We start from the raw sequence: 144,179 nt of genomic DNA on the forward strand, positions 1-144,179 counted from the left end.
CTCTATAGATACATTTATGGAACATTCATATCCCATTACCAACAAGGAAACCACATTTTTATTTCATATTTTTAAATCTTTATAGTTGACTGCTGTGTATTGGCTGAAGGCTCGTCAACAAACATGGTACATAATGTGTATTTATAAATGGATTTTTGCTAATAATGGGACTTTGTGTCGATGCAAAAATTGGGGGGGGGGGGGGGGAATCGTTGATGCAGTATGCTGTTTCTGCATTTTAAGGGAGCAATAGCAACATGTGATTCTTAGAATATTCCTTAAATAAAGCCCCACAAGTGCCCCCTGTCCATGGGCCAGGTGATAACAGGCTGGTGGACTGACCACTAGAACTAAAGACCAAAGATTCGCAGCGTTCAGCAATGAATGCTGACGGACCCTGAAAGAACCCCCACGGACGTCTTCCCAACATCAGAGCTGTACAGCCTTAAATCATAATGTCTTCAGACGTCAGACAGTGGATTGGAAAGGGTTAAAATCCTATACCAGAAGGATGAAAAAGATGACCCCAACAAACCTCCAAGGCTCTCTGCTCCTCACATAACTTCAAATAGTATCTAACAAATATATGGGGGAGCAGTAACAAAGAGAAAAGGGGGAAAAATTAGTGTTAACATGTCGAAAAAAGGGTTATTGCTCAGTAAGCCATAAACGTCTTGTAGGTATGCAACCTTATAAAGGCTAACCAATTAAAATAGTTAAACCGCAAGCTTTAGAGGCATGGTATAAAGTATCTGAAGAAATGTGTGTAATATATAAATGAATGTTATATTCTACAAAGCGGCAGAGACCTGATGGAATGTACATTTTAAGAAAAATGACTCTAGAAGAACTTTGAGAAATAAACCAGGATGAACATTTAAACCACCTAAGAACCCGTAACAGTGTGCCAGCGCAGCTCTCCTTCCCCACCGGTTACTGTCCACGTGCGGTATGCCGTGCTCTGTCCTCATGCATGCTCCCGCCCCGTCTCTTAATGGGGTAGTGTCACCATATTTACCTGTGGCTAAGCATTTTTGTAGCTTGGGCTACAACCAAGAACATAAAAGCTGTTCTCTTAAAAGGCGATTTCAAATCTCAGACAGACGTTTGGAGATACACATGTCTACACATGTCTAAACGTGTTAAGACCTTGCTATTGGTTCTGTCAGGCTTTCTGCTCAAAATCCTAAGAAAGGTTCCACCCAGCAGTGCCAATCTTGTCTGTTACTGACATTTGTTGAAACTGAGACCAATAGGTTTCTGATCATTTCCAACATTTTGTGTCGGAAAATATAACTCGGGTCCACCACTCTATTCTTTCTGGCACAAAAGGCCGGAAATGAACAGAAACTTGCTGAAACTGCGAACTATTGGTCTCCATTTCAGCACTATTCAATTATAGTCAAGATAGGTTCCATCAATTTCCCATCCAGCGGTGCAGTTTTTGAGATTTTAAATAGACGCCCCGGCAGAACTATTAGACTGAGCCAATAACCAGGTCTGAACAGAGCCTGACAGGGAATTTGTCATAAGGATTTAAGGATCTGCTTTAGAGATAGATTGGGGCATCAGATGCTGAACAAACGTTACTTTAGATGCATTGTGGCATATTTTATAAAAACTTTTTATGCCACTTTCTTGTGTTGCAAATTTTGCACAAGTGAATATTTGTGCAAAAACTTGACTTCAGTCTGTGCTGGCCCTGCCACTTTTTCAAAAAGTGGGTGAGCCACGTTAGGAGGGTATAGCCACTTGTCAGATTTCTGTGTAACTTATGACAGGTTGTGTACATTTCTGAGAAGGTGTTACAGAGGTGCTAGTATGCGACTACTGCATCAACCAAGTAAAATTATACTAAGACCAACGTTGGTCTTAGTAAATTTCCCCCAATGTTTTTGCATTTCTTCAGACGCTTTGTTATATCAAGCCTAATGAAGAGACATAAGTGGCCTTAAAGGGGTTGTCTCGCGAAAGCAAGTGGGGTTCAGCACTTCGGTATGGCCATATTAATGTACTTTGTAATATATATCGTGCATTAAATATGAGCCATACAGAAGTTATTCACTTACCTTCCCTGCGCTGGCGTCCCCGTCTCCATGGTTCCGTCTAACTTCAGCGTCTAATCGCCCGATTAGACGTGCTTGCGCAGAAGGGTCTTCTGCCTTCGGCTCGGTTCGGCAGCAGCGGCGTTCTGGCTCCGCCTCTTCTACGCGTCATCGCGTAGCTCCGCCCCATCATGTGTGCCGATTCCAGCCTCCTGATTGGCTGGAATCAGCACACGTGACCGGGCGGAGCTATGCGATGACGCGTAAAAGGGGGCGGAGCCAGACCGCCGCTGCTGCCGAGCCGAAGGCAGAAGACTCTTCTGCGCAAGCGCGTCTAATCGGGCGATTAGACGCTGAAGTTAGATGGAGATGGGGACGCCAGCGCAGGGAAGTTAAGTGAATAACTTCTGTATGGCTCATATTTAATGCACGATGTATATTACAAAGTGCATTAATATGGCCATACAGAAGTGTTTAACCCCCCCTTGCTTTCGCGAGACAACCCCTTTAAACTTTAACATCTCTTTTGTTTGTGTTAACAATAGAAGATCAATCTTCATTTTCTTTTCCCTTGCTGAAAGCTACACGCACGTAGAGAAACGTGGCATAATGTGGACACTGAAGCACAACTAGCAGAGGCATACTTAGATGCCAGTATTTAAGTCTGAATGATTATGGCATCAATTACATCTCAGTGCTTGATAGGATGTGTTCTAGCTATGTTAACCATACCAAATGTGGGTTTGTCTCTCCCATTGTGCTGTGCCAGATGTGGAATGTGGCACAACAGTACGTGGAGAACAAAAGGTATAAGTGACACGCACCCGAGGATGAGGTAGGCAGTTCTCAGAACATTCAGTTTGGGCGGCATGTTGAAAAACTTGATGTTCCTACTTTTTTATTTTTTCATTTCTGTTTATAGAATAGAAAATCATAGCCTGTAATATATATAAAATCACATACACACTGTGGATCTAAAATGTCTACACTCCCCTGTTAAAATGCCAGGTTTTTGGCATGTTAAAAAATTTAAGATGACTCCTTTCATTTCCGCTTTATTTCCACCTTCGATGTGACCCGTTATCTGTACAATTCCATTGAAAAATAAACTGAAATCGTTCAGTGTCAAAAATATCAAAACAAATGATATGGTTGCATAAGTGCAAACATCCTCTTGTGGGATTGTGGTTGTGTTCAGAATTAGCCAATCACAATTAAACTCATGTTGCATAGTAGTCCGCACTCCGCTGCCATTATTTACAGGGATTCTGATTTCCCCCATATAAAGTTCAGCTCTTCTAGGAGGATTTTCCTGACGTTTTCTTTACATTTTTCAGTAAAAGCCGTACAGCGCTTACAGCACATCACAGGGATCTGTTTCTTGAAAGGTATGTCGGGATCAAAAAATTTCCAAAGCCTTGCATATATATCATGGAACACAGTGAAGACCGCCATCAAGAAATGGATAAAATTTGACACAATGGTGATATTAAGAAATGGACCACCTGCCAAAGCTGATAAAAAGACCAGAAGAAAATTGGTCCAAGAGACCGACGGCAATATTAAAGGAGCTGCAGGAATTTCTGGCAAATCCTGGTTGTGTAGTACATGTGACAACCCACCACTGTATTCTTCATATGTCTGGGCTGTGCGGGAGGGTGGCAAGACAGAAGTCGCTTACAAAGAACAACATCCAAGCCCAGCTATGTTTACATCAGGGCTGACAAAAGTATATGGGAGAACGTGTTATGGTTTGAGGAGTTGAGCGATTTGGCCATCATTCCGAAAGATGTTTGGCGCAATGCCAACACTGTGCATCACCAAAACGACACCATACCCATTGTGGAGGCGGCATTATTTTTTGCGGCTGTTTTTTGTCAACCAAGCAGTAGTTTTATGCTGTGCAAATTTATGTAAACACATTTTAGCTTTATTTTTGAATTTTTCCACCCTAAAACACTTCAGTCTTTTTTTTCAATGTAATTGTACAGGTAACGGGTCACATTTGAAGGTGGAAATAAACCCAAAATGATTCATCCTTATGTTAAGATTTTTTTTATTTTTTTTTAGCATGACAAAAACATGGCATTTTATCACGGGTGTGCAGACTTTTTATATTTAGTGTATACTAACCTAAAATTCTGCTTATATACCATTTTTAAGTCCGTGCAGTTGACGCCAGCATACACAATAGAATGGTATAGCTTATGGACTAGTTTGTTCATTGCCTGATGGAATGGGACTAAAGTTGGTCTCAGCCATTTGACACAATATAAAACTGAATTCAGAAGGCAACTAGGCTTTAGCAGTAATTCTTTCATGGCTGAGAAAGGCATTTTTCTGTCATCGAAAAGTTTCTTAGTTACACTTGTTCTTTTCCATAAAATGAATAGTACGAAACTTTAAATATTTATGCTTCCACGCTGACAAGTGGGGGGAAGAGTGGGTGACAACTCAAGCCAGACAATAGTTACTGAAGAAAAAAAAAGTTAAATCTGAGGACTTGTAGGGTATATTCAGGTCAATTAATGTATAGCCACAGTGGACCACATCTAATTTAAGACTGGGGAACAATGGTCATGGGGTGGAGTACCTGAGTGAGATGTTGGAGTTCGTTCTATTGGACTGACAGTTACCTTGAAGCTTTATAATTCCCAGAGCTTGCGGTTTGACACTTAAGAAGATATTGAGATGATCATCTATCCAAGTGTGAATGGAAAGGTCAGCTGGATCACTCCAAATGTGGAAGCTACCCTGTTGTGAAAAGAGAATCCCCAGGAATATATTGTAGGTCTCAGATGCACAATGAACAGGTTAATTCTAGTTCTGAGTCTGAGATGATGTCCTAGGTTGAGGATATAGAGGAAAGTGAGGCATCTCTTGTGGTTTATTGTGAACACATCAGCAGAAATTACTATGTCTGCAGTAAAGTCTGCAACCTTATTGATTACCATTCATAGAGCATTATGATTCGAGTCCTTATTTGCAAATACTATATGAAAGTCTTATTTATCCTCTAACCCTTTTGATGGCAAGTATGCGTTTGGCCTACTTCAGATAAATATCTGGAAAAAAACACTGACAAAAAAGGCTCTTCCTGCAACAAGACCCTTTAGATGAAAACAGTCCTTTTGTGAACAGAGTCCCCCAAATTGGGTTAAAAAGATAAGCTAGCTAGTCCTAAGTGCAACTAGATGCCCAGAATACACCAAAATATGCTGTAACTGCATATCCTGATTTTCTGAGTGTTTACGCCAATAACACTTCCAAAATAAACACACACATCATAACTCATGCGATGGCAGTATGAAAACTGATTCTGAAGTGGTATGACCTCAGGTGAAGGCTTGGGTAGGCTCACATCTATATAGGTGGTGAGGTGTTCTTTTGTGAGAGGTTGAACATCGGCCAGCATGCTCAGAGCAAGGTGACCTGGATGATCGGAGCTCGAAGAAGCATGATGGTGTCAGACAGATGGGATATTCCACTTTTAAAGTTGAGCGGATATTTAACATTCATCGATCCAGTGCCATATGTATGCCAGGATTACATCCTAGAAGGCAACACCACCCACAGTGGACAGCCAGGGGCTTAATAATCACAAGCGGCGGTGTTGATTTGCCCATGTAAACAGACAAGCAACTCTTGCAGGAATCGCATCAATATTCAATGTAGGAGGCCCCACATGCAGGTCCGCGCAGGATTATTTAGCGTTCCTAGGAAATGGAAGCAAAAGACCCACTAGAGTCTCTCTGTTAACACCGAACATAACTTGGCTCATGAGATTGATGACTGGACCGTAGAGGACTGGCAATGTGCTGTAGTCTGATGAGTAACTGTACCAATTGTTTTCGGCTGATGGTAGGATTAGTGTGTGCTGCAAAACCCCATGAAGCCATGGACCCCAATTGTCAACAAGGCGCTGTGCAGGCTGGTGGTGATTCCGTACTTTTGTGGGGAGTGTTCTTATGCCGTGAGTTGGGTCCACTGGTCAGCCTAAATGAGTCATTGGCCCGTGCCCACTACATTTCAGCTTGGTGACAATCTGCAACCCATGTCCTACACGTATACCTACAATAATGGGATATTCCAGCAGGATAATGCATGGTGTCATCAGGTCCAAGTTGTCCTAATTGCTGTTGTGCTAGTTTGATGGACTATTGCATATGACAGTCGGTAACCCATAGTAGTCATAGGAGCAACAATGCCAGGTCAGCGATATGTTCAGGACATCCTCCAGCCACATGTGTTGCCTCTCATGCCTTGTTACCACAGTAGGTTACGTGTCAGTCTCAATCTGAGGGTCGTGAGTTCGATACTCACAAAGGGCACAGATCTATCCTCGTTTTCTTGGGTATACTAAAAGATCACCGACTGAACATGAGTCAACAATGTGATGCAGCAGCAAAAAAGGCAAACACAATTCTGGGATGTATTAAGAGAAGCATAGAGTCTAGATCACATGAGGTAATTATCCTCCTCTACTCTTCTTTAGTCAGACCTCATCTGGAATACTGTGTCCAGTTCTGGGCACCCTGATTTATAAAAGACATGGACAAACTGGAACAAGTTCAGAGAAGAGCTACTGGTATGGTGAGTGGTCTGCCAATCATGTACTATGAAGAACGGTTAAAGGATCTGGGAATGTTTAGCTTGCAAAAAATAAAGCATGGGGTTGGACCCGATGACCCTGGAGGTCCATTCCAACTCTACCATTCTATGATTCTATAAGGCATTTTCCAGCAAGATTGTAGCGATCGGGTTCCTTTTAAAGAGGTTTTCTGAGTTATTTGTTTCATATAGTTTTGGGCCTCATGCCCCAAACTACAGTATATAAAATATACTCACCTCAGCAGCAGAATGTGACAAGTGACATCAACTGGTGAGAAGACCTGGTGATATCTGGTAAACCTGTCATGTGCACTTTTAATGTAGAAGCCCTTGGCAGCTTTATGGGACATAATCAGTGTTATCCCTGTCGAGCCTTCTATTAGCTGCAGTGGACATGTAGGTAAAAAACCCACGTGACTGCTGTAGCACTTGTAAACAGAAGACTGGACAGTGGTGGCAGAGGAGCATTGCACCAGTGGAGGTGAGTACTGTGTTTATATTTCTTATGTACTCTGCTCCACTCCATCTCCTCTACCAATAAATCAGACAAGCCATTTAAAGGAGATGTCCCGCGCCGAAACGGGTTTTTTTTTTTTTTAAACCCCCCCCCCCCCCGTTCGGCGCGAGACAACCCCGATGCAGGGGTTAAAAAAACCACCCGCACAGCGCTTACCTGAATCCCGGCGGTCCGGTGACTTCAATACTTACCGCTGAAGATGGCCGCCGGGATCCTCTGTCTCCGTGGACCGCAGGGCTTCTGTGCGGTCCATTGCCGATTCCAGCCTCCTGATTGGCTGGAATCGGCACGTGACGGGGCGGAGCTACACGGAGCCCCATAGAGAAGAGGAGAAGACCCGGACTGCGCAAGCGCGGCTAATTTGGCCATCGGAGGGCGAAAATTAGTCGGCACCATGGAGACGAGGACGCCAGCAACGGAGCAGGTAAGTATAAAACTTTTTATAACTTCTGTATGGCTCATAATTAATGCACAATGTACATTACAAAGTGCATTATTATGGCCATACAGAAGTGTATAGACCCACTTGCTGCCTCGGGACATCTCCTTTAATGGCTGTGCAGTACTTCCCATATACTGCAACCCACAATTCATAAATGCTCTGATCTGGAACTCTTCCTGAGTTATGAGATGTAAATGATTTTTTTCCCTGCGATTGATATTCTGGCAACTCCAGCATTCCTCGTTACCATACCTGTACGCCCTGGGAACAGTATGTTGCTAGTAACAGTAACATCACCCTTCTTCAATTGGCTGGATACTAAAATGTTCTCAATTGTTTTTGACCTCCTGAAACATAAATGGGGGATATTTATGGAAGTGTCTGAAAAAAAAAAAAACTGTCTAAGGCCTCATGTCCATGGGGAAAATCAGGCCCGCTACGGATTCTCCATGGAGAATCCGTAGCGGGTCCCTCCTGCCCCGCAGACATGAGCGCTGAAAATAAGAATAAATAAGAATAAACTCACCTCTCGCCCGCTCCGGATCCTTCCTTCGCCGCGGCGTCATCTTCTCTGCGTCGCGGCTGGATCTTCTTACTTCGGCCCGGTGGATGCGCAGGATGATGTCGGTGACGTGCCCCGCGCATGCGCCGGCCCGAAGAAAAAAGATCCGGCCGCGACGGAGAGAAGATGGAGCCTCGGCGAAGAGAAGAACCGGAGCGGGTGAGCCGCACGAAAATGGAGCATGGTCCGGATTTTTTCATGCTCCATTTTTAAAAAAATCACTTTTATTGACCATCCGTGGCTATTTATCTACCCGCGGGTGGTCAATGCATCCCTATGGGACGCGGATCCGCGTGCAGGAGAAGAGTTAAAATCCGCTGCGGATTTTAATTCTTCTTTTGCCCGTGGACATGAGGCCTTAGGCCGGTTTCACATCTGCGTTGGAACCTCCTGTCGGAGGTTCCACTGTAGATTCGGCTCTAAATACTGGAAGAAAAAGTGCTGCATGTGGCACTTTTTTCTTTCGTCCAAAAGCCAGGCAGCTGAATGAATCCTATTATAGTCAATGGGGTCCATTCAGCGCTATTTGGTACCATCCTTAGACGGAGCTGTTCGGCCGCAGAGATTCCCCTTTCCCACTTTTTTCTTCCAAAACCCCGAACGCAGGTGTGAAACTACCCTTAGTTGCCCCCTAACAACTCGGCACGCTTTCATTTTGTATTCTTCTTTGGTAAAATGAAAGTTGAGCCGTGATTGGTTACGAGGGACAACTAAGTTTTTTTCTTTCAGACCATTTCATAAATCTGCCCCAATATCTTTTTTTTTTCTAGCGGGGCTACATTCTTCAAAATGGGATCTAGACATGAAAGCTTCCAATGTTTTTCAAGAGTTCTAATGAATCCAGTGTCCACAATAAAGGGAACCTGTCACCAGATTCATGCTGCCCCAAAGCAAGGGGTCAGGTATGTACAAGTGTACTCAAGCAGCCTTGCAGAATAAACATACCTTGAAAATGAATTCCAAATGGAGCTCTGAGTCCCAGGACCGGGGCTGTGCCAGCGTCTTCCTTACTGAGTGACAACTCTCTCCCCGATTGTATATAGGGACAAAGTTGTCACTTCCGGAGTCTATTGTTATTTCTGCAGGCGTTTTATTAAGCCAAGCCACAGTGTTGCCATTCGCGAGCTGCATCCCTCTGTTGCACCATTTAAATGTTGCTGTCAGAATTGACACTAGCATCTAAAACATTAACTCCAATCGTGGCCATTATCTCCCGAGCCTGCTGCATACTAACCCTGTGCACTTTCAACATTCATTCACGTCGGATTGCATGGAGGGGTTAAGCTTAGAATCCAATCAAACTTTTCCTTCAAATGTTTTTCTTCTTACTGACTTCCTTCCACTAGAAGTATTGGGGAGATGTAGGCTATTTCCTTACAGCAATATACTAGAACACGTGGTAATTCTCATACTGGACTCTTTCCTTTTCCCCGTAAGATAGACTCCGTTACAATTACCTCGATACATAGTGCATCCCTCGTTTTGTAGTAATACTATCACAGAGATGGATTGAGTTGTAGTCAGTGTTAGGAGATGTTTATCACAATAGTCTGATGCTACCAAGAACTGAGAATAGCCAGTTCTAGGTAGACATTCCTTTACCCTGTCGCCCTCCATCAAGCCCTATCTGGGGCACATGGGTCTTGTTAAGCTCAGTAAGTGAAGTATTTTTGAATTACATTTGAAGAACAGAATTCCCCAAGCATGCAAGTCAATATATTCAGTATAATGCATCAGAACTGAATCCACAGGCCAATACAGTATATATAGCAGTAGGAACAGTATATCTATTAAAAACCAATCTATACATTATTTAGACAATATCTTTTGACATTTCTTCTCTTTCCTGGATCAAACAAGTAGATTATATGTAAATGAGCCTCTGCAGCCCTGGGACTATGCTGTAGAAACCTTTAGAGCCATTTGGTCTAGCTGTGTGATCAATATAATCTTTTCTCTTAAACTTGATAATGAAAATGATTTCCAAAATAGGGCAGAATTGCAAACTTCTTGTGGAAACAGGTTTGTAGAGTCCTTTTCCCCCAGGATTGCCTTGACACATTGCTGCAGAAGCATTCCAGCGACAGTACTTGTGATCTATCGCCCTCTTGTGGTTGCTATTTATAATATAAGGATTAGGAAAGCAAACTTTGTTCTTATAAATGCCCGATGAACCATATGACCATCACAGCCCCCCAGTATCTACTACTGAGAGAAAGCAGGATCAACATGCACAATCCTTTGGCTCCATGAAAAATAATCAGACTCTTACCTTCTCCCTACCGCGGCTTGATATATGGAGGGGTTTGCAGATATAGTTATTGGCTGTTAACGATCTCATGTGGATGGCCAGTGAAAACCGTGCCAATAAAATGTGATCCAAACGCATTAGGCACATACGGGGGCATATATAATAACAAGCCAGTATAACGATTGAGTATAGCATGCAAGGTCTTACCTGTCACAGGTCACCTCCAATTTTCAAAACGCTGCTGTCTTTTAAACTCTTCCTTACATCCACCGTATATGTGTGGCAGAAGTCCCAAAGGAATGTTGCTGAGCCCACTCCATGTGCAGCTGGTGTCAGCTGTATACACCCTGCTATTGAATTAAGGATTCCAATCATGGCCATTCAACTTCATAGATGCCCCACAGTTAAGATTAACTGCATCCTCTGAACACACAGAGGGAAGGGAGCTTTGTCATCCCATTGCCCGGGGCCTTGCCATGTGATCATAGGGTGCCAATGGGTTGTCATGTCAGACTAGGTAGGACCCAATGATGGCCCACAGTTTTATCATCTTAGTACTCCTATGAAGCCTTATAAGAGACAGGGCTTAATAGGATAACACTGACCGGACAATACACTGCAATACTGGTGGATTACAGTGCAGTTTACAAGGAATCGCATGTTCAAGTCCCCAAGTGGAAATTGGAAAATAAAGTTTAATAATAATTTAAGAATAATTAAAAAAGTAAAAGTTTAACCCCTCTTCTTCTTACATTTAGTTAGTAAAAATGCAAGCAATAAAAAACGTAATATAATTGGTATCACTGCATTTGTAATTCTCCAAACTGTTTTTACATATTATGTTATTTGCCCCGCATGGTAAAAGCAGAAAAAAACAACTTTTTGGTGACCTTATCTCCCTAATGGCTCATTCACATGAGCGTATATACACAAAGTATTACGCAAGGTTAATATGAGGTAAATGGAGCAATGAACATACACTGATTTTCACTGATCCATTAACATTTGCGTATAATACGTGCGTGAAAAAGAATGCAGCATGTTTGTTTTCACTGCATATTATGTGTGTACAGCCCTATTGTTCTCTATAGGTTGTGTATTAAACGCTGTACAGGCGCAATGCTGCTATGACACAGAGCAGGGAATTAAAAAAGAAACAAGTCACACTGCGCATGCCAGCGTGTGTAAGATACACTGTCAGGCGCAGTGCACCATCGCTGCCATACACAGTGATAGCCGGCTCACATGGCGGTAAAACGCCTCTGCACCGACCTCTGTATAGTGGCCAGCGCTTGTAACTGCAGGCACAGCTTGTGTTGATTTCAATGAGAGCCATGCCGTCAGTTACAAGCACCGGCCAATATAAGGAGATTGTCGAGGAGGCTTCTGCTCCCACCTCTGTGTATTGGCAACGCTGACAGCATGCGCCCACTCAGCTGATCGGTCAGGGACCCCAGCCGATCAACTATTGATGACCTATTCTGATGATAGGTCATCAATAGAATTTCCCTGGAAAACCCCTTTAAAGTATGTTTAGTTTCTAAAAGTAGTGATACATAACCAAAGCTATATAAATTTGCTGTTGCCATAATCGTACTGACCTGCATAATAAATTTAACATGTCATTTCAAAATAAGACTGCTCATGCAAATACTAGCATGCAAATCCGTGTCATCAGCAAACCAATGACTGATGCTTGTGGTTCTTTTCACCTGCTCGCTAGTACTGAATACCTACAAGTATTTCCGACGCAGCTTTGGTTAGGTGCAGCCTTACTTGTGTGCGACCAAAGCCGTGGTATGCCTGAGCATAAAACAGAGTTGCCTCTGTACTATTGTAGCACCAGCTTGTAACCAATCCATCACACCGGGTCATTTTACCAAATGCAGGCAGGGAAGCTGTTTATTCCAGATGTTTTCTCTGCCTCCTCTATTTAGTGGTTTATGTGCCAGCCCTTACCATGTAGGAACTCAGTCTTCTTGTTGCTTCTAGACCCAACCATCCTAGACTAAAGCATTTACAAATGTTTCAGCAGCGATCTGTGAAGTGCTATTTGTATAAATGTAACTTTCCTTTATTAATTAGTTGTGGGTCATTTTGTCTCTCCTTTAAAGTTTGTACTTTATTCTTTGATCTACTTTCACAATCACTCCCTGTAAGAGCAACCCAATACACAGACATATGCAAACTTTAAGTAAACAGGCAATGTTTAACCAATTCACACCCCATGGCATAAATGTACCACATGGGAGGGAAGAGGTTCATGCTGAGCTGAGCCTGTGCCACTTGCAGCAGGAGCAGGCTGTAACTGACAGCTGGGGTCCTGCTGCAATAGCCAGGATAGCAGACAGCTCCAATCCTGGTAGTCAATCCCTTAATACTTAGCACAGCATGTAAGTAGTTTGTTAAAAGGGAGGGAACTCCCACTATCACGTCATTGGCCCTACACAATGCAATCACAGTGGGTCTGTGGGTTGCACCCAGAGGCCTGACAGCGGCTTCTGGGCCTGGCATGGCTGGTACTGTCAACAAAGAGACATAATGCACTGCAATACAGAGGTATTGCAGTGTATTATGTGAGCAGTCATAGGATTGCATGTGCTAGTCCCCTACAGGGACAAAGGAAAACCATAAATCTGGTGTTAAAAAAAAAAGAAATAAATCATTTGGTTTTGCTGCATGCATGGCGACCTATACAATAAATTGACTCCTTTTTTATCTCGCATGGTGAACACTGTAAAAAAATGCAGTTTTTATTTTGCCTTTGCAAAAATTGAAATAAAAGCGATAAAGTATGCACCCCAAAATGGTATCAATAAAAACTACAACTTCATGCAAAAAGCAAGCCCTCACAAAGCTCCAGCAATGGAAAAGTAAAAAAAAAAATGGGTCTTTGAATGCAGTAATGCCAAAAACAAAAAATATTCTCAAGAAAGGTTTTTTTATAGTGAAAAGTGGGAGATTCCTAAAAGAAAACACATTATATTGGTCCAGTTCTCTAGAATGCGCTGTTGTGGACATTCAGGTTGATCCCCGTTACCCACAGTTTTAAGCATGGCCTAAAAACATATCTCACTATGAAGACCTACCGTGTTTCCCCAAAAATAAGGCACCCCCTGAAAATAAGGCACCCCCTGAATTTTGCAGAAGTCCCAAATATAAGGCGCCCCCGATAGTAAGGCATAGTAAAGTGTGCAGGCAAGTCAAGAGGCCTGTCCCCTGCTGCCATCCCCATTGTCTCCTACCTCCAGATGTATAGGTAGATCTGCAGACAGTCTGCTGTTATCCTGTCCCTGCTGTGCTGTACGAGTGTGCTGTTGTGAGCTCCCCTTGCTGGCTGGAAAAGTCCATACTGTACGTTCTGTTCCTGCTGTACATGTCTGCTGGGATGAGCTCCCCCTGGTGGCCGGAAGATGCAATACCATCCCTGCTTACAGGAGGTCCAGGAACTTCTGTCTGCAGACAGGTATGTTACTTTACAGCCCTTATTTTTTATGGCTCTGTGTGTGAGTCAGGCAACCTGTGTGTGATGCTTGAGGCTGGGTTCTCACAGAGCGTATTTCCAGCGGAAATCTCGCAATTTGGCCACAGCGATAAACAGCAAGATTTCCGCCGGGAAAGCGCTGCTTCAAAACCCACGGCACTCAGCCGCTTGTTTTGAAGCGACCTGGCTGCACGCTTTTCCGCTTCTGTGGCCGGTGAATCTGCACCACAACACCGGCTTCTCCCAGCTTTGCCGTGACAGATTTGCTGTCCCATGTGGACGAGATTTCTGAGAAATTTCGTCCACAAAGCTGGCCAATTGAGGGAATAGCGGCCACAGACAGATTTGCCGCGGCGAAATAAGACACCCCCTGAAAATAAGACGTAGCGCATATTTGGGAGCAAAAAATAATATAAGACGTGTCTTATTTTGGGGGGAAAAGGGTATCATATCCTCTATTCTATGTCTTCCCCTTTCACAATGCCTCTACATCTTCCCTCAGAACCTGATCACAGTGTTCCTGACACACTCCATATGCTCTATGGTACTTCATATCTGCACATATACAGTCCATTAGTGACCACAGTAAAACGTTATTTTGGAAGTCACTAAAGTATTAAAGTAGACTATTTCCTTCAAGGGTTAAAGTGGTTATTTGGTTTAGAAAACACATCTTTGAATTTCCCATTTTGAGTGTATAGAAGGTAGTTTCCACTAAGGACCCTATTCTATTAGTAAGAGCAGAGCAGGGCAAATAGGAGATAAGTCTATTAAGAAGGAGAATACGCTTTTAGAAGAAGCACAGCATTATTGGTTTTATTTGTTCCGTGCAGATAAGGTATATTTTATTGTTTCTACTAATCTTCGCTGTATCAAATGCCAAGTATAAAATAGATGTAAAAAAATGCGTACCATTTTAGTAATTGTTGTGTTGATGGCAAGTACAAATCACACATTCTTCACCGTAACACAAAGTTGAAAGATTTGGGATTACTTTTCCTGCCTTTATCACCGACATAAAAGCCTTTTACATTCCTTTGAACTGCTGCATGATGGAAATCAACTGCTGATTGCGTTTTTCAATCACTTGCTGTTCTTCTTTCAACTTTTTCTGTTGTAGAAGAATTTCTTCCTAAAGAGCAATTAAAATACCGTTATGGAAGTGATTAGTATTATAGACTTGCACATATAGGTTGTGTAGCAGTACTGTGCATTACTTTTCATAGCAAGGGTATGGCTGCTGCACAAAGGAAGGTAAACTACTTTTACATTCATAGAATTGCACTATTGTTTGTATTTTACCCATTGAGGACCAAGCACGGTAAATTTACGGCGCTTGGTCCTGGGCTTTAAACCCAGCCGATTGTAAAAATACAGCAGGGGAATTCGAGCAACTGCTTCTATAATCAATCAGAGAAAGGATGGGTTGTCAGTTGTTAGTGACAGCTGATAGCTCGGGGGAGAAGGCAGGAGGGGCTTTTAACCCTTTCTGCGTTCTCCTTTCCTGAGTTCACAGCGCTCAATGAGCAGTATGTACTGAAATGTCAAAGTATAACTTCGACTACAGGAGACAGGCGGTCATGTGACCTCCAGATCTCCTGCTACAGCAGAGCTGCAGGGTCGTACTAAACCCTGATAAGCTCTGCCAGTGACGATTGTCACTACAGGGGATGTTTTCTCCTGTAACTAGAGCTCCTATGGATGCCTCAGCTACAGTAGGAAAGGGTCAATTAAAAAAAAACATGTGAATGTCTCCTAGAGGTTTTATATAAAGTCATGGGGGACATAGATAGTAAAAAAATAATTACATAAATAAGTTTTAAAAAATTACAGAATAAAATAACAATATATACATGAAAAGGACAATAACCCAAAGCCGTAAGCGCCCTGTAATCCAAAACTATACATATTATATATTAAAACGTCAGAAGCAAAATGAGGATCCCATTTCCATACTCTATTTTAGCGTAAATATACTAATTTAGAAAAATTTTGAAAAAAATAACTACAAAAAAATTATTGTTTTTAGCATTTTACCCCCAGTAAAACTAAAAAAACTGAAAAAAAGTCAGTGAAAGAGATATTAAAAATATAGCCCTATGTGTCACAGAAAATAAAAAACACGGCAAAAATAATTTTGGTAACTGAAGGAAAAAAATAGGGCAGTAAAATCACCACATGGGTAAAATCCCTAAAATGTGTCTAGTCCTTAACCCCTTCCCGCCCCATGACGTAAGGGTACGTCATGGGAGGCGAGTACTTCCCGCAAAATGACGTACCCTTACGTCATGGGGATAGCATCGGAGATGCGCCCCCCACTTTTAAGCCCTTCCCTGCCCCGATCTAAGTAGATCGCGGCAGGGAAAGGGTTCACAGAGGGAGCGTGCTCCCTCTGTGTCTCCAGCCGGCTCTCGGATGTTATCGTGAGAGCCCGGCTGGTTGCTATGGCAACAGGACGCCGGATACCGGCGTCCTGTATTGCCATAGCCTATGATCGCTATAGTAAGCGATAAGGCATGGCAGGGAAGAAGCCCTGCCATGCATTATCGCAGCGATCTGAAGTGCTACAGTATAAGTCCCTCAAAGGGAAACAAGTGTTGTAAAAAAAAAAAAGAGAAAAATAAAGTTCCAAAAATAAAAATGTAAAAAAAATGTTAAAAACCCTTTTTTTATGCTTTTTCTCATATTAGCATAAAAAAATTTTAAAAATTAAAAAACCCACATATTTGGTATCGACGCGCCCGTAACGATGCGTACAATACATTGAACATGCTTTTTCTCCTGCACAGCAAAAAGCGTAAAAAAAATGCTAAAAAACTGAGGCAAAATGCTAAAAGTGATTAAAAAAAAGTATGTACCCCAAAATGGTACCAATAAAAACTACAGCTTGTCTCACAAAAAATAAGCTCTTACAGAGCTCTGTCCATTAAAAAATAAAAAAGTTATAGCACTTTGAATGCAGTGAGTTTAGAAAAAAATAATTTCCAAAAAAAAGGGTTTTTATTGTGGAAAAGTGGAAAAACCTAAAAAAAATTAAGAATTTTGGTATCGTTGTAACTGTACCAGCCCGCAGAAAAAAATGTGTTGTATCATTTATGCTGCATAATTAACCCTTTTTTTAAAAAAAAAAACAAAATCTATGGCAGAATTCATGCGTTTTCTCTCCCTACGATCATAAAAAAAATAATAAAAGTTTTACAATGTAGTCTATGTACCCAAAAATGGAACCGAAAAAATTTACAGTTCGCCACGCAAAAAACAAGCCCTTATACGGCGGCGTCAACGGAAAAATAAAAAAGTTATGGCTTTTAAAAAATTGAGATGGAAAAATACCAAAAATTGCTTGGTCCTCAATGCCAAAATAGGCCATGTCCTTAAGGGGTTAAGGTACAAAACAGCCTGGTCCTTAAGGGGTTAATGTGAAAACTGTTTCTTATAGTATCTCTTCTTAAATTACAAGCTTGGCATAGAAAATACTGATTTCTTACCATTGGTGAACATACTGCACATAAATGACAGGGTATAATACGTTTTCAGAAATCAATCACTATCTTTAAAGGCCCCATTCAGATGGCAGTTCTCGGTCAGTATTTTACATCAATATTTGTAAGCCAAACCTAGGAGTGGGTCCAAAATATATGGTCAGATGCAAATCTTTCATTATGCTTGGTTTTGGCCTCAAACGCATATGCAAAATACTGACCAAATATTCTCATCTGAATGGGGCCCAAGAAAAAAATATATGAGTGAGGGGTGATGGATTCATAACCCACCTCGCAAACACCACAACAGATTATAGTTGTCCAGGCAAAAGAATATACCTCCAGCAATCTTTGGACAACCCAATATATCGGCTAATGTGCAACACAGGATTCTTCCCAGCAAAAATGAGGATAAAAAAAATCGTGATATATTACACTAGTAGGTCCGAAGCCTGTTAGAACCACCCAGGCTAAACTGGCATAATGGGATATATCTGTGTTCTTCGTTCTAAATCAAGACGTGAAGTAGCAGTGGAGCCAGGGATATATAGACACAAGGGATTTTTGTAGAATACCAAGCTAGCTTGATGGTTGGGCAACTGGCTTAATTTAGAACTAGGGACACAGATACATCCTATTATACCCGTTTAGGCCGGACTCATACGACCAGATTTGAATTGCAGATTCATATTGGTATTCTATTGAATGCTGTGAAAATCTGTGCCGTAGTTCACATGGCATTAATGTTTCTGCAGCTGGGTTCTGAAATCCGCATTGTGGAAAAAATCTGCGCTGTTCTACCATGCATGGGTTTGCTCCATTGACAAGGGCTAAATCCACGACAGAACTCCAAGGCCCAGTCTTCACGTTCTGTCACGTATAAAATTCTCAAATCAATGTCAGATTCAGAAGTTGATGCAGCAGGAAGGAAACGTATAAGTGTGTTCACACATAGTGGATTTGCTGCAGTTTTTACCCTTTCATTTCAATTGAACAGATGAAGTCTGCTGTAGACCCACATCAAAATCAACACTAAATCTGCTATGTGTGAACGCCCCCAATGTCATTCCTATATATTTCTCATATCTTCTGAATCCCCTTGTGACTTTGGCTAAAAAAGAATTGCTTGAAAAGCTGCCACAAAAACTGTGGGCATATGAACTGGAATTTTCCAACTGAGACCTCTATTTTCTATCATGACTGGGAGATGCAAAATTTGCCTAATAACATCAACAATCTTGACATGAGTGCAGATGATGCTTACTGGCCATGTTAGCACTAACCTACACAAATCAAATTATAATAAAAAGTATCATTGTTTCTGTAAGATCTCACTCACTGGCGTAACTATAGGGGATGCAGGGGATGCGGTTGCACTCGGGCCCAGGAGCCGTAGGGGGCCCATAAGGCCTATCTTCTCCATATAGGGAACCCAGTATAGTTGGGGGCCCTGTTACAGATTTTGCATTTGGGCCCAGGAGCTTCAAGTTACGCCTTTGTGTTAAGGGGTTAAGAGAAGTTGAGGGGCCCCAAGATAAACTTTTGCACTTGGGCCCATGAGCCTTTATCTACGCCCCTGATCTCACTTAACGACTGTGTGGATTACACAGATAAATGCCATTACAATCCCGACTTACTCTTAGTTTAGAAATGTCTTTCCTTTCTTTGTCATTCTCTTCTGCCCTTGCTTTCAGCCATGCTTCATTTTGTTGCCTGTGTTTTTCCACCATGTCCTGAAGTTCCTAAATATATTAATGCTGCAATAATAAAAGTTCATACAGAATATCCCGTGATACTCACATACTATAAAGTACTGCACCCCATTCTATTCAAAATCTAGTCTTGAAATGTTTTTATTGATTTTTCACTAGGGGCTCAGAATTTTGAGAGGGGTAGAATAATGTCTTTGACATAGTGAAGTTTATTACGATACTACCGTGTTTCCCCAAAAATAAGGCACCCCCTGAAATTTGCAGAAGTCCCAAATATAAGGCACCCCCGAAAGTAAGGCATAGTAAAGTGTGCAGGCAAGTCAAGAGGCCTGTCCCCTGCTGCCATCCCTGTTGTCTCCTACCTCCAGATGTATGGGTAGATCTGCAGACAGTGTGCTGTTATCCTGTCCCTGCTGTGCTGTACGAGTGTGCTGTTGTGAGCTCCCCTTGCTGGCTGAAAAAGTCCATACTGTACGTTCTGTTCCTGCTGTACATGTCTGCTGTGATGAGCTCCCCCTGGTGGCCGGAAGCTGCAATACCATCCCTGCTTACAGGTGGTCCAGGAACTTCTGTCTGCAGACAGGTACGTTACTTTACAGCTCTTATTTTTTATGGCTCTGTGTGTGAGTCAGGCACCCTGTGTGATTCTTAAGGCTGGGTTCTCACAGAGTGTATTTCCAGCGAAAATCTTGCAGTTTGGCCACAGCGATAAACAGCGAGATTTCCGCCGGGAAAGCGCTGCTTCAAAACCCACGACACTCAGCCGCTTGTTTTGAAGCGACCTGGCTGCACACTTTTCCGTTTCTGTGGCCGGTGAATCCGCACCACAACACCGGCTTCTCCCAGCTTTGCTGTGACAGATTTGCTGTCCCATGGGGTCGAGATTTCTGAGAAATTTCGTCCACAAAGCTGGCCAATTGAGGGATTAGCGGCCACAGACGGATTTGCCGTGGCGAAATAAGACACCCCCTGAAAATGAGACGTAGCGCATATTTGGGAGCAAAAATTAATATAAGACGCGTCTTATTTTTGGGGAAACAGGGTAGGTCCTATCAGGGGTGTAACTACCTCTGTAGCAGTCGTTGTGGCTGCTATGGGACCCATGTTTCAGGTTCCCTGGGAATGTAGTTACTAAGTGGGGTAAGGCCATAAAAAAATATATATATATTTACCTCTTCTGCTGTCCATTCTGCTCCAGTCCATTCTTTTTCTTTCAGGTAGCATGATCATGTGCTAGACGGCAAGTCACCTCTGCAGCCAATCTCTGGGCTCAGCAGTCATGTGTCTCAGTACATGACCACGCTACTGAAAAGTGAGGACAGACCAGAGTGGCATAAAGTTGCAGTACTTCTGTGTGGGGTCAGTAAAGGGGCATTATTATTGTTAGGGAGAATTGTTAATGAACGGTCCATAAAAGGGGGCACTTTTACTATGTGGCGGGCATTAAAATTGACAATTTCTGTCAGGGTCCTAATTATTATTTTGGGCATTATGGATGGGGATACTCCGTAGAGGTGTGAAAAATGTAAGCTGGGTGCTGGAAAAGCAAGAATGTCTTTATGGCTAAAGGCACACAGCTGTATTTTTAGGGTATGTGCCATCCGTGTGTGCCATTTTTAGGGTATGTGCCATCCTAAGAAGCTATATACATTCACAGTTTTTCATACGGACTGATGGTCTACATGAAAAAAGTTCATGGTATTCCTACTTCTTCCCATTTTAACAAGCAAGAAGAAAAGATGTAATGTGCTGTGTCTGTGTAGACCAAGTTTTTCGGGGGTATATTGCATTATAGTCATGTGTCCCTGACCTATGTCAAATTGTGCAAAAACAAATTGTGCCTGTAAGATGTCACTATAGTGGTTTGTGCTGGGTGGAGAAGAAAAAGAGAAGTGAACAACCCCAGTCAGAAAAAACGTTAGCTATGATAACTGGATACAGCAAGTACTGCAATCACTTATACAGTCTGCTGCAGAGAGCCTGTGTAGAGATAGTTACAGTATGGTAATATTGGTCTATGTACAGTATTTTTTTCAGTAACAGTATGGTGGTATTATTCCATCACCACGTGATTATGTTGATCCTTAAATTGTGTTATTATTGGTAATGTTTGGAATGATATAGTAAGTTTTGCTTAGTGATACTACAGATGCAATATGAATGGTGATATATATGGTATGCAATATAATTTAGGGGTTTGGTCTGGGGTACCATTAAACTATTCCTAATCCTGTAAGATTAAGGGCGCACCTAATGGCTTAGTTTTTTTTCTGTTAGGCATGAAGCAGCAGGAAGGTGTATCCTCACATGAACCTTTACATAACTTTCGCATGGGGCTGGTAAATGTTCATGCTGATGATGGACAATCAAAATTTTGCAATGGGACCTGGCCATTTCTAGTTATGCCTCCTGGTGCTATTATAGAATTATTATAGTGCAGCCATTATGCAACTTTTTGTTTCTATCACCAGAAAATTAAAAGGCGGAACAAGGAAGAAAAAAAAAAAGAATTGAATACAGTAATTAGAATTTGAGAACCAAATCACAAACCTGTTGACGCAACTTATACTGTCTGTTGAATTCTTCTTTTTCTTCCAAGAAAGCAGCTTGTTCTTGGGCAAATGTTTTTCTTTCACTAAAGACAAGTTATGTTTCAACATTTTTTTATTAATAGTCTAATAAATAATAGAAGAGATTTATTTTAAAAAATCAAAGCAAAAAAGTCTAGAAAATGAGTGTCTTATGGCAGCCAATGATATTCCAACACTTTGTTACAGACCCATTGCAAAATTAATGATGATTGGTTGCTAAACACAGCAACTCCAATAAGGGCTAAGGGACACGTACATGGCATCATTAACAGCCTCTGGGACCTATAATATTATCATGCCTCATCAGTCGCCATATAACAGTGGTGCCATATGGAGGCAAATTGTACAGTATGGAGCCTTAGGGAGCTTTTGCTATCCCATTAACATTTCCAACAGTTTGGGGATTTTGACCAGATGTAGTGAATGGGATAATTTTATGCTATAAAACATGTACATGTAAAAAAAACACACTGTCACAATTTTCCATTTAGATGGTGTGGTGTGGAAAAAGGAGTGGCGCTACCTCAGTGGAGGTCAGGTGCAGTGGTGGTAAATAGGCCCTCGTCCTAATTAGGTATCCTGATGGTGAAGTAGTAAGAAAGGTATATGCATGGGGTGTTGGGTGCATCCAACCCAGTAAACATACAACCCATGGGTAGACGTATGCAGAACAGAATGGTATAAACCAAAGGGCTGGGAATAAGGCACAACTCTTAAATGGACCTGCACATACTCAGATGTTTGTCATTAATATTTCTCAGTAGTTATTTCTTTCGAATAAAGACAGAAATTTTAATGACAAACACCTTTTTTATTTGGTATCAGCTTGGCACTCTGAGTTCCATGCAACTTTTTGATCCTTTTCTATTCCATCTCTTTTGGGAATATGTTGCACAATGGGTTGTTGGGATTCAACTGAAGTGCTACAAGTTCAGTTTAAAGCAGCTTAAAATCCAATTTTTATTATAATATAATATAATTTTTATTACAATATACTGTATCGAACTATGTACCTGTTCAGGAATGCCACAGGTCTTTAGAATTTTGTCTGGTCCCAAGTTGTCTCCAGCCCCAGTCACTCTGTTACCAAGGCTGACTATCACCATTCTTTATTTGCAAGTCATCATTTCTATCAGGCGTCCCAAAAAGGGGTTTAGTTCTCATTGTAGAATAGTGGGTAGAGCCAGGTAAATGGCTCATTTTGTCCTGTGGCTAACTGTGTGTTCACAACCACCCATGTTTAGTATGGATTTAGTATCAAATTGCTTGCAATTGAATGTCAATTAATAAATCATATCTCCACATTATTAGTACATTAGAGAAACATGGCTAAGGCTGCCTGTCCATGGACGTTGCAGTATGCTGCAGCAGATCTCTGCCGTGGGAGCTGCCGCCTGGGAGCAGAAGCCAGCAGACGGATCTCCGCTGTCAGCCTATCGGACAGATAGGCCCTCCACGGAGAATCATGGCAATTCGCAGCATGCCCATAGACAGGCAGCCTAAGTGTTTGGGATGCTTTTATAATGTGGATATGAACACGATCTTTAATACATAATTTATTAAATTGTCATAACATTCTCGCAATGTGTCGTCATGGAGCCCTGGCCTAAAGGCATGTTTATAGCTAATACACTAAACCTAAGTATTAGGTTCATATCTCTGGTATCACATGTCACAGAGAAGATTCCCAACACTGATATGTGTTACAGTCTGTGTGACCGCACTTTAATCATTTACTATGCACCCACATCTGCAGTGAACAAATATCCTGTGAAACGCAATTTAATTTTATGAATTACAATGACATCAATTAAAGCAAAAACTCATTTTGGAAAAGCAATTTATATCATTCAACCAATGATGCAGTTGAATGTTCTTCTTCCTTTAAAGAGCGCTGAGGCATCAGGTTGTGAGATACCCTAATATACACCCAGTGCACTGAGAGCCATGTCACTACATCAGGTCTGGTGGTGAACAGGTAGGTGCTGCTGTGTGAGGAGAAGCTGTCTGCAACACAGAATGGCTTCTCCATACACAGCATGCCTGCGGGAAAAAAGTGTAGTTAACAAACAGCTGCTAAGTATCTATTATAAGAAAAAATGTAGATCTGCTACAAATAATTATGAATATTGCAATTCACCCCAGCGTTTTCTTTATATGGTCTCTTCTAACATCCTTATTTACAGTCGGGGGTACATTATGCTACATAAAATCTTAGCATATATGTGATAACAAAATAACTCCACATTACTTACAGGTCAAATTTTTCAAATTCAGCATCTAACATGGTAAAGGCTGATTTTACTTTTTCTATTGCTTCACCACGAAGAAACATAAAGTTGATTTCTTTATCTTCCTGCAACAAAACAATTGAGAAATTTAGCATGAAAATATAGCACAAGTATTGCATGAATATCATTAGTAGTTGAAATTGAAGGATCTGAGAAATATTTAATGTACCAAATTAAAAATCAGCTAATAGAAGAGAAAGGAAGTCTGTCTGACAGGTCTAGCCTGTTACTTGTCTGCACCTTTTTTGTTACACATTTTGTGGCCCTTTTCCACTGTTGAGGATAGACGATCCTCATCATCAATATATACAAGTATTAAGTCACCTCATTGTTACAGTGTCTGTTGCTAAGCAACATCCCAAACCTATTTAAAAGTTGTATAAAAGGATTAAAATTATTTTGCGTTTATATGAACTCACAGGAACAGCGTGTGCAGACCTGGTGTTGGGAGGATCCAGTTCACAAAGATGATATTTCACTTTGGGGATTTTGGTTGGTGTGTATCTACAAAACAAGAAAGACAAAAAAAACTATGACAAGACATTGTATAATGGATACAAATGTTGCTAATTGATTCAACTGACTTTTTCAATGGTCTCCATTGTTTTTGCTGGCAGGAAAAGTGCTGTAAGGTGAGCTACCTATTTATATTGTCTGTTTTTATTAACTGTAACTAGGGCTCAATTTTGGAGTAGGACTTATACTTCAAGCATCCTCAAAAATACTGAAAAAATCATTCTGCATCCTCAAAAATACTGAAAAATCATGCAAGGGATTATTTTCAGGAAAACTGGGTATTCTTGGTGACAAAAGTGATAAAACTGCAGATGGAGGCCCTGAACAGAACTCTGAACAGCCGTGTAAACATAGCCTAACACAACTCCATATCAGAAAACAATTTTCAAAGTATCTTTCTATCCATCTCATATCTATCTATCTATCTATCTATCTATCTATCTATCTATCTATCTATCTATCTATCTATCTATCTATCTATCTATCTATCTATCCCATATCCTATCTATCTATCTATCTATCTATCTATCTATCTATCTATCTATCTATCTATATCTATCTATCTCATAGCTATATATATCTATCCATATCTATCTATCTCATATCTATCTATCTCATATCTATCTATCTATCTCATATCTATCTATCTCATATCGATCTATCTATCTGTCTCATATCGATCTCATATCTATCTATCTATATCTATCTCATATCTATCTATCTAATATCTATCTATCTATCTATCTAATATCTATCTATCTATCTTATATCTATCTATCTCTCTGTATCTCTCTATCTCTCTCTATATCCATCTCATATCTATCCACACATCATACACCATGGTGCCATAAAACATCTTGCCTATCACAATCATATATTATGCTGAACCAACATGTTTTCTATGTTTTCCTTTCTCTGCAACTGTGAACCCCAACCAGTGGCTCAGGAGCAACCTGTGAATCTTGGACCTTCTACATGTGGATCCCTAGCTATTTCTAACTTCAGATAATATTATAGCACAAGGGATGTGTTATTACTAGAAACTTGTACAAGAGCCAAAACTATATCACTGGCAGTAAACACTATTATTTTAATACACGTTTTACCTTTAATCACTTAGTGTGCCTCAGCAAAACCTGGAAATTGTCAGAAAGTGGCTTACATTCTACAAAAGGTTGGGGATCACTGCTGTAGAGGGTAATAGTAAAAGTATAGGGACTTTATTGCTAATTCATGGATGTTAGGTTGTAACCTAATCACAATACATGAATAAAAAGTTATAAAAGTATACATACCCATTGCTTATACCTTGAATCCCACATTCTAACAGAATGTCTTTCATTACTGCAAAGGATTAGAAATGTCAGCCTTTTAAAATATATAAACCCACAACTCACATGTCATTGTATAGTTTCATATGAAGATATACACCAATTGGTTATTAATATGCAGATGACTTTATGCTAATTTTCTCTTCTTCTTTTGACTTTACTGAATGTAGTCCATTACATAACATTGCATTGTACAACTTACTGGGTTGTCTGTCAGAAGGGTTTATGAGTTTCATAGCCATTACATCATTGAAGTCTTTTTCTTCATTTCTTCCACCAAACACAAAAAGCTTTAGTATTGAGGAAAAGAAATGTTATCAATCTTTTCATAGCATGATCATATTTAATACAGCCTGTAATGTAGAATTGTAACCCTTGATTTATAGGGGTTCTATGCATACATACACACACTAGTGCAAGGAACAGTGAATCATTTGGGATTACCTGGATTTCTACATTTATTACTAGTAAAATGTGTTCTGATTGTTGTCTTAACCTATAAAAAAGGCAAACCCATTCTAACTAAACTAATAACATGTAATAGTTGTACAATTCAGGTATTTGATTGAGCATGTTGAGAAAACATCCACAATGCAGGGAGAGTAAGTAAGTAAACCTCTGTGTTAATGATTTCTTCAAGAGCTAATTGGCAAAGGGTGTTTAAGTTATTGATATGAGATTGGAAGTGTGAACTTCACAGGTGCTTTGCCCATTAAATAAAGAGACAAAAAGCCTGGTTACTGGCAAATCTGCTGTGAAGAAAAATGGGTTAATGCTGTGAATCATATCTCAATACAAACAAGCTCCAGAAGATGTATTATAGATAGATATGAAGCAGGAAAAGGGTAAAAAGTAGAGATTAGTGAGCGTACTAGCTAAGGCAACTACTCGAGCGAGTAGTGCCTTATGCGAGTACCTGCCCACTCGTCTCTAAAGATTTGGGTGCCGGCGGGGGGCGGGGAGCGGCAGGGGGGAGCGGGGAGGAATGGGGGGGGAGATCTCTTTCTCACTCTCTCCCCCCCCTCCACTCCTCCCTGCTCACTTCCGCAACTGACCGCTCTTCCCCGCCGGCACCCGAATCTCGCTCAAGTAGTTTGCCTTAGCGAGTACGCTCGCTCATCTCTAGTAAAAAGGCTACTCTATCTATGAACAGGCATCCCGTTAAGATCACTTCAAGAGCACAATGGGCAATCCTGAAATAGATGAAAAGGGGCCCAAGGGTAGCAGCAAAAGACCTACAGAAGAATCTTCAAACTGAAAAACCTTTGTTCATTTGTCCACTCTTAAAAAACAATTAGTAAAAATTCCATTCCATTCTCCAATAATTAGAGTTAGAATAGCATCAACCACCTTTATCAAAGATATGTACACAATAAAAATAATACATATGTATTTATGTACATAAATCACATGGAAAACAAATTAAAACCTGTATATACATTTCAATGTAACATACTGTAAATGACTGTTAAAGTATAACAATTTAAGTACCTATATATCAATATACTCAAACTAGCTGATATACCCGGCTTCGCCCGAGTTAATTTGGTACTGGTGTTTATCTGGTGTTCAATCCATCACAGATATGACTTACACTCTCAATGCCTCATGATAAACCATATAATAATAAATATGTAACAATATTATCTTGAGTAATACATTATCCAAACTACAAGATAAAATGGCCTATTCAAATGGTACAACATTAATATTACATTATCAGTGAGACTCTCTACAGCCACACAGCGCCAATTACTTACGAAGGAGAAAATAACCTTAAAGATCTGAGCTGTAGTTCTACAAGTCAAAACAGCAGGGATCACCTATAGTTAATTAACACGTTCACTTTCTATTGTACTTCTAGAAAAACATCACAAAGGAAGCTGCTGCTGTTCAAAAAAAAATTGCAGCCTGTCCGAAGCTTACCTGAGATCACCTGGATGTTCCACAATGCTTCTAAGAAAATGTTCTATGGACAGGCGAGACAAAAGTAGGATGTTTTGCACAAATGCATAATGATATGTTTGGAGGAGAACTCTGCAAACCAACACCATAACCACATTCCAGCTGTGAAGCATGGTTGAGGGGGCATCATGATTTGGGGCTACCTTGTAGCCTCTGAGTCTGGACAGTCTACAATCACTGGGGGAACAATGAAATCTAAGGTGTACCTTTACAGGAGAAGGTAAGGGCAGCATTCCATGACCTCAAGCTGAAGAGATGTTGGGTGATGTAACAAGAGAATGACCAAAGCACACAAGTAAATTAACTAAAGAGTAGTTGAAAAAAAAGATTTAGAATGTGTTTTAGAATGGCCAAGCCAGTCCTGACCTTAACCGTAACGAGATGCAGTGTCCCAACCTGAAGAGGGCTGCGTACAGAAGAGAGCCCCGAAATACTAATGAACTAAAACACATTTGCAGGTAGTAATGGCTCAAAATTCCTCTTCAACATTGTACAAATCTTATTTGCAGCTGTAGGAAACATTTGATGGAGGTGATTGCTGCCAAAGGGGGAACTACAAGTTATTACATTCAAGGGTCCTCTAATGGTCCATTTACATGCAATGATTGTGGCTCAAAATTCGCTCATACGGGTGAAAGTGAGCGACAATCGTTCAGTGTAAACGCAAAGCCATCATGCACTTTTTGTCTACTTGTCGTTGTTCACTGAGCTTCAGCTCGAAAAAAATAGTCGCTAGTTCGTTCGCTTGTTGTTAAGTTTAAACAGCAGTCATTCAGTCGTGCAAACAACTTAAAGGGAGGAGTGATTGTTTGTCTAGCTAAACACAATAATTCATTCACAAGCCAATCCACATACTGCAGCAGTAGACAATGGCGTTTTCTTCCCACTAAGTAAAAACCGCCCACGTAGAGATTCTTTAAAAAGCCAATCTCCATACTTGCACAATATCAACATTTTGTTCTCCACATATACACATGCCCACCTGAGCAAACAATCGTCCACTTATCTTTACGTGTGAACACTACCAAACGACCCAGCGAACAAAGGAAATGGTGAGAATTGAAAAACAATTAGCTTTACACATAAACACTCATCATTAAAAAGCAAAAAAGTTGTTGAGTTGTTTATTTGCTCAAACGACAATCGTTGCATGTAAATGGGCCTTCACTTTTTCTCCCTGCACTGTGGATGTTAATTCAATGTGCTCAATACAATACCTGAAGGTTCAACGCTTTGTGTGTTTATTGGTTTGGTTAGATGGTATTTGTCTATAACTGTAGCTTAGACAATACTGTTTTCCATTGGATATTTGGGGTGTTGTTGAGTCCCATTCCCTTGGTTGGGGCTGTGAAGCAATGCCACACACATCACATAGACTGGACTTTTGGGAAAAAAAAGCAGCCATGCTTTTCTAATCTCATACATTCTAACTCTTTAAAGGCCTGTTATGGACATGTTATTGAATACAAATCAGGGTTTGCCATTTATATGGGTTTTGGCATCTGATTGTTAGTCTATATACCAGATTGCTGGTATTTTAATGTATGTATCTAAACACCATACGTTTGGACCATTGCTTTTATCAATGTATAGAAATGTATTCCTTAGGCCCAATGTCCACAGGCGGATTTGAATTGCAGAAGATCCACAGTTCAAGCTGTCCATAGGGAACCATGGGCGTCCGCACTTCAATTTACACATGCGGATATGTTTTTTAGATTCTGCATGCTGAAAACAAACCACAGCATGCTCCAGCTAAGTGCGGTTCCCACATGAACGGCTTCCATTGAAGTCAATGGAAGCCGGATGGGCCACGGGAAAGCAGGAAATTGAAAGAAAGAAAAAAGTACTGCGCATATGCACCGGTGCGCCGGCCGGCGTTTCCGAACACATCCACAGTACAGAAAAAAGAAGACCCAAACCGGTATGAAGGGGCCTCTGCCACGGGCTCCCGCATGCGGAATCCGACCCGCCCGTGGACATGAGGCCTTAAAACTATAAAACGGCTCAAAAATTGTGTTAACCAAGAATCTTAACCCCTTAAAGAGGTTGTCCGAGTTATAGTTTATAGGTTTATTGGTCTGCGTGAAGTAAAAAAACAAATAGTATTATACTCACTACAGTCCTATCTGTTTTATGGGACGTCACAGGCACTGCAGCCAGAGTTGAGCGAACATACTCTGCCAAGCTTGATGCTCGTTTGAGTATTAGCGTACTCGATGGTGCTCGTTACTCGAACGAGCATCAAGCCGAGTTCGATCCCGCCCCAGTTTTTGGCTCCTCCCCTGGGGAGAGAGAGAGAGAACACGATCCAAGAAAAAAAAAAGCTCGGGACCCGGCGTCCCACATACAAAAATGCTTGAGTCTCCCATTGTAGTCAATGGGGTTCGTTACTCGAGTAGAGCTCTTGAATTTTACGAAAAGCTCGACTCGAATAACGCGGACCCGAGCATTTGGGTGCTCGCTCATCTCTAACTGCAGCCCATAACAGCGATCGAGCGCTGAGCTTCGTAATTTGTTGCAATGCCTATGATATCCCATAAGCAGGCTGAGGTACCCTGAAAACGTGACATTAAAGAGGAGACCCAAAGCAGCAAGAGCAGGGAGAGATAAGTATGTTAATATTTGTTATTTTACTTTGTGCAGAAGGGCTTTTGCCTATAAACTATAATTTGGACAATCCTTTTAAGGAATCAAGTATGTTTTTGTTTGTTTTTTAGTTTTTTGCCTTCTCACATTCTGACCATAGGTGGCGCTGCAGAGGCATTGTTCGATCTCCCTTATTTGTATATACTTCCCAGAGGAGCATGAATAACCTTATAAGTCTCCTCACTCACCTTCTACGTGCCCTCCTTAAGGAGAGATGATACCCCTCCCGAACCACATCACAGGCCTCTCACTAGCCAAGCCAGAATCCTGCTGCACACTGAAGGGGGGCAAACACCCCGAAACAGCTGTCTGTGTATGGATTCAGGCTTGGTTTTCAATTCCCAGTCATTATTTCAGACCTGTATAAAGGGTCGGACATTGATTAGCAGGAATGCGCCATCCAATAGGTGGCGCTGCAGAGGCATTGTTCCGTCTCCCTTATTTGTTTATTTACTATGAAGCTTTATTTGCTGAACCCTGATAAATGATGCATTATCTAAATAAGGTCTATAAAGTTCAGACAGGTAAACCTAATGTTTTTTGCTCATGTGCGTTCAGACTGTCCTCCAAAGCATTGTACAGGAAAGCTGGCAGCGTTATTGTCCAAAATTATCTAAAATATAGAATCCAATTTTTAAGCAAATTAGCCATATGAACAGTACTTACATGATTTTGCAGAATAAAAGACGTATGCTTATATCTGCATGCTGGTGGAATGCCAAAATAGAGTGGCATCTTCCATTTCATCTTTGCTGCAAATGACAAGAATTTGGTTGTTAATTAGTCAGAGAAAATACCTTTCTAAGTCAATTTATAAATATTATAACGCACAAAGGGTAGATGTCATTGGTGGAGGTCTGTCACCTCTCCCCGATTACAAGGGACATTGGAATCTCCCATGCACCGGAATACAACGAAAAGAGAGATTTGTGACTCTTGTACAGTAATTTCTACTTTTCCCCACTATATGAGGTGTATGCAGCATGGATATTAGGCAGAACTCACCAATGTAGTATAGAAGGAACGAAAAAATATAATTTCTGCATACATAACACAATGACAGCTGCGGTAGAGAATTAAAGAATTCCTCTGCTGCATCTGCCACAGATGTGGAAGATGTAGCAGAAGGGAATTCTTTTAACTAGCGGGGATGAAGGAAACATCTGCCGCATGCAAAAGTGCTCTTCATCCCCGCAGGGGACACAGCAGCGGCCGACAGGTAAGTAATTTTTTTTTGTTTACACTACTTTTAATTGGCTTTTCAGGGAAGGGCTTATGAAGCCCTTCCCTGAAAAGCCATTCACGGCTGCCAGGGCTCAGCGACAACCTCTGCCGCTGTCCCCGACTCTGTAGTACTGAGCTATCAGCAGCCAGGAATTTAAAATCCCCGTCTGCTGGTAGCTCTGATTGTGATTGGCTGAGCAGTTCAGCCAATTATAATCAGAGCTACCAGCAGGCAGGGATTTTAAATCCCCGGCTGCTGATAGCTCAGAACTACAGAGCCGGGGACAGCGCCAGAAGTCACGGCTGAGCCCCGGCAGCTGAAGGGAGTTAAGTATTTTTTTTTTTAATACACTTTTTTAAATGGCTTTTCAGAGAAGGACTTCATAAGCCATTGATGGCATGCTGGCAGCAGGATTCTCTACCACAGGTGACATGTGTGACAGCTGCGGTTGAGAATTGAAGAATTCCCTTTGCTGCATCTGCCACAGATGTGGCAGATGTAGCAGCAGAGAATTCTTTTAACTAGTGGGGGTGAAGGAAACATCTGCCGCATGCGGCAGATGTGTTCTTCATGCCCGCAGAGGTCACGGCAGCGACGGAGAGGTAAGTTTTTTTAATTTTTTTGGTTTTGCACTAAAATGTTTCTTTTTCAGGGAAGGACTTATATGTAAAGCTCTTTCCTGAAAAACAATGCAGAGGACCAGCAGAGCATTGTTTTCAATGGAGCCACCGGCAGCAGCTGCGGCTCCATTGACAACAAGCACGCAGCTGTGTTCATGCCTGTTTTTGCTCGTACCTAGGTGCGAACATACGTCCGCACCTAAGTACGCACAAAAACATGCTCGTGTGAACGCACCCTTAAAGCGTGAATCTGTCACCAGGTTTATTCTGTCCTATCCAAGGCCAGCATAAACAGTACAGCTACTGTGATTATAACAAGTTGCAGTAGTTTCCATAAAATCACATTTTATTGGCCAAGCGCTGGGTCTCTATTTTGAGAAGCAGGCTCCGCCTGACCTCCCACATTTGATTGACAGATTTATCCCTATCACCATGCAAAGGGAGAAAGCTGTCAGTCAGCCGTGACTGAGCCAGGTGAGCCAATAACTCATGAATATTGAGAATTCCAGAGAGCTCACACAACCCTCATAGCTCCTGATAAAAACTACTGCAAGAAAACCAGTAACAGAGTCTCTGTCACTGCTTTATGCTTCCCTCAGACAGCGCAGCATAGACCTCATGACTCCCTTTAAATGAAATCTATATGCTTCCCTAAGGCCCCCTGTCCATGGGCGTTGCGGTATCGGGTGCGATCACATGTGGTGTATTTGCTGCAGATTTTCCGCAGTGGAAAAAAATATCCATAGAAAATCTGCACCAAAATCCATGTTAAAGTGATTTTTTCTGCTGGGGAAAATCTGCAGCAAATCTGCCACATGTGAATATACTCTTAAATAGCAAAGTATATTATAGTGACATGCACTTAAGGCCTCTTTCACATGAGTGACAGCAATATCAGCGTGAGAAAATCACAGCAATATCGCAGCTGTGTTCTGTGCAATATATCGCTGCATTTTCTTGCGGCGCTGTAAAATCGCGCAACTTTGTAGCACTCTTTTGCTGGGATTTTCCAGGGGCTTGAAATATAAGCCCTACCCTAACAAAGAAGCCCTGGCTGCATTAAAAAAAAATAAAAAAACCAGGCACTGTCAGCTCCCCTGCATTTCTCCTCTGCAGGTCCCCGACACTTGTTTGAAGTATTCAGGAAGTACTTCCTGGTTTGGAGGTTCAAAAACCCCGCCTCCAGGAAGTGCTGGCTCTGATTGGTTCTCAAATGCTGTGGCACAGCCAGTCACTGCAGCGCTTGATGAACCAATCACAGCCACTCCATGCGATTGCAGAGGAGATGTGCTGATAGTGCCTGTTAGTTGATGTATTTTTTTTTAATGCAGATAAGCCTTATTTTTGGGGTAGGGCTTATATTGCAAGCCACCCCATAAATCCCAGCAAAAAAGCGCTCTAAAGTCGTGCAATTTTCTCGTGGCAATTTCGCTGTTGCCCGTGTGAAAGAGGCCTGAATAGCAATGCTGACTATAATTTCTCATTACAAAACAACCTATTTTATACCAATTATACTCTATTAACGCTGTAAATTAAGTGACCCCACAATTAGCAGGGTCATTAAGAAAGCAGAGGGGCTGCTGCATGATTACACAAGGTAGGGGAAGTAAGACCAGGATGATCTGCTGGTGGAAGTTGCTGCTATAAGTCTAGCTTGTTTGCGGTCTACATGTACATTTTTATAATGGCAGCATTTTGGCTGCATATTTTCAACACAGATGTTCCATAAATCGGTTAATTAAAGTTATTGGCTGTACGTGGGATGAGTATGATCAGAGGACACAACTGTACCCAGCAAAGCCTATGAAATAATAATGATACTTCTTCATGTCTAATCTAGTAGCACATGCATTATTTAGAAGAATATAATTCTATCGCTTATTATATAAAGGAACATTTCTATTTGCACTGCACTGTGAATACATGGTAACTGATCAAGACTATTCAGTAGGGTTTATGTAGTACTGAAATAGATTAGAGTTGTGTGTATAGTCACATGGAAGCTGGCCACACTACATAAATAGTTAATGTGCTTCTGCCAGGATCATTATATTAACAATTCCCTGCCATAAGGTACTTACCTATTACTGTTATCATGTATTATGAGGACTGCATGATATATAATTCATATATTTCCACATTTCATACTAATCAGTTACTTATTACTAGTGACACGGGGAAGGAGGTTCATACAAATTAGTGCAAAAGAAACTTGGAACAGTTGCCAATAGCTACAAAACAAAGTGTTTTTCAAAAATATCAGTTGCAGTCTAAGGCCTCGGTCAGACGACCGTATTTTGCCTTGATTTGCGGATCGCATGACGGATGCGCATCCGCAAATTGCGTGACCAGGCCCGAAAAATCGCCGAAAAATCTGCAGCTAGCAGCGTTTTCGGCGAAACGGGCAGACACGAGGAATTGCAGATCGCGCCTATCTGCGATTCCTTGTGTTCTCTATATGTGCTCAATGGGGCCAGCGGCAGCAGCGCCGACCCCATTGAGAACATATCCTACAATGATCATTCTCCTCTGCCACAGCTGTAACAGCTGTGGCAGAGAAGAATGATGTTCGCCCATTGAATTCAATGGAGCCGGCAATACAGCCTGCTCCATTGAAAGCAATGGGCTGCCGGCGAGTGCCAGATGAATTTTCGGGAAGGGCTTAAAAATATAAGCCCTTCCCTGAAAATCATCCAAAAATGTGTAAAAATTAAAAAAATATATATACTCACCTTGTCCCGGCAGACGGAGTTCAGCCCCGGCCGGCCGGCAGTTCTCCTGAACTGCTCTGAGTAGTATTCAGCAGGCGAGATTTAAAATCCCCGCTTGCTGAATGGGCTGCCTCTGATTGGTCACAGCCCTCACCAATCAGAGGCAGCACTCACTCACCCATTCATGATGAATGGGTGAGTGAGTGCTGCCTCTGATTGGCTCAGTGCAGGGACCAATCAGGGGCAGCTCTCAGCTGTCATCCAATAACCAATGTTGCAGAGGCTAAGACCGCAGCAGAGAGCGATCATGGAGTACCAGATAGTAAGTGCCGTTGGTAGGCGCTGTATGGAGGTTGGTCACTTGACGCCTGTGGAGTAACTGCAGACCTAAGATGTTTGTGCTGTTTTAGCCTGCTTTGAGGAAGTGACTAAAATGGTCAGTTGTGATGATGCACTAATCAGTAAATGTAAACAAAAGATCCATGGCAGCATAAAAAGGTGCACAGATAGATGTCAAGAGACTTTATTCTTAAATCGTAACTGCTAAATTTCGGCCAGAAATTGACTTTTACCAAGCTCAATGGTATACAAAACACTCACATATTTATATCCAAACCCAAAAAACAACCTCACCAATCACCTTCAGACTGTGACATATGCAATTAATCTCACCCTTTTATACACAGGTGCAGTCTAATATCATCACATTAAAAACATCCCCGAATACAGGAGCACCCAAAATCAGGTGTGATTTCATCCACATGAGCCCAGTCAGCCATTTTGTGGAATCCTACGTCTTACGTCTGTGCTCGAAACCGGCAGTGTACCACACCCCCAGCGTTAATAGCGCATGCGCGAGGTTTTTGCACAACCTCACAATATCCTGGCCAAGTGTTACCTAATATCAGAGGTAAGTGTCAATGTAACACAGTGCCTGAAATAAGGGGCGCATGCGCACTGTTTCAAGTGGTATCGCGGTGCTTACTTGGAGACAGGTGTCAGCGTATATTAGTGCCCAACCTAAACAGCGCAAGCGTGCAATATTGAACGGTATCACGGTACTATAATCTCATGTTGTTTAGTGAAGTGATACATCACACTTTTAAACATCAACATCAGAGCTTAGCCAGCAAAGTGGACAAGATTTAGCAAAAATCTCGTCCATACGCTGCGGCCAATCTGTTGTGGCCAAGCCACATGAAAACTGACATGCGGTGCGGATTTAATTCCGCAGCATGTCAATTCTTTTCTCATTTCCGCAGCGGCTTCTCTCCTCTCTATGGGGAGAGAAAGCCGCATCAGAATGCCGACGGTGAAATTGCCCCAAAACCCTCGGCTAAAGGCCGTGGGTTTTTCGGTGCAGCCATTCTGCGAGAATTCTGCTGAAATTCCGTCCTGTGTGACCCCAGCCTTAAGGTAGCTCTTAGCCGATCTAGATGAAAAGCATACATCTACCCTCAATAATGGTGCAGCTGCGCCAGCTAAACAAGATTTCTTTTCAGTCTCTCAATATAAATGATGAAATATAAGCAGAGACCTTGAAAATTGTGAAGAATTGTTGAAATACAAAGTATATTAAAAGGTTGAATAAATTATATAACAATTAAGAATTATTGCAATAAACGCAGGAAAAGACCTTTGTTAAAGATTTAACTCCATAAAGCCCTTAAATCAAAGTTCAGGATGTTTCCCCGCTGTTATTACCCAAAGAATGACTTATCTGAGCATTACAGTGTGCTAAAAAGCTGATCGCATTGCCCTTTGGTCCCGTTTAGATGGAATGATTATGGTTCAGAAAACTGTTCAAACGTACAAAAGTCAACAATAATTCTCACTGGTCATTCAGTTTCAGCTGGCATAAAAACCAACCCTGGCTCGGTCACTTCTTATGCCGTGTAAACACTGATTGTTCAGCCTTTCACATAGGAATGTGAAACGCTGAACGAAAAGTTCCCAAGAGCTGCACGATTCTCAGTTTAACTGGGTTGATTGAGCGTGGACGAGCTGGTGACGTCACCAGCTCGTTCTGTCGGGCAAACATGAATTGTGTGAGTCTCGGCTTTTGTAAAAGCGCCCTTAGCCTGTAAGCATCTTAGTCAACTCTCTCATGTAACTGATAAGAGGGAGATGCAGTATTTACCTGATCAGTGGCTGAACAAATCAGAGGTAATGTACAGCAATTCCAAACCTGACACTCATTAAGGACACCTTTCTGATGTCCATGTCAGGACTCGGGGTCCGGGAAACTGGAAGTCCCTGAAAATACGCGCAACCCCTGTCCCTACCTACTTGCCCCCCTGGGCTAAGCCTCAGGGCGACAACTGGGTGACAGTCCCTACACTCACTAAGGAAGGGGAACGCTGGGACTAACAATCAGACAGACACTGAAACAAACAACAGTACAGAGAGTCAGACTATGCGGGTCGGCAACGAGAGGGTACGAGGTACAAGAGGGTCAGGCAAAGGCAACGTCAGGTCCAAAAACAGGGAGTCAAAAGTCAGGAGTCACAACAAGAAGTACGCTGGTTTAGCAGGAAGACCAAACTAACACTGGCACTGGTCTGCAGACACAAGCAGGTTTAAATGCTGTCAGAGCTCCCGCCCCAGGAGCTGATTGGGGCGGGGAGCCTGACAGCAGCTGAGTGCACCCAGCAGCACTGGGGAACCCGCCCTCAGCCCTGCAGGAGGCAGGGAAGGAGACACATGCCTGGTTGCCATGATACCGAGGACGCGGCGCGGGGCAACACCCACCGCGTCCCTAGCAACCCGGTGGCGAGGAGGAGCTTGGCGGCCAGGGGAGGTGAAGAGGACCGGGGCTCCCCTGCGCTGCACAGTAGCAGCCCGTGTGACAGGACCGGCAGTGAGGGCACGAGGGACCTGCGAACCGCTAATCCTTACAGTCCATGGTTAAAAATACAACTCATCAATCATATTGTCTCATTGTACATAATGGTGCAAATCAATATGATACCAATAAGTAAGATACTTTGATTCAATAGGATGAACCAACCAGATGTGGACCTGAAACCTATAATCAGTCCTTTTTCGTGTATTTGAAAACCTGTACAATGCTATGCATTGAAATGTGCTAATTATTATAGTACAGTATATCTAAGACATGTTTCAGCATTATTTTTTGGTTTAAAGTGAATAACTCTTAATTGTACACCGTGAACCGGTAGTCCTTATTTTCTCTGGTGACAGCTGTTAAAAAAAACAGTGATATCTAGATCTACAGTACATTTGGAAAAGCAACTGTTGTTTGGGCAAACCGTATTATTTTTATGTACTCTTTTAACAACATTACTGCTTATAAATAGACTAATAAACATGCAGGTTGAATACGGAATTTAGAATTTGTGGATATTTAATTTACATAATACACTTACATTTTGTATCACTTACCAAGACTTAACTTCATCACATCACATTTTACCATTTTAGTCTCATTCTCAGTTTCTTCGATGCCTCCAAACAAGTAAATATCCTGTCAATGGGATCAAACAAAAAGAACATTTAATAGTAATAATTCTATAATAATTCAACTTAATGAAAGACAAGTGTCTGGTAGGCAGGGAACTGAAGAGATCAAATGGGCTACCACTTGCAAAACCTTTTGCATCAACACAACTACAATATCCTACTGTACCATCACCATCTCAAAATAGAGGGTCTGATCCATCACAGTCATCTGTGGGAGATATCACAACTCTCAGATGTCCTCTTAGCAGATCGCTCACTCTGCTCCTCGGGAGACTTCCAACAAAGATAACCATCTTACAGAAAGATTTTACTGCCCTGGGAGGATCTCTATCGCACATTAAATGTCTTGGTTAAAGCACACAATGACCTCAGGGCTGAGGTTGGTGACATGAAGTCCTCCCAAGAAGAGCAGGAATAACCTTACACTTCAGAATATCCCTGAAATGGTGGAGGAACCGACTATTTATGCATTACAACGTTTCATCTTCTTGCTACCATTGTACCCCACAAATGAATTAACCATGGACCGCATTCATCAAGCCTTGAGACCAAAGCCCTCATCTGAAAATTTCTATGCCTTCACTATCACACAATATAAAAGGACATTGGCAAATTGGCCGGAGGAATACCAGCTTTGCCAATGTTCCACTCCAAATATACACAGATATTTTTCCTACAACTCTTGACCATATGAAGCAATTTAATCCTCTCATTGTTTAACCCTTCTATGACCAAGGGTGATTGATGCGTTGCCTCCAGGTCACATTCTGCAATACTGGCATTCCCACTTTCAAAAATCATATTTTTTGATTTACATAGATAGCTACATGAGGGCTTGTTATTTGCAGGAAAAGTTGCATTTTTCAATGGAACCATTTAACATACCTTATAATGAATTGGAAGTCTTAAACATTTATAAGTGGGCAAAATGGGGAAAAAACCCGCAATTGCACCATTTTTTGTGAGGGGGAGGGGTACTGTTTATGTTTACAATATTCATGGTGGAAAAAAATGACATGTTGTCTTTATTCTACGAGTAAGTATGATTACAGAAATGCCAAATTTCTATAGTTTTTTAAATATAGTAATACTTTAAAAACATATTGGGCGGCCTGTATTTTGTATTGAGACCATTTTGGAGAACATGCAACTTTTTGATTGCTTTTTATTTTTTTCTTGGAGACGGAGTGATCAAAAAAGCACAATTCTGCCATTGTGTATTTTTTTCCTGATGGAGGTTATCATGCAGGAATGTGATATTTTAATAAACTGGACCTTTATGGATGCAGTGATACCAATTTTTAGATTTATTTTCTTTCTTTTTTTTTTGTAGATATGATGACTGCGAAGAGTTTTTTTAACCTTTAATATTTTATATTTTTATAATAATTGAAAAAATATTAACTATACTAATTTTCACTTTTTTTTTATTAGTCCCCAGAGTGGACTTAAACTTGCGATCGTTTGATCGCTTATAGAATATAATGCAATACTATGATCTTGCATTATACTATATTTTAACAGATTGTCTATTAAAAGACATGCTACAGGCACATCTTTAATGGGCAAATGATTATGGCACCCCTGGGAGCCTTCAGAAAGACCCAGCTTGGCATGACACCCAAATGGCACCCCAGTGATCGCGGTGAGGCAGTTTGGGATATTTAAAGGGAATCGGTCAGCTCAACTTGTATTTTATGCAATCAAACCTCTGCATATTCTGAGCTCAACAGTGCAATGGGCGGTCCTATTAATGATTGACAGCTAATCCTGTATGTAGTCATGATAGGACCGCCCATCGGACTGTTCAGCTCAGAATGCACAAAAGTTTAAATGAATAAAACAGAAGTTATACTGAATCTTTCCCATAAAACTATATATACAATCTGCTCAGCTCCCCCTGCTCTATAACATCATGCCAGCAGTTTGGATAGCAACTTCCAGCTGACAGATTCCCTTTAAATCCTGATTGATCGGGACATTTAAATGCCACTGTCAAAACTGACAGCGGCATTTAAAGGATTAACAGCTGCTATCAGCGTTACCTCTGATCCAGCTGTTACAGACCTACTCAACATTCTGTTTTACAACTGTTTTTATGTGTTTAACTATTCTTCTTCAAGGTATAGCGCAAAGCAATTTTGCTAATTCTTTCACTAAGTTTAAAGGGAATCGGTTACAACTTATAAGCACTAGAAACTAAGTTACGATGCCTATAGGACAGGGAATGGAAAGTCTGATTGTGTAAGTTCTTATACTTACCTGGCTCCCTATTCCTCCGCTGTCACCCCTAAAAAACATTGCTCGATCTAAGGCCCGATGTCCACAGGTGGAATTGAATTGCAGATGATCCTCAGTTCAAGCCGACAATAGACAATCATGGGCACCTGCAGCTGAATCCGGTTTTGATTTGCGGACCTTTTGGGCCAAAAAACAAATCGCAGCATGCTCTATTTTGCTACGGATCCTGCACGGACGGTTTCCATTGGACTCAATGGAAGCCATCCGATACGCAGCCTGCCCACAGCTGACAGTGCAGACAGGCCACGGATCCTGCAGGAAAGCAGGAGATTTTTTTAAAAATCTACTGCGCATGTGCGGCGGCACGCCTGCCCACATGCGCAGTGGAGAAGATGAAAGACAAGCACAGCCACGCAGAGGATCTGAATGGGTAAGTAATGTCCTCTTGCCACAGGCAGGGTGGGACTCCACTGTGGGCTCCTGCCCGCGGAATCTGACCTGCCTGTGGACATGAGGTGTAAGAGCGTGACTCTTTTATTTAGTCATTGCATGCACACACACACTGTTCTCTATGAGAGTGCATGTGCATTGCCTGAAGACAAGAGTCAAACTGACAGACCATGTACAGACTTCCATTGGTGACAGTTTGGGAACGGGGAGATGGGTAAGTATAAAAAGTGCACCTCTGGACTCCACATTCGCTATCTTATAAGCACCATAACATAGCTTCTAATGCTTACAGAATGTGACAGGTTGCTTTTAAGTGATTCATCTCTAGGATTTATTATGGTAGTTAACATAATCCCCTTCAACATTAAGGGCTTTAATAGCAGAGTAAAGAAATGATTGGTCTTGTCTTGTGTAATAACAGGAGGCTCCATGGCAATTTAAGAATGCTTCAGAAAACCGATTATTGGCTCCCAGCCATCCCAACATTTTGACCAACATTACTATGAAGTTTACTTGTCTACCTTTGATACACATTTAAAACCATAAAAGTGTAATGTGAGTTTGGCTCATTTTTGTTAAAAATCACACTATTATTGCTTCAACCTGTATTTTAGACATGTATAAAGTGTATTTTTGGTATCAGGCATATCTGAATAGCAGACTTACATGTTGGTTAAGAATTTGTAAACTGTCAACAACACTGTCACCTGGTAATTGGTTTCAGTCTTTCTGTTGTACTGTACCATTTTGTATTGCATATTACCTTATCATGATGTGCTGTAAATGAGTGAAATTTCCTTCCAGTTGGGCTCTCCCCTTTGATCACATAACGCTGCCATGTAAAAGTAACTATGGAAAGAAAAAGAGTAAATAATGGCAATACTATTTTCCACACTCAGGACAGCAGTTATCTTCTAGACATATGCTTGTTCCAAGGGACATGTTTATTTTTTGATTTTTGGGAACCAAAAATTCAAACAGTAGAAGCAACATACAGCTATTCAGACTCTGCCTGTACTCTTTATGAGCTTGTTGATACCCTTCTGTAGAGCCGACAATGCATATTTCATGACAGGTGTTCTTCACCTTTAAGAACATACACAATCTAAAAGAACATACTTTAATAATATAACCTATTCTATCTTTTTGATGGTTGTTACATGTATTTTTTGAAGTAGTTTGATTTGAATGTAATGAAATTGATTTAACGATGGCAGCAAGTTATGCTATACTCTCAGAAATCCGTATAACCTACATTGGTTTGTCAAAAGGGTTTTGCTAATTGGCTGTTGGGTTTGATACATATTATACTTTCTGAACAGAAATACCTTTTTTGCTTATCGGTATTTTCATTAAACATGTGAAGCTATTTATAATGATTTTTAGCAATTGCTATGACAGGACATTAAAAAAAAATGTTAAAGCTTTTCTTATGCATTACACAAAAATTACATAACTATTTAGATATGTCTAGAAGGAAAGGAAAGAATTCACCTGTATCCAGCATGTGCACATCACTGTAGTAAACTCCATCTGCTGAAGAGCCGCCAAACAAGTATACATGTTGTCCAACGGTAGCAAATGTATGGCCTAACCTTAATATAAAACATTAATGAATTACTATATTTTCGACAAAGACCATAATTATGTACGGATGAATGAATTATAATTTAGTTAATATCGATGCTTACCTTGCATCAGGCAATGAACCATTTGTTTTAACTGGCATCCATGTTTCAGAAGCTGAAATTTAAAAAGGGACAAAAAAGAAAATTAAAGGGGTTGTCCAACTTATATATATATATTTTAATTAGTGCTCCCCATAAAAAAAAATAAGAAAACATCCTATACTGGTTCAACTGTGTCTCCAGCACTGCAGCATTGTTTTTGGGTCTAAGTCTATGTTTACTGTCTGCAGTCAGCCTGTTTACTTGGTGTTATCCTAGGCTTCTGACCCAATCACGGATCTCAGTGTATGAGTGTTGTGTTTTGTGATTGGGTGCAGCAGCCTGTGACACCTGCTACACAAGCCTGACTGCAGCCTGTAAGCACAGGGGTACAGGGGGGATCAGAGCTACATCAGCAAAGCTGTGGGGAAGATAAGACAGGTGAGTAAAGGGTGTTTATTTTTTTGGGGGGGAGCACAAATTTTTAAGAACTATGTAACTCAGACAACCTCTTCAACAAACATTTTTAAACACATTTTTTGAAAAATGCTAATTTTTAGTTAAACCAAATGTTTAGTTATGTCATTATCAAAGTCAAAATCAATAGAATGGCTCCATAATCTGGTAAATGTTAAAATCAGGATTCACTCATTGAAGTCTGCCATATAGTCTGTTACTGTTCAACGCACGATTCTTCAGATGCGCCCTCTACCTGCCAGTCCCTGTTCTGCACACTTGCCTGAAACATTTCTATGGTGAGTATTGAATGACTAAGAACTGAAAAGGTGTTCTCGGAAGATTTTTTAGACTTCACAACACATAGGCAGGAATGTTAATGTGTCTTAAAGGTACTCTGTCAGCTCCTATAAGACTCATAAGCTAAACTCATGGGCTCACAGAGGCTGAAATGCTGAATCTGGCGATATGTGTCTTATACTTAACTTCTCTGCTGTTTTCTAGCTATGCACTTTCGAAGCTCCCACTGAATACACCTGGCGAACTACATAGGCATATGCACAGAATGAAAAACCTAGTCCTCTTGTCCTATGTTCGCACCAAGTAGTCCACCAAATGCGGTGGCTTTCACAGTGCGTAGTGGGAGAATGGCAGGAAAGGTGTAAAAACAATGAACTATATTAAATAATTAATTCAGCAAATTCGATATAATTTTTAAAAATTACTCCAAGCTGTACATATGCTCTAAATAAAGTACTAGAAATCTCCATATTGGTTTATGGCTCATGTGCATATTGCTGTTATCTTGCTGGCACAGCATTATTTGTGTGCATTTCTGTCACCTCACCATTGCCGGCAGCTTCCGGATTTGAGGACAGGTCCAGGGCAATATCACGGAATCAGCCCTGGATGATGTAATGTGCAGTGTCATTTTGGGGCTGTTGCCAAGAGAGAAACTGCTCCTCTCTCTCTACTGACTGATTGGCAAGCTCAGTTGTCAATTGTCCCAGCCAGCCTGTCAGGAATTGGTTGGAAGTATTTATACCAGCTCCTCTGAGCAGAGAAAGACAGGTTATACTATTTGGTGTCCTAGTTCTGGTTTGTGAGGAGGTTCCAGTCTGTGTTTTGGAGCTCACATTATTCAGTGTCAGTCTATACTGTTATCCTCTTCTTCTGTTTATCTCTTTCCATGTCTCTTCTGTTCAGTGTTTTCCACTTATTCTGGATCTATCATAATGGCCGCCCTTACTCCATCTAGGGAGGTTTCAGGGAAGCCCCAGGTACCTGTTGCAGGGTCGCTCTTCTTAAGGTGTATGCTCTGCTAGTTACACAGGTTCGTTAATTTTTATATCAGGGATAGGTTCTGACCCCTCCTTTTTTGTTGCCCAGGTGTGTATCCCGTCTACTTGTCTAGTCATGCTTGACAAAAACTGACAGGTCAAAACGCTGCTGGTGATGGAGAAATAAATCTAACTTTTACTATTTTTGCACCTTTGTTTAAATGATAATTATTGCATGTAAATGGGCCTTTAGCCAGTGGGAAAAAATATTATTGTTATTGAGAAACAAAATAATCCGGTAGATGTGATACCTTTTAATGGCTAACAAGAAGAGAGAATCAATTTCTTATAAAGATATTTGAATTCAACATCTGATTTATGCAGAAACTGTTAACCTGAAAAATATGCTTTACATGTGGAACTCAGACTCACGTATTTTGGCCATGTAATGCGAGCAGAGTCACTAGAAAAATCTGAAAAAAAGGCTTGGTACCGTGGTAGCCAGTAAAGTGTGATTGTTCCCAGCAAGAGAAACCAAGTAATGTTGTAGATATGATACCTTTTAATGGCTAACAAAAATACATGATGTTACAGCAAGCTTTCGGGATATCGCACCCTTCATTAGCCTGACGAAGGGGTCGATATCCCGAAAGCTCGCAGTAACATCATGTATTTTTGTTAGCCAATAAAAGGTATCATATCGACAACATTACTTGGCTTCTCTTACTGGGAACAATCACACTAGAAAAATCTATAATGCTTGGAGAGATCAGTGGCAAAAGAAGACCTGGCTGCCAAAGAACACGATGGCTGATACTGTCAGAGCTGATACTGGCATGGATATCACACAACTTAAAGAAGCAGTGCAAAACCGAAAAACATGGAAGGAGCTCACCTTTAGGGTCGCCAAGGGCCGTTAACAACCAAACAGCTAACAACAACATGTGGAACTAGAGGGATGATTTCCAGTGTTATGTAGGAATGTTGGCTAAGGTCGTGTGTTTAAAATGGCTAAACTCGGAGGAGGATGTACTGCTTGTTCAACTGCACAAGGGCCCGGAGAAAAGGGAAGACAGTCCCAGTAACTCCTCACAATGGACAATACTGTTACGCTGATAGGTAGATGTTTTAATGGGGTTTGATTAGAGTTTTCCATTCAGTCAGGAAAAGTGATGTTGGGGCTCATCTACACAAATGGGTGGAGCACAGTGTGGTCTGTGGGTGAAGCCAATGGTTCCACAGGCTGAAGTTATCAAAGTTGGGATGCCAATGTCTTACCCACAAAAGAAAGCAGCGAGACCCGCACAGAAATAGGACATGCTGTGATTTGTTTTCCGTGTGTGTTTTCGCATGGACAAATCACGGCTGTCTGCTTAGGATTGCGTTATCTAATGCAATTCTATGGCAGCGGGCACAGGTGGAAATTCTGCGGGAAATCCCACCACGAAATTTCCGCCCGTGTGCAGGGGGCCTTACTGTAAGAGCATTGAGACTATGGAACTCTCTGCCTGAGAAGGTGGTGATGGCGAATTCAATAAAAGAGTTCTAGAGGGGCTAGGACACCTTTCTTGAGCGTTACAGTATTTCAGAAGAGTCTGTGATCCAGGGATTATTCTGATTGTCAGATTGTAGTCGGCAAGGAAGTTCTTTCCCTTAAAGAGGTTGTCCCGAGAAAGCAGTGGGGGTAAGCACTTCTGTATGGCCATATTAATGCACTTTGTAATATACATCGTGCATTAAATATGAGCCATACAGAAGTTATTCACTTACCTGCTCCGTTGCTGGCGTCCCCGTCTCCATGGTGCCGTCTAATTTCAACGTCTAATCTCCCGATTAGACGTGCTTGCGCAGAAGGGTCTTCTCCCTTCTCTTGGGTCTCAGCACGAGCGGCGTTCTGGCTCCGCCCCCTTCTACGCATCATCGCGTAGCTCCGCCCCGTCACGTGTGCCGATTCCAGCCAATCAGGAGGCTGGAATCGGCAATGGACCACACAGAGCCCACGGTGCACCATGGGAGAAGACCCGCGGTGCATCGTGGGTGAAGATCCCGGCGGCCATCTTGGTAAGGTAAGTAAGAAGTCGCCGCAGAACGGGGATTCGGGTAAGTACTAAACTTTTTTTTTAATTTTTTTAAACCCATCCCTTGTGTTTGTCTCGCGCCGAACGGGGGGGCCTATTGAAAAAAAAAAAAAGCCGTTTTGGCGCGGAACAACCCCTTTAAGGCCTCGGTCACACGGGCGATTTTTCATGCGATTTGCGCATGCGCATGCGACCGGCGATTTTATAGAACCATTGCTTTGCAATGGTATCGGACACATGGGCACTTTTTATGCGCTTGTCCGATAAATTATAGAACAGAAATCGCAGATCGTGCCTATCTGCAATCTGCGATTCCTTGTGTTCTGTATATGCGCTTAATGGGGCCGGCGGCAGCAGCGCCGACCCCATTGAGAACATATACTACACAAATCATTCTCCTCTGCCACAGCTGTAACAGCTGTGGCAGAGAAGAATGATGTTTGCCCATTGAATTCAATGAAGCCGACAATACAGCCGGCTCCATTGAAAGCAATGGGCTGCCGGCGAGCGCGGGATGAATTTTCGGGAAGGGCTTAAAAATATAAGCCCTTCCCTGAAAATCATCCAAAAATGTGTAAAAAAAAAATATATATATATATATATATACTCACCTGGTCCCCGCAGACGGAGTTCAGCCGCGGCCGACTGGCAGTTCTCCTGAACTGCTCTGAGTAGTATTCAGCAGCCGGGGATTTAAAATCCTCGCCTGCGGAAATGGGCTGCCTCTGATTAGTCACAGCCCTCACCAATCAGAGGCAGCTCTCACTCACCCATTTATGAATTCATGAATGGGTGAGTGAGTGCTGCCTCTGATTGGCTCAGCGCAGGGACCAATCAGGGGCAGCTCTCAGCTGTCATTCAATAGCTGAGAGCTGCCCCTGATTGGTCCCTGCGCTGAGCCAATAAGAGGCAGCACTCACTCACCCATTCATGAATTCATGAATGGGTGAGTGAGAGCTGCCTCTGATTGGTGAGGGCTGTGACTAATCAGGCAGCCCATTTCAGCAGGCGGGGATTTTAAATCCCCGCCTGCTGAATACTACACAGAGCAGTTCAGGAGAACTGCCGGCCGCCCGCGGCTGAACTCCGTCTGCGGGGACAAGGTGAGTATATATATTTTTTTATTTTTACACATTTTTGGATGATTTTCAGGGAAGGGCTTATATTTTTAAGCCCTTCCCGAAAATTCATCCTGCGCTTGTCGTCCGCCCATTGCTTTCAATGGAGCCGGCTGTATTGTCGGCTCCATTGAATTCAATGGGCTGGACAGCGCTCCTGTGCTCCAGCCCGTTTCAAAGGAAACGCGGCTAGGAGCAGATTTTTGCAGCGATTTTTCGGCCCCGGTCACGCGATTTGCGGATGCGCATCCATCATGCGATCCCCAAATCGTGGCAAAAAATGCCCGTCTGACCGAGGCCTAAATAAGCAAAAATTGTCCTTTACCTCATTGGATTTTTTTTGCCTTCCTGTGGATCAACATTGGAGGGAAGAATAGGCAGAACTGGATGGGCATATGTCTTTTTTGGCCTTACATACTATGTTAATGCGTGCGATTTATGTAGCATGTATCTAATGTGTTAGTGGCATATGTACAGGAAGTGTGTGGAATGTGCCTAAAGTGCGCAATGTGTGCATTGTCAGTTGTGTAACTGACATGTATATACTATCAACTGTGTGGCTTTGCTGCCCTTGAGAGGAGGGCACCCAGACACACTTCTTAAACAGGGGGCCTTTGCTGTCAGTGCCCACCATTGGCTAAACATCATTGTGATGCACATTGTATTAGCAATATTCTCCATACTGTCCGCCCCTTACACGAAAGTGGCAATCGATTTTAGTACATAAAAATGTCCTTTTTGGTTTTGGTTCACCTCAAGTTGACCTCACAATTGATTGGAAGAAAGTAGTTATGCATTGAAGTCTTGGAAATGTATTGATTTCAGATAATCTTTACAATATCAGTCAAGTAGTAGACAAATATACAAGTTATATAAGGTATAATACCTGTGTTGAACACGTGCAGGTCATCTACAGCTCTTCCATGGTAGATACCACCAAAAACCAAGACATTTTCACCAACAGTAGCCACACTGTGGCTCAAGGTTTGCGGAGCGGCTCCAGTCGATTTTAATTTTTCCCACTGTAATGTACCTAAAATGTATGAAAACTATTTACACTTGCAATCTTTGTGACCATTTTGGACTAAATTAAAGAAAATGACTTAGGATCCGTTTACACCAATATATCATTTGAGCGAGCCAACGATGTCAGCGTTCACCCAGGCATCCTGTTTATACAGGCAGATACATTGTTTGTTTATTCCAAACGAATAGTGAACGAGCCAATGACGATTTTCCTGTCTGTATAAAATTAAACGACGAATGAAAAGTGACCGATTTATCATTCGTCGTCCTGTCTTCGGCTTTGTTTAGACTGAACGATTATCTTCACTTTTGCTCGTTTGAATGATATTCATTCTGTCTAAAAGGGTCTTAAGGCCGTCTTTCCATTTTCTTGACATATGCTGATGAAGCATACCCAAAAACATTACCTGCTGTTTCATTCCATAAAGTTCAATTTATATAATTTGTAATAATTCCTTCCCATGTGTCAGAATAAGAATAAATTCTTTAACTATGCTTAACGTTAAATATCCTCATTCTATGCTGATGGTGAAGCCCTCTATTCTCTATCCATAGTAAATGTCCTCTTGTCGTGGTCACAGATTAATCCTTTCCAATCCACTGTCTGACGTCTAAAGACATTATGATTTAAGGCTGTACAGCTCTGATGTTGGAAGACGTCCGTTGGGGTTCTCTTACTGTATATTGGCAGCCTCTCTGCTGTCGGAGCCTATCCAACGTGTCACCTCATGCAGTACTGGCTTTAGCCAGCATATAGCACCGTTGTATAACGGCAGAAAAAAAGTAAGCCCCCTAGGAAAACCAGGCTCCAAATTGGATTGGAAAGGGTTAATATGCAAAATCACTGGTGCATATCTTCGTATTGTCATTTTATATACTGAATATATAATAAACTCATAGTAAACTCATCCAAATTCATCTTTTTCCAAGCTAAATAATCTGCATAATCCCAATAAATATAAAAAGTGTAGAAACGGGTCAGGGTAGCCCCAGAGACTTTTGCTTCAGAACACCCAAACAAATCATTTTCGGCCACCAAAACTTTCAACGGTCACTAGAGATGAGCGAACGTACTCGTCCGAGCTTGATATTCGTGCGAATATTAGCGTGTTCGGGATGCTCGTTACTCGTAACGAGTACCACGCGGTGTTCCGGTTACTTTCAGTTTCCTCTCTGAGACGTTAGCGCGCTTTTCTGGCCAATTGAAAGACAAGGAAGGCATTACAACTTCCCCCTGTGACGTTCAAGCCCTATACCACCCCCCTGCTGTGAGTGGCTGGAGCGATCAGATGTCACCCGAGTATAAAAATCGGCCCCTCCCGCGGCTCGCCTCAGATGTCTTGTGAGTTAGCTGAGGGACAGTGGTATCGTGCTGGAGCTGCTGTAGGGAGAGCGTTAGGAGTGAGTGTAGGCTTCAAGAACCCCAACGGTCCTTCTCAGGGCCACATCTAATAGTGTGCAGTACTGTGTTAGCACTGTATATTTTTATTTATTTTTTTCAAAATTGGATCTGCAGAGCATTGCGCCCTGCAATAGGGACAGAAGTGGTGGTTAGGCAGGGAGAGTGTTAGCAGTGAGTGTAGGCTTCAAGAACCCCAACGGTCCTTTCTAGGGCCACATCTATCCGTGTGCAGTACTGTCCAGGCTGCTGTTAGCAGTGTTGCATTTTTTTTTTTTTTTCTCAAAACCGGCTGTGCAGACCATTGCACCCGGCATTAATACTACAGGGATAGAATTGTGTAGGCAGGGGCAGAAGACATACATTATTCATTGAATAGACACAGTGTGGCTTGTCCTTTGAAAAACAAGGGAAAAAATTCTATTTCGCCTGCCTCTGACAGTCCTCAGGGCTCTGGGTACGTGTGTGCTGCGTGCAGAACGTAAAAAAAAATCAGACGCAGCTAGCTACGTTTTACTGCAGGCTTGCGCCAATTTTTTTCCTGCATGGGAAATCCCTGATCTGCTGGAGCCAATAACTTTGCATCACTGCAGTGCTGTGACACATTTGCAGGGCCACAACACAGTTATTAAACTTAGTAGTATTCATTGAATACACGCAGTGTGGCTTGTCCTTTGAAAAACAAGGGAAAAAATTCTATTTTGGCTGCAGGCTTGCGCCAATTTCTTTCCTGGCTTGGAAATCACTGGTAATACAGCATGCTGAGGGGTAGGGGTAGGCCGAGTGGACGCGGCTGAGGACGCGTAGGCCCAAGTGAGGGTGTGGGCACAGGCCGAGCTCCTGATCCAGGTGTGTCGCAGCCGACTGCTGCGCGATTAGGAGAGAGGCACGTTTCTGGCGTCCCCACATTCATCGCCCAATTAATGGGTCCACGCGGGAGACCTTTATTAGAAAATGAGCAGTGTGAGCAGGTCCTGTCGTGGATGGCAGAAAGTGCTTCGAGCAAGCTATCATCCACCCAGAGTTCTGCGCCGTCCAGTGCTGCAAATCCGAATCCTCTGTCTGCTGCTCCTCCTTCCTCCCAGCCTCCTCACTCCACTACAATGACACATGCTCAGGATCGGGAAGACTCCCAGGAACTGTTCTCGGGCCCCTGCTCAGATTGGGCAGCAGTGGTTCCTCTCCCACCAGATGAGTTTATCGTCACTGATGCACAACCATTGGAAAGTTCCCGGGGTCCGGGGGATGAGGCTGGGGACTTCCGGCAACTGTCTCAAGACCTTTCAGTGGGTGAGGAGGACGATGACGATGAGACACAGTTGTCTTGCAGTGAGGTAGTAGTAAGGGCAGTAAGTCCGAGGGAGGAGCGCACAGAGGATTCGGAGGAAGAGCAGCAGGACGATGAGGTGACTGACCCCACCTGGTGTGCAACGCCTACACAGGACAGGTCTTCAGAGGGGGAGGCACGGGCAGCCGCAGGGCAGGTTGCAAGAGGCAGTGCGGTGTCCAGGGGTAGAGGCAGGGCCAGACCAAATAATCCACCAACTGTTGCCCAAAGCACACCCTCGCGCCATGCCACCCTGCAGAGGCCGAGGTGCTCTAAGGTCTGGCAGTTTTTCACCGAGACGCCTGACGACCGACGAACAGTGGTGTGCAACCTTTGTCGCGCCAAGATCAGCCGGGGAGCCACCACCAACAGCCTCACCACCACCAGCATGCGCAGACATATGATGGCCAAGCACCCCACAAGGTGGGACGAAGGCCGTTCACCGCCTCCGGTTTGCACCGCTGCCTCTCCCCCTGTGCCCCAACCTGCCACTGAGATCCAACCCTCCTCTCAGGACACAGGCACTACCGTCTCATGGCCTGCACCCACACCCTCACCTCCGCTGTCCTCGGCCCCATCCACCAATGTCTCGCACCGCACAGTCCAGCCGTCGCTAGCGCAAGTGTTGGAGCGCTAGCGCAAGTACACCGCCACGCCCTGCACGCTCAATCGTTAACCGTCCACATAGCCAAATTTATCAGCCTTGAGATGCTGCCGTATAGGGTTGTGGAAACGGAGGCTTTCAAAGCTATGATGGCGGCGGCGGCCCCGCGCTACTCAGTTCCCAGTCGCCACTACTTTTCCCGATGTGCCGTCCCAGCCCTGCACGACCACGTCTCCCGCAACATTGTACGCGCCCTCACCAATGCGGTTAGTGGCAAGGTCCACTTAACTACGGACACGTGGACAAGCACAGGCGGGCAGGGCCACTACATCTCCCTGACGGCACATTAGGTGAATTTAGTGGAGGCTGGGACAGAGTCAGAGCCTGGGACCGCTCACGTCCTACCCACCCGCAGAATTGCGGGCCCCAGCTCGGTGGTGGTATGTTCGGCGGTGTATGCTTCTTCCACTAAAGCACCCTCCTCCTCCTCCTCCTCCTCAACCTCTGTCTCGCAATCTAGATGTGTCAGCAGCAGCAGGACGTCGCCAGCAGTCGGTGTCGCGCGGCGTGGCAGCACAGCGGTGGGCAAGCGTCAGCAGGCCGTGCTGAAACTACTCAGCTTAGGAGATAGGAGGCACACGGCCCACGAACTGCTGCAGGGTCTGACAGAGCAGATCGACCGTTGGCTTGCGCCGCTGAGCCTCCAACCGGGCATGGTCGTGTGTGACAACGGGCGTAACCTGGTGGCGGCTCTGCAGCTCGGCAGCCTCACGCACGTGCCATGCCTGGCCCACGTCTTTAATTTGGTGGTTCAGCGCTTTCTGAAAAGCTACCCACGCTTGTCAGACCTGCTCGTAAAGGTGCGCCGGCTCTGCGCACATTTCCGCAAGTCCCACACGGACGCTGCCACCCTGCGCACCCTGCAACATCGGTTTAATCTGCCAGTGCACCGACTGCTGTGCGACGTGCCCACACGGTGGAACTCTACGCTCCACATGTTGGCTAGGCTCTATGAGCAGCGTAGAGCTATAGTGGAATACCAACTCCAACATGGGCGGCGCAGTGGGAGTCAGCCTCCTCAATTCTTTTCAGAAGAGTGGGCCTGGTTGGCAGACATCTGCCAGGTCCTTCGAAACTTTGAGCAGTCTACCCAGGTGGTGAGCGGCGATGCTGCAATCATTAGCGTCACCATTCCTCTGCTATGCATCTTGAGAAGTTCCCTGCAAACCATAAAGGCAGCCGATTTGCGCTCGGAAACAGAGCCGGGAGAAGACAGTATGTCGCTGGATAGTCAGAGCACCCTCCTGTCTATATCTCAGCGCGTTCAGGAGGAGGAGGAGGAGCATGAGGAGGAGGAGGGGGAAGAGACAGCTTGGCCCACTGCTGACGGTACCCATGCTGCTTGCCTGTCATCATTTCAGCGTGTATGGCCTGAGGAGGAGGAGGAGGAGGAGGAGGAGGATCCTGAAAGTGATCTTCCTAGTGCGGACAGCCATGTGTTGCGTACAGGTACCCTGGCACACATGGCTGACTTCATGTTAGGATGCCTTTCTCGTGACCCTCGCGTTACATGCATTCTGGCCACTACGGATTACTGGGTGTACACACTGCTCGACCCACGCTATAAGGAGAACCTTCCCACTCTCATTCCCGAAGAGGAAAGGGGTTCGAGAGTGTTGCTATACCACAGGACCCTGGCGGACAAGCTGATGGTAAAATTCCCATCCGACAGCGTTAGTGGCAGAAGGCGCAGTTCCGAGGGCCAGGTAGCAGGGGAGGTGCGGAGATCGAGCAGCATGTACAGCCCAGGCAGTGCAACAGTCTTTAAGGGCCTGGACAGCTTTATGGCTCCCCACCAAGACTGTGTCACCGCTCCCCAGTCAAGGCTGAGTCGGCGGGAGCACTGTAAAAGGATGGTGAGGGAGTACGTAGCCGATCGCACGACCGTCCTCCGTGACGCCTCTGCCACCTACAACTACTGGGTGTCGAAGCTGGACACGTGGCCTGAACTAGCGCTGTATGCCCTGGAGGTGCTTGCTTGTCCTGCGGCTAGCGTCTTGTCGGAAAGGGTGTTTAGTGCGGCTGGGGGAATCATCACAGATAAGCGTACCCACCTGTCAACCGACAGTGCCGACGGGCTAACACTCATCAAGATGAACAAAGCCTGGATTTCCCCAGACTTCTCTTCTCCACCAGCGGACAGCAGCGATACGTAAGCAATACGTAGGCTGCACCCGCGGATGGAAGCTACGTTCTCTCTCACCATCCAAAACGGGGACATTTCTGCTTCATCAATCTGTGTCTAATATTCCTCCTCCTCCTCCTCCTGCTCCTCCTCCTGAAACCTCACGTAATCACGCTGAACGGGCAATTTTTCTTAGGGCCACAAGGCTCACTCATATAATTTTTCTAAAAATTTTTTATACGTTTCAATGCTCTTAAAAGTGTTGGAACTTTAACTTGAACCAATTTTTCGTTAAACTGGGCTGCCTCCAGGCCTAGTTACCACTTAAGCCACATTAACCAAAGCGATTAATGGGTTTCACCTGCCATCTTGGTTGGGCATGGCCAATTTTTACTGAGGTACATTAGTACTGTTGGTACACCAATGTTTTGGGGCCCTCACCTACAGTGTAATCATAGCAATTTGTATGTTCTTCGCCTGCACTCATGGTACAGAAGTGTGTGTGGGGTTGGCCTACACTTTAGCTACATAAATGTAACTTGGGCCTTGGCTATACTGCAGCTACTGAAATGGAACTAAGACTGCGCTCCCACTATACTGCTGCTTCGGAATTGTTCCTGGGGCCTGTGTAGGCTGCTACTATTACTGAAATGGAGCGAAGACTGCGCTCCCACTATACTGCTGCTTCGGAATTGTTACTGGAGCCTGTGTAGGCTGCTACTATTACTGAAATGGAACTAAGACTGTGCTCCCGCTATAATGCTGCTAGTGATATGTTAGTGGGGCCTGTCGCTAATGCTACGGCTGAAATGTTACTAATTCTGGGCTCTGCCTATACCACTGCTAATGGTATGTCTCTGGGGTGTGGAAACAGAGGCTTACCAAAGACATGATGGCGGCGAGGCCATTTCCCACCAACGCTGTTACTGTTAAGGTGCATATAACCACGGACACGTGGAGAGGACACGTAGTGCCTCCAAAACATCCCCCGCCACGGCCCACTTAATCCTGGCCACATTCAGAAAACCAACAAAATAAAACCGCGCTGCTAGGTCCGCAGTCACCACCACATTACCACCAACGCGGTTACTGTTAAGGTACATATTACCAGTCTGACTGGGGCATGCAGTGTGGGCCGAAGCCCACCTGCATTACGCACGACATTACTACCTCAGCTGTGTTGGGCAATGCAATGGGATATTTCTATGTACGCCGGTGGCTTCCTGGCACCCACCCAGGCAGTGGGTCCACAGGGAGTTTAACCTACATGTGTCCACTTCTAAAGAACCCCAGTCTGACTGGGGCATGCAGTGAGGGCCGAAGCCCACCTGCATTACGCACGACATTACTACCTCAGCTGTGTTGGGCAATGCAATGGGATATTTTTGTGTACCGCCGGTGGGTTCCAGGGAGCCACCCATGCTGTAGGTGCACACGGAGTTTTTAATACATCTGTACACTTCTAAAGAACCCCAGTCTGACTGGGGCATGCAGTGTGGGCCGAAGCCCACCTGCATTACGCACGACATTACTACCTCAGCTGTGTTGGGCAATGCAATGGGATATTTCTATGTACCGCCGGTGGCTTTCTGGCACCCACCCAGGCAGTGGGTCCACAGGGAGTGTAACCTACATGTGTCCACTTGTAAAGAACCCCGGTCAGACTGGGGCATGCAGTGTGGGCCGAAGCCCACCTGTATTACGCACGACATTACTACCTCAGCTGTGTTGGGCAATGCAATGGGATATTTCTATGTACCGCCGGTGGCTTCCTGGCACCCAACCATGCTGTCGGTCCACAGGGACTTCACAATAGGGAGTTGTACCTGCCTGTGTCTATGAATTAAAAAGCCCGGTCTAACTGGGGCATGCAGACACCTTGACAGAATGAATAGTGTGTGGCACATAGGTTCCCCATTGCTATGCCTACGTGTGCAGCTCCTGATGGCGGTGGCACAGGATTCTATTTCTCATTGCTTCTGTACAGCATTGTGGGCTATCGCCCCGCCCCTTTTAAAGAGGGTCGCTGCCTAGCCGTGCCAACCCTCTGCAGTGTGTGCCTGCGGTTCCTCCTCATGGCAGACGCACTTCTAAATAGACATGAGGGTGGTGTGGCATGAGGGCAGCTGAAGGCTGCGCAGGGACACTTTGGTGTGCGCTGTGGGGGGAGGGGGGGCGGTTGGGCAGCATGTAACCCAGGAGAAGTGGCAGCAGAGTGTCATGCAGGCAGTGATAGTGCTTTGTTGGAGGTAGTGTGGTGCTTAGCTAAGGTATGCATTGCTAATGAGGGCTTTTCAGAAGTAAAAGTTGTTGGGGGGTGGGGCCACTCTTGCCGCTATTGTGGCTTAATAGTGGGACCTGTGAACTTGAGATGCAGCCCAACATGTAGCCCCTCGCCTGCCCTATCCGTTGCTGTGTCGTTCCCATCACTTTCTTGAATTGCCCAGATTTTCACACAAGGAAACCTTAGCGAGCATCGGCGAAATACAAAAATGCTCGGGTCGCCCATTGACTTCAATGGGGTTCGTTACTCGAAACGAACCCTCGAGCATCGCGAAAAGTTCGTCCCGAGTAACGAGCACCCGAGCATTTTGGTGCTCGCTCATCTCTAACGGTCACATTTAGACATAAACATTTTCTATAGGTACAGAACTAAAACCTGCAATTGATTTCATTCTTCTTACCCAGGTCAAATGAGTATAACCCTGGCAAGCATTCATCAGCACCTTTGTCATCGTGACCTCCAAACAGAAAGATTTTCTTTTCCACAATGCTGCGGGAAAAATGAACAAAAACATAAATACTCTTTGTTTAAAGTCTGACTTTTAACAGAAAGCAGTCTATGACAAAATGCTTGACAAATCCATAAAATAGAAAGAAAGAACCCCAAACAATACATGTTTATTCAGCTTACTTTAAATTGTACCCATTGTTTCAGGGGAATCTTCACAATAAGCTGCGGTGTTTTGTATGGGAGGTATAACACTAATTGCATCATTGCATCAAGAGTTTTTTGCCTCTATGCGCAGTTTTTCTAATTGTCAACTTTTCCTGAGCTCAGATCCACAGTGGGAGGAAGGAGATACTATGATGTCTCCCATAGACATAGAAGACCAGATCCTATCTCCCTGCGGCACAACGCCAAAAGCAGCACCAGTATGGAGGATGTTATACAGCATTACTGAGCAGGGTTACTGTGAATCCAGCAATTATAACACATACTAGAAAAAACACTTCATAACTGATACAGAACCTAAAGGATTTGCTGCTAACGCCTTGATGTTACATACCGCAGGACACCTTTATTGGGTTTGTGTAGCCCATGCCTTTATGGGTCAGAGCTATTCTGGCAGCAAAAGAGTGATCCAATGAATATTAGGCAAGTGGTTTAAATGTTATGACTGATCGATATATAGTATTTCCACCACTGCTTTGAGTAAAGAACTAGTCAGTTAACAAGTGGAGGTCTGCAGGTCATTTTAACCCCTTAACAACCGCCGACATGCCTTTTCACGACCTGTGGCATCTGGGTGTGTATGGCGGGGGATCGCGCGGCGATCTCCCTCCATACACCATGGGCATCGTCTGTTTCTTACAGCTGACACCCACCCGCAACAGCTCCGGTAAGCCATGTGGCTCATTGGAGCTGTTAATCCTTTAAATGTCGCTGTCAATTTTGGCAGCGGCATTTAAATCCCCCGAACGATGAGATCGCAGTCAGCTGTGTGGGTGTCATGGCAGCTGTGCGGGTGTCATGGCAGCTGTGCGGGTGTCATGGCAGCTGTGCGGGTGTCATGCTCATGGGGTGGCTTGATAGAACGTCTGCCCGATAGCAGGCCATGCTATGGCATTACATCATACTGCAGGAGCGATCAAACCATTGCAGGTTGTTGTTCCCTCTGGGGACTTAAAAAAAAAGTAAAAATAAGATCAATAAAGTTTTTATAATTATTTTTTAAAAAGTAATAAAAGTTAAAAAAAAAAACCTTTTGCCATATTTATAATAACAGAATCTAAATAATAAAACAAAATACATATTTGGTATCGCTGCATCCATAAAAGTCTGATTAATCAAAGTAATGCAGTATTTACCCCGCACGGTGAACATTGTCAGAAAAAAAAATGAAAAACACCAAAAATGTGCTTTTTTGGTCTATAAGTTTGGTATCATAGTAATCGTACTGACCCATAGAATAAAGTTATCATGTCATTTTGGTTGCAGTTTGTGCGTCGTAGAAACAAGACGCACCAAAAATTGCGGAATGTCATCTTTTTTCCATTTCTCTCCACTTAGAATTTTTTAAAGTTTTTCAGTACATTATATGGTACATTAAATAGTACCACTGAAGAATACAACTCGTCCCGCAAAAAACAAGCCCTCATACAGCTACGTTGCTGGATAAATAAAGGAGTTACGATTTTTTAAAAGGGGGAGGAAAAAACAAAAGCTTGATCACTAAGGGGTTAAATGGGGAGTAAATACAAAAACCAAATAGTAGAGAATTAGTACAGGAAATATGATATCCTGTCGAACTCAACACAATCTTCACATGTCAAAATCTTTGACTATGTTCAGTAGCTTGCATTATAGCTAACAATTTTGAAGATAATGCATTATCCTCACCAAATCTGTACGTAGACAATCAGATAAAAATGTATCATTCATCATGTGTCATGGTATCTGAGTAGCAGTATGTAAGCACTAATTAAAGGGATTCTGTCATGTAATTTAGGTTGCTCTCACTGTGGGCAACATAAAGTAGTGACAGGTATGCTGATATCGGTGTTCTGTCACTTATGGGATAAACTTAGAGCACTTTTAGATAAAATAACTGTCACTCCTGTACTTTCACACAGATGTTCAATGAATGGAGGCAGCGCATGCTAAAGATCTGTCGGGACTCAAACCCAGGCGGTCCTGTGCACCAGGTGGCAACTCTACCTGTTGATCTGTCCAGCCTTTTAGACAGCTCTTTTGCTGAATCATAGCCTAGTCCTTGCTCCTGTTATTCCAGTTCCTGATTTGCTCCGCCTTGCTCCCTTGATTGGACTTCCTATATAAACCTGTCCCTCACTCCTTGTGTGATTATTGTGCTCCCAGTCAATAGTCAAGCTGCTCGTCGATACTGCGAATTGATACTACCCGTTATTGACCTCTGGCTTTCCTCCGACCAAGCTACGTGCCTGCTCTTTTGTACCGCAACAGATATTACCCGTTACAACCTCTGGCTTTCCTCTGCCTATGCTACATGCCTGCTCTTTTGTACTGCAACAGATATTACCTGTTATGACCTCTGGCTTTCCTCTGACTACGCTACGTGTCTGCTCCTTTGTACCACTACAGATACTACCTGTTACCAACCTCTGGCTTTACTTTGACTACACTATCTGTCCACTCGGGTAACAACCTAAGGCTCCGAACACGCACCAGACCCTTACAAGATCTTTTTCAGCTGCTCACCTCCATTAACTGTAAACAGACAGCACTGCCTATATATATGGACCAACAGTCACTTGGGGCTGAAAACGAAGCGACTCCAACAAGTAAGCGATTCTCGTTCAATTGCCCTGTTGGGTCTCGTGTAGAGATGAGCGAGCGTACTCGGTTCGGGTGTTTTTGCACTCGAGCACCGCTTTTTCTGAGTAACTGACTACTCGGACGAAAAGATGCGGGGGGGGGGGGGGGGCGGGGGGCGGTGTGGTGGAGCGGGGGTAGCAGTGGGGAACAGGGGGGAGCTCTCTCCCCCCCCCACTCCCCTCTGCAACTCCCTGCTCACCCCCGGCGCCCCCCGAATCTTTTCGTCCGAGTAGTCAGTTACTCGGAAAAAGCGGTGCTCGAGTGCAAAAACACCCGAACCGAGTACGCTCGCTCATCTCTAGTCTCGTGTTGACACAGGCCAACAGTCACCTAATCACTCTTTTGACTGATTACTCTGGTGACTGTCAGCCCATGCAAAAGTACCCTTACAGGTTGTTTCTGCTGTTCCCAGCAAGAGATGTTCAGCTTTTTCGTGCGGTGCTGCTCGCCCTATTTACCTACTCCGATTGATTGTTTTCTAGCTATTACACTATATACTGAGAAAACTGCCAATCAGGGCAGCTCCTCATGAAAAAGTGTGACTCATCTTTTGCCAGAGACTGCAGGAGCAAGCTGTAAGTTCTTAAAAACCTGCACTTTGTCCCATAAGTGACAGAGCACTGAAATCAGCAAGTCTGTCACTAGTTTATGCTACCCACAGTGAGGACAACATAAAGGACATGATAGGTCCCCTTATATGATATCAAATAAAGAAAATACATTCCTCCACTAGTCAGATATAATACTTACAAAATGTCATGGCCCTCTCGAGGGGTTGGTATGTCGCCAGACTGTGGGATTTTTTCCCATGTTAGATCATCAGCAGTAACTGTTTAAGAAATGATGGGAATAAATTACAATAATTATGCAGCATTTTGTTCAACTCATTTTGGGTGAGAGGGACCCTTAACTCCTTGATATACCGTAATGTACGTCATGGGGCAACTCAGCAGTGATTGACGGCCAGACTCAATGTAATGGCCGCCGGGATTACAGAAACCTTTGATCATAGCCGGTTAACCCTTTAAATGCCATGATCAATAGCAACTAAAGCATTTACCCATTCCATCAGCCATTTTTGTAAGCGACTTTTTTGTTTTTTCATACTCAACTTTCAGGAGCCAAAATGTTATTATTCTTCCATTGAGTTTTTTAATGGCACCATCTAGTGTTCTATATAATGAAACATTTAAATATTTTTTGTGGGGTAGAATGGTTTTTTAATATTTTTTGGAGGGTTTCTACAGTGTTGTAAAAATGGAAGTAACTATAATTTGTAGGTCATTATGATTACAGGAAGATAAATTTATATAGTTTTTGTTATGTTTTACTACAATTCTTTTATAAAATATAAAACTTTTAAAAAAATATTTTATTTGTGTCCAAGACATATTACTTCAACATTTTTCTATTTATAGAAGTGTTGAGATTTTGTTTTTTGCTATCATTGCTATCATTTCTACTGGTATTAGTTTGAAGTATGACTTTGATCAGATTTTGTTTTATTTATTTTTTTACATGTTCGCCTTGCAGAATAAATGACACATTTTAATAATTTGGATTTCTTATGGATGCAGAAATACCAATTATTTTTTTTATATATGCTATTTGTAGTATATAACCTCTATAAGAATGAGGAGAAAAAACTCTTCTTAGGGCTCATGTCCACGGGCAAAATAAGAATTAAAATCCGCAGCAGATTTTAACTCTTCTCCTGCCCGCGGATCCGCACCCCATAGGGATGCATTGACCACCCGCGGGTAGATAAATACCCGCGGATCGTCAATAAAAGGGATTTTTAAAAAAATGGAGCATGGAAAAATCTGGACCATGCTCTATTTTCATGCGGGTCTCCCGCGGGGACAGCTCCCGCGGGCTTCTATTGAAGCCTATGGAAGCCGTCCGGATCCGCGGGAGACAAAAATCAGATTTTACTCACCCGCTCCGTTTCTTCTCTTCGCAGCGGCGCCATCTTCTCTCCGTCGCGGCCGGATCTTTTTTTCTTCGGGCCGGCGCATGCGCGGGGCACGTCACCGACGTCATCCTGCGCATCCGCCGAGCCGAAGAAAGAAGATCCGGCCGCGACACAGAGAAGATGACGCCACGGCGAAGAGAAGAAACGGAGCGGGTGGGAGGTAAGTTTATTCTTATTTATTCTTCTTTTCAGCGCTCATGTCCGCGGAGCAGGAGGGACCCGCTACGGATTCTCCATGGAGAATCCGGAGCGGGCCTGATTTTCCCCGTGGACATGAGGCCTTAGAGAGTTTTTTCTCCATTTTCTGTTATCCCCCCCATTCTGGTTTATTTGACCATCTGGGTTTTTTTCCTCCTGCTGCTCTCCTTAACTCCTGAGGATACCTGGGGATTTCTATGCAATTTACTACCAGCACACCGGGATCATCAGTGCAGGCGGGATGCCCCTTTTCTACTTCAGGGGCTCCGCTGTGCACCAGGTGAGTTGATCCCATTTATTCATCGGATCATTGTGTGGTGGCGCGGATCGCTATTGTACACTTCTATAAGAATGATATAATTGATCATGGATCATTATTTAATTATTGACATTTCTCCTGGGTGATATTTGTAATCTTTTAGTCCTTGTGATTGGTAGGGCGAAACACATTGGTTAGGATAGAAAGAATTAAGACCCACTATAGTGTCACCAATTTAATACATCAAACATTTTGGGGGGAAATTTTGGAGTTTTTAGGTACCATAGGCGATATTTTAGTTGTTGTGTGTGGGTATCTACATTTTTTCAACCCCTTTCTTTCTTCCCTCTTTTCCCTGTTTTCCCTAACATTAGGAAAAAATATGGTGATAAGGGTTCAGATTCCGGGTGGAATCATCCTTGTCAGGACAGACACTCCTTATGTTTCATCAATAGGTTAGTATCTAGGAGACAGAATAGGGCATACCAGGCTTTGGTATAAATCATTTTAAATTACTGAAATAAAATATTATATATAAAACACAAAATGTCTGTGAATTCTCTATTAATATTGTGCCTGTCAGCATTATTTTGTTAAGCCCTGCCTCCATCAAGGTCTAGTAGCAGCACTAGCGGACATGGGGGGTCATTATTAGGCTTCCTGCTACCATAGTAACCTATTGGCAGCCTAGCCTGCAATTATGTAATGGAAGAGGAATGGTGATGGAGTGATGGAGGGATCTGTGGTCTCTATTGATCACGGCATCTAATGGGTTATATATAGGTTATTTATCTTCACTACAGTTTTTGACTTTAAGAAGTTTGAAAGTGGACATCAACTGACAACATGGAAAAGGAGAGGAGCCATATGGTGAGCTGCAACGTATGCTATATGTTTACAGACCTACCAGAGAAAAAGCCAAACTTTACCTGCCAGAAATGTGTCTCTACTGGAGGAAAAGGTGCAAAGTCTTCAGGAGAGAATACCTACATTGAAAATCATTAAGGAAGGTGAGGATTTCCTTTACAGAGCAGAAGAAAGTCTTCAAAATGTTGATGGAAAAGAAATGTCCAGTTTACCTGCAGAAGCAAAGGAATGGAAGTATGTGACCCAAAAAAACAGGAGGATCAGGAGTCAGCCAGCAAACATAATGCTTGGGAACCAGTACCAGGTTCTCACGCAGGAGAACAATGAAGGGGTACAGCAAGAAATGTATCTACCCACAAAGAACTGTGTAGTAAGCACACAGCGTCCTCTTGAATGGAGAAAAAGAAGTGCTGTTGTGAAGAAGAAAAGGAGAGTGGTGGTTGTGGGGGATTCTCTATTGACAGGAAAAGTGGCCGCTGTCTACAGACCTAACACCTCACGAGAGGTGTGCTGTCTTCCAGGTGCACAAATCAAAGATGTGTCTGATAGGCTGCCAAGACTCTTCAGTCCTACAAAACACCAACCATTCCTACTAATACGTGTAGGGACAAATGGCACTGCAAAAAAAGGACCTTGTAACTATCTGCAGAGACTTTAAAAACCTCGGAAAGAAGGTAAAGCAACTAGGAGCACAGGTGGTCTTCTCATCCATCCTCCCAGTGGATGGCCATGGAATAAGAAGATGGAACAGGATTTTAGAGGTGAATAACTAGCTACGTCGATGGTGCCGTCAGCAAAGATTTGGATTTCTAGACCATGCAGTGAATTACCTATATGATGGACTTCTTGCTAGAGACGGGTTACACCTTACAAAAACAGGTAAGCAAATATTTGGTGGGCACCTTGCTTCACTGATTAGGAGAGCTTTAAACTAGAACAATATGGGAAGGGAAGTGAAAGGCCAGGTAAAAATATACAGCTAATTAATACATTTGCGAACCTAACTATTAGAAGTGGAAAGAAAGAACAAAGACAAAAAATTCAGCAGGAAAGTAGAGGAGCAAGAGACACCGATCACAAACTAAAATGTTTTTACACAAATGCACAGAGCATGGGAAGCAAACAAGGAGAATTGGAACTCCTAACACAAAAAGAGAAATATGATGTCATGGGCATCTCAGAAACATGATAGAATGATACACATGATTGGAATACAAAGCTTGAAGGATACAACTTATTTATAAGAAACAGATCTAAAAAAAAGGGGAGGAGGTGTTATGTTGTATGTTAGGAAAACATTCATCTCCACAGAGATTCAAGCTTCAGAGCATGGTAGTTCTGTAGAAACTGTTTGGGTAAGAACACAAGTAGAGAACAACAGAAGGGACACTATTGTAGGCATTTCCTGTAGGCCACCAGGACAAGCAGAAGATATTGATGAACTCTTTCTACATCAGATGGCCAAGCTCTCAAAGAATCATGACATAGTGATCATGGGAGATTTTAACTATCCAGACATTTGTTCGGAATCTCTCTCAGGTAAAAGTAATGGATCCAACAATTTCTTATCTGCTCTTGCGGACAAATGTATCTTCCAAAAGGTAGAAGAGAAAACAAGGGGATCTGCTATCTCGGACATAATTCTTACTAACAGGGAGGGAATGCTTGAAGAGGTAAGGGTAGCTTGGACCTTAGTAGGCAGTGATCATGTTATCCTTGAATTTTGGATAAAAAGTGGAGGAAGACCTGAGAAAACTCAGACCTCAAGGTTGGTTTTCAGAAAGGCAGATTTTAATGGACTTAAAAAGAGGATTGGAAGAATTCAATAACTGGATGTTCTTAAGGACAAAAATAGCTAAAAAGGTTGGTAAAATATTGTGAAATGAGATTCTCAAAACACAATCGTTAACAATCTCTAAACAAAGGAGGAATGGGAAACATTTAAAGAGATCAGGATGGATGAACACAGAACCTGCACACATGTGAAAAAGGAAGAAAAATATGTTTATCAAATGGAAAGAGGGAGGCATATCTAAAGAAGAATATAATGCGGTCCACAGAAACTGTAGGGCAAGTGTCAGAGAAGCTAAAGTTAATAATGAATTGCGGATTGCAACAGAGGCCAAAAACAATAAAAAAGGATTTGGGGGGTATGTCAAAAGCAAAAGAAAAGTCAAAGATGATATTGGATGCTTACAAGATGGAAATGGTGAATTGGTTAAAAATGATGTTGAGAAGGCTGAACTTTTAAATTCCTATTTTGTATCTGTTTACTCTCAGAAAGTACATGTAACATCAGCTGATCTTATCAGTGCTATTGGGGGAATAAAAGAATGCAGGCTTTCTATAAGCAGAGATGTGGTGATGGAACACTTAGCTAACTCAAATTAATTCAAGTCTCACGGTCCAGATGAATTACATCCTAGGATACTAAAGGAAACAATGGAGGTAATTGCTGAACCACTTGCCATAATCTTTGCAAATTCCTGGAGAACAGGAGAAGTCCTAGAAGATTGGAAAAGAGCAAATGTTGTCCCTATCTTCAAAAAAGGGAAGAAGGCCTGTGAGCCTGACTTCTGTACTGAGAAAGATATTTGAACAAATTATTAAACAGCATACATGTATGCAAGTAATTGGATGAGAATAGAGTAATTAACCAGAGCCAGCATGGGTTTGTAACAAACAGGTCATGTCAGGCGAATCTAATTTCCTTCTATGACAGAATCACCGACTAGGTTGTTCAGGAAAATGTGGTGGATATAGTATATCTTGACTTTAAGTATTTGACAAAGTATCTCTTACCATACTTATTGGAAAAATGACCAAATATGGCATTGACAAGGCACATTTTAGGTGGATTCACAAATGACTAAATGGCTGCACATCCATGTGGAAGAATGTATCAAGTGGGGTACCACAAGGCTCTGTCCTAGCCCCCGTGTTGTTCAACACTTTTATAAATGATCTGGAGGAGGGAATTCATGGGAAACTGATCAAATTTGCCGATGAAACAAAGCTAGGAGGGATAGCTAACACTAGGGAAGAGAGAGGGAGTATTCAAAAAGATCTAGAAGAGCTTGAACAGTGGGCAGTGACTAACAGAATGGTATTTAAGAAGGAGAAATGCAAAGTCCTACATGTGGGCAAGAAAAATGAAAAAAGCACATACAGAATGGGAGGAATTGGGCTAAGCAACAGCACATGTGAAAAAGACTTGGGTATACTAATAGATCATAGACTGAACATGAGTTAACAATGTGATGCAGCAGACAAAAAGGCAAACACAATTCTGGGATGTATTAACAGAAGCATAGAGTCTAGATCACGTGAGGTCATTATCCCCCTCTACTCTTCCTTAGTCAGACCTCATCTGGAATACTGTGTCCATTTCTGGGCACCCCACTTTAAAAAAGACATAGACAAACTACAGCAAGTTCAGAGAAGAGTTACCAAGATGGTAAGTGGTCTGCAAATCATGTCCTATGAGGAACGGTTAAAGGATCTGGGAATGTTTAGGTTGCAAAAAAGAAGGCTGAGAGGAGACTTAATAGCTGTCTACAAATTTCTGAAGGGCTGTCACGGTGCAGAGGGATCAGTCCTATTCCCATTTGTACAAGGAAAGACTAGAAGCAATGGGATGAAACTGATAGGGAGGAAACACAAATTTGATATTAGAAAAAACTTTCTGACAGTGAGGGTGATCAATGAGTGGAACAGGTTGCCACGGGAGGTGGTGAGTTCTCCTTCAATGGAAGTATTCAAACAAAGGCTGGACAAATATCTGTCTGGGATGATTTAGTAAATCCTGCACTGAGCAGGGGGTTGGACCAGATGAGCACAGAGGTCCCTTCCAACTCTACTATTCCATGATTCTATCTATGATTCTATGGTTAAACATACAGTATTTGCATTATTTCCTTGCCATTACAAGCAGATGTCAGTTATGTACCAAAGCTGAGCCTGCTCATACACTCCCTGCGACATCTGACAAACATGCGCATCAGATGTCGGCTAGGGTTTAAGAACTATGATAGAGCAGAGAGTCTGCCTCTATCATACCATCTGTTTCCTAATGATACATTGTGGAGTGTTACTTGCTTTCCATGGCAGCTAAGGGCTAGCAAAAACATTTGAGAGAAACAAAACGTGAAATTAAGTTCAATAAAGTTAAATAAAAGCAAAATCTCCGGCCCCCCAAAACTTTACTTATTTTTCCATTTAAAATATTTTATTTTAAAAAAATTAAAAAAAACAGTACAAAAAAACTATGTATGGTATCTTTAAATTCGCAATGACATGTAGAATAGAGTTAACGTGGTATTTAAAGGGCATGGTGCATGGCATGGAAAATACTTACAAAGAAACTATGGCAGTATTGCTGTTTTCTCCATCGACCCAAAAAACTGTATAATAGCTAATTAATTTTTTGTATCCCAAAAATAGTACTAATAGAAACTTTAGCTCATCCCATGAAAATATTCCCTTATACATCTAGGTTGAGTCAAGGGTGCCAAAATGCTATAACTGGTCCCACATAAAGACAATCCATCAAACAGTTTGCTCTTTTAATGCATCAAAGGAAAAGAATGAATAAAATCGCTTCATCCTGAAGGCCCAAAACAGGTCAGAACTGAAGTTTTTGATATAAAAATGTAATTTTTTTTAAAGTAACATAAAAAGATGTTGTATAAGAAGCATGTAAAAAACAACTAGAATCAGAACACCCTTTTCTACTTATTCTTCAAATATAAATAACACTTGGTATGTGAGAGATGAAGCTGGAGGTTATACAGAAGTTTATGAAGTATCAACGCTCACAAAATATGCAACTATTATGCTATCATGAGGCTTTTTATGAATCATTCATGCAATCTGCTTCTTCATTCTACTCCCTGCCCAGATAAAAATTCATGCCTAATACCCTGGGCATCTGTAGTAAAAGTAAAGAACCAAAGCAATAAATAAGCAGGGATTATACCAGTGCAAAATGCATTTTAATCCCATTGCGCATCTGGTAGAAATAACATATGCATTGTAATCTGTGCACAATATATATATATATTGTAGTAGAGTGAGAGGTAGTGTGGGACGGACGGTACATATCGCAGAGACTACTAGCATCTGTGATGTAAACCCGGTCCGTTTCTCACTCTAGTACTCAGTTCCACCTGGCCCAGACAGGTGAGGTGCATAAATGGGTGCAGGTTGCAGTCTGAAAGAGGTGTGCGTCCTGTGTGAGCAGCAGAGGCTCACAGAGAGTGCTGAGCTGGAGACACTGCACCATGCTGCTGGGAAGGTTTGCTTTACTTTGCCCTATTGGAGTTTACAAAGACTTTTGTGTTACTATTGCTGAACTGCTTATTTAAAAGGACTTTCCTTGAACTTTCTGTTATCTGGAGAATGCCAGTGCTTTTTGTTTTGTTCATCAAGTCTGAATAAAGACAAGACACTCAGCATTTGGTCATGGCCTGGTGTGTTTCGCCCTGCATTGCTACAATATATATATATATATATATATATATATATATATATATATATATATATATAGTGCACAGATTACAATACCCTTAAACTATTTTGTAAAATCATTGCATGAAGTGATTTCAAAATATTCCGTGTTTTTGTGGAACATTCTATAACTTCTCAGGTTACACTTACTCATATTTTTCTAATATTGTTATACATTTCAAAATGTATAACAATATTAGAATACAATGAATTAAGGAGTTGGCATTATTCCAAGCTTTAGCAAACTTTTCTGCAAAGAAACACGTAGCCATACTTTTATAAAATGTCAATTTTTTTAAAACTTTAACTTTAACTTTGAGGAAAGAGTATATAAAGGCTTACATTTATCAAAGGCAGAGTCATTTTAACCAATGTCTAAGTTAAAGCTAAACATCCCACTATGGCCACTGATGTAGGGGCATGTGACCAGACCATCTGTGGTCTCCGGTGAATGAGGGCTCTTTCACACGAGCGCTGTCCGGCCGCAGTGTAGCGGCATGCATAGCTCGCGGCTACACTGCTCTAAAGATCGCGTGAATAGGCTAATTCTAACTACTTTGAAATAGCCCGTTCACACGATTCGAGCTGTGTGGTGTGTGCTTTCCAGCTCCCATAGGAGTGTATGGACAGCACACAGCAAAGATAGGTCATGTCTTATCTTTATCCGCACCTCAGAGTTGACATGTGAGTTTGCACTCACATGACCTATCTTTGATGTGTGGATTCCTCGCGTCTAACAATCATCCATGTGAACACTTCCAAAGGAGCCCATTGGTTCCTATGAAAAAGCGCGTTCTGTGCGCACCTCTAATGCGTGCCCACAGCGCCCGTGTGAATGAGGCCTGACACTGAGCATGGCATTACACGTGTTAGTTTCCCTTCCCATCTATAATGTTAGTCAATGGAGGCCGTTGCTGATGTACAAGTCTGGCCATATGTCTCTACATCAGCAACCATGTGGAGACCGGAGTGCTGTACATTTGGTGATGAAGGTTAGACTAAACAAAGGGATGCCATTATATAAATCAAGTCATACCCAACATTTATAGACAGATGTACTAAAGCACAAACTCCTCTCCAACAGCTAAAGCGGTTGTGTCATCAAGGTGTTACTGATGATATATGGATTACATATGGATGTCATAATGGGTGCAGTCCCTTGTTCGGGACACCTCCCTACAGCTCAGAAGATCCTCTTTAAGCCTATACAAGAGGCTTCCACTCTGGTGGACTCAAAATTTCCATCTATTGCAGACTATTTCTAGAAATGGCCACTGCAGGGGAAATGTCTGGTTGGACACAGCTTTTCCTGACAATATTAGCAATATGTCAAGGGTACTGGGCGTAAGATACACGGTGGCATATTTACTTAGACTGCTGTTTTATACATTGGTCTAAGTCAAAATTTCTGTGGGTGAAGCTATGCCAAATGTATCAGAAAGCACAAGTCTCTTAATATATTTAGCACATCCCCTGGCCATCTATGCACCAAATCTGCAATCTACACCAGCTACACCTTCATTTGGAGTTGAGTTAGATGAGACACAATTGGGTGGCCAGAGCCAGTTTAACATTTACTCTGTTTGCTCTGAACATGCTATTGCCTTTCTAGTGTTAAAAACGTATGGCACAAAAATCGTAAAGCACAAACTTGCGATTTTTGTGCGATGCGTTATTAACATTAGAAGGTCCTATTGACAATTGTGTTAAAGCAGCGATATCACGATCGCAAGTGTGAAGGCGCCCTTAAGACGTTAATAATGTATTGTCAGAATTATATAAAACTTATCAAACTTGGCACCATTTGACATTTTCAGTTACTGTGTATAATCTATATAATTGAAGAAACAGGAATTTTACCTGAAAGCATGTAAAAGTCATTGAAATATTCTGCTTTCTTGCCCTATAGAAAGAGAAATGTATACAGTAAATATATAAGAAATAACTTTTTTCAGTAAACATCATAATAATAATATGAGTAATCTTTTTTTCAAGAATCATGTCCACCTATTTCAATGAGATTATTGACATGTGGCTTTCAAACTTTTTATTTTGCCTTTTTTATATGACTTTTCATGTTGCTCTCAAAAGAAACTGTTATTATTATTCACACTAAATACAACAATTTATTATCCTTGGATATATATACTCAAGTCAGGGAAGGGTTAAAAAAACAACCCTCCATACTCACTTCCCAGCCGGCGTCTGTGTCCCCGGCGATGGTGCGGCAAGCTGCTTGAATTCCTGTGTTCCCAGTGGCGATGTTGCAAGCTGCTGGAAATCTCCCTGCTGTCATCCCAGCTGTCAACGCTGTGATTGGATCGAGTGTCAGCCAATCACAGCCAGCGCTCGATCATTCACAGCCAATTGCAAGCTGCTTTAGAATTTTCCCCACTGTCATCTCCCTGCTTGGCTTTCAAATCCCCCACCATCAGCGCTGTGATTGGATCGAGTGCCGGCTGTGATTGGCTGGCACTCAATCCAATCACAGCGCTTACTTACACAGCACTAACAAAGATGAAAGAGCTGAGCAGAGAGGACTGTGGGGATGACAGCGGGGAGAATTCACGCAGGTTGCCACACAGACACCGGCTGGGAGGTGAGTATGGAGGGGTTTTTTTTACCCAGTATGTACTCGAGTATAGCTCGGCTTATACTCGAGTCAATAAGTTTTCCCAGTTTTTTGTGGCAAAACTTATTGACTCGGCTTATACTTGGGTCGGCTAATACTCGAGTATATACGGTATATTATAGAAATCCATCATAATTGGTCAGAAAGAGGAGAAAATACTCTGTTTTTCTCCATATCTGGAAAAAAACTAGTAGACTTTAAGCCCTCATGGGTAGGCCTCTCTCTCTCTCTTCCTGTTCTAGTCTGGTACTGTGTAACCTCAAGTCATCCATTGTATTAGTTTTTATGCTACATATTTAACCCCTTAACGACGGCCCCATCGGGAAACTACGTCCTCAGAAAGTGGGCCTTAATCCTAGAGGACGTAGTTTTATGCATCCTCTTTGGATTGATGCCCACTGGCCTGAGGACGTGACAGCTCCATGCTGTCGGTGCCCGCAGGTAGCCGACAGCATGGAGCTGTCATCCCAGGATGCGGGCAGTCCCCCCCGGCATTGCGATCGGCGCTATAAAATGAATAGCGCCGATCGCAAAAAAGTAAATAAAACAGTGTAAAAAAGTAGTAATTCAGCTGCTATGATGGATCGGATCCATCGCGGCAGCTGAAAATACTCACACGGCTTGTCGGCGGTGTCCCCCGGAGATCTGGTCTTCCCGGACCCACCGGCGGCCTTCTGCGCATGCGCGCCTGACGATGACGTCACGCGCACGCGCAGAAGCCCGGGTGTCCCCGGCAAATTTAAAATCTCCTGGCTCCCGGCTCCTGAAGGTACCCGGGAACCAGGAGGTGTTACCGGGGACCCCGGGCCCGCGATCACCGCTATCCATTGCGATAGCGGTGATAGCGAAAAAGTTTAAAAAGTAAAACAAAAGTAAAGTTTCACCTCCCCTCATGGATCGGATCCATGAGGGGAGGTGAAGATACTCACCCCCGGTCCTCTGCGATGTCCCGATGTCCCGGGACCCGAAATCCCCGTCTGCGCATGCGCGCCCGATGATTGACATCGGGCGCGTGCACAGAGGGGCTCGAGCCCCGGGAAATTCAAAATTGCTCTGCTCCTGGCTGCCATGTGTAGCCAAGAGCAGAGGGATGTCACCAGGGACATGATCACTGTCATCCAATGGATGACAGTGATCATGTAAAGTAAAAAAAAAGTGCAAAAAGTAAAAAAAATAAAATAAAAAAAGGGGTAAAAGGTAAAAAAAAAAAGTAAAAAAAGTAAAAAAAAAGTTTTAAAAAGCTTGCGTTTCATCTCCCCCCACGGATCATATCCGTGAGGGAGGATGAAATGACGTACCTAAGGCCTGCGGATTTATCCGCGGACCTCAACCCAGCTTCTGCGCACGCGCCCGTCACCAATGTGGCAGGCGCATGCGCAAAAGCCGTGGTTTTTTAAAATCTCCCTGCTCCTGGCTACAAAACTTAGCCGAGAGCCTGGAGATTTCACGGGGGGCCGCGGTGAGCGGTTCCTGATCACGTGTTCGCCGTTATCCAAAGAATAATGGCGATCACGTAAAAGTTAAAAAAAGGTGACGCTTCATCTCCCCTCACTGATGCGATCGGTGAGAGGAGAGAACATTTTTTACCAGAGGCCTCCATATTTGCACCCTGACGCAATCTTCTTCCGTGAACTTTCCCGTATTCTACGCATGCGACCGCTGGCAAAACACCGGACACATGCGCAGGAGTCGGGGAGCCCAGGAAACTTAATATCTCCTTGCTCTCGGCGACCAACGGTCACCGAGAGCCTGGAGCAGTGACGGGTGGCCTCGTTGAGCGGTCCCCGGTCACGTGAAAAAATGGTAGCGATCTACCTTTGGCCGGTCTCACATGACCGGATAGGAATTACGGATTCCGCATGCGTTTGATTAGCGGTAATACGCAGATCAATCGCATTGGATTACACAATTCCGCTCACATTAGCGGGTTGGAATTGCATAATCCACTCGCAGAAAAGAGAACGCAGCAGGTTCTATTTTACCGCGGATATCCGCAACATAGAGCCCATTGTGCTCCGTGGTCGCGGATATACCCACATACGCAACTACGTTGTATACGGGCTGCGGGTACCCGCGTCATCGCTAAGCGACGGTGCGGGAAATACAAACAACAACAAAAAAAGTGTACTGCGCATGACCGCACGTGTAAGTACGCAGTTATGCGCAGTACATTACGCGGCCGTACGCAGGGTCACAGCCGGGCTCACAGCTGGGATCCACCTACGGCTGTGTGAGCCCGGCGTTATTCAGACCGCTACCTATAATGCGCAATTTACAAGAAGCCCCGGGAACGCTCGCCTTCCTGCAGTTCCAGGAGCAGCTTGTTGAGCGCCTTCTGTGTGAGACCGCCGCACCTCATCAAGCTTACGGAGACTCACGGAGCGCCACTTTTTACACCCCATCCCCGCCACTGAGGTCAAAAAATGACTCCCAAAAAGCATGAGAGGAGATGGGATACACGGTTTTATTGCCCCATGTGCCCATCCCAACCAGCCTCCATAATTACCCGTCTTTGGAAATACTACACAGTTCACATTATTACTTTTATCTAAGATTTGGGGAACGCCGAAAAGGGCGTGGAGGGGGGGGGGGGGATTTTAGGGAGTCAATTTTTATTCCGTACAAATGAGCAATGGGGCCTGGAATTTATTCAGTTATGCCCTGCAATCCAACGGGTGTTCCCTCCATTACAGGCCTTGCCATGTTTCCTGTAAGTAGATTAGGGCCATAATGGGTATGTTTTTGAACACGGGACAAACGGGGGGATCCATTTGGGGGTGAATGTCTTCATTCCTATGTAAACTGTACAAAAACAAAGTTTTTAAATTGACAAAATTGCCAAAAAAATGAAAATTGTAATTTTTTTCTTCTGCTTTGCTGAAATTAATTTAAATACTGTGTGGTCAAAATACGCAGTACACCCCTAGATGAATTCGTTAAGGGGTCTAGTTTTTAAAATGGGGATATTTGTGGGGGTCTTTATAGTTTTGGATGCTCAATGACTCTATAATTGGGCAATGGGGCCTGGAATTTATTCCGTTGTACCCTAAAATCCAACGGGTGCTCCTTCCATTATAGGCCTAGCCATGCGTCCTTTAAGTAGATTAGGGCCACAAGGGGTATGGTTCTGAACACGGGACAAACAGGGGTATCCATTTTGGGGTGAAAGTCTTCATCCCTATGTGTGCTGTACAAAAAAACAGTTTTTAAATTGATACAACTGCCAAAAAAATGAAAAATTGTAATTTTTTTCCTACTGCTTTGCTTAGATTTATTCAAAAATTGTAGGGTAAAAATACACAGTACACCCCTAGATAAATTCGTTAGGGGGTCTAGTTTTCAAAATGGGATCATTTGTGGGGGTTCTCTGTCGTTTTGGCCGCTCAAGGGCTCTACAAGTGTGCAATGGGGTCTAAATCACCTTCATGCTAAATTTCTGTTCTGAAAGCCACCGACTACTCCTTTCATTTTGGGCCCCGTTGTGCATCCAGACAAAAGATTAGGGCCACAATGGGTATGTCTCTGAACACGGGACAAACAGGGGTATCCACTTTGGGGTGCAAGTCTTCATTCATGTGTGTGCTGTACCAAAAAAGCAGTTTTTAAAACGACAGAATTGCCAAAAAAACGAAAATCACAATTTTTTCCTTTTGCTTTGCTTCAATTCATTCAAAAACTGTGGGGTCAAAATGGTCAGTACACCCCTAGATAAATTCATTAAGGGGTCTAGTTTTCAAAATGGGGTCACGTGTGGGGGTTCTCTTTGATTTTGGCCGCTCAAGAGCTCTACAAAAGTGCTATGGGCCTAAAACTCCTTCAAGGAAAATCTATGTTCTTAAAGCCACCGACTACTCCTTTCGTTTTGGGCCCCATTGTGCATCCAGACATAAGATTAGGGCCACAATGGGTATGTCTCTGAACACGGGAGAAACAGGGGTATCCATTTTGGGATGAAAGGCTTCATTCATGCGTGTGCGGTACAAAAAAAGCAGTTTTTAAAATGACAGAATTGACAAAAAAATGAAAATCACAATTTTTTCCTTTTGCTTGGCTTGAATTCATTCAAAAACTGTGGGGTCAAAATGGTCAGTACACCCCTAGATAAATTCGTTAAGGGGTCTAGTTTTCAAAATGGGGTCACTTGTGGGGGTTCTCTTTGGTTTTGGCCACTCAAGAGCTCTACAAAAGTGCTATGGGGCCTAAAACGCCTTCAAGCAAAATTTATGTTCTGAAAGACACCGACTACTCCTTTCATTTTGGCTCCCGTTATGCATCCAGACATAAGATTAGGGCCACAATGGGTATGTTTCTGAACACGGGAGAAACGGGGGTATCCATTTTGGTGTGTAAATCCTCATTTTCATGGGCTCTATAGGAAAAAAATATGTCTTTAAAATGACATATTTGCAAAAATATGAAATTTTATTTTTTGTCCCCTAAATTGAACTAATTCCTGAAAAGAACTGGTGGGGTCAAAATACTCATGATACCCCTCAGTGAATACACTAAGGGATGTAGTTTTTAAAATGGGGTCATTTGTGGGTGTATCTATTATTCTGACACTTATGAGCCTCTGCAAACTTGGCTTGGTGCAGGAAAACAAAGTGCTCCTCAAAATGCTGAAAAGTAATGTTAAATTTGTACGTCCTCTAAATGGTTAAAAAAAACACAAAAGTTTTTCAAGTGTGCATTCAGAATAAAGTAAACAGATGGAAATACATATCTTATCAAAAATTTGTACAGTATGTTTGGACATATTTGAGATATTACGGTTGAAAATGTGAAAAAATGACAAAATTTCAAAATTTTTCCAATATTGGTACTTTTAATAAATATACACAAATTATATCGGTCTCTTTTTACAATCTAAATGAAGTACAACATGTGGCGAAAAAACAATGTCAGAATCACTGGGATATGTAAAGCCTTTACTGAGTTATGCCACGTTGAACGACGCATGTCAGATTTCCAAAATTTGGCTCCGTCACTAAGGCGCAAACAGGCTTCGTCACTAAGGGGTTAAACCCAACTGTACTTCATATCCTCCTATAAGGTTAACTTATAACTTAAAGTTAACCCAAAATAGATAGTCCAATGTTATTATAGATAGTGAATTCTAGTAATGATGTAGTGTAATCGAGCCTACTCAAAAAGGTCATTAAATGCTTGAATTTAGCCAGAGAAGTAATGAAAATGTAATGTTTAGTAAAAAGAGTAATGTAAATCATTATGCATATATTAAAAAGTGACGCAAATATTACATTTCTTTGGGTAATATATACAAAAGAAATATTGTGTATTGTATAAAACTAAAGTAGTAGTGAGTATTAAAAAGGATTATTAGAAACAATGCTGATTACTGCTATGTAATGGAGGATTCGCATAGGAAATATGTTGTTTATTGCATGACTCCATATATTTGAGATATTGTAAATTTGCATATTGTAACTGAGTGACATAGTTTGTAATGTTTATAAGAGGTATTAAAAGATACACGAGTACTGCATGTAACTAGGCAGTTGGAAGAAGTGTGATAGTTTCTGCTGTTGTCTGCGTGGACGTTGTGTGGCTCCCAAACATGGGAGCCATGTTTTTGGTGTTATTCACTGGCTACTAAGCATAACTGGTGAGTGTGTCTGGTGAATGAATAAGAGGGCACATTTAGCCCTGCAGAGTGGTGCCTATGAAGGTATAAAATGTACGGCTTGTTGTGATTCCCACATTGTTGAAGCGCACAAGAGAGGGGTCTGAGCAGAAATCAGGTGTTGGCTGAAGCCGTGTGCCGCTAATGGAGAACTGGATGCTTCCTGATACAAAGGATAAAAGTAGCTTGAGATACAGCTGAAGAAATCCCCTGGAGCCTCCTGTCTGGATAGTTTGGACCATTGTAACCGCAGTCAGGGTAATGTTAAACTGCTACGACTGAGAGAGAGAACATCATAAGGATTATTAGAGTGAGACAGTCAGAGGCGAGTTGTGTGTTCACAGATAAGTAACTATAGAGACTGAGTAACTAAAGAGAATGAGATTATGAAGAAATTGTATATACAAGTGTCTGTGAACATTAAGCAACTAAGAGCACAAACACAGTGCTACTGGTATATGTAAAAAAAAAGTTTGGTACCGTGTTAGCCAGTAGAGTAAAATGTGATTGTTCTCAGTGAGAGAAACCAAGTAATCTTGTAGATATGATACCTTTTAATGGCTAACAAAAATACATGATGTTACAGGAAGCTTTCGAACATCTCAAGTTTCTTGCCTGAGGAAGAATCTTAAGAGGTTCAAAAGCTCGCAAGAACATCATGTATTTTTGGTTAATGGTGCTAAAGTAAATAATATCAATAACAACATCACAAATTACTAATGCAGAGTTTCTATGTTAGGCCTCATGCACACGGGTACGCAAGGATTCCGTGTGGGAAATCCCACACGAAATCCCCCCTGTGCCCGCTGCCGGCGGCCCTGCGTACCTGTCAGAGGATCTGTTCTTCTGTATTCGGATGTGCCATAGTACAGATTTCTTAGCGCCGTCGCCTAGGCAATGACTCGGATCCACAACACTACCGCAATGATCATTGCAGAAGTGCTGTGGCAGGGACGCCTTCCATTTACTCCAATGGAAGCCATCCCTGCGTATCTGCTGTAAAAATAGAGCATGCTACGATTTTATTTCGGCACAGAGCGGCCGCAAATAAAATCCGCTGGTGTACGTAGAGAGAGGAATCTCCACACACATCAATGGGCACATTGAGCAGCGGATCACCTGCACCTGCTGAAAAGCGCAGAATCCACTGCTCAATTTTCCCCGTGTGCATGAGGCCTTAGGCATGTCTGTTGTAAAGATTTGATATGCAATAAATCTCAGATCAGTGGCTGGTCCTCTTCCCGCCGAACAGGTGGTTTAACACGCTCTGTCATTCTGCATTGTGGTTTATGGGAAATTTAGAAAAAGTTCATTGCACACCCTCATTGTTTTCGCATCTGTCATAGAAAATAATGGTGTTATATCTTCTCCACCAAGAACGCCACAGTCAACCTTGCGAATTGTGGGAACCCCAGCAGTCAGATCCCCAGCTATCAGACATATTGCAAATCAAACTGTGTTTCATAGGAAAACCCTGTTAATAATAAAGTATTTTTGACTACAGATTTTTTTCCACATTATATGCAATTGACCGATTTCTAGAAAGTATTCTATCTGCAATAGCTATAATCCAGTGTAGATGTAATGCTTGTTAACTGGGAAATTTGTTTTAACTAATATTACAATAGCAACTGAAAATAATGCAACAGAGTTAATGCAAGATGGCACTTACCAGAGCTTCGTTAGTGGTGCAGCCTCCAAATACGAACGCAATATTGCCTGCGACTGTTAAAGCATGGCCGTACCTGCATTTTGTAAAATAACAAATTCAAGTGCATTAATACATTTATTCATATATCAATGCAACTTTTCAAACAAGTGAGTCAAATACACACACTAAAAACACGGCAAGTTCTGCTCCATATACAGATGCCATGTACCTCCGGTGATCAACTGTTCCTGTTACGCGTTGCCCTGCTCTCCCTGTATAATGTGGCCTTATACCTGCACTAATCTTCAGTAATGTGGGAGTTAATCCTTCCCAGTGCTCCTAGCCAAGTTGCAAGCTAATGATCCGTTACTCTCCTGTTTAACTTGCCCAGAGATGCTCCTCCTTGCCTGAGCTTTGGTGTTTGTTTGTTTCTTGTTGCAAGTGAAGGTATTCTGCTTCTGATTTCCGTGCACCAACCTTTGAACTTGTTATTTAAATTTGCTTGAACCCTGCTTACCATGAACCTTGGAAACATTACCTGGATTTACTTGAACTCTGCTTGCCTTGAACCTCGCCCTTGTGACACTGTGCACTTTGGCCTTTCTCGTGGTGCGCTGCACCAGTGTTGCCGGCCCCTGCGAGTAAGACGCCAACTACACTAGGACTATCCCAGGAGGTAGCAGCCTGTTTGGTGTTTGGTTCCCTGCAGCGAAGGCCATATCCCTGTACAGGGATTAAAAGATGAATACTGGGAAATCGTCAGAATAACACCCTTAGGTTTAGCCCAAAGTCAAACCGGTTAGTTGGCACAGTGGGTCCAAACTAGAGATGAGCAAGCCCACTCGGATAAAGCAGTTACTCAAGCGAGCATCGCTCTTCTCGAGTAACTGCTTACTGGCCCGAGCGTGCTCGAGTGGAGGGGGCGGTAAGTGTTAGCGGGGGGGGGGGGGGGGGGAGGGGGCAGAGTAAGAGATCTCTCTCTCCCCTCCGCTACCCCTCGCTGCCCCCCCCCCCGAGCTCGCTCAGAACAGTAAGCAGTTACTCGAGAACAGCGATGCTCACTCGAGTAACTGCTTTATCCGACCCCATCTCTAGTCCACACCCACTGGTTGTAACAGTTCCCCTGAATAAGTGTCTGTATGTATAGAGCTGTTTTTCTGCAGATGGTTCCATGCATTGTGTAATGGCAATTTTTGCATGGCTTCATTCAAAGACCCATAACATTTTTGCTTTTCCATTATGGAACTCTATGAGGATTTGTATTATGCAGTACAACTTGTATTTTTCATTGGAGTCAATTTGAAGTGCACAGGACTTTTTGAGCACTACCTTTTTGGGGTAGGGAGGTGGAATGCATAAAAGAAATGAATTTTGGCTTGATAAAAGGTGTTTATTTTAATTTCTTTTGTGCTCCGTAGGGTCTTAAACATGCAATCTTCTGATTGCTCATATAATACAATCCTATTAGGGACTGATGGGGCTAATAGAAGAAGTTCCATCCCTCTGTTAACCACTTACTTTCCGTGGTCAACACTGAGCTCGCTCCATACCTCCTTCAGGACCTATAATTGCATCATAGGTTGGCACGGGGTCGATTCCCTCTCAGAATTTCCGGTCAATGTGACCAGTGTAAGTGAATACACGTCTAGTAGCTGAGTCTCACCTCGTAGATCTTCATCTATAGAGCGGGCCAGCTAATGAGAATTTATGCATTAGAAACTGTTTCTTGTAACCAGGCCTGGTATTAGGGTGAACCATAACACAAGAATGTAACAGCAAAATCAAGCAATAGGATTATTAAAAAAAAGATTTCTATAGAAAAATCTATCCTTGGTGTGATCAGAGAAATGAAATATTTAATCATGGGCCAATCCCATTTATAAATGCAACATAACCATGGTAAGTTTTACACTATTTAAAAAATTGTAGCTTTATATGAAGATACTATGTACCTAGTTCTGTGTTTTCATTATTTGTAATGCTAGTATGCTATAGTTTGATTTACCTCTTCCAGGTAATTTTGTGTGCACCAACAATATTTTTATATAAGATTAATTCATATCTGACTCAAGGGCATTTAAAAGGGGCGATCCAAAGAAAATTGATTTGGAAAAATGCTCAATACTATGTAGAAACATAAAAGAAGGCATTCTCACCTCAACCGTTCTCCTTCCACTCATTTACTGGCTGTGCCCAGTTACTCCTGCTCTATGCTTCCTGCTGCAGTGATGAGGTGCCAACAAAAGGGCATGTGACCACTACAGAAAATTACCAACTCACTTCAACCAGTGAGTGGTTACAGATGTCACTGTCTTAGGGCTCCTTCACATGGGCGTTGCGATTTTCAGCCGAAAACAGCATGAATGGGAGTCAGCCATGGCCAAGTCACGGCTAAATCTCCCGTTTTCATGCCCATTCAGACGGCCGGGCTGTGGCGAATATATACGCCGCAGCCTAGAATACCCTTGGCCAGGGGAAGAGAGTTCAGCTCTGCTAAACTCCCTCCTCCTTCCCCTCGCCTCTTGCTAGCTGCCATGAAAGGGAGGGGGCAGGAGCTTATTAGATTTAGTCGTGTTAAACTCCTTCTACAGCCTATAGGAGCTGCTGGCAAGGGTGGGGGGAGGGACTTTAGCAACGTGAGCCTTTGTTAAACTCTCTCCCCTTCCCTTTTCTAATGGTTCCCATAGGCTCCTATAGGAGTCTATGGGAACAGCCAACTTATTCCGGCAAAAGATATATCAAGACCTATCTTTTCCGGCTGGCGTAGAAATGTCTGGGCAATTTTACACTGTGGAAAATCCAATGCTTCAGACCGTCACGATTTTCAGCCGGCGTTTTCTTGCGGCATCATAGCTGCGATAAAACATTTGTGTGAAAGAAGCCTCAAATTGTAGTAGTAGGCACTAAAGTATTTTCAATTTTTTTTCTCCTGACAGCCCCTTTAAGGTCTTGAGCATGGTCTAAAATCTTTTTGTTACATACAAGTAAACCATTACAGCAAAATAGCGTGTACATAAAAGAGATTGTAGGCTCACTTTGTAAACATTTTCCTAATGTATCTAGTTCACACTTTCTTCACTATAGCTGCACTGTCAATATATGATTTTTTTTCAAAACTTACAAGGGCAGATTACTAAATAAAAGTAGAATAATAGAAATAATGATCATTAAACATACCGAGATCTTGGAACATCTCCGAGAACGTTGCCTCGTACCCAATGCCCACTGGCCAGAGCCATGTTTTTCAAGCTTAAAAAAAAAACCAAACAGATAAGCATCATGACATACAGTGTAAATCGTTCAGGGTATTTACCAAGAATACCGCACTTTTATACATAGCAAAGCTCCACACAGCTAGGCTTCACTTACCAGATAATGTGATCTCTCAATGCCCCCAACACAGGATTAAGCTGAATACTTGACACACAGCTATACAAGCTACTGGGTATAATAAAAGCTAACCAAAAATGTAGAGAACTGAAGACAGTCCTGTCTCTTTGACAAATGCTTTAATTTACTTGGTACTTGTTGCCATGGATCGAAGCAAACAAAGACGGCCAGCAAAGTATGAAATTTGCATGAACAGCTTCCTGCTAAGAAAAGGAACACATGACAGGTAATCCTGATATAGTATACTCTTTGTTACAGCAAGGTCAGGAGATCAGATCACCCTGCAAGGTGTGGAGAAGCATGCATTCTTCAGGACTATAGGCAGGCATGAAAAAAGCCACTATGTTACATCATGGAAGTGCATCGTTCAGTCTTGCCAGTGTGTCTTAAAATGTAGATTTCGTTAAAATGCGGGAATTGATCCCAAATTTCTGTAAATATCATTCACATGTAGTAAAGGTTTCATCTCTGCAGAACTGGACCTTATTTTATGGCCTTCTTGTAATCATACACACTATAGCCAATTTTATATGAAGCCAATTAATCTATACGTATAGTAGGCTTTGCTCACATTGCTGGTTGAGGCTCAGTTCCACAGTTCCATCAGATTTGACTGCAAGGATAATGCTGCATGCAGCACTTTTCTTGCTGTCAAAGCGCCAAAAATTGCAGTGGTGTGTCATTGGGATGATCCATTGTGTCATTCTACTTTGCTAATTTAAGCAATGATGTACTGTATTTAGGAACAGAGCCTTTGGGCTTCAACAGACTAACGTATACACAAATATGCTCCCCGCAACGGAGCGTATTTGTGCATGAACAAGTGTTGTCCGCAGGGTTACACCCTTCCCATTGTTTTTTTTAACCTGCCATAGAATTGTATGGCAGCTTTCTGCATAACATGCAGAAAGATAGGGCAAACCCTATCTTTTCTCGTATGCAGGAATTGCACACGAGAAACACGCCCATGAGAAAGAACCCATTGAAATCACATTTTGCGACTGTGAGTTTCACACACGCAAAAATGTGTGCAAACACGTTTGTCTGTTTAAGCCCTTAAAGAGCAGCTTCATCTGCTAAGAGCTAAGGCAGGGTTTTTGTAAGGGTGTCTGATCAGGATACCAATCTTCCTATTGATACTTTACTCAATTCTGTTTTTTCTATTGGTTGCTGACAAGCCCATTTCTCATTGGCCAGGCTGGCGTTTGAGGTTTTTGGGATTGGTTGATAGACAGTGGTGTAACAGAGAAGGGATTCCATGATTAGTAAGGAGAGGGAGAGAAGAAAAGGTCCTGCACAGGAAGACCGCAAGTGCACAGGGGACTGAGGACTCATCCTAAGGAAAGCAAACAGAGCAGACGTATGTGCAGTGAGAGGAAGAGTAGTGAGAGACACGGTGAGGAGAAACTGGGGAGAGGGAGCGCAACAAGAAGCAGAGCATGAAGTAGGTCTGGTACGGGTCAGCCATCTTGAGGAAGGACTCCAGAGAGGTCTTTTTTTTTTCTTCCCACCGGGATCACGGGTGAGCCTGTAACCGTGAGTGAGAGTGCTTATTCCTGGAAAATAATCTTGCATCGTGTCGCTGCTGCCTGCAATTTTCTCGCGCGACAGACTACAACAGGAGTTGCTAATGTTAAAAAAGCATCGCATCAACATCGAAAGTTCGTGCGTTGCAATAAATCGGAGGCTCCATAGGGTAACATGGGCGAGAAAAAATAGCAAAACACAGAAAGATAGGGCAGGCAGCGATTTCCAAATTTCGCAACATCGCATGACAGGAAACATTGAAAATGGGAATGAGGCCATTGGAAATGACTGGTTTCATAATTCTCTGTTTTGTCACACTCTCGCATGACTCAAAATTTGCGTGAATTTCTCACACGTGTAAAGGCAGCCTAAATCAGCAACATGTCTACTTATGCTACAGATTTATACCGCATAATTCAACCCTTGAAATACAAGAGTTAAATTTCACAGCTGACCCACAATTTAAAACGTGGCCAAATGCAAAGTATTTAGGTGCTGATTTGGCTACGGTTGATTTTCGTCATGTATGAATGTGTCCTAAGCGTGGGTTTACGTGTGTTGTAAGAATATGCCACAAAGAAATGTGCTGCAAAATTAGCATGTTTTACATGCGGATTTTGATGCAATTTTGAAGTGGATTCCCCTCTTTGCAACGCAAAGGACATAATTTGTAGAAACTCGGCATGTAATGGTGCTTTTACATGGAGTGATATATGGTACGTCTGAGCTAACAACATGTTTGCTTTCAAACGATGAGTGTTTAAACATGTAGATAATCCTTTAAATTTCTCGTTATTTCACTTGTTCATTTGATAGTGTTTAGACGGAATAATTAATCGCTCAGGTGGGCATGGATGTGTGCGAAATAAGCCGTAAGTATGTGCGTGATGGGCTGTTGGAAGAACAAAAGCGAATTTTAACACGTCCACAATGTTAAAGCATTTAATCGTGGAAGTATGTCATGATGTACGCCATAAAATATACGGATCAGGTAGTAGATTTGTATGCGCTGTATCTCTAAACTACATATAAATCTACGGGACCCCTGGTTAGTCAAAATACTGATGACCACCTGTCCGTCCGTGCATGAGATACATGCTCCACCTATGATCACATGATGGTGGCGCCATCACAGTTCATTCATCCCTGTGCAGATACTAAAGACCGCCTGTCTGTCCGTGAGTGACATGCTCCGCCCCATATAACATGACGGTGACGTCATCACAGGTTCTTCATCCCTGTGCAGATACTAACAACCACCTGTCCATGAGAGAGTTACATGCTCCGCCCCTGATCACATGATGGTAATGTCATCACAGATACTTCATCCCTGTGCAGATTATGGGCAGACTAGATCCCCCTACAAACCCCCGCAGCCTCAGGTACTATGGAATACTAACAACTACCTAGCCAGACAGCAGCCATGTGCTTACAGGACCAGTAATGATGTCACCGTCATGTGATTAGTCACCTGTGTGGGAGGAGTCAGGGTGTGTGTTTGGCTCTGCTGTGCTGGTTGTGATACTTGTATAGGATGAAGAATGTATGTAGCAGAGCTGTATGTAATCTACATGTAGCAGAGCTGTGTGGCGCATTACACTACCAAAAACACTGGTACTATAATTTCCTAATAATTACTAGTTACATATAATATTGGGCTGGCGGTACAACTGCTGTTACTACTGCACCAGATTATGGCAGGTTTTCCAATGTGCTATGCCGCAAACATGCACTCACTTTACCATGAATTGCTGTGGTTTTGTGGTGCGGTTATTGACTGCGATTTTTACAGGTGAAACATAAAACCAGAGTATTGGTAACCACCTAAAGTACGCAGCAGTTCACTGTAAAGTATGTGTGGTTTTTCCGTTCGGTAACACTGCCCAACAATGATTTTGTTTCGGGCTCAAAATTAGCGTAATTCTTATGTATTTTAATTTGCTGAATTCAAAAATCACCATAAAAATGACCGATTAGCTCTTGCTTTGGAAATACAGTGATATCTCATTTTTTAGAGTTTACATTTCTATTTTGTATGAATGTATTTGGGGGGGAGCTGTCACACGTCTCAACTGACATAACACAACGTTCTCTATATATTGGAAGGGTAATTAACATAATAAATGTTGCTGTGACTGAGTTTCATATTCTTTCTGTTTTTCCTTTTTTCAGAATTTCTGGTTTCAGAGTGCTTTGGAAGTGTAACATTTTCTATATAAACCCCTTAGTGACGGAGCTTTTTTGCTTTTTTCCACTTTTGTTTTTTCCTACTCCCTTTTAAAAAATCGTAGCTCCTTTATTTATCCATCGACGTCGCTGTATGTGGGCTTGTTTTTTGCGGGATGAGTTGTATTTTTCAATGGCACTATTTATTGTACCATATAATTTACTGAAAAACTTAAAAAAAATTCTTAGCGGAGAGAAATGGAAAAAAAACGTCATTCCACCATCTTTCGGTGCGTCCTGTTTCTACAGCACACAAATTGCAACAAAAATGACCTGATATTTTTATTCTATGGGTCAGTACGATTGCTACGATACCAAACTTATATAGTATTTTTTTTGCTGTAGTACTTTTATTTATTTTTTTTTAAGATATTGAATTTTTTTAAAATTATTTTCTGCGGTCATTTTGTGCGCGCAATACCTTTTTTATTTTTTCGTCGACGTAGTTGAGCAAGGGCTCATTTTTTGCGGGATGTCCTGAAGTTTCCGATAGTATCAATTTGGAATACATACGACTTTTTGATCACTTTTTATTGCGTTTTTTCTGGGAGACAGGGTAACTAAAAAAGTGTATTTCTGGCATTCTTTCTTTTTTTTTTTTTCACACGACGTTCACCGTGTGGGAAAAATAATGCACTACTTTGATAGATCTGACTTTTACGGACGCGGCGATATCAAATACATATTTTTATTTTATGATTTAGATGTTTTAATAATTGATATGGCAAAAGGGGGGTGATTTAAACTTTTATAACTTTTTTTTTTTTTTTTAACAATTAAAAAAACTTTATTGATTTTTTTTTTTTTACTTTACTTTGAAGTCCCCCTGGGGGACTTTAACATGCGATGCTTTGATCGCTCCTGCAGTATGACGTAATGCTATAGCATTACATCATACTGCTTTTTTACAGGCAGTCTATGAAGCCACCCTGTGTGGATGGCTTGATAGGCAGTCTGCTAAGGTAGCCCTGGGGCCATTCATTAGGCCCCCGGCTGCCATGACACCTGCACGGCTCCCCCGATCTCACCGCGGGGGGGGGGGCCGTGCGGGACCCCCGAACAGCGTTCGGGGGATTTAAATGCTGCTGTCAGAATTGACAGTGGCATTTAAAGGGTTAATAGCCGCGATCGGCCAAGCGCAGCTATTGCCCGCGGGTGTCAGCTGTAATAAACAGCTGATGCCCGTGCTGTATGGAGGGAGATAGCAGCGCTACCTCCCTCCATACACGTCCTGCAACAGCAGGACGTAGTTTCCCGATGGGGCGGTCGTTAAGGGGTTAAAATGCCACAAAAATCTGTAAATTTAGTGAATAATTTTAGTTACATTTGAGGTGAAATAACATTTTTTGTCACAAAAACGCAATCTGACGCCTCTTGTGAAGACTGCCTACCATCATTATTTTGGTATGAAGGTAGGGGACCAGGATAAGTCATGGGCTCCACTTATATGTTGCAACTCTTGTTCAGTTAAACTACAAGAATGGCTGAAAAATAAAAAACGCTCCATGGCTTTTGCTGTGCCTATGGTTTGGCGGGAGCCTACAAACCATATATCTGGCTGCTATTTCTGCTTGACTCCGCCTATAACGTCAGGATTGTCAATGAAGAAAACAGGAACTGTTCAATATGCAAATCTTCCATCTGCTATTCGACATACTCAACATTCAGATAGTTTACCAGTTCCTACTCCACCCCAATATTATGAGCTTGAAGTAGAAAATGAAGAAAGTGTGGAAAAAGATGATCCCAAAAAAGCCTTCCACATCTATGACCCTGACTGTGAGGTAAAAGATGAGTCAAGCGGACTGAGTCAAGCGGAATTGAGTGATCTCATTTGAGATCTTGACTTGTCAAAGGGGTAGGCGGAACTTCTAGGGTCAAGACTACAGCAATGGAATCTTCGCCAACGTGATGTCAGGGTCTCACAGTACAGAGAACGTCAGAGGGATCTGCTTCCTTTTTTTGAGAAGAAAAGCAATCTGGTTGTCTGCTGCGGCATTAATTGCTTGATGAAATGTTTGAATTTGAACCATGATCCAACTGAATGGAGGATATTCATAGACTTCTCCAAGCTTAGTTTGAAAGCTGTATTACTTCACAAGGGCAACCATCTTCCTTCTATTGCTGTTGGTCATGCAGTTCACATGAAGGAGACTTATGCAAACATGACAGCCCTCCTCGACTCAATCAAATATGCTGAACACAAGTGGAAAATCTGTGGCGATCTAAAAGTCATTGCTATACTCTTGGGAATGCAACTGGGGTACACTACTGTTGCTTTTTATGTATGTGGGACAGTTGGGATAGGAAATCACATTACTTTCAAGCAGACTGGCCAGCAAGAAATCTTGAAAAAAAATTCAAATGCACTTTCAATGTTGTTAGCATATGTAGTGTGAGACACTGAAGGAGGTAATCCTGGACGATCCCTATGATTCCCCTGGTTTCAGGTATTACGCCCGTTAGGTGGAGGGAGTTTGTGTCTCACTACATGAGACACAGGAAAAAACAGGGGTGCCGTGATCTCCAGCAAAGTTAGTTGCTGGAGATGTTTTTGTAAAAACATGTTTGAGCCTGGTTTTTTTTTTTTGAATGGATGGCAGGCTTGGTAGTGGGGCTGTCCATTCCACCCCCTCCACTCCAGGTCTTATTATGGGGGATTAGCTCCCCAGGTGTAGAGGCTGGGTAATTAACCCAGTCCATAAAGTCTGCAGCTATGCAGACTGGGAAGAGGCCGGGTGCAGCTAGATGCTGGAAGCTGCAGGTCTCATGGGACGCTCTATCCCTGACCCCAGGAAGCAAACTGGACTATATGGCTTTTCGTATGGCTGCAGCAAGCCATATGTATAGACAGGGAAGAACTCTGTATAGTAAGTGCTGGATAAGCAGGATTTTTGTTTATGCCTGAAGTTAAGGTTATATTTTGTTTATTTTATGCTTTCCAATAAACACAGGCCAAGCCTGTATGGACTTTATCTGCTGTTGTGGTCTCTGACTGACGCTCACACTGCAACCCCCCGTGCTTTACCTGAGCTAACTCTCCCACTGTAATTAAAATGTATCATTTTTAGAGATGAGCGAGCATACTCGGAAAAGCACTACTCGCTCGAGTAATTTGCTTTATCCGAGTATCGCTGTGCTCGTCCCTGAAGATTCGGGTGCCGGCACGGAGCGGGGAGCTGCAGGGGAGAGCGGGGAGGAACGGAGGGGAGATCTTTCTCTCCTTCTCTCCCGCCCGCTCTCCCCTGCTCCCCGCTGCGACTCACCTGTCAGCCGCAGCGGCACCCGAATCTTCAGGGACGAGCACAGCGATACTCAGATAAAGCAAATTACTCGAGCGAGTAGTGCTTTTCCGAGTACGCTTGCTCATCTCTAATCATTTTCTCTTAATCCATTAAAATAACATACTTTCACCTATTGTATATCACAGAAACTAGAGCTAATAAAAAAAATTCTTTGTCATATTCATTTTTCTGACCACAAAATTAGTAAGATTTGACTCATGAAGTTAAGGAAACATTCCAAAATTTTTTTTTTGTTGCACACGCAACACACGACTTCTACATTCAGCTCTGGCCTAAATCTAAAGGCCCTTTTACATGGAACGATTATACTGAAGAACACAATTTTTGGTGACTGAGATGTTAGAACTTTTGGGGGTATTTTGGGGTCATAGACTCTGAAAATTACATTCGTTTTTTTTCTATCAGGCCCACTTATCAAGATCTAACATATATCCATTTAAATATACACACATTGGCAGTGATTACATGTGTAATACAATCAAAAGCTGAAGGTACAAAGATAAATCCCAAGAAGCCGTGAACACAAAACAAGTTTCTTCATTGAGACGTCGCTGAAACTACATTCTGGTAATTTCCTGCGATTGAATGTTCCTGGAAATTTGCGGTGGATGTTTCACCAGTAGTCCGCCTTCATATGTGTATCCCATCCTCCGCAGTACTGGTTTTCCACGGTCACCAGTATTCCACAATCATATATGTATCCCATCGTCCGCAGTACTGTTCTTCCACGGTCACCAGTAGTCCACCATCATATGTGTATCCCATCGTCCGCAGTACTGGTCTTCCACGGTCACCAGTAGTCCACGATCATATGTGTATCCCATCGTCCGCAGTACTGTTCTTCCACGGTCACCAGTAGTCCGCCATCATATGTGTATTCCGTCTTCCACGGTCACCAGTAGTCCACCATCATATGTGTATCCCATCGTCCACAGTCCTGGTCTTCCACGGTCACCAGTAGTCCACCATCATATATGTATCCCATCGTCTGCAGTACTGTTCTTCCATGGTCACCAGTAGTCCGCCATCATATGTGTATCCCATGGTCCACAGTCCTGGTCTTCCACAGTCACCAGTAGTCCGCCATCATATGTGTATCCCATCGTCCGCAGTACTGTTCTTCCACGGTCACCAGTAGTCCGCCATCATATGTATATCCCATCGTCCACAGTCCTGGTCTTCCACGGTCACCAGTAGTCCGCCATCATATGTGTATTCCATCGTCTGCAGTACTGTTCTTCCACGGTCACCAGTAGTCCGCCATCATATGTGTATCCCATCATCCACAGTCCTGGTCTTCCACGGTTACCAGTAGTCCACCATCATATGTGTATCCCATCGTCCGCAGTACTGTTCTTCCACGGTTACCAGTAGTCCACCATCATATGTGTATCCCATCGTCCGCAGTACTGTTCTTCCACGGTCACCAGTAGTCCGCCATCATATGTGTATCCCATCGTCCACAGTCCTGGTCTTCCACGGTCACCAGTAGTCCGCCATCATATGTGTATCCCATCGTCCGCAGTACTGGTATTCCATGGTCCTTATTTCCTGGTGAAATCCTTCACCCTATTCATCACTTACATCACCAAAACAATCTGGAGATCGAGCCAAAATGTCTGCAGGTCCTGCAATCTGATGTTCATATTATAACCAAGTGTTTATATAAGGGAAATAGAATAATACCTCCACAGCGCCACCTATTGGAAGGCAGCATTCCTTCAAGCCAAAGTCAGACTCTTTTTAAAAGCTTTGTAACAATGACTGGGAATTAAAAGCAAAGCCAGACTCCATGCACAGACAGCTGTTTCAGGGTATTTGCTCTTCCTCAGTGTACCGTAAGAGTCTGGCTTTGCTAGTGGAAGGGGGGTCAGAAATGCTATCTTTTCTCCTTTAGGTAGAGCGCCTAGATGGTGAGTGAGGAGACTCAATTGGCCATGCACACTCCTGGGTAATATGCAAATAAGGGAGATGGAATAAAACCTCCACAGTGCCACCTACTGGAAGGCAGCATTCCTTCAAGCCAAAGTCAGACTCTTTCTACAAGCTTAGTAACAATGACTGGGCATGGAGTCTGGCTTTGCTTTTAATTCCCAGTGATTGTTACAAGGCTAGTATAAAGAGTCTGACTTTGGCTTGAAGGAATGCTGCCTTCCAATAGGTGGCACTGTGGAGGTTTTAATCTGTCTACTTTATTTACATATTACCCACAGGAGCGTTCATGGCCATTTGAGCCTCCTTACCCAGGAGAAAAGATAGCGTTTCTAACCAAGTGTTCAGGAACAGAAGTGATCATGTTCTCTACAAGTTCACCAGAGTTAGCTGCCTTATAGTTCCCAAGGAAATGTTTTACAACCGTACAAAAAGACGACCGTGCCACGCCTCGTCCACTGAGTCTTGGAGGCGCCGGTCTTTCAGGAGTTCCCGGATTTGTGGTCCATCGAATTTACCTGCTTTTATATTCTCCATGCTCATCACTGGAAAGTCGCTGGTGGCGATATCTATATATATATAAAGCTGAAAGCCCTGACTGACTGACTGACTGACTGACTGACTGACTGACTGACTGACTGACTGACTGACTGACTGACTGACTGACTGACTGACTGACTGACTCACTCACTCACTCACTCACTCACTCACTCACTCACTCACTCACTCGCCAAAAGTTCTCCAACTTCCCGATATCGTAGAAACATGAATTTTGGCACGAGCACAGATTATCTCCAAAATAGGAAAAGTAATTGGGTCCCAACTCGATTATTCAATTCTAGCGCAAAAGAATTGGCGTAGAAATTTTACGTACATAATCTAAATCTGTCACTTCCCAATGCCTTAGAAACTTAAAATTTGGCACGGGCATTGATTATGACATAAATAGGAAAAGCTAATGGGTCCCAACTCGATTATTCAATTCCATGCGCAAAAGAATTAGCGTCGAAATTTTACGTATGGAATCTAATTTTCTCACTTTCCGGTGTCATAGAAACGGGAAATTTGGCACGAGCATTGATTATGTCATAAATAGGAAAAGTTCATAGGTTCCAACTCGATTATTCAATTCTATGCGCAAAAGAATTGGCGTCAAAATTTTACGTGCGGAATGTAATTTTTTCACTTTCCAGTGTCATAGAAACAGGAAATTTGGCACGAGCATTGATTATGTCATAAATAAGAAAAGCTAATGGGTCCCAACTCGATTATTCAATTCTATGCGCAAAAGAATTAGCGTCCAGATTTTACGTACGGAATGTAATTTCTTCCCTTTCCGGTGTTATAGAAACGGGAAATTTGGCACGAGTATTGATTATGTCATAAATAGGAAAAGCTAATGGGTCCCAACTCCATTATTCAATTCTATGCGCAAAAGAATTGGCGTCGAAATTTTACGTACGCAATGTAATTTTTTCACTTTCCGGTGTCATAGAAACGGGAATTTGGCACGAGCATTGATTATGTCATAAATAGGAAAAGCTAATGCGTCCCAACTCAATTATTCAATTCTATGCGCAAAAGAATTAGCGTCCAAATTTTACGTACGGAATGTAATTTCTTCCCTTTCCGGTGTCATAGAAACAGGAAATTTGGCACAAGCATTGATTATGTCATAAATAGGAAAAGCTAATGGGTCCCAACTCCATTATTCAATTCTATGCGCAAAAGAATTAGCGTCCAAATTTTACATGCGGAATGTAATTTTTTCACTTTCCGGTGTCATAGAAACGGGAAATTTGGCTCGAGCATTGATTATGTCATAAATAGGAAAAGCTAATGGGTCCCAACTCGATTATTCAATTCTAGCGCAAAAGAATTGGCGTTGAAATTTTACGTGCGGAATGTAATTTCTTCACTTTCCGGTGTCATAGAAACGGGAAATTTGGCACGAGCATTGATTATGTCATAAATAGGAAAAGCTAATGGGTCCCAACTCCATTATTCAATTCTATGCGCAAAAGAATTAGCGTCCAAATTCTACGTACGGAATTTAATTTTCTCACTTTCTGGTGTCAAAGAAACGGGAAATTTGGCACGAGCATTGATTATGTCATAAATAGGAAAAGCTAATGGGTCCCAACTCCATTATTCAATTCTATGCACAAAAGAATTAGCGTCCAAATTTTACGTACATAATCTAAATCTCTCACTTCCCAATGTCATAGAAACATGAAATTTGGCACAAGCATTGATTGTGCCATAAATATGAAAAATGAATGGGTCCCAACTCGATTATTCAATTCTAAGCGCAAAAGAATTAGTGTCCAAATTTTATGTATGTAATCTAATTCTCTCACTTCCTGATGTCATTTTATATGAAGGAAACGTCGCATGGTTACCTCCACGTGGTGTTTTCTGGGTAACGCAGAGAACTATGCAAAATGGTGAACATATGTTTTCCCTCAGTATCTCTAAAGTAACCACGACTTCATAAGATTTTCCGTGTGAACACCAGATAAACACCAGTACCAAATTAACTCGGGCGAAGCCAGGTATATCAGCTAGTATATCATATGTAGTAATAGTAAGCAAGTGCTGGCGGGAAAATAATATAACGAAGATAGATAATGACGTCAGGAATATCTCAAAAACTAGAGATCCTAGAGGGAACTGGGTGGTGTTTTCGGACTCAACGGCACAATAATACTCAGAAAGTCTAAAGTTCCAGGCACCATGGAAGCATTTTTTTTGTCCCCCAGTATTATTACTCAAACCAGCGAAAATGAACGATTATCGTCAGCCAACGATTGAGTGACGGATGATAAATTGTTCGCTTTTCGTTCACTTTCTGCAGGCATACAAATCTCCGTCGGTTCGGTTTCAATAGCGCTCGTTCAGTCGTTATCAGTCACCTATGCGGCGAATGTAAACGTTTGAACGAGCCAACGATGTATCTGCTGAATGAGGCCTCCCTCACGCATGCGTTGCGGTAAGTGCCGTGATGTAAATCGCATCGCTTTGCCGCATCTTACTTTTATTTTCGGCTTCATTGATGAGGAGCGCTAAAGGCTTAGGAATAGAACAGACACCGCTCGACAATCGCGGAGTGAAAATCACAGCGCTATAAAGCGGCTCCCAGTGCAAACAATAGGAGCGGTATACAGCGATCAGCGCAGGGCTGAAAGCGTCACGCTAATTGCGGTAAAAAGTGCCTGTATTAGGGAGGCGTATACAGGCTGCCCGAGCGAACTCTGACATCGTTGGTGCGTTCAAGCGATGAATTGTGTGGTGTAAACGGCCCCTTATTTGTGAAAGCTAAGGTAAAAGACAAGCGGTAAAACAACCAATCAGGTCACTGCTGTCATTTTCCAATGGGCCTGTGAGAAATGAGAGCTGGAATGTGATTGGTTGCTATAGGCAACTGCTCCCTTGAACCGTCAGCAGCCGCCCATAAGGATTAGCTGCATGCCGGCACTTCCCGCGCACTTATTAGCCTTTTACGCCCTACCTCAGCCCTAACAACCAATCAGGTTGAATCAGCCAACCGAAACAACCAATCAGGTTGAATCAGCCAACCGAAACAACCAATCAGGTTGCTGGAACTGCTGATTGATGCAGAGGTGGGGAAGAAGATGTTAATATGCTTCCCGCGCTTATCCCCTCCCTAGGAATGTCTCTCTGCTATTGTTCCTGTCAGCTGTGGACGCTGCAGTGACCTCTGCCGTCCACCAGCAGAACTGCAGCTGTCTTTGAGGACGCGCCTCCCGGCTAGTGTCAGGCAGAGGGGGCGGGCTGATGACGTGCTTCCGGCGAATGAGCGGAGTGCGCAGCCGTTCCTGCTGGTGAAGAGAAGGTGGAGGCCGAGACTGCCGGCCTGCGAGTGTGTAGGCGGGCGGGTCCATACGGACCGGGGTTGGAGTCTGGATCCCTCAAAGGACGAGAGGAGGCCGGAAGAGGGCACCGGCGCTGACCAGCCCGAGCCTTCCTCCGGACCAGCGGAGGGTTCAGCCTCCTACCCTGTGGTGCTGAGCCCGGCCTCTCTGTGCCAGCTGCCCCTGCTGCACCCCGTGTCCCCGCAGCCGCCGGCCCTGCACCCCGTACACCCTGTGCTGGTGGCCACCATAGACCTGTCGTCCAGCCCAGCCCTGGACCCCGCGGAGTGTGCGGCGGAAGCTCCCCTCGTAGTGACCCGCTCAGCGGCGGCTGCCCAGGATGACGAGCGCAAGATGAGCCAGGCCAAGCAGAAGCCGGCGGCCGGCAGCAGGATCATGCTGGTCAAGAGGATCCTCATGAAGGACGGCAGCACGGTGAGTTATCTGCTTGCCGGGACTTACATGCTGACAGCTCTACTGTCACTGGGGGCACGTGGGGGCCAGCAAGGTGTCCTCAGGCTTCACTAGGATGGTGATGCCACCTGGGTACCATTAAGGTGTCCTCATGCCCCACTAGGATGGGAGTGCCTCTGAGGTACCAGCAAGGTGTCCACATGCTTCACTGGGATGGTGATGCCACCTGGGTACCATTAAGGTGTCCTCATGTCCCACTAGGATGGGAGTGCCTCTGAGGTACCAGCAAGGTGTCCACATGCTTCACTTGGATGGTGATGCCACCCAGGGGTTATTAATGTGTCCTCATGCCTCACTAGGATGGTGATGCCAGCTAGGTACCATCAGGGTTTTCCTCATGCTTCCCTAGGATGGTGATGCCACCCAGTGCCATCAAGGTGTCCTCATGCTTGCCTAGGATGGTGATGCCACCAGGGTACCTTCAAGGCGGTCCTCATGCTTCATAGGATGGTGATGCCACCAAGGTGTCCTCATGCTTCACTAGGATGGTGATGCCACCTGGGTACCATTAAGGTGTCCTCATGTCTCACGAGGATGGGAGTGCCACTGAGGTACCAGCAAGGTGCCACCCAGGGGTTATCAGTGTGTCCTCATGCCTCACTAGGATGTTGATGCCAGCTAGGTACCATCAGGGTTTTCATGCTTCCCTAGGATGGTGATGCCACCCAGTGCCATCAAGGTGTCCTCATGCTTACCTAGGATGGTTATGCCACCAGGGTACCTTCAAGGCGGTCCTCATGCTTCATTAGGATGGGGATGCTACTAAGGTGCCAGCAAAGTGTCCACATGCTTCACTAGGATGGTGATGCCAGCTAGGTACCATCAAGGTGTTCCTCATGCCTCACTAGGATGGTGATGTCGCTAAGGTGTCCTCATGCTCCACTTCGGTGGTGATGTCAGCTGGGTGCCAGCAAGGTGTCCTCGTGCTACACTAGGATAGTGATGTCAGCTGGGTGCCAGCAAGGTGTCCTCGTGCTACACTAGGATAGTGATGTCAGCTGGGTGCCAGCAAGGTGTCCTCGTGCTACACTAGGATAGTGATGTCAGCTGGGTGCCAGCAAGGTGTCCTCGTGCTACACTAGGATAGTGATGTCAGCTGGGTGCCAGCAAGGTGTCCTCGTGCTACACTAGGATAGTGATGTCAGCTGGGTGCCAGCAAGGTGTCCTCGTGCTACACTAGGATAGTGATGTCAGCTGGGTGCCAGCAAGGTGTCCTCGTGCTACACTAGGATAGTGATGTCAGCTGGGTGCCAGCAAGGTGTCCTCGTGCTACACTAGGATAGTGATGTCAGCTGGGTGCCAGCAAGGTGTCCTCGTGCTACACTAGGATAGTGATGTCAGCTGGGTGCCAGCAAGGTGTCCTCGTGCTACACTAGGATAGTGATGTCAGCTGGGTGCCAGCAAGGTGTCCTCGTGCTACACTAGGATAGTGATGTCAGCTGGGTGCCAGCAAGGTGTCCTCGTGCTACACTAGGATAGTGATGTCAGCTGGGTGCCAGCAAGGTGTCCTCGTGCTTTACTAGGATAGTGATGCCACCCGGGTGCCATGAAGGTGTCCACATGCCTTTTCTTGGATGGTGATGTCAGCATCGCCACCTGGGTGCCATCAATGTTTACATGCTCCACTTTGATGGTGATGTCACTCGGGTGCATTAATGTGTTCTTCATGCGTCACTTGGATGGTAATGCCAGCGTGGCCACCTGGGTGCAATCAATATGTCCCCATGCACCACCTGGGTGCCATCAAGGTTTTCAAATGCTCCACTCAGATGGTGATGCCAGTGTGGTCACCTGGGTTATTATACATGCTGGTGATGTATGGTGTGCCCGGTGTGAAAGTTTCCCAGCCCACTAAGTTGCCACTTGCCAGACTGCCTTTTAATGACTTAAAATGCAGCAGGTGGGTAAATGTCCCACTGATTATTGTAAGACGTGTTCTGGGTGAGATTGTGGCGCTCCGCTACCTGTGGCCCAGTGACTGGTAGCTGCACCCGCATCAGCAGGTCACCTAGTTCCCAGCTGGCACCTTCTTGGGTAGTGTTGTCTGTAGTGTCTTGTCCGTTCCTCCCAGAAGGTATCTGCTACCAGCAGTGTAGATGGAGATAATGCCACCTAATGTGGTGGAGATCTACAGGTTTGAGGAGTGATAAGATAGTTGATGGATGCCATTAGGGAGTCATTCATGCTGGTACTTGCAGGTTAAGCACGGCCCTGAAGGCTTTGTATCATGTGACGCCTTGCCGCAGGTCCTACATATTTTGTCAGCTTCTCTCGTAAAGAAGTATATCTTGTGTTTCAGAAGCTTTTCTCCTGCTGACCTTTAGTTACCTTCTCTGATCGGTGGCTGGTATTTGTGGTTGTGTACCTGCAGTACTGAAGAACATACAGTAATTCATTATCGTAGGGCATCTCATGGGACAACTCCAAGTCCTCGAGCTCCGGAGAACTTACTCCCTTATCTGGAGGGGTTCTCCTGGGAGAGCTCCGAGTTCTGTAAATGTTATGTCACTGGAGAACATACTCCATTATTATATGATGTGCTTCTCCCTGGACGGGTTCATGTCCTGTATGTTGTGCTACGTTGAGATTCTGAGAACATACTTAATTATGATATAACGTGGTTTTCCCAGGGGAAGTTCATGTCCTGTATGGAGTGTTACTTGAAGCTCCTGAGAACATACTACATTATTATGACATGGTTTTCCTGGGATGGGTTCATGTTCTGTATGTGGTGTTACCTGGAGCTTCCAGAGAATATACTCCAACGTGGTTCTCCTGGGACAGGTCCTGGTACTGTATGGGGTGTTACCTGGAGCTCCTGTGGACATACTTCATTATTATATGATGTGGTTTTCCTGGGACAGGTCCATGTCCTGTATGTGGTGTTACCTGGAGCTCCTGAGAAGATACTACACTATTATGACGTGCTTCTCCCTGGACAGGTCCATGTCCTGTATGGGGTGTTACCTGGAGCTCCTGAGAAGATACTACATTATTATTATACGTGCTTCTCCCTGGACAGGTCCAGGTCCTCTATGTGGTGTTACCTGGAGCTCCTGAGTCTCTGGAGGATATGCTACATTATTAGATGACGTGGTTCTCCTGGGACAGCTCCTGTATGTGGTGTTACCTGGAGCCCCTGAGAACATACTACATTATTGTATGACGTGGTTCTCCTGGGACAGGTCCTGTATGTGGTGTTACCTGGAGCTCCTGAGAACATTCATTATTATATGATGTGGTTCTCCCGGGACGGGTCTGCGTTCTATAGATGTGATGTCACTGGAGGGCATACTACATAATTATCTGAAGCTGTTCTTAGACCGGTGTCTGCGGTGTCCTATCTGGAGAATATAAATGGTTATTATCCTGTTTTGCTGACAGGTTTGGGTTGAGGATGTGTAACCTGAAGCTACTGTACAACCTGGTTTATTATAAGGTTTCCCCGGGCTTTCCAACTTCAGTAAAGGAAGCCAGACTGGCAGTTACTTATATGAACTGTGTAAACGGGAACCCAGAGCCCATGGTTGTCCTGATGGTAAAGCGTGCCCCGACCTTCCAGAATACGAACGCCACAGTGGATTTATGCAGAAAATGACGCACAAAAAACTTGCTCACTTGACTTTATTCTGCGCTCCGGGCTCACGGCTCTAACTCCCATAGAGGGTAGCTCCGATTCTGAAAGGGCGGGGGGCTCTAATAAGTGGCCGCTCAGTCAATATACAGAATAAGACTAGGCTTCCATGTCACATGTTGCACATGAGAACACTGTCTGAAAACTGCATACGTTTTACCTTGAAATGCCCCGTTTTGTGGTGTGGTTTTTAGCCAACCAGCTACTACATGTGAAGCATATGACTTGAATGTTCTTGACCTGTAGAAGCCAACCTGCTCAAAACTGTACGACGAAACTGCGGCATATCACGGCAAAACGCATGCTGTTTTTAGACTGTTTTGATTTGCAATTTCAGACTTTTTAATGGTATTGTGGTAAGGCGGGCTGCGCACGGGCGATCCCAATGGTATTGTGGTAAGGCGGGCTGCGCACGGGCGATCCCAATGGTATTGTGGTAAGGCGGGCTGCGCACGGGCGATCCCAATGGTATTGTGGTAAGGCGGGCTGCGCACGGGCGATCCCAATGGTATTGTGGTAAGGCGGGCTGCGCACGGGCGATCCCAATGGTATTGTGGTAAGGCGGGCTGCGCACGGGCGATCCCAATGGTATTGTGGTAAGGCGGGCTGCGCACGGGCGATCCCAATGGTATTGTGGTAAGGCGGGCTGCGCACGGGCGATCCCAATGGTATTGTGGTAAGGCGGGCTGCGCACGGGCGATCCCAATGGTATTGTGGTAAGGCGGGCTGCGCACGGGCGATCCCAATGGTATTGTGGTAAGGCGGGCTGCGCACGGGCGATCCCAATGGTATTGTGGTAAGGCGGGCTGCGCACGGGCGATCCCAATGGTATTGTGGTAAGGCGGGCTGCGCACGGGCGATCCCAATGGTATTGTGGTAAGGCGGGCTGCGCACGGGCGATCCCAATGGTATTGTGGTAAGGCGGGCTGCGCACGGGCGATCCCAATGGTATTGTGGTAAGGCGGGCTGCGCACGGGCGATCCCAATGGTATTGTGGTAAGGCGGGCTGCGCACGGGCGATCCCAATGGTATTGTGGTAAGGCGGGCTGCGCACGGGCGATCCCAATGGTATTGTGGTAAGGCGGGCTGCGCACGGGCGATCCCAATGGTATTGTGGTAAGGCGGGCTGCGCACGGGCGATCCCAATGGTATTGTGGTAAGGCGGGCTGCGCACGGGCGATCCCAATGGTATTGTGGTAAGGCGGGCTGCGCACGGGCGATCCCAATGGTATTGTGGTAAGGCGGGCTGCACACGGGCGATCCCACTGGTATTGTGGTAAGGCGGGCTGCACACGGGCGATCCCACTGGTATTGTGGTAAGGCGGGCTGCACACGGGCGATCCCACTGGTATTGTGGTAAGGCGGGCTGCACACGGGCGATCCCACTGGTATTGTGGTAAGGCGGGCTGCACACGGGCGATCCCACTGGTATTGTGGTAAGGCGGGCTGCACACGGGCGATCCCACTGGTATTGTGGTAAGGCGGGCTGCACACGGGTGATCCCACTGGTATTGTGGTAAGGCGGGCTGCACACGGGCGATCCCGATGGTATTGTGGTAAGGCGGGCTGCACACGGGCGATCCCGATGGTATTGTGGTAAGGCGGGCTGCACACGGGCGATCCCACTGGTATTGTGGTAAGGCGGGCTGCACACGGGCGATCCCGATGGTATTGTGGTAAGGCGGGCTGCACACGGGCGATCCGATTCCGCGTGCAGGATCCCGCAATAGAATCCGGCTCTGACCCCCAGCCTGCAACCCTGCGTACCCTTTCTTTTCCATATTGCGTATGACCGTGGACGCTTGCCGTCAGTCATGCGCAGTACAGGTTTTTTTCTCCCCACCCCCCTTTTTTAACCTTTTGTTTTTCCCACACCGTTGCTAGGAGATGACCCGGGTACCCGTGTCATCTGCAGTGTCAATTGCGGATGGGCTGTGAGTCGGGCGGCTTCCCTCGACTTCAATGAAAGCCTTCAGTATGGAGTCTTTACAAAAATTGAGCATACTGTGATTTTTAAATCCGCTTGCGCAAATCGCTACCCCCTCGTGAGCAGACATGCGAATGTTCTATTTTTTTTTTTTTATTCATATGGAATGCTGCGGATCGTCCGCACGGGTGGTGATCGCAGAATCCGCAATTCAAATCCGGTCGTGTGCAGCCGGCCTTAAACTGCAATTCTATCGCCATGTGGAAGGCCGGCCTAACCCGTTCTATGCTGTAAAGAATTGTCTAATTATGTGTTTTTTGTTTTTTTCGTCTTGAGTCGTGTTTGCTTCCACCTCATGATGCCAGGTTTTATGGGCACTTGGCACCTGTGCTAGCCAGGACAATTTGCTCTCTCTTGACATATACAAATATAAGCTAAGCTAGGCTGCTTTCACATTTGCGGCAGGGGTTCCAGTTTCCTGCTCCGTTCGGGGAGCAGAAAAGGGGAAATCCACAGGCCGAACGGATCCGTTTTATGACGGAACCGAACAGCGGTGAACGGACCCTATTGACTACAATGGGGTCTGTTTGATTTCCAATCAGCTGTCCGGCATTTTATCGGAAGAAGGAAGCGCTGCATGGAACGCTCATTGGTATTTTGTGTCAGATCTGCGATGTCTCCTCCAAGGTTCCAATGCAGAGGAAGGGCAGCCCAAATAACCATGCTAGTCATGTGAAACCCCCTTATCAATATATCTTCTGGAAGTAAGCAGCTGGCACGTTCTCAAAATGCCACCTGGCACTTTTATGCACACAGACCCTTTCATGCAGTTTTGTGCCAGTGCAATTTTTTTATTGGGAAAAAGTGTGTAATTTGTGGTTAAAAGTGTGACCTAAGCAGACAAGTAGATGTATAACAAGCCTAAGGGCGGGCTCTCATGAGCGTAATTTCAATGCGTAATACGCGGTGAATGGAGTCCCTGAAAGTCCATTGATTTTTCATTGACCCACTCACACCAGCGGTTTTTGATTGAGTAAAAAAAAAAAGCAGAATGTTCTATTTCACCGTGTAATAAACGCTGTAGACAACGATGAGCCTTATCAGGGATTCACAGCGGGATACAGCTGATACTATTGTTTCAGCTGTATCCCGCTCCCTGATGACAGGCTGGGCATGAAGAACACAGCAGTCCAGCTCTGTTCTCCATACCTGGCACGGAGCGCTCGGCTGTATAACAGGCGGAGCGCTTGGAGCGGGGAACACCTAGATGCAGAAGACAAGTGGGGACACCCTGCTTCTCTTCTGCATCCTCCGCTCTGAGCGCTCGGCTGTATAACAACCGGGCGCTCGAAACAGGGAGCAGCTGGATGCAGAAGACAAGTGGGGACACCGCACTTGTCTTCTGTATCCTCCGCTGGCAGCGTAAGGTGATCGCTCATCTTGAGTGATCATCTTGCGCTGTAAATGACACAACGATTATCGCTCAAAAGACACAACGGGAAAATTCATTAGAAAGTCACATTGTACATGAGATACGCTGTCATGCGCAATGCAAAATCGCTGCCCTACACAGCAATATGCCAGCTTACACAGCACTAAAACAGTACGTTATACATGCAGTGCGTTATGCATAGGCTCGTGTGAACCGGCCATAAGATGTGCAGCGTGCATACATACCACTTGTGCTCATGTACATTTAGTGTATACATTTGGAAACGTCTGGCCAAAAAACTTTACCTGGGAGTTGTCAGATCCTAAACTTAAAAAAAAAACAAAACAGAAAAATGTTGTAGAAGTCGAGATAAAATGTTCATAAAATGCAATGATATGATATAATGGTTTCCTGTGTGCTGCACCCCGTAGACTGTAGTGCAGAGCCTACTGTTTACTGCTAATGGAACTGTATCAAGTGAGGAAAGAGTCTGGGCTCATTCACACCACCATTCAGCTGCTATCAGACTCTGGCCAGGCTCACAAATGCGTATGACTACAATGTATTACTCGTGCCTGTATACGGTAATTCGTAGGCAATCGAATACTTTCTTAAGCTGGTTCGCTTGCATTTGTGTGTCGGATGTTGTGTGCGTAATACAGAATGCAGCATGTTCTATTTTGCAGCAAATTATGTGCGGGAAAGCCCATTACTCTCTATGGGTGTGTAATCAACGCCGCTTATGTGCAATTATATATGGGCGGCTTGTATTTGTTAAGTTGCGAAGCGACAGTATGGGAAATTTTTAAATAAAACAGGAAGGCTGCGCACGGCAGCGTGCGTGAGATATGTTGCCACGTGCAGCGTAATCTCACAGCGATATGCCGGGTCACCGGCGGCTCCACAGCGGTAAAACGCTGAGTGACTCGTGCAGCATTTTATGTTTATGGCCGTGTCGTGTAAGCCCAGCCCTTGTCTGCCTTTTTTGTAGCAGAGAGGTGGAATTAAACAGTTCAATTTTTTCCCCCCCATTGGTTTAAATGTGTTTAAAAAGATGGAAAGCAAACTCTTCCCCCCCCCCCCCTGCTTTTGGGCCCAATGTCCACTTGCGCACAGGGATTTCACTGCTGAATTGCGCAGTGGAATCCATCCATGCCCACAGACATGGAGAGGAATGAACATTTTCTTACCTGTCCAGCTCTAACGTGGATCTCCTCTGTGCCACTCTCCCACGTGGTTTTTATAGTAAAATTCGCCTGTGGACATTTGGCCTAAGAATGTTTTTGTTTTGCCAGTGTAAATCGAGTTTGGAGTGCAGCCCCTCTGTCATTAGTGATCCAGCTTCTGTAGTAACTGGGATGTTGGGCCATTTTCCTTACTTTGGGGGAGCAGGCTTCACAGGCTCGGCTTCTCTGCATGCGCACAGCTCTCAGTTCTGCAACCAGTGTGTACACGAGCTCTAGCAGCCTTGGGGTACTTTTACACGGGACGACTGTCAGGCTCCTAATGCCTGGTTGTCCCAGTGATTATCGCTCCTACGCTTCTAAACGGGAGCCATAATTGCCCATTGATTGGAGGTGGGTGGAGTGCGCTGGAGATCTTGTCCAGCCGCTCACCTTCATTCAAAGTAAACGGGTGGTAGTTCATAGACTGACACCTGGCAACAGACACTAGGTGAGCTGAAAACCAAGCGACTCCAACAAGTGAGACATTTGTCACTCACTTGCCCAGTTGAGTCCTGTGATTACATGGACGTCGGTCGCCTGTGATCGCTGCTTGAACGATCGCTCGGGTGACTCTTAGCCCTTGTAAAAGTACCTCTGATATATGTTAACTAATACTTTTTTGTAAAACTTGTTCTCAGAAGAGACGTGGCCAGAAAACCTCATGGTACAGATTTGGTATTGACAGGATAGGGGCAGTGTAAAGCCTAGTGCACCTCCAAACCAAGAAGTTTCCTCCTTCTGCTCCGTTTTCTTCACTCCTATTTTGTTGAAGAAAAAAACCTTTGTGTCAATCGGAGGGCAAGTATGCTCCCTGATTGATAAGAGATGGTGATGGTATAAGATTCCATATTACCCCCGGGGGTCATCTGAGGCCACGCAGCCTCCTCCCTGCACACTGCTGTCTCTTCTCACCGGTTGCTCAGGCTAAAGTTCCTGCTCTTGTTTTAGAGTCAAGGATCTTGACTTTTAAACCAGACCCAGGATTTAGCCTTCAGCAAGGAAGAATCACGTGCGTCTTTGACTACTGGATTGCCAGGGCATGTGATATATGGCCTTGGCATGGTTATGGTTGAAAGTAGGGCTGGGTGGTTAATTCCATTAATTGGCCCATTAAATACCCCTTGATTCTGTTTATTTGCAAAAATCTCGTCCACACACGGCGGAGAAGCTGTTGCGGTCAAGCCGCGCTGAAACTGACATGCTGTGCGGAATTCAAAGTGAATGCGCCTTGACGCCGGGCGGGCCGCTGGCTGTCAGATGAGTTTTCAGTAGTGTGATGCTTGTAAGGTGCAATGCAGAACCAGTGAAAAATCATGAGCGGGTTAAGAAATCGCAGCGAGCCCCATAACCTGCGTATGATTTCACTCTGCGGTCTACCGTACCGGTCTCACATTACATGCTGACAGAGATGAACCTTTCTTCTAGGGCTCGACGAATGTGCCAGGCCGCTGTCGCATCACTTGATTTCTTACATTAACTGAGCGCCTTTGTCAGTGTAAGAAATCAATTGATGGGATAGCCGCCCGGCACATTTACTGATTGCCAACGTCATCCGTCTAAGCAATAGGCCCCTTGAGAGCCAAAGAAAAGTTAATTAAAAAGAACTGTAAAACAATCGGCACGTCTTTCCCTGCAAAATGCTCATTTTACGTAAAAATAAAAAGTTGCGTATCGCCACATTCGTAATGAACCACTATAATCGTTTTTTGTCTATCCCACAAAGTGAATGGCGTAAAAGACCATTTAAATAAACCAATGCTGTATATTTCATTCATCCACTGCAAGAAAAGCAATCAAAAAGTTGCATGTGTAAAAGGCACCAATGGAAACTACAACTTCTCTCAGTAAAGACCTGTGGCCAGAAAATAAAGGAGTCGTGGAATGCCGGGATAAGAGTACTCCAGGGCCTACTGAGAGAGAGTATTTTTACTTTATGGGCCACTGGTACAATCCTATGTAGTGATTAGCTAAGTGCCTAGCCACACCCCCTGACCACACCCCCTTTTTTGGAGGGGTGCCTTTTTCCAAGACGTGTCCCCAAGGCTGAAATAGTTGGGAACAATGTTCTATACTTTGCCCCCCAGCTGTGGTGGCTCTGGGGATCTTCTATGTCGGCACCTACAGTACTAGCGCCTTCGGACAACGTGGTTGTGTATGGTGGCGCCATTATAGATGATGCGTCATTACGGTCCCGAGCACCATTGCTGATGGATATTTTGTAATCCCTGTAAAGGGACAGATACTTTGTGCTTGACCTACCTAGTTACCAGCATCATTCAGTTGTGAAGTGACCCCCTCAGTGGGCTGCCTATAGGTGATGTACGATGGCCTATGCACGACTCAGCGAGGAAAGTTGTTGGGTACTGACAGGGCACATCGCAGCTTCTCAGGGCGGCTTCACACGAGTGTAATTCGCTGCGTGACGCCTTTGAGACTGTTGTGCGCAATGACGCTGTGCACCTGCTGCGTGACGCCAATCGTCATGCACTAGCTTGGCATGTATGCGCAAGTAATACGCACCGAGATTGAACATGCTACCGTCTTTATTGCATGTGTATTTCATGCGATGTGTGATCGACAGCATGGGAGCCAATAGGTACAGCAGTAATTTTGTGCTCAAAATACGCTCGCGCCACACGCTCATATGAAGGAACCCCTAGCCTGTATTTACGTAGTTGAGTTCCGGCCCATTAGTGATATGGATGGAGCTCCTTTTTTAAACTAATGGTTGCTCATGGAAAAGTCGCAGTACGTCTTATTTTTGGCCGATTCTGTTCAGGAATTGCCCATTACATCCTATGGGAGGGAAAAACAAAATCGCATTGCGCTAGCTTGTGAATGCAAGTTTCATACAAGTGCAATGCGGTTTTTCTATTTTTACTGTTGATTTACTATGAAACATGCGACTTTTACGTGCCTGCGCAGTGATGTAATGCATCTTTCTTGCAAAACTCATCAGTCGCAGGAAAAATAGTTGGTTTATGCGATATCGGTTTGAATTTCTTGGCCCTATATCGCATTCGCCTCTGTAAATACGGGCTTGCATGGCAGTGCTGAGCAGATTGGCGTAGACTGGCCGTAATCTTTCTGGTGACAGCCCGCAGTGGCCAGTTGTGTTGCGGTGTGTGCCCTCTGAGCGGCCATGTCCTCCTCCAGCATCGGTGTACGGATGTACTGGTTTGTGTTGTGTAGTAGAGGCGGTGGTTACTACGCAGGAGCGCCCGCCGTAATTATCTCCACCTCCGGGATGGCCGCCTGTTATTTTCTTCACAGCAAACTTGGTCTTCTGAAACCTAATCAGAACCCTGGGACGCTCTGCAAGTGCTAATTACCGTTACTATGCCAGTGCTTCTCCATAACAGCCTCTTGTGGCTGCCAAGGCAGGTGAAGGAAGCCGACCGCCACGCTGGCACTTCTGTATCCTCAGTACATAGGAATGTATCATGACCTACATGTAGGAGAAGGTGGACCACGTCTAGGTTGGTTTAGTCATGGTCATTCCTATCTGTTAAAAGGGTTTTCCAGGGAGAACGCTATTGATAAGCTGTCCTCAGGATAGGTCATCAATAGTCGATCGGCTGGGGTCCGTCACTCAGGACCCCGACCGATCAGCTGAGCGGGCGCATGCTGTCAGCGCCACAAACACATAGAGGTTGCAGCGGAAGCCTCTGCACCGACCTCCGTGTAGTGGCCGGCGCTTGTAACTGAAGGCACGGCTCTCGGTGAAATCAATGAAAGACGAGCCTGCAATTACAAGCGCTGGCCACTACACGGAGGTTGGCACTAAGGTTTCCACTCTTACCTCTGTGTATTTGCGCCGCTGACAGCATGTGCCTGCTCAGCTGATTGGTCGGGGTCCTGAGTGACAACTGTTGATGTCCTATACTGAGGATAGGTCACCAATAGTATTTCCATGGAAAACCCCTTTAATTAGAAAAGCTAAAAGTAAATACTCCTTTTTGAGTCCGCTTTCACATGGCTGAGAAAATCGTGCAAGATTTGTGTGTTGCAAGGTGCACTAATATGAACCCCCTTTTAAATGGAGTCATACACCTGAGTGTTTCCTATCTTTTAAAAAATTTTTTTATTTTAGCGGGGAACAAATCACGGCCTGTCTTATCTTTGGGCATGCTCGTTGTTTTCAACGGGGCCGGCTGGCTGAACGCGAGTGCGATGCGATGTCTCTTCCTATTGAAAACAATGGGCGACACTCTGATCCTCAGAGGATCGCTACATCCTAGAAGTGATGCGAGGCGGTTTTGGTATAAAAACATCTCATATCCGCGGGGGCTTTACATGTTGGCGAGCGCGATAGTGGGCTGATATCGCAGTCACCCGTGTGAAGTTAGCCGAGAGCGCCGGGCCTTCCTCTTCTGCCCAGTAAGCCCACTGTTGGCGACAATGGCAGTCTCTGGTGTAGACCAGTCGCAACACTTAATTTCCAAGAAAACGTCAATTTAAATCTTTCGATATTGGTCATTTTGAGAAACCTTCCCATAGATTCCTGTCCACGCTATTGATGGACAAGAGGCGCAGGCAAGCAACTTTGGCCCAATTTAGTGTTTTAATGAGGTCACTTTCACGATTGCTTCCATTAATGAGAGCAAGAAACTGGAATCTCTGACATTCCGATGAGTCTTATAATGGAATGGTGCCAAATGAACCACATTGATTCTAACGGGGTCTGCCCAGCTTCCTTTATGTCCTCCAACAGATTCACGAATGAAATGGCGCAGTATGTTACGCCCTTGTGACTGCACTTTTACTCCGGAGGCTCCAAACAGATGTTAGCGCGGCCGAACAATCTGCGAGTCCCTGCGGAGGAAGATGATGCGCTTTGCTTGAGGTTTCACCATTCCTCTAGTCTTCACCATGCTGGGCCTAAGGCCGGATTCACATGGGCAAGCGCAATATCGGGTTGAGAAATTCTGCGCTCGCCAATGTGCGCTTTTTTTCCCCCACGTTGATTGATGCAAGGCTTTTTTTTAATTCAAAAGGATAAGATTTACTTGTAAAGAGGGCCCATAACATTTTGGTGCATACTAGTATTTACTAGCAGCACAGTCTAGCGCACCTTCTTACATCTGTGTTCTGTTCCTCTGTTCTTCCTAGAAATTTGGGGATAAATTGCCAGCTGGGTGTGACCATTCCCCTTGTCATAGAGATGTCCTTTCAGTCTGGCACAGTCAGATTGCGAAAGCTCACGCACCAATTAGCAGTACCCAGTTGTCAATTTATTCACACGTTTCCAGGAGGATTAACAGAGGAACAAAGTCAAGATCTAAAAAGAGATGTTCCAGAATTGTTATAATATGCTGACTAGAAGCATTTACCGAAGCGTCCACTGCACAGATCTGCTGCCGGGGTGAATGGGGTCATTTAAGGGGTTTTTCACCATGTGTCCTTCACCAGTCCTTAAAATTCAGTGGGTCATCGGAGTCCGCCATTCACTGCAGTATGTCTGAATTACATGAATGTCATATAACGTGTCTTGTGCTGTCTAGTTACCATCTAGCCCCTGTGGCTTTTCGGAGAGGCTTTAGCAGATGTGCTTGTATCTAAGCAGGATTGTATTAGTGGTGTGTGTATATAATATATACTGTGGGCTGTCTTCTAGGTGTGTAGGGGTGGGGAGCAGTGCTGCTATTTTGGAATCCAGGTCACCCCTTTCCATTCCTGGTAGCCCAGCAGGAGACGTCTTGGAGCTCCCGGCTGCACTTCTCTATATGATGATACATTGTTGTGGAGTGACATAAGTGAAATGCTCCGCATCTTGCGCTGATTTGTATGTAAAGCAGGAGCCGCACTAGAATGTACACTAGTTGTCACGTAATCCGGGCATAAAAATAGAACTAGAAGTCATTTCATAAGCACAGGTTAAGCCTAGTTAAGCCTGGCTAATACTTCTGTGTGGTGAAATGACTACATGGCTAAATATGACTAGATAGATCTCTCATAGGTTCATGATCCATGGGGAAGGATGGAAGAAGACCTGCATCTATCGATCTAAAAAAAAGAGGGGGTGGGTAAAAATAAATTAAGAATATGACTATATATATAATCTTTTTTTTTTTTTTTTTTTTTTAATGTGTTTTGGTCCCCTTACTGGCATTAAAAATATTTCTATCAGGTGCGCCCAGAAGGCTAAATCACTTACACAGCTTAGCATCTAGCAGTCTGAAGATAACCAATGGAAACCGGCTAGGCTCTCAACAGTTATTCCAAGTGGCCATTTCCCCTCTGCAGGGTGTACAACTGATATTCCATCCTCTGTGGACTGGTGGGAGGAGCCTGGCTGCTGCACTGTGTTCTATAGACTGTACACAGAGAACTACAGATCCTGCTTTCTAAACATCTGTAACACACGCACATGCTTGAGGCACTTTTTAAAGTGTAAATTTGCCTGTAGAGGCATTCGTGTTCTCTCTGCCCGTCAGTCACAGAGGACATGAGCTCTGAAAAGAAGAATAAATAAGAATAAACTTACCTCCCACCCGCTCCGTTTCTTCTCTTCACCGCGGCGTCATCTTCTCTGCGTCGCGGCCGGATCTTCTTGCTTCGGCTCGGCGGATGCGCAGGATGACGTCGGTGACGTGCCCCGCGCATGCGCCGGCTCGAAGAAAAAAGATCCGGCCGCGATGGAGAGAAGATGGCGCCGCGGCGAAGAGAAGAAACGGAACGGGTGAGTAAAATCTGATTTTTGTCTCCCGCGGATCCGTACGGCTTCCATAGGCTTCAATAGAAGACCCGCACGAAAATGGAGCATGGTCCAGATTTTTTCATGCTCCATTTTTTAAAAATCCCTTTTATTGACCATCCGCGGGTATTTATCTACCTGCGGGTGGTCAATGCATCCCTATGGGGTGCGGATCCGCGGGCAGGAGAAGAGTTAAAATCTGCTGCGGATTTTAATTCTTATTTTGCTTGTGGACATGAGGGGTAAAGAAACTACATGTATTTACTCCATATAGGAAAGTTCCTACTATACATATATTTAAAGGGGTTGTCTCGCGCCGAAACGGGTTTTTCTTTTTTTCCATAGGCCCCCGTTCAGCGCAGGACAACCCCAATGGATGTGTTAAAAAAAACAAAAAAACATATTACTTACCCGAATCCCCGCTCTGCGACGTCTTCCTTCTTCCTACTTCTTCCTTCACCAAGATGGCCGCCGGGATCTTCACCCACGATGCACCGCGGGTCCTTTCCCATGGTGCACCGTGGGCTCTGTGCGGTCCGTTGCTGATTCCAGCCTCCTGATTGGCTGGAATCGGCACACGTGACGCGGCGGAGCTACGATGACCAGCTCTCTGGCACGAGCGGCCCCATTCACCAGGAAGAAGACCGCACAGCGCAAGCGCGTCTAAAAACGCCAGAAGAAAGCGAAATTAGACGGATCCATGGCGACAGGGACGCTAGCAACGGAGCAGGTAAGTGAATAACTTCTGTATGGCTCATATTTAATGCACGATGTACATTACAAAGTGCATTAATATGGCCATACAGAAGTGTATAACCCCACTTGCTGCCGTGAGACAACCCCTTTAACATTTTTTTTGTTGCTTTTTACGGTGTGTGTGTATGTATGTATGTGTGTGTGTAGATATGTATATATGTGTATATATATATATATATAGATGTATGCAAGCTATAATATTCACATACTTATTTTATATGACTATTCTAAGGGGGGCAGTAATGCAAAAAAAAAAGTCAGACTGCACATGACGGCGTGCTTGAGATGCGCTGTAATACATAATGCAAAATCGCTGCCCTGCACAGCGATGTGCCTGCACACCGGTAAAACGTGTTATACACCCACCGTTATGTCGAAAGCCGTTTTCACACTCAAAATATTGTGCGTTGCATGATCCCATTCTTTTGAACGGGGTCATACACCTGAGCGAGGAAATAAACTGCGGCAGTCCAATCTTTGGGCACCCCCTTGCGTCTCCTATTGTTTCCGGCGGCAGTATCACAGCATGCGCTAGGTGCACAAGATGCAAAGTTTCCCCATTGAAAATGGCTGCGGTGGAGGATCGCAACTTCCCCGAAGTGATGCGAGGCGGTTTTGATATAAAAACGCTTTGCATCCGCGGGGGAATAGCATGTTGGCTGTGATTCATGGCCCGATATTGCACTCGCCCGTGTGACGTTGACCTAAGACAGCCATGTCAGGGAAGCTGATGAGGATCTCTGAAGCACATTTGTATGTTGTAAGGGCTTTTTGTGGTCATGTGACATTTTTCGAATTCTTCCCACAAGCGGCTACCCATGTGACTCTATTCGGACTCCTAATGATGGGATTGACCCTCAGGCACATAAGGAGGCTCAATATTGCGCCAGCAATTTGTTATCCATCATTCCAGACAGATCTATTAAAGCTATTAAAACGGGTCCCATTCTTCTTTTTCTAAACCTTCTTCCTCCCCAGAGTAGTGTGGTGCGTGGGAGGCCGCTGATTGATGTGTTAGAAGGATGTCATCTGGGTAAATAATACATTACATTCATTGTACGGAATGATGCATCAGAGACGGCAACTTTATAGACTGAACCGATACTTACTTTCTTCTCTTTTACATTGAAATGGAGAATTGTCACTTTCAGGAAGAAGGTGTAACTAAACACTTGTAATGTCCGAACGTATTGCATTATGAGGATGTGGGCGTGTGAAGTGCCCAGCCCATTTCCTCAATTCTTCATTGTCACCGATTTGAGCACTAGAGGTAACGCCTGATGTTCTGTTACGAACCTGGATAATTCTTGTTAGGATCTAATAGTTCAAACGTGTGATTTACTGGATAAGAGGTCTAGAAGCGGGGAAGACGGGTTGTGTGTCACTATGTGCAGGCTGGTCCATAGACTACAGGACTAATGATGTAGCCGTCCTCCTGGCACAGCGGGGACACAGGAAGTTCTCTATTATAATGCCATAGTCCCACCGCAGTCCATGTATAGTGTTCTTATAATGTGCGGAGACGTCTCTGCTGACCTTTACTGCTGCCCTTCCTCTGACTCTGACCTTTTGTCTACATATTCTGCGGCTGTGTACAGACATTGTAATGACACAAGTGCCATCAGTCCCCGTTCCCAGTAGTGCTCACAATGTAAATGTCTTACCTCAAACACACTTGAGCCAATTGTTTTTTTTTTGTCCTGCACTGTAGAGGACCCTGACATGTAACCTAACTTTTCTGATTACTTTTTAGAGTAAGCTGCCATGTGTGTACATGAACAATAACACTACTTGTGGTCATTATGTGACTTGTATCCTGTATTTTGCCCCTCTGCAGGGTGTACAACTGATATTTCATTCTCCCAGCACTGGCGGGGGGAGCCTAGCTGCCTTGCTGTGTTCTATAGACTGTACACAGATCTACAGATCCTGCTTTCTAAACGTCTAATACAGACATACGCATGAGGCTTTTTTTTAAAGTGTAAATTTGCCTGTAGAGGCATTCTTGTGACCTCTGCCAGTCAGTCACAGAGCAGTAGGTGTTATAATAGGCCCAATGTGAGTGATGACAGTCTGTGTACAGTGCTGTGGAATATGTATGTGCTATATAAAGAGTAAAGACTGACTCTCCAGTAATGCTGTTTGTCTACAGCACACACTACCATGTGCTCTTCCTCTGCCAGAATGCCCAGCCGGTGATGTTACCAAGGGCATCTTTGCAGTGCTGTTCACAGGTTCTAGTACCGTGCTGTCTATGTAGACCCTTTAATCACTTGTTGTGTTGGTAAATGCTCTTGTTGCTGTGAAGTTGGGGTCGGAGCTATAACACCTCTCGCTGTGAGAAGCGCGCTGACGTATTTTCTCCATATCGCTTATCTTGACGGAGCTTTGCATAGCTGAGATCGCAGTTTTGTAGGTCACAAATGCTGCTTAGCAACAAATGATGTCACATGCACTAATGCCTGGCACCGGCTCACTCGGCAAATAATGGAAAAGCTTTACAACACTATTTACAGGACTGAGTGCCATATAGCTTGGAGAAAACTGACCTACATCCCACGCGCTCGGCTGCTGCGATCTTCATGCATCTGCAACGCCTTCTGGCAATTAAAAATCGCTGCACACGTACGAAAAAAAATATCACACATTGTTCCAATAGTTGGAATGGTAGAAAACTTCTCACTTGCAGTCAGGGATCACATGACCAGGGGCTCATCACTGTATTCCAGGAGCTGTGTGTGTCATGTGTGCAGTCAGCATAAATGTAGAGCTGCGATTGGCTGTTTGTCTAATGTGCTGTGCGTGTAATGTGTATAGTCAGCATGGATGTATGTCATGTAGCAGAGCTGAGTTTGCAACATGCGCATGTACTGTGGCACAGTTGTGTCTGTCACGCGCATATAATGTGGTAGAGCTGTGATGCGCATGTCATGTCTGTCAGGCGCATGGCATGTAGCACAGCCGTGTGTCTGTCACATGCCCATGTACCACAGCGGTGTGTGTGACGTGCATGTAGCAAAGCTGTGTGGCGCATTGCGCCACCAGAAACACTGGCATTACAGCAGTCACTATAGGCTCACACTCTTTGATATCGTCTACTAATTTGTTAGCTTACCTGTGTAGACTGGGAGAGAAGAAGCAGAGTCCTCTCACTAGAAAGAGGGTGGGTGATTAAATTGCAGCTCTATTGTATTTCTGGATGCCTAAGGGTGCCTGCACACGAACGGAATTTCCAGCGCGTTATTGTAGGCACATTATCTGCCCCAGACCGCAGCCAATATACTCCTATGAGGATCTGCAGTTGTCCCCAGACGGACGGATTTGTATCGCGTTTTTTCACGCGCTTGAAAAAATCTGCGACCTGTTCTAATTTGGGTCGGATCATGCGCGTGAAGCCTCCAATACAAGTGAATGGGTGCGTTTTTTCACGCAGTACATCCGCAGTGCAGCTGCGGATGGAGTCACTGGTTGCTATGACTACAGGAAGTAGGCATGGTAGGAGGCGTCCCAACACACAGCAGAGCTTCACAGGCAAATTTGTAGAGGGAGATAGGTAGTATTTCTTGCCAATGCAGGACGTAAGAATGCAAAATCTGTAGTAATGAATTCCTCTTGTGAATTTTTTTGCAGTGACTGAAATAAAGTCACGCTGGAGAAGCGCCCGAAAAAAGTTACATGGATCAACCATGCCCACAAAGACATCTGCTCACCGGGTGAAAGCATGTTGCCAGAATAATTTAACGGTGCTCACACAAGCAAGAGGGACAAAACGGAGTCTGGGTGTTGGTTTTTAAGCTGTTTTCCAAGGAATGGGCAGTTCTCTAGGGGTTGGGTTTACAATAAGGGCGTCTGCTGGTTTTTCTGCGCGTTTTTTTCCGCAACACATCCGCGCGGGATTTTTCATGCATCCGCACCTATCCGCAAGCACATTTAGGTACCATACGCGCGTGAAAATCCGCTAGCGGAATCCAGAACGCTCGTGTGCAGGCGGCCTAAGTAAGGCAGAATAACACCACTATACCTTATATTTACAGTTGAAGCTCTTTATGCATCTCTCTTGGTCTTTGGGCGTGTGAGTTATCTCGTTTCCTGGAAACTGGAATAATCTGTCATTTCTCTGTCAATTGACTGCTATAGATTTCAGTGCAATAAAGCACAGACACTTCTGTCTAAACGGACAGTTTGGTGAGGTTTCCAACATGGCCATGCCCAGGACAGTTCTAAAAAATGACTTGCTGCAACATTAAAGTGATCAGTGAACCTAAAATTATATGATTTTGATAGATTCCATTTTTTACTTGTATATATTATAATCTCACTTTCAGCCAACTGCTTTGTCCAAATCGGTCTTCTATGGTCCAGAGGTTATTTGTGTTACCGCAGAGCTTGGTGTGACCTCTAGGTGTAGCCTGCAGGCTGACGGTTTTGGTTTGTCTAGCGATGGCTGTGTCGTTACCAAGATGTACAGATACAGGACTTCAAAAACATTATTTTGGGAAACATTAGAAACAAATCGACTTCATCTTGCTTATTTATAGAGATCGCACCTGTTTTATATGTGAAACTATAAATTATCGGATCTGCTCATCCATCATGTGTTTTATTACAGCATTTATAAATCCATCTCTTCTTTTTGTTTCCAACATAGCAACAAGGAATGGGAAGACCGAGTGTATATCATGCCGTTGTGGTCATCTTCCTAGAATTTTTCGCCTGGGGTCTTTTAACAACACCAATGCTAGTAGTGAGTATTCTGTATTATTCCCCTTCAATATCTCTTTTGTTAATTGTGCCTTATTTTTATGCTCTTTGCATTGCTGTATGTGACCTGGCTGGAGGCGGTAAAGGGTTATTAGACTGTCCCATGATTAACATTAAAGACAAAGAATAAGAAACAAAAATATATAATTTATTTTTTTTTTTTTTGAGGGGGGACTATGGCGCAACCTTCAGACAAAGAAGACTGTCATATGTATTAGCCAAAAAGTATATTGTATTCACAGAGAGGGCAGCACAAGTCGACTGAAAATTTGAAAAAGCCCTATTCACAGACGTGACTTGGTTAAAAGTAATAAATTTTATTAAGTTTTATCTAAAAAAAACACGATTGGGCACAACAAAGGACACAACACAAAATCTAAGTTGTAATGGAAAGGCGTTAACCCACCAAATAGTGGATAGAAAAATGATTGGTGGGTTTCAAAATTACAACTTGGTATTACTTCTGATACTCCGTATTTCTTAATGTCGCACGTCACTTAGGAATACAGTCTGCATGGGGGCTGTTCATGGATTTCCCAAAAACCGGAACCCCAATTAGATATCTGTAGTTTTATTAATATAATGACAGAATTCGACCAGAGATACTCAGGTTGCGGAAACGTGATGTTCAACCTGAGGAAGTGAATATCTCTGTCAAAAATACTGCCTAGTGGGCTGAAAAGTTTTTAACAGCTCAAAAGGACAGTATGTCAAGGAAATTGATTTTAGTCAATTTTTATTCCTTATGGCCAGTACTCCTACTCATGGCGACAATGTTTGAGCAGAAACTTTCAGATTGCAAAAAAGTGATATTCAACCTAAGAAGATAGTTATCTCTGTCAGAGCTTGTTGCCTAGTGAGCTAAGACTTGTGAACGGCTCAAAAGGACAGTGTGTCAGAGATTTTAATTTTGTCAATGTTTTTTACTCATTATAAACAGTACTCCCACTCTACGCGTTTCACCACTGAGTGTACGTGGATCCTCAGGAGACTTAGTACTTAGAGAGTAGTAATAACAACAATAATGTTTACAGAGTTATGATGGTAAACAATTAGGGTATCACTCCATAGATAGAGTATCACTAAAATATTTAATCCTCAATCAGGAAATGAGCTCCTAGCGTTCAATTTGAGCTAGTAGGGTTTAACCTCGGTGAGGGAATAGATAAAGATTGTAAGTACGAGGTTCATTTCTTTCAAATGTTAAACCCTTCTTCTCTATCAATCCTACTTTCAATAGTCCCATGCCAGGTGTAATGGTCAATAGGATCTCCTTACAATGAGAGTAGGGATAAAGAGTACTACATGCATGAGATTACTGGGTTTGGAATTTTGGTCTGGAGGTAATAACTCTAACAGATCCAAATCCCCTATAAATGAGTGAAGGAGGTTTCAAGTCCTAAAGTCCTTAACTACTCATGCAAATACAAGCAATGAGGCCGTTAGCATAGCAGGACAAGGAGTCAATCCTCCCTAGGTACAGAGGAGTATTTTTCCTACACCCTCCTTTCTTTTTTCTATCTTTTTTCCCCCTTTTCCTCTCTCCCAGTAAGCTCAAGGCTAGGGAGCCTACCATCAAGGCGATGGGAACTAACCTATGTCATGCTCTGACCTCTTGAGCACTCTATCTTTCTGTAGGGATTGCTGTCCATGCATTAACCTTGAGCTTACTGGGAGAGAGGAAAAGGGGGAAAAAAGATAGAAAAAAGAAAGGAGGGTGTAGGAAAAATACTCCTCTGTACCTAGGGAGGATTGACTCCTTGTCCTGCTATGCTAACGGCCTCATTGCTTGTATTTGCATGAGTAGTTAAGGACTTTAGGACTTGAAACCTCCTTCACTCATTTATAGGGGATTTGGATCTGTTAGAGTTATTACCTCCAGACCAAAATTCCAAACCCAGTAATCTCATGCATGTAGTACTCTTTATCCCTACTCTCATTGTAAGGAGATCCTATTGACCATTACACCTGGCATGGGACTATTGAAAGTAGGATTGATAGAGAAGAAGGGTTTAACATTTGAAAGAAATGAACCTCGTACTTACAATCTTTATCTATTCCCTCACCGAGGTTAAACCCTACTAGCTCAAATTGAACGCTAGGAGCTCATTTCCTGATTGAGGATTAAATATTTTAGTGATACTCTATCTATGGAGTGATACCCTAATTGTTTACCATCATAACTCTGTAAACATTATTGTTGTTATTACTACTCTCTAAGTACTAAGTCTCCTGAGGATCCACGTACACTCAGTGGTGAAACGCGTAGAGTGGGAGTACTGTTTATAATGAGTAAAAAACATTGACAAAATTAAAATCTCTGACACACTGTCCTTTTGAGCCGTTCACAAGTCTTAGCTCACTAGGCAACAAGCTCTGACAGAGATAACTATCTTCTTAGGTTGAATATCACTTTTTTGCAATCTGAAAGTTTCTGCTCAAACATTGTCGCCATGAGTAGGAGTACTGGCCATAAGGAATAAAAATTGACTAAAATCAATTTCCTTGACATACTGTCCTTTTGAGCTGTTAAAAACTTTTCAGCCCACTAGGCAGTATTTTTGACAGAGATATTCACTTCCTCAGGTTGAACATCACGTTTCCGCAACCTGAGTATCTCTGGTCGAATTCTGTCATTATATTAATAAAACTACAGATATCTAATTGGGGTTCCGGTTTTTGGGAAATCCATGAACAGCCCCCATGCAGACTGTATTCCTAAGTGACGTGCGACATTAAGAAATACGGAGTATCAGAAGTAATACCAAGTTGTAATTTTGAAACCCACCAATCATTTTTCTATCCACTATTTGGTGGGTTAACGCCTTTCCATTACAACTTAGATTTTGTGTTGTGTCCTTTGTTGTGCCCAATCGTGTTTTTTTTAGATAAAACTTAATAAAATTTATTACTTTTAGCCAAAAAGTATAAGTTTATCAATCAGACCAGCCTGTAAACGCGTTTCGAGGTACGGGAAGCTCTTCCTCAGTACTTGCTGGGCATACATGGTGTATATCAGGAAAGATTTGTTTTCATCAGGGCTGAAAGAATCTTATATACACCGTGTATCCCCAGCAAGTACTGAGGAAGAGGTTCCCGTACCTTGAAACACGTTTACAGGCTGGTCTTAATTAATAAACTTCTTCTTTTGGCTAATTCATATGACAGCCCCGGCCGTTTCCACATTAAGAAAAAAATGGAGGAGGAAAAAACTGAAATGGAAAAACAAACAAAAAAAAAAGGTTGGTTACGAAGGGGTTAAAATCGAAGGAGCTCTGTTCGTCCTTAACTGTAATGTACTTTTCCTGCAGAACAGAGCTCATCCAAGACTGGCGGGGGGATTTATGCCATCTTTCCCAAAAAAGTAAGACACTGTCTTATATAAATTTTTGCCCCAAAAGAGGCACAGTGTCTTATTTTTGGGGGGCTTATACTCACCTGGTCCGCAGCGTCCTGATGCCTCGTGATGGTCTCCGGCGGGACTGCGCAAACTGCAATGTCCTCCCTGTCTGCCATCTCAGCTTCTTTCTGGTGATGGGGCTTTGAATACCCTGCCTCCAGCAAAGCTAGCGCTGTGATTGGCTAATTGAGCGCCAGCAGCCAATCACAGCGCTCTCTTTGCTGGAGGCGGGCATTAAAAGCCCCGTCTCCAGAAAGAAGCGGAGATGGCAGACGGGGAAGACACTGCAGTTTGCTGGAGACAATTAGGACTCTGCAGACCAGGTGAGTAATTAATAATTTTTTTTAATGCAGGTTAGCTAGCTCTTATTTTCGGGACAGGTCTTATATTTCAAGCCTCCCCTGAAAACCGTGGTAGGTCTTATTATCTGGGTAGGAGCTATTTTGGGGGAAACGCGGTATGTGCAGCCACCTGTGACCTCCATGAAGCTGTAAATGTTGTCAGGTCTCTGGTCTCATGTCGGCCGCCTTCTGTTTTGTGCAGGTGCTACATGAGACGTTTCCCCAGCATACCTTTCTGATGAACGGTCTCATTCAAGGAGTAAAGGTAAGAAGGGCAGCCTTGCTATTTCTTCATGTACTTCCTTAGTGGTGTGATCATTATCAGGTTAATATAAATATTGGAAATGAAGACATGACATCGTAGAGGGGAATGTTTCTATAGGGATTGTCGTCATTCTTTGTCCTGAAGCATCTGAGGTGTGGGTGCATTATACTAAATAGTTGGCATGCTCTAAGTCTGACAAGCTGGTAGTCACATGTGAAGGCTCAACGTTCTTGTGACCTGCTTGTGGTCCATTCAAGACAAATGCATATAAATACAGTATTTACCTTCTAAGTCTTCAATCTCTCAAAGAACTCGACAAGTGCATCCTTGTGTGGAGCTGGAGAACTGCACTGTGTGCGCTGACCAATCAGCTGCTCCCTCACAGCATGAGTCCCACAGAGAGGCGGAGGAGAGACCCTGCAGCATCCTCCTCCTCCTCCTCCTCCTCAGAACTGGGCTACTCAAGGCAAGCTTTTGTAGTAATACACAGACTGCAGCTAGGGAAAGAGGAACTTAAAGGGGTTTTCCCATAATGTAACATTGCTTCACAATCACTCTGTCCTTCCTGGTTGCTGCTGACCAGGACATATGACTGCAGCAGCCAATCACTGGCTATTGAAGCTCACTACTACTGCTGCCAGTGATTGGCTGCCACAGTCACATGTCCTCGTCAGCAGCAACCAGTAAGGACAGAATGGTTTTGAAACTATTTTGAGTCACAGGAAAACCCTTTACGGTGCCTTTTAATAAACCTTCAATTTGACCAACAGTTATTTGGATTAAAAAATAATAAAAATAAAAATTTGTCTGTTTTCATGCAGAAACTGCACCACGGCTGTCCGTATGTTATGTCTGGTATTGCAACTCTGCCTCATTAAAGTAAATGGGTCTGAGCTGCAATACCACACACAACCTGTGCACAGACATGGCGCTGTTTTTAGAAGAAGACAGCTATGTATTTCTAGCCCTGCGTACATTTAGCCATTAACATGGGCAACAATGTGAGCCTGATGTGGAGTCTAACCAGCACTTTTTTCTTTTTTTTTTTTTTTTCAAACTTCTCTATTTGTTGATTTTGCATATTTTTCAATAAAATAGTACAAAGACAGCACTTTATTAGTGCTCTGTGCAGTCCCTTCTATTAGTATGCCTTACAGTCTGCCAAATAGGAGAGCCCTAATAATACATAATTCATAAAGTGTGCAAAAATGAGTAATAAGACTTTCAAATAACCGTACCCAATCAATAACCTGGGGAATGTAGCTGCTTCCTGAGCCAAGGGGTGCTTACGCCATCAGGACTAGTGGTGATCACTTCACTAGGCGCAGCTTATGCACCTTATGTGACTGCACAGATCATTGCCCCCTCCCCCTAAGACCGGCCCTGGAGTGTGCAGCCATACTAGCTGTGGTTTGACCTTTTTAAGGAATACCATTATGAGTGTCTAGATGTATTAGCGGATCCATACAAAGTCACTAAACTGTTCCTCACAGTTCTGCATGTAATCCATGCACTGCTGACCTCGGAGAAAGCTGTCCAGCTAAACCCAGTTATTACTTATGTCTTTATGTAGACTTCCCTATTGCAAAGTGTATGTGTCTTTTGACTATAATTTTCACTTACTGTACTTCCAAAAACCTTGTGCTGACACTGGCATCCACTTTGTGTTTTCGGCTTTAGTTACATTCATCGTTTATTTGCTTGGCTCCTGATGCCATTCTGTAGACACACATGTAACTGCTTCGTTGAACTTCCATAATACATTGCCCTCGGGCACAGTGCATTTTGGAAGAGGAAGGCCTCCCTCACACAGGCATTTTTGTACAGTGTTTAGCACTGCCGTTTCAGCGCTGCGCTAAACACTGTATAACTCTCCCATTCATTTCAATGGGGCTGCTCGCACAAGGCTGAAAACGCAGCGTCTTCAACGCTGCTCTTTGACAGCGTTGCATGTCCTATTTTTGGCCGTTTCCAGCCGTGTTGCCCATTGAAATGAATGGGCAGCGGTTTCAGTGCTGCCGAAAACGCGGCACAACTTGGTACCACGCTTTTTGCAGCGCTAAACTCCGTAGCTACACTGCCTGAGGAAAAAAAAAAATCAATGGCAAGGTGGTGATGCTGTCACCGGCGGCACTCCTGACACTTGTCAGCCAGCAGGGTAATTTTTTCTCTGACAGCGATTTGAAATCCCCGCCTCCAACGAGAGATTGCTCTAATTGGCTGAGTGCTGCTGATTGACAGCCCACTCAGCCAGCACTGGATGCGTCCAATCACAGCCTTGGCTGCGTTTTCAGCTGCCATTTTTTTTAAATCTCCTGCTTTCCCACGGATCCGTGGCACATCCACAGTAACAGCTGTGGCTGTGCTGTAGATCGGACAGCTTCTATTAACTTCAATGGAAGCTGTTCCGTGGTATCCGCGGAAAAATGGAGCCTGCCGCGATTTCTTCCCAAGGGTGCAATCCTCAGGCTGGGGAAAAAAAATCACATCCGCATGCTTTAAATTGCCTTGCGGATGCTAATGCATCCCTAAGGGTGGCTAGAGGTGCGGGACTCGCATGGATATTATAATTAAAATCCCCCTGTGGACATTGGGCCTAAAGTTGCTTTAACACATAGGTTAGGGATCAGTTCAGGGTTTCCCACTCTCTGCTCTGTTTTTGGAGGAGAGAAACTGTAGTTAAAAAAAACAAAAAAAAAACATTTTTTCTCCTGTTGATAAATATAAATTGGGGTTTCAAAAAAACAAACAACCTGAAAGCACATGGACAGGCTACAGTTTGATTCCACTGCAGACTGCACTATTTTCTCTTAAAAAGAAAACCTAACAGAATGGAATCCTTTCCTTATTATTTTTCGGGTGTTTTGAACTCCATTGAAATCAGTAGGGGACATTTTTTTATTTTTTTATTTTTAAACCTAGTACGTTGGGCTGAAATAAGACGTGGATTTTTCATGTTGACTCGCAGCTAAATCCACCCCTTGCGAACATACCCCCAAATACTATATTAATAGTGAATCGTGATGCATTAGACTTTGTGAGACTCTTATGAGCTTTGTAGATGTGTGTCTTTAAGATGATTTCTCAGCGGTTGAGAACCCTCTTTATCACGGCTGGTGCGTCTTCTGTTTATGGCAATTACAGTTATGGTAAAGCTGAGTAATCTCTGCCTACTCCTCATTTAGTTGGACACTGTACGTGGGATTTCTCCATGTTCCTACTTTATCCCAGTAATTATCAGTTGGCAGATATTTCCGTTTCGCTCATAGGACAATCCTCGGTGAGTATGTTGGCTGAAGATCCGATTGTAGCCATGTAACCATCTCTGAAAGTTATGTCAAAGTGCCCCTATTGCCATTTCTTGGTGGTCTTACTAGGTCTCTCTTCTTCTCCCTTCCCCCTCTCTTGCTCTTTCATTATTCCTTTATATGTTATCTATACCCTACGTTACTAATAGTGATTCCTCTACTTTGTAATACAGTATTCATGGTCTTCCACTAGTTTACCCTCCTGCCAACGGGCTTTATGGCTTCAGAGCTAGAACGAGTTAACTGGGCCACGGCGGAGGCCTGGTTTGGCACGCTGATTATAGCGCTCCTGCTAAGCTCTGTAGAAGGAATTAGTACATTCTGCTGGCGCAATAATTTACCGGATTACAATTTCTTACATTCTTGTGCCTGGAACAAGTTGTTAAACACATGAGAATCCGTGTCCTGCTTTTGCTGCAGGTCAGCGGCAGCTGTGGAGCCACGTGTTTCTCCACCCTAAGCTAGAATAGCCCACCAGATGTTGTCACTGGGATCTGTTCCATGTCATTCTTTAGTCCCAAGCATTACTGATCAGGAAAATGTACAAGTGATTTTCGTTTCTCCTAATTTTTTCAGGCCATGTGCCTATCTGTATGAAACCTCTTCCCTTTTCCTTAACTGTTCTTCCTATTCAGCCGCTTTACATGCTACCAATTGAGACGTGTGTTTTTATTGTTTTTACTCCCTTATGTAGCACATGTTTCGCAGTGCTGAATCATAGGGGTTTGTCCCCATTCGGACGTTGTATGGATTTATTGAATTAAAGGGGTATTCCCAGAATTATATTTATGGCCTGACCACTGGCTGCTCTACACTGTTTCCATAACTCCTGTTCACTTTTATGGGTGATGGCAGAGTGGCTTAGAACAGCCAATTCAGCCGCTGGGGCTCTTGATGTAGGACATGGCTGAGATGGGAATAGCCCTTTAAGGGTGCATTCATGCTGTGGATGTTCCTTAGCGGAAAAAACTGCAACATTTCCACATTAAAACCTGTGTCAAAACCTGCACCATTGACTGTTTCCGCTGCAGATCTGATTTCAGCCTGTAACGCCGCTCCTTTCACCTTGGGGGTACTGAGCCCTCACTATAGCGCATATGCCTCACATAGCAACTGAGGCCCGCCCACTTCCGCATCTCCTGACTGGCGGCAGCGCTCAGCAGTTGCTGGTTGAGGTATGTGCGCTGCAGTGAGGACTCGGTATTGCAAGGTGCGTGGGGTGGTGCTGCAGATCTGCAGCTGAAATAGTCAGTGGTGTGGTTGGTGATGCGGAAATGCTGCGGATCTTGCCGCTGCAGAAATTCCACAGCATTTTCGCTACGTGGAAATTCCTGTATTCTTCATAAACATTTGTTGTCACGCCTCTTCTTAGAACTTTGCATTGTGCTCTTCCTCCTTCATTTTCCCTGTAAGGGTTTGAATAAATTAACAACTGGGTGTCGTCCTTCTCCTTGTCTATTAGTTATGTCCTTACACAATGTATAGCAGTAATCACAGTGTGTAGGAACAAGTCCCTTGACTACGGAAATGGTAACACCAACTTGGTTGACTTGTACGTTGCCTGAAGGAAGAACACAACAGAGTATTTTGGTAGTATTTCTTAAGACAGGCTTGCCCGAAGAGCAGACAGGTCTTGAATCTCAGATGTGACTAGTTCAATAATCGCTTTTCATGGCCTCTTTAAAAGCCTTATCTCTGTATGGGATAGTGTGTTTACGGTCTAATCCCTTCTGGAGAGCACCGCATGGACTTTTCAGAGTTGTGTTCTGGTAACGTTCAGCTCATCACAGCTAGAAACACTGAATGCTCAAGTTGTTGGCATGAACCTTCCGAAATGTCTTTCCTTGGAACAGTGTACATGGGAAAGTCCGACTAGAACAAGTAAATGTAGAACATCTGCTGCTGAAGTCTTGGTGCACAAAGAAAAACCTGATGTCCTCCCTGTGTATTGCCATATAACTGTATCATTCCCATTGATTTGACCTGCTACAGTGGATTATAGTGCAGATTTCCACTCGATACAATGACCAATGGCCACAGAAAATATACTGTAGTTCTAGATGGTCATTGACGCAGAAGAATTTTGTAGAGAGCGTATAAATACGAGCCGCACCCGAGGTTATCACTCCAAAGAATGGACCTAGTACTGTAACACGCTTAACCCCTTAAAGACCAGGCTGTTTTGTACCCGAAGCGGTAAATTTACAGTGCTGGGTCTTTAATGGCTTAATTGGAACTCGTCGTGTTCAGTAAGGCTACTTTCATAATGCATTTGCCATGTGCACCAGAAAAACACCTCAGTGTCCATAGGCTCCTAATTTACCTGATGGACGCCAAGAGCGTGTCCTTTTGGCCTACATAGGACCAGTAGACACTAGTACGTCTTTTTTTTTTTCTTTTTTCCCCCTTTTTTAAGGAGCGCAACAGACTACTTTATTTCATAGCGAAGCATCCAGTGACAAAGTATGTGACGTGCTACGGTATATGTTTCTACAGTGGAGGTAAAGACCAGCATAGGCCGTGACATCTGTTGGAAGTGTTTGTTGGGAACTTTTTTCCTATTGTAGGCCTATTGATTTATATTTTTGCCAACTCTTCCACCCCCGAGTTTCATGACTCAAATTGGCAGCATTGTAGATTCCTCTGATAGTGTGTGGGATTTTCTGCTATCATTTACCCATATTACTAAACCAGAATTCAGTATTGCCATGGTCCCCCAACAAGATGGTCCTAGAGCGTATCAAACCAAAAATATCACTAAAGGGCAAAATCGCCAAACAGCGGCTCTCATACTTTATACATATAATGCGAGCTGATTCTCTGGAAATGACATTGATGCTCGGCACAGTTAGTGGGTCGCGAAGAAGAGGATGCCAAAGGGCACGCTGGCTGGACACAATCAAGGCGGATACAAGCATGCACATGGAAGAACTGAGAGAAGGGGCCAAGGATAGCAAAGCATGGAGAATGTTGGTCTGTAAAGTGATTGAAAGTCGGCCAGGACTAAACGGATAATCCTCATCATTGCCATGTAACTGGCAGCTGTATTTGTATTGTGTGTTTATATACTGTATATATGGAGGGCTGTCCATCATTGAGCAGGATTGTGTTCTAGGCAGATCAGAGGTTTAAATGAGCAAATGGCACATTATACTAGTATTGTATGTTCTCCTACAAAGCTATAAAACAATTTACTGAACTCTTCCGGCCATAAACCATGCTGCCCAAAGAGAGACCGGCGTGTTCAAAGTGATGGGCTAGCTTTACACAAGATGATATTCCTTTTTTATCGCCCCTTTGAAGTCGCAGTAATAGCGGTGTTTCAGTCTGGCGAAGTGATATCACCCAATGGTTCACAACTCTCCGGTGCAGTCTGATGTCTCGCAGTATGTAAAGGACTTTGACATCAATAGGCAAAACGTGGCTTCTTTCTTCAATGCTCCAAGTCTGAGAGTTGACTTTGTTGTTCTGAGTGTGTGGTAAAACACGTCTTGGAGTGCCTTGGTTCCTTTCTTCTTGTGATGGGTATGATTTGCAGCAGGCAGATCACCAACAATCTTTTACTAATGGGATACTGTAGGAATATGTCAATGTTTAAAAGTACTGGACCCCCTAGGCTATTATTCCAGGCACCTAAAGTGAGTGCTAACTGTGTGAAACTGAAAATTATATATGATTTCCTCAGGGACCGCGGCTGAGAATGTTGCATTGCTCGGGTTATGGATTAGCTACATGTAGATATTGCTGCGTAGGATAGCATTGGGGCGAAGAGCTACGCTAAACGTGGACAAGAATCTGGAAAAGTAGGAAAATGGGCAACTAAACGCAGGATGGTGCAAACCATCATATTCCCCATAGCCATGCAAGGATGTGAAAGCTGGACTGTGAAAAAAGCTGATATGACGACTGGTTGCGTTATATCACTGGAGAACAAGATGACCAGTGGCAAAAGACCCGGCCACCAAAGGACACAATGCCTGATGCTGTCAAACCAAAACTGGCATGGATATCGCACAACTGAAAGAAGCAGAGCAAAACCGAAAAACATGGAGGGAGCTCGCGTTTTGGGTCGCCGAGGGTCGTGAACAACTAAACGGCTAACAACCATAGATATCGGTGCAGGCCTTCCCTAGAGACTTAAGACCTGGGGCCCTTAAGGCTGTACGCCTATATTAGCATTTATTCCTACTGTATGAAGTTGTTTGGGTATTTTTCTTCTCGTATAGTGACAGCTTGACAGTAGGCGCTATTGTGCGTGCCAGCTGGCCTCCAGAAACGTGATCACTTGTGTATACCCTTTAACTTCTGTATTGGAAATGACTTCTGAAATTCTAGTCTGATTACTGCTAACTGTGTTCTAGTTGGCATGGCAGATTTAGCTAAAAAAAAGTGTTTTTGGTATGGGTGTCACTTTTTTTTGCCTTAAGCCTCTGAAGAACGAGTGCTTATTTATAGCCTGCGTATAACAAACTATAGCTATATGTAATTGATGATGGTGTCTGTTAGAGTGAAGGGTTTCCCAATTAAACAAGAAATAAGAAAATAAGTACCATAAGGGCGCGCTCGAGCGGCTGTTACTATGTATGCCACAAATGCGGTAAAAAACTTTATATTACTTTTAACTGTACCTCTCGTACACAGCGCACACAAAAAAGAACGCGGCATGCACTATCTTGGTGCACATTATGCCAAGATAGTGTATAGGGATTGGCGGCACACAGCTTGTATGTAGTGCGCTGTATAAAACGCTCGTGTGAGAGCGCCCTAACTGGGGCATGAAGGCATTTCTGACAACTGAAACAAATTGCATGAACAATGCTACAATTTGCTTGACTTTGCACCACCGCCTGTTTATCAAAACGATAGTTTACATCCTCCTCTGGACCCCTTTCATCAACAAGTGGTTTACATCCATACGATCTCCTGTTTTCCTAGATGGCACTATTCTCTGTATACACAACACCGTTGCACAAGAAAACTCACCTAGTTGGCAGTCTTTAAAATACTAGCCCCGGCTAGTCTAGCTCCAATGACCAGCCGTCCAAGGAAGTTTCTCAGATCACTCGATTTTCCCGTTCTAATGCGGACTCTCACGGAAGCTGATCCATGGAAAACCTGCTCACTTGAGTTTATGCTTTACTTCGGGGGTCACGGGTCTAAATTTCATGCAGGGAGGCTCCAATCATGAATGGTCTGGTGTCTCCAGTAAGTGGGTGACTGCAGCCTTGCACAATCTCTGGTTTTTCAGTAGTGCTGTAGGATGCCGTTGGTGAAAATTGCTCCAAACTCCTTAGTAATGTTATAATTTTTTCTTCCCTTCTTACATTGACAAAAATGCTTTATGACGTTATTAAATTTGGTCCATTTTACATCTCTTAGCCAAGTCCCTTTTCTTAAAGGGGTTGTCTCGCGAAAGCAAGTGGGGTTAAGTACTTCTGTATGGCCATATTAATGCACTTTGTAATATACATCGTGCATTAAATATGAGCCATACAGAAGTTATTCACTTACCTGCTCCGTTGCTAGCGTCCCCGTCTCCATGGCTCCGTCTAATTTCGGTGTCGTCTTGCTTTTTTAGACGCGCTTGCGCAGATGGGTCTTCTCCCTTGGGCTCCGCTCGGCAGCAGTGGTGTTTTGGCTCCGCCTCTTGTACGCATCATCGCGTAGCTCCGCCCCGTCACGTGCCGATTCCAGCCTCCTGCATTAATAATTAATGCAGGAGGCTGGAATCGGCACGTGACGGGGCGGAGCTACGCGATGACGTGTACAAGAGGCGGAGCCAAAACACCACTGCTGCCGAGCGGAGCCCAAGGGAGAAGACCCATCTGCGCAAGCGCGTCTAAAAAAGCAAGAAGACACCGAAATTAGACGGAGCCATGGAGACGGGGACGCTAGCAACGGAGCAGGTAAGTGAATAACTTCTGTATGGCTCATATTTAATGCACGATGTATATTACAAAGTGCATTAATATGGCCATACAGAAGTACTTAACCCCACTTGCTTTCGCGAGACAACCCCTTTAAGACTCCTTCAGAAGTGGTAAAATAGGCGTAAAAATATATAGCAAATTGGGCTTGTGTTTTTTTTGGTTTTTTTTCCCCTTCCTATTCTTTTTTTTTTTTTTTTTTTTTTTTAATTTTTAAAAATTTATTAAGGAATTTTGTTGCTTTTAGCTTAGCAAATCTCTTTTTTTTTGCCATTTTTGTCCAGTATTTTTGCTGCAACTTTAACCAAAATTGCAAGAAAGTTACTTTTTTTTGCCGCGATTATGATAATTATGCAAAGAAAACGAGAGCGTTAAAAAAAAAACAAAACAAAAAAAACCCCTGTAAACCTACCCCAAGGAGTATAGTAAATGTGTGCATGTTAAGAAAAAGTTATAGCTGGCATAATAAAAAGTTAGATGAAGCAGAATAAAGCCCCGAAGCACAGGAAATTTGCATCTGGGTGCAGGTGATTTATCCATATTTACTTGCCAAATTTTATTCAAACATTATTGTAGGAAACTGATAACATTTCTGTTGTTAGAGCGGCTTTTGGACTCCCTAGGACCTCGGAAAGAATTCAAGGCAGCCATGCCAGCAGACTAGCTGAGGCATATGCCTAAAGGGTGGCATTGCCGAAAAAGTGTCTATTGCTCAGGGTCAGTGCTGGATCATAGTTCATTTGAATGGAGCTCGTTTCTAATCTCGTACAACCCTTTCATCTCGGCTTAGACGTGTTGAACTTGTTCGCCAAATGCCAAGCACCTGGGGAAAGCTGCTTCATGTGATAATAGATGCTCAAATCTACCGGGTATTACGCAGTTAGGTAAAGGTTGGGTAATTGTGCTGTTTGAATTTTAGACGCTTTTCTCTATGAATCCGTCTACAACACAGTGTATTAATCTTGCTTACCACCTTTTCAATCTATGTTGGTTGCCAGCGACAGGAAGTTGGCCAGGAGTTCTTCACATGATGCAGCCTACTTGATTGGCTGTATACTGTCTGTATTTGAGGCACGCTGCTTTAAGATGAAGCTAGACCGTTTCTAAGCGTTCCCCTATGTCTCCGTGATAAGCCTATAACAGATGCTGTGTAGTCTGATCCTGCAGTCATACTTTTACCCTTATCTTACATTTGGTAGGTTAGCAAGAAGTAGGGAGCAAACAGGAGTAAGATTATATGATCAGACTACGCTTTTTGTTTGTAGTCTGTAACTATGGAGACACACAGGTCTGCTTAGGAGCTGTAGATACAGAAAGGTAAGATATTTGTAGACTCTTTGCTTTTACTTATTTTTGTGGAATTTTTTGGACAGTGAGGCCCCCTGTCCACGGCCGTTGTGGAATATCTCCAGCGATATTCCGGTGGAGGGGGGGCCGCTGTCAGTTCTCTGTGGTGAGCCTGTCTGACAGGCTCACTGCGGAGAATCGCGGTATGCTGCGATTTAAATCCCACGAGCATGTAGGCTGCGCTTTCCATAGCAACACTATGGAAAGCGTTCACTGCGTTACCCACGGTCGGATTATCGCCGCAGGTAACGCAATGAACAATTGCCTGTGGACAGGCGACCTAAATAGAAAAACACAGTCTTCAAAGCTAGAAAAAGAAAGAACCATGATCGCACAAGAGAATGTCATCTGAGCGATGTTGGGCTATTTTCTGATGTCATTCCCTGCTTGTGATCGATCTTCCACGCTGTCTATACCCGTGGAAAACTGCATGTATATGTGACAATACACAATTCGTTTCCGTGATCATTCGCTGGTCATCTGCTTCGGATATCCGCACGCAGAATCCAACCTGCTTGTGTGAGCCCGCCCTTAAGGAGGTTGAGCTAAATGTATACTGTAGCTCCTGTTCATATGCTCAGAGGGTAAATGAACATCAAAGAATGGTCCCTACTTCCCATCTTTTATGCACGAAGGATGACCCTACTTCAATGGAGTTGGTAACAGAAGAGTGGTAAAGTCTGCACTCTTCTGTTGCTGCCCAGTGTCAACAGCTGCTTGTATCCAAACTATAGGAACACCATTACAGGAGCAACAGAGAAAGCAGGTTGCCAGCAGCACAAATTGTATATCCCTCCAAGGGCTGGGCATAGATTATGCAGTAGCCAAAGAAACAGGTGAATGGATCCTTATCACCAAAATCACATGCAGCAATGAAAAAAAGACTTCGGCAGCATCCAGGGTGCAGAGTGACATCCGTAATCTGTCAGACTAGTGCAGGTTAAAACAATTCCATGTAGTGTATTTTTCGTTCTATAAGACACACTTTTCTTCACTCCCACCGCACCCCCCCCCCCAAAGTGGAGGTGAAAAGTCAGTGCGTCTTATAGAGCCAACGTACTAAAATCCAAGGTTGCCGTTGCGATCAAGAGTTTAACGCATGAACTAAATTGCAGTCACGCAAAAAAAAAAATTCTCGCTCATTTACTAGTTCTCACCTCTGCATTGCGGCCCCTTACGTGCTGCTGATTGATTATGAGTGCCACAGGAACTCCTGCTTCTCCCCTGCCTCCACCAGTCGGATTCTTCCCGGCCGGGTGTTTCAGAGGTCTGCTGCTTCTGCTTCGTTGCCCGGTACTGTCCCCTGGGTGAGTTCAAGATATTTTTTCCCTATTTCCCACCTCTAAAACATGGGTGCGTATTATCGTCTGGTGCGTCTTATAGAGCGAACAATACGGTACACAGGTAGAAAGACTATTTTGCAATTAGCCACTGGTGCATGCCTTTTATGATCCCATAGAACTTGAATAAACGTGATATTTTGCTCATCTCCTAGTAATGGCCTTTAGGATTTGTGGTCATACTTCTTAAAGAGAACCTGTTGAAATGTTGATGCTGCCTTAACCACGGGCAGAATGAATCCAGGACCGGTATGCACAGTGTGGCCATTTATGCTGTATTCTCAAACCCTGATGTTTCAGAATAAGTATACTTTGAAAATCCTGTTCAAATGGATCTCCAAGTCATGGGGTGGGCAGCACTGGCCTCTTCCTGCCCAGAGCACCGAGAATGATGGCTCTCTTCCTATACAGACCGGGAAGGAGCTGCCACTCTAGATGGAGAGAGGCTGACACTGTATCGTCCCATGACTTTGAGCTCTGCTTGGGCAACATCTTCAAAGTTCTGAAATTCCACAGTGTTTCAGAATAAGAGCTACGTGGGCTCACTGTACATGCCTGTCCTGAGTTCATGCTGCCTGTCGTTGGGCAGTACGAGTCTGGTGATTGGTTCCCTTTAAGTGCACACTGTTAGTTTTGATCGTCGGCATCCTGTGCCTTTATTTAAATATACAGACTTCCTCTCGAAACGACATCTGGTCTAGTTTCTTTGGCTCTTATCCATGAAATATCTCATATTGGAGAATTGAAACCAAATTGAGTGTTGCTGGTGTTCCCTGTAAACTGAAATGACTGCAGCACTGTTCTGATGCAATCCTTTTTCTTTCACACTTTCACATTATTTTATCTAAATGTTCTTTTTTTTTTCCAGTCTCCTATATCTGGTTATATCTGTGTGTAGCTTGGTTTATACAAAAATTTAAAGGGGTTGTCCTGCGCCGAAACGGGGTTTTTTTTTTTTTCAATAGCCCCCCCGTTCGGCGCGAGACAAACCCGATGCAGGCATAAAAAAAACAAACCGTCCAGTACTTACCCGAATCCCCGCGCTCCGGCGACTTCTGACTTACCTTGTGAAGATGGCCGCCGGGATCTTCACCCTCGGTGGACCGCAGGTCTTCTGTGCGGTCCATTGCCGATTCCAGCCTCCTGATTGGCTGGAATCGGCACACGTGACAGGGCGGAGCTACGAGGAGCCGCTCTCCGGCACGAGCGGCCCCATTCAGAAGGGAGAAGACGGGACTGCGCAAGCGCGTCTAATCGGGCGATTAGACGCTGAAGATTAGACGGCACCATGGAGACGGGGACGCCAGCAACGGAACAGGTAAGTGAATAACTTCTGTATGGCTCATAATTAATGCACAATGTACATTACAAAGTGCATTAATATGGCCATACAGAAGTGTATAACCCCACTTTGTTTCGCGGGACAACCCCTTTAAGTAGTGTTTAATTAAAACTTTAATGCGAAGCAAGTGTTCAAACAACGTAATCAACAAAAACACGCCGAGGAGATATACACTGAACTCAACAGAATACTATTCACTTCATGAGCCAGATGAGCTATTCTGGAATCAAGTATAAGCGAGAACTTTGATGGACATCAACAGAAATCAGCCTAAAAAATTAGGAGCCAGAAGCAAAATTCCGGGCATACTGGGATTTCACCAACCCTGTCACTTGTAATCTGCAGCAAGTTCACTATTTATTACTATAATTTCCAGATTACTAGCATGCACACCGCTGTAGGGCTAGTTCAGTAAGTAATCCCCATACAACTTACATTGCTCCGGTGTGTAGGTTTGTTCTGGTCAGTTTTATTTGGCTTGCCTTGGATATTTTATGCACAATGTGTTGTTAACCCCCAACAGTTTAGGACAGTGGTGGCGAACCTATGGCACGCGTGCCACAGGCGGCATGCAGAGCCCTCCCTGCTGGCACACACCGCCTTCGGCCACTCACCATTAGTGAATACTGGCAGGGGCCACGGCTCCCCTGCCGGTATTCACTCACAGCACTGCTAGCTGCGCCGATCCCGGCACACACTGTGATGTCAGTGTTCAGCCGGAATCCTGAGCTTCCAGGAGGAGGAGTGGGCAAGTATGTGGGTCTCCGGAGGGCTGCTGTGGAGTGTCACAACTGCACTGGGGGCTGCTGTGGGGTGTCACTATTGCACTGGGGGCTGCTGTGGGGTGTCACTATTGCACTGGGGGGCCGCTGTGGGGTGTCACTATTGCACTGGGGGGCCGCTGTGGGGTGTCACTATTGCACTGGGGGGGCCGCTGTGGGGTGTCACTATTGCACTGGGGGGGCCGCTGTGGGGTGTCACTATTGCACTGGGGGGGCCGCTGTGGGGTGTCACTATTGCACTGGGGGGGCCGCTGTGGGGTGTCACTATTGCACTGGGGGGGCCGCTGTGGGGTGTCACTATTGCACTGGGGGGCCGCTGTGGGCTGTCACTATTGCACTGGGGGGCCCGCTGTGGGGTGTCACTATTATCGCTGGGGTATGTTTACATGTGGCAGAAATGGTCAGGGCTGTTTCAAATTAGACAGGGTGCAGATTTTGACAGCTTTTTGGATGCATAAATGCTGCAGAATTTTCCACAGAAATTTCCGCTGAGGACATTCAGCAGCATTTCTGCATCCAAAAAGCAGTCAAAATCTGCACGTCGTCTATCTTGAAGCGGCCCTGTCCCTTTTAGAACGACGGGGGTAAAATCATATGTTGTGATAAGCCCCGCCCCCTGATGTGTTGGCACTTTGTGATAAATAAGTGGGTCTTGGGTTGTAGTTTGGGCACTCCGTCTCTAAAAGTTTCGCCATCACTGGTTTAGGGCGAGCTTTGTTCGTTTTGCAGGAGAAGGGCATTAGTTTTGGACGAACAGCTGGTTACTGTAGTTCTATCAGAGCTGTCGACAAGCTTTTGGTGTAATTTTAAAGCTAAGATTCTTCATGTTAGCACTTGCAGAACTGGAGCTGCAACTGTTTGAAATGTGACAGCGATATATTCAGTATTCCCAACCCCACTTCAGTTAGTGTATACCAAGGAGAAGGGTGAGCAGCCTGCAGCAAGATCTGTGATTCTCCTGTATATCTTTGTAGTTTGGTTTAAACCTCAGGATTGTACCACTAGCTACAATTTGTCCCACAGTTTACAAGTCCTTGTACAGCTCTGTCGACTGAACACTAAAAAAAGTCCTATAGAATAAAGGTAACATATTTATACCACACAATGAATGCCATAAAGAAATCCCCAAAAAAGTGCTAAAATACCTTTTTTTTTTTTTCTTCTCTGCCATTGGCCCAGCAAGAAAAAAGTTAACGTTTTTTTTTTTTTAATATGTACCCAAAATTGGTTTCTATAAAAACTAGAACTCATCCCACAAAATACGAGGTGTCATACGGACGCAGTGATGGATGACAAAATAACAAAAACTCCGACCACTGAAACACAAAAAGAATCCGATTTATTGGTTATGAAGGTTAAAATTAGTTATGTTACTAAGGGGTTAAAATGCTCTTAAGGTAACAAAGTTTTGCGCCAAACATATTTATGAGACACAAATTCCAATTCTTCGGTAAAATGACATTTTCAGGAGGGTTTTTTTTTATTTTAACGTGACCGTTGGAGGGTTAAAAAGGTTTCGGAAAGCCTTTGTTGATTGTGTTATGTTTGTCTAATACATAGACAGCCGGGTCCACCAGGCTCGGGGACGCTCCGTTAGAAGATCTCGGTCTCACCCACTAGAGGGTAGTTCCGACTGTTGAGCTTGACACTACATTCCAGAGTTCTGTCCTGGACTCAGATGGAACCGTAGGAACTACCAGTAAGCTATCTCAGCAGGCTTTTCCTTGTTTCTGGCAGTTGTGCTGGACAGAATAGTGTTGTTGACTAAACTATTCTGCTTGGGTCAAATACCCCAAGTGAGCAGGAACGCCAAGGATGTGGTTCTGTCTGAACCTCCTTTTCAAGGATTTTGACAAAATCTTAAGATGTATTATTAGACCTGCTGCGACCAGCCCCTACGTCGTATGGAAAAGAGGTGGTCTTTAGAACATCACCCCTTGTCAGTCATGTCTCAGCTCTGTGGTCCTTATTAACATGATGTGGTGTTCTAAGTGTGTAACTGAATATTTATGTATACTATATCGCTCTTTTATTTTTCAGGGCTTCCTGTCATTTATGTGTGCTCCACTCATTGGTGCTTTATCGGATGTCTACGGGAGAAAGTCTTTCTTGCTTATAACTGTTTTCTTTACCTGTGCCCCTATCCCATTAATGAGGATAAGCCCATGGTAAGTGAGCAGGAAATGTGGTATGTAGATAACAGGATATCATGCCGCTGACGGGCCTGATGGGTCCTCTTAGGTGAGCCAATTCTCTTTTAAAGGTGCGAGTGACGTACTTGTTAGCTTGTCCGCTGTTGTGCAGCTTGTTTAGACAGGCAGACATATCGTTGGCTCCTTTAAAGGAGCGTCGATCAGTATTGTTCAGTCTTTCATGTTTGCTGTGCAGGCAGATGTGAGAGATGGAACCATAAGTGAACGAGCCAATGATGGTTTGTTTTTATACCTGCATAGAAAACCGGCGAGTGGAAAAAAAAACTATACTCATTTGTCGTTAGCTCGCGTTTAGACAGAACAATTATTCGCTTTTTTTGTTTGAACGATAATCGTTCCGTCTAAAAGCATCCAAAATAAGATGCGCAAGTTATAAAGTAATATTTGTAACTGGGGCTTGGGACTGCTTTATTGGGTGCAGGAGTGAAAAAAAACTGTCCTAAAATACATTATATGTATCTCCAAAATTTTGTGATTAGCAAAGAATTACAACTCGTCATGCAAGAAACAAGCCTTTAATCGATTGTAGGCTGGATAAGAAAAGGTTGTGGCACTTGGCACGCAGGAGGGACCTGCTGAACCTGTAGAAGTGTGTAAATGGGCCTTACTAAAACTGGGGTGGAAAGCTGTTCCATGTAACACTCCTTTGGGGCGCTTCATCCTTCAGGGGGACCAAGATTCAGTCTCCAGAGCAAACAAAGCTGCTTAGGCCCCCTGCACATGGGCAGAAATTATGCGGTGGGATTTCCCGCAGAATTTCCTCCCGTGGAAGCTGCCATAGGCTTGCATAAAAAAAACCTGAATCCTAGCAGACAGCCGCGATCTGTCCGCGTGAAATTACACACTGAAAGCAAATCGCGGCATGCTCTATTTCTGTGTGGGTCTCGCAGAGGCCCGCACAGAAATGTCACTCCCGGGCCGCCGACTCCACTCTGCGTATGCACCAGCTGGCCAGCAGCCGGCATATCAGAGAGCCGGAGCCAGGGGAGAAGGTGAGACCCACACTAGTCCCTGCAGGGGCGCTGGTCGGATCCCGCTGCGAGAATTCTCGAAGCGGGATCCGACTCGGCTGTCTGCAGGCGGCCTTAGTAGGAACTGTGACTCCTAGGAGCTGGAAATAGATGTGTGTGGAAATTTATAGAATTCTTGTTTCTAAATGGAAGTCCAGTATGATTACCACCTTTATCATGCTGCAGCGTTTTCGTTTTTGTTTTAAATGGGGGTTAATTGGTTTGTGGGGTGGGGTGAGGGGCAACGGGTTCTAGACTGTGACTACAGCCCTTCTCTTTATTCATGCTCTCTCCCGTCCCGTGATTGAACTTGATGACCCTTTCCACCATATTACTTGTGTAACTGTACCACCATATACTGTATGTCTGTATGTAGTGACAGTCAGCAGCGGTGGAACATAAGGAGATGCTATGTGATGACCTCAGTGTGTGAATTTGTACAAGTATGTTTGATAAATGTAATATCTGCTAATTTTGTCCCTTCTAGGTGGTATTTTGCTATGATTTCTGTGTCGGGAGCATTTTCTGTTACATTTTCTGTGATTTTTGCCTACGTTGCGGACATCACACAGGAACATGAAAGAAGTACAGCTTATGGATTGGTGAGTGGTTGGAGTTTATATTCTGAGAATGCGTGTTCTAATAAACTAGAGCGTGACTTGGCTGAAGCACGTGGTTATTATATGTACAGAATATAGTGGAGAAGGCATGCACATTAGTTTCACTGCATCTTTTATGATGGAGATGATTGGGGGGGGGGGGGGCACGCATGAGGACTGGAGTTGGGAAACACTTAGGCCTCCTTCCCACGAACGGATTTCCGCCGCGTAATTCGCGGCGAAAATCCGCTGCGTTGCCCGCAGCTATTAGGTTCTATTGAACCTAATAGCACAATGCTCACGATGCGTAATTCCAGCGCGGAATTACGCACCGCGATTTCTCCCGTCCTCACCCGCAGCATGCTCTATTTTCTGCGGGTGAGGACGGGCTGTACGCACTGACGGCTTCCATTGCAGTCAATGGAAGCCGTCCGTTCACGCTATCTCCCGCTGTAACCAGCGGGAGATAGCGTGAAAAAACGCTTTCCCGCCCACCGCCGCGCGTCATATGACGCCAAATGACGCGGCCGGCCGTGTCACGTGACGCGGCCGGCCGTGCACGTGACACGGCCGGTGACGCGGCGGTGGTGGGCGGTGACGGGCGGTGACGCGGCGGTGGTGGGCGGGGAAGCGATTTCACGCTATCTCCCGCAGGTAAGTATAGGGGCTCTGGGGGGCGCCGTGACGGGCTTCACTGCGTAATATTACGCGGCGGACCCCGTCACGCTCGTGGGAAGGAGGCCTTAGGGTGCCTGCACACAAGCGGAAATTCCATGGAATGTCCGCCGCTGGAAGCCTGCATAGGATTGTGTTAACAAATGCAATCCTATGCAGACGGCCGCGATTTGGCCGCGCGAAATCTCGCACGGCAAACAAATCGCGGCATGCTCTATTTCTGTGCGGGGCTCGCAGAGAATCCTTACCGCCGGATCCGACCCGCCCGTCTGCAGGCGGCCTTATTTCGAGTGCTCCCTCGCACCTCATTAACCAGAAGTATTGCAGTGTGTTATACAAGCGATCAGGTGATTGCATGGTAGTTTCCTAGTAAGAGTAAAATAAACTTGGTATTTTCAAAAACATACAGAAGATACAAAAGCACTTTTTCTATACATTATGTAAAACTCAAATATAGAAAGCTAACTAGTATCTCTGCATCTGTAGTACAAACTAATGTCATGTTATTTCTTCAGCACTGTGAATGTCATAAGAAAAAAAAAAAATTTTAGAATTGTTTTGGTCAATCTGCCTCTCCCAAAAAATGGAACAAGTAGTGATCACAAAGTCAAGTGTACTGAAACATGGTCCCAGTTAAAAATTGCAGCTCCCATACCGTCACACTGCTCCATTAATGAAAAATTGCAATTATGGGTCTAAGAATATGGCAACATATGGAGAATTTTTTTTTTTTTTTTCCTGTAAAAAAGTAGTAAAGCAAAAACTCTAAATTGGGTATCTCTGTAATCACACTCACCTGCAGAATCAAGTTAGCATGTCCTAGAACACAGTAAATGGCGTAAAAGTGAAACACTATGTCTCCCGTCAGAAGCTGAGCAATTGCATTTTTTTTCTTGCTCTACAAAAATGTAGTTTTTAATGCATTAAATGGTAGCCTTGCATAAAGCTCAACCTGCAAATGAGCAAGCCATCATGTAGCGACGCTAATGGAAAAACGTAAGGTGGGAATAAAAAAGTTGTTGCCAAAACTGGTTGCGGCACCAAGAGGTTAATTTTAACTTCTGAAAGAGTTCACTTGGAAGGAAACCTTGCTTTGTCTCCGATACTGCCGTGGAGGTTGGTAAAGCAGCCATCATCCTTGGGCACTAGCTGGAGATTTCCAGAACTCTCTAAGGCCCAATGTCTACAGGCGGATTTGTTTTGCAGGGCACCCGCACGGAAAATCCGGAATTCAAGCACCCATAGGGAAGTCTGTACCTGAATTGAAGAATGCAGATGTGTCTTGCATATCTTTTGGTCCGGAAAACCAATTTCAGCACGCTCCATTTCAGTGCGGTTCTCGCATTGACAGCTTCCATTGAAGACTGGAATGGATCGCAGGATTTTGCGGGCTCTCGCATGCGGAATCTGATCTGCCTGTGAACATGAGGCCTTAGTATCAGGCTTTGATTCTAGCCCCGTCTCCCCTGTATAATGTGTTTAGTAACTCGAGGGCAGTTGCCCACTTCAAGCACCGAAATAGGCAGACGGGTCAAAAGAGGGGGACTTTTCTAGGAAAACACTCAAACTCCTCTTTAGCTACACATTATGCAGTATAAAGGGCTGGTCTTCTAGCATTACAGTTCTTCAGTCTGTTTTGTAAATGTAACATGTATGGTCCTCTTCTAGTGCTATGTTTTATCGCCAACCTTTTGCGTTGATCTATTAATGTGTTTATAGTAATTGGATCTCTGTTTTTCTGGTAAGGAGATCAAAATCCCGTGCATAGCCATATGGCCCTTTTACGGTTCTTGTTTGTCCAGTGGAACGGGCTGGTGATGTCATGACCAGCTCGGGCCGCCTATTCAGACCGCTCTATTCTCATTGAGAACCATGCAGTTCTCGCTCACCTGTCATTCAGAGTGTTACGCTCCTATGTGATACACTGAACAATGAGTGAATGAGCCGGCACACATGTTGGCTTAAACTGAATGACAAACGAGAACCTCGCGCTGCTTGTTTGTTCAGTTGGCTGCGTTTACACTGAACGATTATCGTTGGGTCTAAACGTAGTTATTCTACTACTCTGCGACCAGTAGGGGGAGCTTGCTGTATTATTGCGTTCAGTGTATAAGCAGTAGCGTCTGAGCTCTCCTTCCTGGTGTCTGTGCCGGGGATTTACAGCTCTGACAACCTAGATTTAAAATAATCGGCCCAGAATTTTGGACCAGTTATGGCTTGTCCGCAGTGTTTTTTGTAGCATCCACAAGGATTCCTCATCAAATCAATCCCTGTACTTTTAATAGGAATCTGCACCGTAATTCATACAGGGAGGATTTCAAACGTTTAAAGTCCAGCAGGGAACTTTAAAATAATTGAGAATGGAACACAGATCTGAGGCTTTGTAGCCAAATTAGGGCCCATTCACACCTGTCAGGCTCAGTCAGGGCTTTCAGTCTGTGCTCAGTATTTGGGGCAGAGAAACAGAATTAAAAACATCGACTTATTTCCGTTTTTTTCCCTCATTGATTTCAGTGAATTTATAAAAAACAAAAAAAACAAATGGAAAGCTTTCGGTTTGCTTTCATTCCATTTTGGATCTATTTTTTTTTTTTTAATCTAAATAAATAGGGCTGTTTTTTTTTTTTTGTTTTTTTTTTGTGACCAAATGGCGCAAACCAAACTGAAGCAAACTGAAAGTTTTCCCTTTTTATAAACAAACGCATTAAAATGAATGGAAAAGAAAAGAGATCCATTTATTCCTGTTTTAATTCAGTCTTTCTCCCAAAAAAACAAAACAGAGTGCCCCCTAACGCAGATGTGAATGGGCCATGATACAATACTTGTCTTTTTATGCTACTGACGTATGTTGAGCGGTCTTTTATTGGAGTTTTCTAGTCTTACAGTTTTTATATGCGGTTATATTGAACATCGAACTATTTGATTATTGTATAATTTATCACCAATTCTTTTGTTTTTCTGCTTTCATAGGTTTCTGCTACCTTTGCAGCCAGTTTGGTTACAAGTCCAGCGATCGGTGCTTACATCTCCACGTTTTATGGTGATAACCTAGTAGTTCTTCTGGCTACGGTGGTGGCACTGTTGGACATCTGCTTTATTCTACTGGTGGTGCCAGAATCGCTGCGGGACAAGATGAGACCTAACTTCTGGGGAGCACAGATTTCCTGGGAACAAGCCGACCCTTTTTCTGTGAGTCTTTTGCTTTTTCTTGCTGCTTCTATATTATTATATGGTTTGCATTTTTTTTAAAACTTGCAAATATATTCGCACAAAATATTAATGGAAGTTTTAGAGAGCCGACACAGTTGTCAGAATCTGATACACATTAAGGAATAAAAGAAAGGTCTTCTCTACTTACTGAAATAGCAGCAGGTTCATCGGTGTCTCTCTGTTGGTGAATCTGGCACATGCAGCATTGGCGCGGAGAGCCTGCTTCAAGTAACAAATAATCTCCAACGCCCCTTTATACAGGTTTTTGCTTCTTCTCCATGTAATGGAGAAAACGTTAGGGGGAAAAAAAAGAAATGGCGTAGGGAAGGCAGTGTTGTAGGTTTAAGTTGGTCAGGAAGGGTGTAGTTTTTCCTTAAGGAGAGCACCTAGAAGATGTGGAAGAAGACTTATAAGGCCATTCGTGATCTTCTGGGAAATATGCAAATAGGAAAGATGGAACAATACCTTTGTAGCGCAACCTATTGGAAGGCACCATTCCTACAAGTCAATGTCAGACTTTTTAGACAGGTCTTATAGCAATAACTGGGAATTGTAAACCAGGCCAGAATCCATACACAGACAGCGGTTTCAGAGTCCCGTCCCCCCCCCCCCCCCCCCTCATCAGTGTGCAGGAGGTTTCTGGCTTGGCTAGTAAGAGGCCTATAGATGGGGGTCAGGAAGGGTATTGTTTCTCCTTAAGAAGAGCACTGAGAAGGTGTGTGGAGACAACTAGGTGGTGAATGAGGAGACTTATAAGGCCATCCTGTCTAAATGGGCTGACATTGACTTGCAGGGATGCTGGCTTCCAATAGGTGGCGCTGCAGAGGTATTGTTCCATCTTCCCTATTTGCATTTTTCCCAGAAGAGCATGGATGGTCTAAGTCTTCTCACTCATCTTCTAAAATTCTTGAAATATATTTTACATCAAATTTGATTTAAGTGAATCATTTTCTGATGAATGCTCAATAGAGACTTCACTCTCTAATACACTGTTTGAATCCTTCAGCTGTCAAGAAGTTTTTGTTGAGACTACAGGGAATATATTCATTTTTCTCTGTGTTCTAAGAATAACCTTTCACAGTGTGAAGGATAAAGGGGTATTCCCATCAGTTGGGGACGACCCCTAGGACCACTACTGATCCAGAGATATCTACCCCGGCACATCCCTAAGTTTTTGTTGACAGTGGTGGCTGCTCCATTCATTGTAGATAGCAGAGTGCAAGAGATAAGCAATCTTCGGCAGCCATCATTGTGGCGCCAGGAGAGATGCATCTGGATTGGTGGGAGTCTGAGCAGTCAGGTTCTCAGCAGTCGGCAAGTTATCCTCTACACTGTGGATAGGGGAGGATTTACCAAGATGGGAATACTTCCTTTTAAGCTTTGCTTACATGAAGCTAAAAACCCTTTTGATTGTGTCGCACTGTAAGCGGTTTCTGTAACCCACACACCGTACGAGGCTTTTAACACTACTTTTCTTATGACCTGCTACATAAAACTTGTATGTTATTCTAAAGTTTATTTTCCTTTTCTTTCAGTCATTGAAGAAGATCGGGAAAGACACCACAGTACTTCTCATTTGTATCACGGTTTTCTTTTCCTATTTGCCAGAAGCTGGGCAATATTCTAGTTTTTTCCTTTACCTTAAGCAGGTAGGTCTTTCACAGCTTACACCATCAATGTACCAGCCCTCTCCCCCACCCCGAAAAATTCTACATGCAGAACACTGTTCTTTATTGTAAGGATGTTTTCAGTCATTATTTGTGCACAATAGATTAGGCAAACTTATCAAAACACTTGTGCCAGTTTTCTCGCATTAAAAAAATTATAATTTTCCTCCATGCCTTTTCTTTGTACAAAATACACATATTTTGGGTACTTTTGCACGAGCGATTCCCAGCGATAATCGTCATATGTGAAAGTGGGACCCGTCGGGTGCTGAGCGAAAGTTGCTGAGATTGCGCAATAGCTTTTTTTTATTCTTACATTGGCATAGTTGTGCAAGGGCTCATTTTTTTTACGGGACGTCCTGTAGTTTTGTGTTGGTAGCATTTTGAAATGCATACAACTTTTTGATCTTTTTATTGCATTTTGTCTTGGAGATGGAGTGACAAAAAAAAGGACATTTCTGGCGTTCTTTATTTTTATTTTTTTTCTGACTACGTTTGCATTTGGTAAATAATGCATTACTCCAACAGATCAGACTTTTAGGCCTCATGGCTACGGCCATGTCAGACTCAGCCGGCAGAATATCGCAGCGGAGTCCGACACGGCACCCCACGAAGACCCCATACTCTCCTCTCCGGATCCGCTGCGAGAGTCTACTCCGGCGCTCACGCTGGGACTCTCAGGGCAGTCCGACATGGCGCCCCACAAAGACCCCATACTTGCATCTCCGGATCCGCTGCTAGAGTCCCATCCAGCACGCATGACGTGGTGACGTGTGATCATGCAATACTTCCGCTGTGCTCACAGCAGAAGTATCGTGTGACGGACGGCTTCGGCCGCGTGTTTTTCCGCGGCAAATAGAACATGGCGCGATTTCTTTCACGCTGCAGAATTCCGCAGCATGAGCATTGCAAGGCAATATGGTATTCGGTTTAATGGAACCTAATGGCTGCGGAATAATA

The 144,179-nt window shown here is 43.8% G+C and overlaps 2 protein-coding genes across 2 annotated transcripts in view; one reads left to right on the top strand and one right to left on the bottom strand.

The window, feature by feature from the left end:
- Positions 1 to 14,717: 14,717 nt before the first annotated feature.
- On the bottom strand, positions 14,718 to 82,127 carry LOC136628284 (rab9 effector protein with kelch motifs-like). The gene is made up of 19 exons (XM_066604063.1): positions 82,001 to 82,127; positions 81,809 to 81,880; positions 78,653 to 78,725; positions 70,565 to 70,607; positions 60,648 to 60,726; positions 57,004 to 57,092; positions 48,665 to 48,811; positions 42,871 to 42,922; positions 42,674 to 42,774; positions 41,943 to 42,028; positions 38,411 to 38,492; positions 31,116 to 31,201; positions 26,038 to 26,125; positions 25,800 to 25,848; positions 24,408 to 24,492; positions 23,953 to 24,053; positions 21,657 to 21,741; positions 19,032 to 19,136; positions 14,718 to 15,044 (listed from the first exon to the last, which is right to left on the bottom strand). Exons 2-19 carry the CDS (start codon positions 81,868 to 81,870, stop codon positions 14,940 to 14,942), a joined length of 1,518 nt encoding a protein of 505 aa, XP_066460160.1. The 5' UTR covers positions 81,871 to 81,880; positions 82,001 to 82,127; the 3' UTR covers positions 14,718 to 14,939.
- A 12,976-nt stretch (positions 82,128 to 95,103) lies between these two features.
- The window catches only part of MFSD14B (major facilitator superfamily domain containing 14B), a 54,768-nt gene continuing 5,692 nt past the window's right edge, over positions 95,104 to 144,179 (top strand). The window contains exons 1-7 of the mRNA XM_066604064.1: positions 95,104 to 95,321; positions 115,681 to 115,776; positions 119,737 to 119,799; positions 135,886 to 136,013; positions 137,556 to 137,670; positions 141,313 to 141,531; positions 143,088 to 143,201. Coding sequence (XP_066460161.1) covers positions 95,241 to 95,321; positions 115,681 to 115,776; positions 119,737 to 119,799; positions 135,886 to 136,013; positions 137,556 to 137,670; positions 141,313 to 141,531; positions 143,088 to 143,201 — 816 coding nt within the window. The 5' untranslated portion in view covers positions 95,104 to 95,240. The remainder of the gene's footprint in view (positions 95,322 to 115,680; positions 115,777 to 119,736; positions 119,800 to 135,885; positions 136,014 to 137,555; positions 137,671 to 141,312; positions 141,532 to 143,087; positions 143,202 to 144,179) is intronic.

The sequence above is a fragment of the Eleutherodactylus coqui genome, chromosome 5 (genome assembly GCF_035609145.1).
Source record: "Eleutherodactylus coqui strain aEleCoq1 chromosome 5, aEleCoq1.hap1, whole genome shotgun sequence".
NCBI lineage: Eukaryota > Metazoa > Chordata > Amphibia > Anura > Eleutherodactylidae > Eleutherodactylus > Eleutherodactylus coqui.

Excerpts from the sequence above, each read along its gene's own strand:
- LOC136628284 (XM_066604063.1), bottom strand. The coding sequence starts at position 81,870 with ATGGCTCTGGCCAGTGGGCATTGGGTACGAGGCAACGTTCTCGGAGAT. Across the intron at positions 42,775-42,870 it reads GGTTCATTGCCTGATGCAAG|GTTAGGCCATACATTTGCTA; the intron begins GTAAGCATCGAT and ends TTTTATATTAAG. Across the intron at positions 26,126-31,115 it reads CTTTTATTCTGCAAAATCAT|CTTTTTGTGTTTGGTGGAAG; the intron begins GTAAGTACTGTT and ends TCAATACTAAAG.